The 144,179-nt window shown below is 38.1% G+C and overlaps 2 protein-coding genes across 4 annotated transcripts; one reads left to right on the top strand and one right to left on the bottom strand.

The window, feature by feature from the left end:
- The first annotated feature begins 1,036 nt into the window (after positions 1-1,036).
- XRN2 (5'-3' exoribonuclease 2) lies at positions 1,037-86,566 on the top strand. Of its 3 annotated transcripts, none has more exons than XM_007961596.3 (30): positions 1,037-1,210; positions 22,170-22,297; positions 22,381-22,492; positions 24,451-24,562; positions 26,727-26,785; positions 26,862-26,951; positions 27,868-27,940; positions 28,073-28,123; positions 28,576-28,733; positions 29,883-29,957; positions 30,042-30,175; positions 30,282-30,339; positions 30,423-30,530; positions 35,369-35,413; positions 37,040-37,171; positions 40,522-40,640; positions 42,813-42,948; positions 44,515-44,622; positions 44,712-44,801; positions 45,783-45,855; positions 50,830-50,913; positions 52,114-52,211; positions 52,802-52,881; positions 53,934-53,990; positions 61,665-61,733; positions 61,817-61,948; positions 64,562-64,689; positions 78,774-78,837; positions 83,611-83,749; positions 86,009-86,566. In XM_007961596.3, the coding sequence occupies exons 1-30, from the start codon at positions 1,136-1,138 to the stop codon at positions 86,072-86,074; spliced, it is 2,853 nt and encodes a 950-aa protein (XP_007959787.1). In that variant the 5' UTR covers positions 1,037-1,135; the 3' UTR covers positions 86,075-86,566. The 3 variants fall into 3 exon arrangements, with proteins under 3 accessions (XP_007959787.1, XP_007959796.2, XP_007959790.1); XM_007961599.3 differs by lacking the exon at positions 1,037-1,210 and adding an exon at positions 1,538-1,654; XM_007961605.3 differs by lacking the exons at positions 22,170-22,297; positions 22,381-22,492; positions 24,451-24,562 and having other exon boundaries at positions 1,124-1,210.
- A 5,077-nt stretch (positions 86,567-91,643) lies between these two features.
- Positions 91,644-94,283, bottom strand: NKX2-4 (NK2 homeobox 4). The gene is made up of 2 exons (XM_007961588.3): positions 93,710-94,283; positions 91,644-93,283 (listed from the first exon to the last, which is right to left on the bottom strand). The coding sequence occupies exons 1-2, from the start codon at positions 94,155-94,157 to the stop codon at positions 92,661-92,663; spliced, it is 1,071 nt and encodes a 356-aa protein (XP_007959779.2). The 5' UTR covers positions 94,158-94,283; the 3' UTR covers positions 91,644-92,660.
- Positions 94,284-144,179: the final 49,896 nt, after the last annotated feature.

The following is a 144,179-nucleotide window of genomic DNA, read 5'->3' on the forward strand; positions in this document are numbered from 1 at the left end:
CAGAGAAATACTTTCACAGAGGCCTCTTGAGGTGAGCATTTAGCACTGTGTGATGTGTGTCAAACCAAGAGGGGATTCAGGGAGACTTCCAGGCTTGAGCAAACGGACAAATAAACCTCCTCTTCCAGACCTCTCCTTACATATGAAAAAAATTCGTTTGAGACAGAAAACAAAGGATAAAAGTATCGTGTTAGAACAAGGACGGATTAAAAATGGCCTTTGCTTGAATTGAAACAAGCTATGTGCGTAAGTGACTTAACCCCTCTGTAACTTGGCTTTCTTATCATTTACACGAGGGTACCCTCACAAGGCTCAAGTGATGATGACACAGGGCAATTCCTTAGTCAATGTCTTGGTACACTGTAAACGCTCAGAAAATGCTGGAAAATCACATTAGCAATTAGTTTCTACCCATAATTGTAGCTAGAAGGTTGTATTGGATGCTAAATGCCGGCTAGATTCCATTCGGTAACTATTATAATTATTTATTTGCATAAATAACAAGCAAATTGTTGGTGCAAACCAGCCATTATTACTGTAAAATACTTTAAAATGCTCCTTTCGATAGTCCAGTTACGTACTGTGGCACAAAACCAGGAGAAACCAGGAAATGGAAATAACGAGTGAGTTTTGATGCTTCGATTCTATCCTAAATAGATGGGTGAGAATGGAGGCAAAAGAAGACATGTTCTTCCAAACAAGAGGTAACCAAACAGGCAAGGGAGACCTCCCCCCGGGCATGCAGAGCGCAGAGATTCTGTGCTCAGGGAGCCGGAGGGCTTGGGGCTGGGAGACCTCGGCGGAGCCGCGGCAGAGTAGTCGCCCATGAGCCCCCGCGACTCAGACGCGCTCGGCTTCGCGCTCCGTGGCTGGGACTACCGAGGGCGAGCTGCAGCCTTCGCCACCCAGTCCGCCGCCGGACCCCGCCTCCGACAAGCAGCCCGGCCAGGCCCTTTTCCGCCGCTCCGTCACCCAGCCGAGCCTCCTTCCCAGTTTCCCCGGCGGCGGCGCCGTGACGTCACTTCCGGTCTCAGGGGCGCACGTGGGAGGAAGTGCTGGTGCCCTCAGCCGCCGCTCCCGTCTCTTTGGTTACGCTCGTCAGCCGGCCAGCCGCTGCCTCCAGCCGTGTGCAGCTATGGGAGTCCCGGCGTTCTTCCGCTGGCTCAGCCGCAAGTACCCGTCCATCATAGTCAACTGCGTGGAAGAGAAGGTGAGGAGGCTCCAGGCGGCCGCCACACTCGAGCCGGGGGTCCTGGCACGTCTAGGCCGCGGCCCTCGGGCTCCGCCGCCTGCCCCCAGGGAGCCTTGCCGGAGCTCGCGCCCTGCTGCCAGCCTCGCGAGCAGTTGCAGCCCCACACGCGGTGGGATCAGGCTGTGGGATTCAGAACCCCGGGGGCTAGGATTCGGGACCCTCGGCTGGGCAAGGGCCTATCTGGTTCTGAACTCGGAGGGCCGCTCCTCCGCTACCCGCTTTTTCCCGTCACCGGAAGGCCCCGCCCACTGCTTTGTTTCCTCTCGAGACCGCGCATTTTGGGTCTGGGAAGAGGTTCAGAGGCTGTTGAGCAATGCATGCCAGGTCGGCTGAGCTAGCGGGTTACGGATGCACGGATTCGGAGGCCTGCTTTTTGACAACCTTTTAAAGGCATCCCTGGCGGTGAGCTTTTCCTTGTTTATCAGTCGTGCCTGAAAGGTTTTCTCCTAGTGTTCAGGACCATTTGTTGTTCTGGTTAGATTGGGCGCTGAAAGCAGTATGTCAGGTCCAGGACGAACGCTATAAAATTCTGAGAAGTTACCCTTCTCTGTGTGCCCCGACTACTGGACAGGGTGGGTGCTTGCTGAAAATTTCAAGATTGCTGGATATACTCGAGGAGTACAATTTTTGTTGTTAATATGTAAGTAGATTTTTGGCCATTATTGAGTTTTGTTTTTATTGTTTTCATCATTCCGTGCGAATTCGATTTCGTACACTTAATTAGAATTTCTGGATTGGAAATGTTCGGAGGCACATCATGCGTACCTCACTTCTTGGTTTTTGAAGGCAGTGCTTGCCTGTCTGTGTGAACTTATTTCTGCTTTTTTTTTTTTTTTAAACTTTCTTGGCTTCTATCCAAGGAGGAACCAAAAGCCTTGTTTTAGTGACATTCCCACTATTTCTTGTGTTTTTTTTTTTTTTTTTCAAAAAGCAACTGCTAAATTGAGTGCTTGCTTCCTTTGTAAAATTTTAATCGAACTTTATTGAACTTTTACGTGGGTTAAACAAAAAGCAACAGTTCTTGCTCTACCTCTTCTCATCCCATTTCTCCACTTTTAACTGTTTTGGTTCTGTCTCTAAGTATACTTATACTTTATCGCTTTTAGATCTTTTTTTTCCACTTTACATCTTTCTGCGCCCAAACTCTATTTTACCAGGTAGTCTATCAAGAGTCATCTTTCTTCTTGAAGAGTCCTCCTTGGGGTCGTCTTTATTTTTGTTGCTGTCACACCTGGCTATTCTGTAGGCTTGCTGGAAAGCTGCATCTGGGATTTTATTATTATTATTGCTGTCATATCTTTCTTCAGTGGGAGGTACTGTTTTCTGGGTCAGCATCTTTCTTCATTTGTTTTAGAAACGGAGTCTTCCTCTGTCTCTTAGGCTGGAGTACAGTGGCGTGATAGTGGCTCACTGCAACCTCCGGCCTCCTGGGTTCAAGCCATTCTCATGCCTCAGCCTCCGGAGCAGCTAGGACTACAGGTGTGCGCCACCACGCCCAGCTAATTTTTTTTTTTTTTTTTTTTTTTTTTAGTAGAGACAGGGTTTTGCCATGTTGGTCAGGCTGGTCTCGAACTCCTGACCTCAGGTGATCCGCCTGCCTCAGCCTCCCACATTGCTGAGATTACAGGCATGAGCCAACACACCTGGCTTTTTTTTTTTTTTTTTTTTTTTTTTTTTTTTTTTGTATTTTTAGTAGAGACGGGGTTTGCCATGTTGGCTATGCTGTTCTCTGTTGTGACGTCACATGATCCGCCTGCCTGGGCCCCCCTTGTGCTGGGATTACAGGCGTGAGCTATGGCACCTGGCCCGTCTTTCTTCCTTTAAATCTTTTCTTAGTTTTTATTCTTAATTCTTAAGAAATGCTGTGTGGGATGTGAGATTTCCGAGTCCTTGTAGGCCCCAAAATAGCTCCATTCTACCCTTATACACGTGAGTGATCATTAGCTAGGCATGGATTTCGAGGTGTTTTTGTTTTTTTTTTCTTTGAGACAGCGTCTAGCTCTGTCACCCAGGCTGGAGTGCAGTGGTGTGATCTTGGCTCACTGCAACCTCCGCCTCCCGGGTTCAAGCGGTTCTCCTGCCTCAGCCTCCCAAGTAGCTGGGACTACTGAGAATCCCTTGAACTCGGGAGGCGGAGGTTGCAGTGAGCTGAGATCGGGCCACTACACTCTAGCCTGGTGATATAGCGAAATTCTGTCTCAGAAAAATAATGATTATTATTGTTTATTATTATTACAGATGAGAAAATGGAAACACAGCAGGGTAGAGTATCATAGATACCAAGGTCCCTCAGCTGATAAGTGTCAGAGCTAGTGTGGAAACCAGAAGGACTTCATTTCTGTGCTCGTAGGCTTTCATTCTTTTGTGATCAGTTTTCCTTTCTAGATTTTAAAAAGATCTTTTTCTTGATAGTGTAAACTTTCATTATTAGGTACCTAGGTATAGATGTTATTTTAAATTCAGATTCATTTTGATCAGTACGTGGCTCACTCTTTGAGTCTGGAGTCTTATGTTCTTCAAACAGCATTTTAGGGAATGCTGTTTGATGATTTCTTGACGTTTTTCTCTTCCCTTTCCATACTCAGGATACTGGTTCTCCTAGACTCATGTATTCTTATTTTTATTTTCTCTCTCATTCTCTGGCTTTCCTTGAAACCTCCGCCAGCCTTTGGCATTTTTGCAGCTTTGTTGAGGTATACTTGACATGGAATTAACTGCAGGTAATTAAAGTGTCCAATTTTTATTTTTTTTAACTTTCTTTAAAGATGAGGTCTTGCTTTGTCACCAGGCTGGAATGTAGTGTGCAATCACGGCTCACTGCAGCCTCAAACTCCTGGGCTTAAAGTGTATAATTTAATACAGCGCATTCCTCTGTGAAACCAGCACAACCAAGACAGTGAACGTGACCTCCAAAACATTCCTTCTGCCCTTTTGTAGTTCTTTTCTACCATCCCTCCCTGCCACCTGTCTTGTCAACCACTGACTGATTTGCTTTCTGACCCTATCGATAAGTTTTCATTTTCTATAATTTTTTATAAATGAGATTATATAGTATATACTCATTTTTTGCCTCAGTTACTTTCATTCATCTTACTTATTTTGAAATTCATCCATTATTGTATGTGTAAGTAGTTTCTTTTTTTTTTTTTTTTTCCTTGTTTTTTGAGATGGAGTCTCGCTCTGTTGTCCAGGCTGGACTGCAGTGGTGCAATCTGGGCTCACTGCAACCTCCACCTTCTGGGTTCAAGCAATTCTCCTGCCTCAGCCTTCCGAGCATCTGGGATTACAGGCGCATGCCACCACACCTGGCTAATTTTTGTATTTTTAGTTGGGACGGAGTTTCACCATGTTGGCCAGGCTGGTCTTGAACTCCTAACCTCAAGTGGTTTGCCTGCCTCATCTTTTAATTTTTGGATAGTATTCTGTGTGTAGATACACCATATTTTATTTATTCAGAGATTGATGAACACTGGGATTGTTTCCAGTTTTTGGCTTTCAGAAAAAGAAACCTATGAACATCTGTGTATAAGTCTTTGTAGGGACATACACTTTCATTTATTTGGGGGAAAAAAGATTAGGAGTGAAATAGTTGGATTGTATAGTAGGTGTGTGGTTACTTAAATAGAAAAACCTGCCAGACTTTTTGTTTTTCATACTGGTTGTGCCATTTTACGTTGGCATCAGCAGCATATCAGGGTTCCAGTTGCTCAACTTCCTCACCAACACTTGATATGGTTAGCCCTTTTAGTTTTAGGTATTCCAGTGTACTGTTACCTTATTGTGGTTTTAAGTTGCATTTCCCTCAGATGCTTGTTTGCTTTCTGTATATTATCACGGGCGAGGTGAGGCATCTGTTCAGATCTTTTGCCCATTTTTACCTTCGGTTGTCTTACTTAAATGTAGAGTTTGTTACATATTCTAGATGGAAATCTTTAGTTTGATATATCTTTTGCATATGTTTTCTTTTAGTCTGTGGCTTGTCTTTTTCCTTCTTAACAATGTCTTGGGAGCAAACATTTAAAAATTATAATGAAGTCTGATTAATTTTTTCCCTTTATATTTCTGCTTTTTGTATTTAAGAAATCCTTTGTCAAAGCCAAAGTCTCTTGTGTTTTCTTAGAGAAGTTTTATAGTTTTAGTTCATTCTGTGGTTTCCATTTTTTGGTCTAATTATATGGTGAATTATCGGTCTTTAAATCCTAAAGCCACCTTGCATTCCTTGGATAAACCCCACGTGATCATGTTGTATTATTTGTATATACTGTTGAAATCAGTTTGCTAAAGTTGTCTTGAGAATTTTTATGTCTCTGTTCACAAAAGATACTTGTAGCACTCTTAATGTCTAGTTTAGATGTCAGAATAATGTTGACCTCAAATTGAGTTCCTTCAGTTTTTTGGAAGAGTTTGTATAGAGTTAGTGTTGTTTCTTCCTAAAATATTTGATAGAATTTACCAGTGAAGCCATCTGGACTTGGAGTTTTGTGGGAAGGCTTTAAGCTGCAAATTAAGTTTCTTTAGTAGATCTAGAACTATCGAGGTTACCTATTTATTTATTTTTGGATGAGCTTTTTTAGTTTGTATCTTTCACAGGTTTTGCCCATTTCATGTAAGTCAGGCTTGTCCAACCTATGGCCTGCGAGCTGCATGTGGCCCAGGATGCTTTGAATCCTGCCCAGCATAAATTCGTAAACTTTCTTAAAACATCATGAGATTTATGCACAGACCTTTTCTTTTTTTTCAGCTCATCAGCTATTGTTAGTATTAGCGGCCCAAGACAGTTCTTCTTCCAAAGTGGCCCAGGGAACCCAAAAGATTGAACACCCCTGATCTAAGTAGTTGAATTGGCTGACATAAAGTTGTTCGTAGTATTTTCTTACTATCCTTTTTTTTGTTATTAAAATGTTTTCACTCCTTCTGTTTTTACTTCTCTTTTGTTTTTTCTTCCTGACTATTAACTTATTATTATCCTTTTAATATTGTTAGAATCTGTAGTGATGTTATCTCTTTCATTCCTGATACTTGTAATTCTGCTTTCTTTGTTTTGCCCCATTATCAGTCTGGCTATACTGTTCTCAGATAACTAGCTTTTGGTTTCATTGTTTTTCTTTATCGTTTTTCTGTTTTCTATTTCTTTGATTCTGCTTTTATATTTATTTCCTTGTTATGCTTACTTTGGGTTTAACTTGTTTTTTCTCCTCCTTGTTAAAGTAGAAGCTGAGGTCATTGTTTTGAGACATTTCTTCTTTGATACAGATCTTTCTTTTTTTTTTTTTTTTTTGAAACGGAGTCTCACTCTGTCGCCCAGGCTGGAGTGCAGTGGCCTGATCTCAGCTCACTGCAAGCTCCGCCTCCCGGGTTTACACCATTCTCCTGCCTCAGCCTCCTGAGTAGCTGGGACTACAGGCGCCCGCCACCTTGCCCGGCTAGTTTTTTGTATTTTTTAGTAGAGATGGGGTTTCACCGTGTTAGCCAGGATGGTCTCGATCTGCTGACCTCGTGATCTGCCCGTCTCGGCCTCCCAAAGTGCTGGGATTACAGGCTTGAGCCACCGTGCCCGGCCTTGATACAGATCTTGAGTGCCATAAGTTGCCTTCTAGATATTGTTTAAACAGTGTGCCACAAATATTGACATGTTGTATTTTCATTTTCATCCACTTAGAAATATAGTCTAGAACTCCCTTTGGCCCATTGGTTATTTAAGAGTGTTACTTAATTTTCACACACGGGAGATTTTCCACATATTTTTTCCTGTTAGTGATTTTTAATTTAATTCACTTATCAGAGATCATACTTAATTTGAGTTCTGTTAAAGTTTATCAGACTGGTTCAGAATATGGTCTCTATGAATGTTTTATGTGCATTTGAAAAGGATACATTTTTTGCTGCTGTGAAATTTTGACTATAACCTTTGGATTTTCCTGTTTCTCCTTTCAGTTCTGTTGGTTTTTGCTCCATGTATTTTGAAGCTCTTTCATTAGGTACATAAATGCTTAACATTGTTCTAGTTTTTTGATGAATAATATGCTTATCATGAAATGACCTTCACTATTTTTGGTTAATATTTGCTCAGAAATCTATTTTATTCGTCATTGATACAGCCAGTTATTCTGATTAGTGTTAGCATGGTGTATTTTTTTCTATCCTTTTATTTTAGTCTGTTTGCATCTTTATGTTTACAGTGGACATTTTTGTAGGTAACGTAACAGTTGGGTCTGGCTTTTTAATACAGTTTGAGAATCTCTGCCCCCTCTTTTTATTGGGGTAAAACATACATAACATATAACATAAAATTACCTTTTTGACTGTTTTTAAGTGTACAATTCGATGGAACCAAGTATGTTCACGTTGTTGTGCAACTGTCACCAATGTCTATTTCCAGAACAATTTTATCATCCCAAACAGAAACTCTACCCGTTAAACAGTAACTCCTTGTCTCCCTCCCCACTTTCTGTCTTTATAAATTTGCCTATTCCAGCTACCTTATGTAAATGAAATCATAATATTTTTCCTTTTGTGTCTGGCTTATATCTCTTAGCATAGTGTTTTCAAGGTTTGTCCATGTTGTTGCATGTCTCAGAATTTTTTTCCTTTTTAAAGCTGAATGATACTCCCATTGTATGTGGGAGTATATGGGAGTATATGTCACACTCTGGACACTTTTAACTGGTTCTACCTTTAGGCTATTATGAATAACACTGCTGTGCACATTGGTGTACAAGTATCTTTTTTAGTCCCTGCTTTCAATTCTTTTGAGTGTGTACCTATGAGTGGAATCATTGGATCATGTAATTCTGTGTTTAGCATTTTGAGGAACCACCAAATTGTTTTTCTACTCTGCTTTGTAATTGGGCCATTTAGAACATTTATATTTAAAATGATTATTGATGGCCAGGCACGTTGGCTCACGCCTGCAATCCCAGCACTTTGAGAAGCTGAGGAAGATGGATCATTTGAGGCTAGGAGTTTGAGAGCAGCCTGGACAACATAGTGAAACCCTGTCTCTAAAAACGTGACAAAAAAAAAATTAGCCGAGCGTAGTGGTACGACACCTGTAAACCCAGCTACTCAGCAGGCCGAGGCACAAGAATCACTTGAACCCGGAAGACTGAGGTTGTAGTGAGCTGAGATCGTGCCACTGTACTCCAGCCTGGACGACAGAGCGAGACTCCGCCTCGTGGGTTCACGCCATTCTCCTGCCTCAGTAGCTGGGACTACAGGTACCCGCCACCACACCCAGCTAATTTTTTGTATTTTTTTTTTTTTTTTTAAAGTAGAGACGGGGTTTCACCGCGTTAGCCAGGATAGTCTCGATCTCCTGACTTACTGGGATTACAGGTGTGAGCCACCACGCCTGGCCTTAGGTTGTGTTTTTATGATTTCATTTTATTCTCTTTGCTCACTTACTAAGTACTCTTTACTGATTCAATCATCAGCTTCTTCACTTTATGTACTTTAACTGCTTGTCTCATACAGTCTTCCATTTCTCAGCTTTCTGACCATCGGAAAATGACTTAAATGCCTAAACTCTGGAGAGCTGGAGCTTCTTGTTTAAACCAAACCCCAAGATAAAATTTTTTTTTTTTTTTTGAAGATGGAGTCTTGCTCTGTCGTCCAGGCTGGAGTGCAGTGGCGTGATCTCTGCTCACTGCAACCTCCACCTCCTGGGTTCAAGCTATTCTCCTTCCTCAGCCTCCCAGGTAGCTGGGACTACCAATGTGCGCCATGACGCCCGGCTAATTTTTGTGTTTTTAGTAGAGGTTTCACCACGTTGGCTAAGCTGATCTTTAACTCCTGACCTCAGGCGGTCCGCCTGCCTCAGCCTCCCAAAGTGCTGGGATTACAGGCATGAGCCACCATGCCTGGGCCCTAGATAAATCAAATAACACAGTTTAATTGAGCAGTGAACAATTTGCCAATTGAGTGGCCCTCAGAACCAGAAGAGATTTGCAGAGCTCTCAAAAACAGAAGTGAGATATAGAAACAGTTTGATCTTTGGCTTATTTGAATATGGCCAGGTACGTTGGCAACCTGTGATTGACTGAAGCTCAACTGCTGTGATTGGCTGAGACTCTGCTTTCTGTTACAAAAGCGTGCTCCTAAGTTAGGCTTTTCCTTAATGGACTTTGTATAAGTAATATTGCAGTTCTTCAAGTGAAGAATCAGGAAGGAGCCATTCTCAGGCCAAATTTGGTGTAAGTTATCACACTACGCTACACTGCTGCTCCCTACAGTTTTCCCCTCTGGTGATCTCTGTGCAAGGGCTGAAACCAGAAGGCTGTGTGTCCTCATTTGTTATTAGCTGGGAATGTGTGTGTTGGGTGACTCAATGTTTCACTGCTCTGTGCATGTCCACAAATGACTGCGAAAGTACCATGATTATTAATTTTGGGGTTAAAAATAAATTTCAGTGAGTAGACATACTTGCAAATACAGGATTCATGAATAGTGAAAGTTGGCTATGTGTGTATCACAGAGGGTGGTTGTGTGGATTAGATGTATTAATACCAGTTATACGTTCCTAGTACAGAAGCATTTGCTAAATGGCAACTATTTGGGAAATCTGATTTCAGAATTTTATTTGGTGAATTAATTTTTAGTACTTTATGTGTCCAAGTAAAGGCAGAGATGTTTTTGAGTCTGACTCTTGGTGATACTGCGTTGTAGTGTACAGTGTGGTCTTACTGTTTTCATGTAATGAAATCCAGGTTTCCTCCACTGCCTCTTTTCTCTCTTCCATTTCATTGAGTACTACTTTTGTGATAGGCTGATATCACTCTGAGGGAAGGGAGAAAAATAATAAGGCGGACATTTATCCTTATCCTACGTTCTATTTTCTCTAATATGATTTTTTTTTGGAGCTGGTTACCACATTCTTTAAGCAGCTTTGTTGAGATATGATTTGTATACAATAAAATTCACCCATTTAAAGTATACAGCTCAATGATTTTTAGTATTTTCACAAATGTGTGCATCCATTGCCACAGTCAATTTTAGAACATTTTAATCACCTTGAAAAGAAACTTGTACTCTTTAGCTATTGTCCCTCTATCTGCTGTCGCCTCTTCTCCCAACCTTAAGCAACCACTAATCTACTTTATGTCTGTATAGATTTTTCCTAGTCTGGACTTTCACATGAGAGGAATCTATAGAATATGGTCATTTCTGGCTGGCTTCTTTCACTTAACATTACGTTTTCAAAGTTCACCCATGTTGTAGCACGTTTCAGTACTTTATTATTTGCTTATGGCCAAATACTGTGCCATTGTATGGATATACCACATTTTGTTCATCCATTTATCTGTTGATAAACATTTGAACAGTTTCTATCTTTTGGCTATTATGAATAATGCTGTTTTAAATATTCATGTTACGTTTCTATGTGGATATGTTTTCATTTTTCTTGGGTGTATACCTAGGGGTAGAGTTGCTGGATTACATGGTTTAATCATTTGAAGAACTGCCAGCCGCTTTCCCAGGTTCTCGCTCTGTTGCCCAGGCTGGAGTACAATGGCATGATCATAGCTCTCTGCAGCTTTGAACTCCTGGGTTCAAGTGATTCTCCTGCCTCAGTCTCCCAAATATCTTGGACTAGAGGCATGTGTCACTATGCTTGGCTAACTTTTTTTTTTTTTAAAGAGATGGAATTTCCCTGTGTTGACTGGTCTTGAACTCCTAGCCTCAAGTGATTGCACTATTTTATATTCCCACCAGTAATGTATGAGTGTTCCAGTTTTTCCACATTTTTGATGTGAAGCATGTTTACTGTGTGCTGCTTACCAACTTGTCTGAGTCTGATGAGATAAGGACATCCATGTGCAGTGTTACATGAAGAGGGTTTATTATTTACAAATAGACAGTAAAGGACAACAGAAGCCTAGGATTCATTCTGAATGGGTCCCCCATGGCTCAGGAAATGTGCCCAGGGCAGATAGAGTCTTGACTGCAGGGGCCACACTTGCATAGTGGCAGAGGAACCCTGAAAGGCAGCCCACTCTGGGTTATACACCTCAGGGTTCATGTGACACACTGAGCTAATGCTTTGAAAAACGTCCTGCTTCCAGGGGTGAAAGGTACAGAGCCCACTTGTCCCAGGCAGTGGTGCCATCACTCAAGATGTTACATTCCTGGGAGGGACAGGAGCAAGACTGGACATTTTCAGGCAGTTCTTCCCTATTTCAGGATATTGCATTCCCATCACATTCTACAGTCACTTTTGAGAACTATGAGCAAGAAAAGGAACTGAGTTGGTCCAAGGCCAGCCAAAGAACTATCCCACACTTGCCAACACTTGTTACCTGACTTGGCTTTAGCCGTTCTAGTGGGTGTGTGACGTGGTATCTCCTGTGGTTTTGATTTGCATTTTCCTGATGACTAGTGGTGTTGAGCATCTTTTCATGTGCTTACTGGCCATCTGTGTATCTTTTGGAGAAATGTCTATTTAGGTTCTTTGTCTCCTCTTCCCCCTTTTTCTTTGAGACAGGGTCTCACTCTTGTTACCCAGGCTGGAGGATAGTGGCACAATCTCAGCTCACTGCAACCTCCATCTCCTAGGGTCAAGTTCATCTTCCCACCTCAGCCTCCTGAGTAGCTGGGACTACAGACAGGCACTACCACACCCAACTAACTTTTTGTATTTTGGGTTGAGACAGAGTTTTGCCACGTTGCCCAGGCTGGTCTCGAACTCCTGAGCTCAGATGATCCACCTGCGTCAGCCTCCCAAAGTGTTGGGATTACAGGCGTGAGCCACCATACCCGGCCTCTTTGCCCTTTTAAAATTGGATTGGCCTGTTATTGAATTGTAAGAGTTTTAAAGAATATATTCCGAATATAAACCCCTTATGAGATAAATGATTTGCAAGTATTTTCCCACATTCTGTGGATTGTCTTTCCACTTTCTTGATGGTGTCCTTTGAAGAATAAAAGTTTAAAATTTTGTCCGGGGGTGGTGACTTAGGCTTGTAATCCCAGCACTTTGGGAGGCTGAGGTGGGCGGATCACTTGAGGACAGGAGTTTGAGACCAGCCTGGCCAACATGGTGAAACCACGTCTCTACTGAAAATACAGAAAATTAGCCGGGCATGGTGGCGGGCGCCCATAATTCCAGTTACTCGGGAGGCTGAGGCAGGAGAATGGCTTGAACCCAGGAGGCAGAGGTTGCAGTGAGCCAAGATCGCGCCATTGCACTCCAACCTGGGCGACAAGAGCACAACTCAGTCTCAAAAAACAAACAAAAAAGTTTAAAATTTTGATGATGAAGTACAGTTCATCTGCTTTTTTCTTTTTATCGTTTGTGCTTTTGGTGGCATATGTAAGAATTCCACTGCCAAATTCAAGGTCACAAAGATTTACACCTGTTTTTTTGGAAGAGTTTTATAGTTTTAGCTCTTAAATGTAGGTTCATGATCCATTTTGAGTTGTTTGAGTTGAGTTAAGGTGTGAAGTAATAGTCCAGCTTCACTTTCTTGCATTGGCTCTCCAGTTGTCCTATGCCATTTGTTGAAGACTGTTCTTTTCTCCGTTAAATGATCTTGACATCATGTAAAAATCAGCTAATAATAGCTATGTGCATTTATTTCTGGACTCAATTCCATTCCGTTGATCTAAATGTTTATCCTTGTCCCAGGACCTCACTGTCTTGATTACTGTTGCTTTGTAGTAAGCTTTGAAATCAGGAAATAGAGTATGATTCCTACTTTATTATTTTCCAGGATTATTTTGGCTATTATGGCTGCCTTGCAATTTTATATGAAATTTTATAAGCAGCTTGTCAGGTTCTACAAATAAATCAGCTGGGATTCTGGTATAGATCACACTGAATTTGTCAATCAGTTTGAGGAGTATTGTCATCTTAATGTTGAGTCTTCTGTTCCATAAATATGGGATGTTTTCTATTTATTTAGAACTATTTTGATTTCTGTCAACAATGTTTTGTCGTGTTCAAAATATAAATTTTGCATTTCTTTGTTAGATTTAGCCCTAGTTTTTTGATACTGTTGTGAGAATGTTTTAATTTTATTCTTGGAATACTCATTGCAGGTGTATAGAAATGTAATTTATTTTTATATATTGATTTTGTATCCTGTAACCTTGCTGAAGTCATATATCCTAATAATTTTCTAGTAGATTCCTTAGGATTTACTATATAGAAAATCATGTCATGTGCAAATACAGTTTAATTTCTTTTTTCTAATACCAATACGTTTTCTTTTTCCTGCCTAATTGCCCTGGCTGGAACCTCCAGAATAGAAGTGGCAAGAGTAGGCATCTTTGTCTTGTTCCTGATTTTAGAGGGAAAGCATTTAGGCTTTGACCGCCAAGTGTGATGTTAACTGTTGGATTTTTTGTTTTGTTTTGTTTTGTTTTGCAGATGCCCTTTATGTTGAGAATTTCCATTCTATTTCTAGTTGAGTATTTTTTTAATCATGAAAGTGTTAGATTTTTCTAATGCTTTTTCTGTATAAAGATGATCATGTGATTTTGCTTTGCAGTCTGTTCATATGATGTGTTTCATTGATTGGTTTTTGGATGTTCAACCAACTTTGCATTTCTAGGATAAATCGTACTTGGTCGTGGTGTATAATAGTTTAATATATTGCTGCCTTCTGTTTGCTAGTCCAGTCGTCTTGCAGTATCTGTGAGGGATTGGTTCCAGGACCTCCTGTGGATGCCAAAATCAATAGAGGCTCAAATTTCTGTTATATAATGGTTTAGTATTTGCATATAATCTATGCACATCTTCTCGTATATTCTAAATAATCCCTAGGTTACTTAAATACCTGGTATAATGTAAATGCTGTAGTTGTTACACTGTATCGTTTAGGGAATAATGACAAGAAAAGGTCTGCACATGTTTAGTACCAACACAACTGTCAATTTTTTTTCCTGAATATTTTTGATCCGTGATTGGCCTATTCCACAGAGTAGAATCAACAGATATGGAGGGCTGACTGTATTCTGTTGAGGATTTTTGCATCCATGCTCATAAGAGACACTGGTCTGCAGTTTTTTCTTTTATGTTTTTGTGTGGTCTTGGTATTGGTCATATTGGCCCAATAAAATGTGTTCAGAATTGTTGGGAAGAATTCATGAAAAATTTGTACTAATTCTTCTTTTGAATGCCTGATGTAATTCAGCCATGAAGCCATTTAGGCTTGGACTTTTCTTTGTGAATAGTTTGTGGATTACTGATTTAATCTCTTTAACTTGTTACGGGTTTATTCGGATTATCTCTTTCTTGAATCATTTTTGGTAGTTTGTGTCTTTCTAGTAATTTGTCCATTTCATCTAAGTTATCTAATTTGTTGGTGTATGACTATTTATAGTGTTTCTTTATCATCCTTTTTTTGTTTTTATAAGGTTAACTGTAATGTCCGCTCTCGTCTCTGATTCTAGTAATTTGAGTCTTCCTTCCTTTTTCCTTAATCAAACTAGCAGAAGGTTTGTCATTTTTGGTTGATCTTTTTAAAAAACTAGCTTTGTTGGTTTCGCTGATTTTTCTCTGTTTTTTAATTTTCTTTTCATTAATTTCTGCTCTAATCTTTTATTCTTTCTGCTTGCTTTAGGTTTAGTTTACTCTCTTTTGGTATCTTAGGTGGAAAGTTAGGTAACTGATTTGAGATTTTTTTTAAATTAACTTTTTCAGAGCCAAATACTTCTGAAGAGATATTTCTTAATCTAAACATTTACAACTATAAATTTCCATCTGAACACTGCTTTATATGTATTCCGTAACATTTTGTATATTGTGTCTTCATTTGTATTGATCCCAAAGTATTTTCTGATTTCCTGTTTGATTTCTTCCTAGACCCCTTGGTTATTTAGGACAGTGTTGTTTAATTTCCACATATTTGTGAATTTGCTAATTTTTTTTCTCTTAGTGATTTCTAATTTCATTGTGGTCAGAGGATATACTTTGTATTATTTCTATGCTTTTAATTTTTTCGAGAGCATATTTCATGTACACCTGAGAATGTATATTCTGTTGTTAGGTGTAATGTGCTATAAACATCTGTTAGGTCTCTGTTGATAGTGTTGTTAAAGTTATCTGTTTTTATGTTGATCTTCTGTTTTGTTCTATTATTGAAAGTGGAGTATTGAAGTCTCCAGCTATCATTGTTGAATTGCCATATGTTTTGTTTTGTATATTTTGGTGCTGTTATTAGGTGCACCTGTATTTTTAATTGTTACATCTTTTTCTTGATGGATTTACTTTTTATCATTATAAAATGACCTTCTACCTCCAGTAACATTTTTTCTATTCGTTTTAGTCTATTTTATCCGATATCAGTATAGCCACTCCAGTTTTCTTGTAGTTGCTGTCTGCATGATTATCTTTTCTCATCCATTTACTTTGACTCTTTCGGGTGTTTGAATCTCAAGTATATCTCCTGTATATAACACATAGTTGGATCATGTTTTAAAATCTGCTTTGACAAGCTACCTTTTCGTTGGATTGTTTGATCGATTCACATTTTAATGTAATTATTGATAGAGCTACATTTTACTTTTTGTTTTTTGTATGTCTCATGTCATTTTTCTCTATTTCTCCTTCGTGCTTTCTTTTGCAATGGGAGGCTATTTTCTAATACAGCATTCTAATTTTTTTCTTTTCTTATTCAGCGGCCAGTTACTAGAAGGATTCTAATTTCATTAGTAATTTTTTCCCACGATATATATATTTCAAAGTCATTGTTCTAGAGATTACCCTATGTATCTTATCAGAATCAGATTCAGATTTATACTAGCTTAATTTCAGTAATATATGCTAAAATTTATTGAACTTTACTGCTATATAGTTCAATTCCCATCCCCCCTTTGTATATTATTGTTATATATATTACATATATTGACATAACCCAACAATACTTTTTTTTAATTGTTACTTTACCATCTGCAGCCATTTCCTTAGCCCACTGCAACTTTGTTTCCATCCACCCCTTTTGTGCTATTAGGGCAAATATGTTACACGTATATTACATTCTACCATATAAGCTCAACATTATACTATATAATATTTACACATTTGCTTTTTAATTCAGTTAATAAAGGAGGGGAAAATATACTTGTGCTTATTGTTTGCATGGACTTGCATTACCATCTGGAGTCACTTGCCTTAGTAACTTTAGTAAACTTTTTGTAACTTTATAGCTGGAATAACTTGGTTTAGTAGTTTTTGAAAGTGTGGTCTGTTAGCAACAATTCAGTCAGCTTTTTATTCATCTGAGTCTTTATGTCACCCCAGTTTTGAACCATAGCTTTCCTGGACTGAGAATTCTTGGTTGACAGGGTTCTTTTGTTGTTGTTTGTTTGTTTCCACTTCACTGCTTTTTATGTTATCCCACTACCTATTGGCCTTCTTTGTTTGTTTGTTTGTTTATTTATTTATTTTGAGATGGAGTCTCACTCTGTCACCCAGACTGGAGTGCAGTGGTGCGATCTTGGCTCACTGCAACCTCCATCTCCTGGGTTCAAGTGATTCTCCTGCCTCAGCCTCCCTAGTAGCTGGGGCTACAGGCATGCACCACCACACTCGGCTAATTTTTTATATTTTTAGTAGAGATGGGGTTTCACCATGTTGGCCAGGCTGAACTCGAACTCTTAAATTGTAGATCTTTCCGGGGATTAGTTTCTGAGGTCAGTGTTTGGTATTTGTGCCAAACCCAGGAGGGCTCCTCCCAGCCATCTTAATGCCTAGTTTTCTTCTGCAAACTAGCTTGTAGTCCAGGCCTGTATCTTCATTACATCCATTAGTCTCCTCCCAATTGCTTTTCATCATAACTTGCACTGTTTTGGTTTGTTTGTTTGTATTTGAGACAGGGTCTCACTCTGTTGCCCAGCCTGGAGTGCAGTGGTGTGATCTTGGCCCACTGCATCTTCGACTTCCTGGGCTCAGGTGATTCTCCCACCTCAGCCTCCCGAGTAGCTGGGATTACAGGTGTGCCACCACACCTGGCTAATTTTTTGTAGAGATGAGGTTTCACCATATTGCCTAGGCTGGTCTCAAACTCCTGGGCTCAAGTGCTCTGTCTTGGTTTCCCGAAGTGCTCCGATTATACTTGTGAGCAACTGTGCCTGGCTTTGTGTGTGTGTGTGTGTGTGTGTGTGTGTGTGTAGGGTCTCACTTTGTCACCTAGGCTATGGTTCTGTAGTGGCACAATCAGCTCACTGTATCTGCCAACTCCTGGGCTCATGCGGCCCTCTGCCTTAATCTCCTGGGTAGCTGGGACTACAGGTACATGCCACTGCACCTGCCTGATTCTTGGTGGGGCTCTGGGACTCTCTGTGTTCCCCAGGCTGGCCTTAAACTCCTGGTTGCAAGTGATTCCCCCACTTTAGCCTCCCAAAATGCTGATGACTGACCTGAGCCACTCGGCCTCACTCTACTTTCACTGTTTTTGAGAACAGCTGTTTTTTTGGGTTTTTTTTTTCAAACTTTTCTGTGCACTTTTGCAGATGAATTTCGTTCTAAAATTTTTACAGGTTTTCTTGAGTTGCTTGCTGTTTGCCCTCAGGATCATTTCCAAAGGCTTTGAATGTTTTTGTTTTAAAAGTAATATTTACCAGTTTCACTGGGGAGCAGGTCATTGAAGCTCTTCATGCTGTCAAGTTGGAATAAAATCTTCTGATAAGACTTTATGTAGGGAATGATGATCAATGTCACACTCCTTACCTATTTTGTATCCTGTGTAGTACTTAATATAGACCTCGGCCCACATCACTTTGAATCTAGTGAAATTACAATTAATTAGTCTAACGTACTGGTTAAGGTACCATCTCTTAGTCATGGTTTTAAATCCTAGTTCCTGAACCTGGCAGTAGTGTGACTTTGGAAAAGCCACTTAACCTCTCTAAGCATTTGTGTTCTTAATTGTAAGTGGAATACTCCAGACCTCACAAGGTTGTTGTGAGTATAGAATGGAATAATCCATGAGTAAAAGCCCTTGTAACAGTGCTTATCACATGTTAAGTGCTCCATAAATGCTAGTGGTAATTATTAGTCCTCATTCACTAATATCGTATAAAAATGAAGATCTAACACACGTACAACTTGAAAAAATACTAATCACGCACAAGTGTCAAAATGTCTTATTATAGGTTGAGTTTTTAAGCCAAAATACTGTAATTTAAACTTTTCATTAGCTCTTTGGCCATTTCTCTCTAAAATATCACCTATGTTTTGAATTTCTTTTCATAGTTCAAGCTTCTTTAAGGGAAATCTAAAACTGAGTTGTATGGTTTGGCTTGTGACTTCCCTCAGTGGGATACTCCTATGGCCCTGGAATCTCAGACATGATTCGTGGTTTTTCTAATGTTGCTTTTTAAATTCTTTGTAGGTTTAAACAAAAATAATGCATCTACTGAGCTATTGGTGGTGGTTTATCTTCATAAGGTTGACTGGGACTGTAGGTTGGCATGAAATTCATTTTAGGACTTCAAAATCTGTGTAATGTATTTTATACAAACATCATTATTTGTGTATTTACTTCTTTAAATACCTTCTTTATCTTGATTTCTTGGCATTTTCATGCACAATAGAATGATATCCCAACTGCCTATTTGGAATAAATATATCCCCTGCTTTATTATCTATGAAGTCATGAAGGAGCAGGCTTCCTATTAGGCAGAGCTATCTTGACTGCCAGCCTTCTGGTATGGGTGCTCTCTGTTCCTTCCTGGGAATTGCTGCTGAGCCAGGGCACTGCACTGCCTTCCTAACCTAAGCCTTCACGTTCTCTGGGAGCTCCTTTCTCAAGTTGCCTGGCTCACATGGGACCTGGGTGGGTGAAGGGAGAGGAGAGGGCAGGAGTTGACCCACCTGGCTGTTCCTGTGACTGGCGCTGATGAATCATCCAGAAGCTGTTCCTTGAGTCTCCTCTCTGGGCCTGGAGCCCTCTTGTGTTAGCCCACCTTTGGCAGCGTATCTCTTCTCACATATTGGAGGTACTGCGCTCCATCTTCAGTTAGGGCTATTGGTTCCCCATATTTTAGGTATCCCTCATCATTTCTCAGCCACAGAAATTCTGGTTTTCTGCCGTAGTTATACAGTAGATTTGTTTGTTTGGTCTTTCATGTGTTCTCCGGGTAGAAAGGGAAGACTGCATGTGTGCTCAGTCTGTCATCTGGGGAATCCAAAAAAATAATTAAAAGTCATTACTTGAAATACATTGGTTTTAGGGTTCAGAGTGGCTCTCCTTTTAGCTGCCCTTTGATTAAGGATCTCTCTTTAACTGAACAGGAAATATGTTGGTATAGCATTGGACAAGGTTCTTGAGGAGTCAGTTCTTTGTTGAGCATCAAAGTCTTCTCTTGAAAGGAATTCTAAAGTTACATAGTAAGTGTGTTGGACATATCTACAGTACTCTTGAGGAGAAAACATATTCAGTTTTCTTATTGGGAATACCCGGAGCTCTTTTCTCAAAATTAGGACCCACCTACTGCATGCTTTATTTTTTTCCTAGGTAGTAGAAGTAGAAATTCTCATGTAGCTCCATTCCATATGAAGAGCTGTGCCTTTTCTTGTGCTAGGCACTAGGGCAGGGATTAGCCAGCTAGTGACATCCTGTTTTTGTGAGTCAGGTTTTTATGGAATACAGCCATGCCCGTTCATGTTGTGTTGTTTATGACTGCTTTCACTCTTCAAAGGCAGATATTCGTTGTTGCAGTTGAGATCGTATGGCCAGCAGGTCTGAAATATTTACCGATTGCTCTCTTGGGGGGCACAAAGAATGAGTTTTGATTTTCCTGAGTGTGGTGGGCCCCTTGGACAGGATGAAGGTAGATGTGGACTTTGCAGTATAGAGGTTAGAGAGCCTCTTGCCATCATAGTTTGTTTTAATTTTGGGGTCATCAAATTATCTTTTTCTACAGACTCCACCCCCGCCCCAAGAATTGACCTGCTTTTTTCTTTACCACTTATTCCACTCACTGTTCCTGATCAAGCCTTTTTTTCTTGATTCACAGCATGTGTGTACAGAAGATTGTCTAATGGCTTCTTCTCTGTTCTGCCTTAAATCCCTTTTGTTATTCTTTCCCTTCAGTTCTAAATGCAACTTGAAGCCCAGTTCCATTCCTGTGATTCCTTCTCAGAGATAGTCAATATCCTGAAGTTGGTGTTTATCATTCCTTTGCTTTTCACCATGCTTTTATTGCATATGTATTCGTCCCTGAGCAATATTGAATGCTGTTTTATTTATTCATAACTTTCTGTAAATGGTATACTGTATATGTTCTTTCTTTTTTTTTTTGGTCTTGGCAGTATATTTGTGACCATCTAGCTCTAGCTTTTCCAATCTCACTTGCATCTCACACGTATATGGATGTTATATGAGTGGTGTGATCATAGCTCACGGCAGCCTTGAACTCCTGGCCTCAAGCAGTCCTCCCACCTTAGCCTCCGAAGTAGCTGAGACAACAGGCACATACCACCATACCTGATTTTAAATTTGTTTCTTTTTCTAACAGCTTTATTGAAATATAATTTGTATATCAAGAAATTGACCTGCTGAAAGTATATGATTTAGTGGTTTTTAGTATATTTACAGAGCTGTGCAGTTATCACTATTATCTGATTTTAGAGGGTCTTCATTCTCAAAAGTAATTATCAGTTGCTACCCATCTCCCTCCCCTGTCTCCACCCTCACATGAAGCAACCATTAATCTACTTTTTGTATTTGCAAACATGTCTGTTTTAGACTTTTCATATAAGTGGGATTGTATAGTACTTGGTACTTTATGACTGGCTTCTTTCATTTAACATAATGTTTTTGAGCTTCATCCATGATGTAGTATGTACATGATGGGCTTTTAAATTGCTTGTAGTTTTTGCTGTTACAAGTGATGCTTTATATGTGTTTGAGGAACTGTTATTTTAAGTGACTTTTATTGTTAATAGTAAAAATGAGATCTCATAGTCTTAATCTTTCGCTGAGGCTCTGGGAGAGAAAAACAAAGGTAATAACATTTACAAAAACATAATTGAGTATCTCTGGCAGTGAGTAAGCCCTTGCCTTTTGAAGAACTCTGTAGCTGGGGTAGATTGACTAATTGTAAAACAGTGCAAGTGCCACAAGTGAATAAGCAAAATTATGAGGAAATTCAGAAGGAACAATTAATTTCTTGGGAGATACGTACAAGATGTTATAAAGTAAGTGACATTTGATTTGAGTCTAGACCCTGGAAATTAGTAATATTTCAGGAAGTGGGTGTTGGCAAGGGAGGAAGAAGGCGTTCTGAAAGAAGCATCATGTGACCACATTGAGAGATTAAAAGGCATTTTCTAGGAACTTACAAGAGAGTGAGTGGGCCTCAACAACAGTATGGCAGGATAGGAGACTAGGGAGGGTCCAGGCTCATTGGTAAATGCCTGCTGTGAGAATCATTAGAAAAACTAGGTAAGATTAAGACGTACACTTTTATGTTTTAGAAAGAGAACTCTGACAATGCAGAGAGTGAGCTGGAGACCAGAGAGTCTAGAGGTTGGGCAGACTAGATGAAGGTTGTGCTCTTTTAGGTTAGAGATGGTAACTTCTTGTTGTTCATGGTGGTGGGAATGAAAGGAGATGAAGTAGGTAAGCATTTTTTACGTTACTTTGATAGGACTTACTGATGTGAGTGGTGAGGGAAATGAATTTTAAGATGACTCCCATGATCTCTTACTTGAATAACCTAAATGATTTGGGAATTTTCTATACATCTCCTACATTGTCAAAAATAACTGTGTTAGAAGCCATCCACTTCCTACAGATAAAATACCTGCTTCAGTTTGCTTTAAGGAATAAAATAACTTCTTATAATTTAAAGGTTACTTGAGGTGTTTTATTTCCAGTTCAGAAATGAAGCACAAGTTCATACTGAGCCTAGGATCTGTCATTTTTAGACTTGAACAATCAAACTACTATTAATTATCACTTCCTCATAGCCAAAAGAATGCAATGGTGTAAAGATTCCAGTTGATGCCAGTAAACCTAATCCAAATGATGTGGAGTTTGATAATCTGTATTTGGATATGAATGGAATCATCCATCCCTGTACTCATCCTGAAGACAAGTACGTAACCTGTTTTTGTCACTGATATAGCAAATCACAGAGGAAACACTATATTATATTACATTGTTTGGTTGTCATTATAGACCAGCACCAAAAAATGAAGATGAAATGATGGTTGCAATTTTTGAGTACATTGACAGACTTTTCAGTATTGTAAGACCAAGACGACTTCTCTACATGGCAATAGATGGAGTGGTAAGTGCTAAAATAATTAACTTAGAAGCCTCCATTTTGGTTTTTGCTGTGTTACATTACCAGTCTAGAATGAAAGTCAGCTAAATAATGAAAAATGTTGACAGTGATGAACTTGAGAAAGAAAGCCTCATCCTTCAGTGATTCGTTCAGATTTTGTGTGTGTGTGTTTTGTGCTTATTTTGTGCTCAGTACTGTGAAATACTGGGGACGTTGGTGACTGCCCTTGCTTTTGAACTTTTGGCTTACCGTCAAAGGGAAGGAGGCATAGATTAATGAGTGAGCTTAGTTATTTATAGCCATTATAAGCACAATACATGCAGGGTGTTGAGGGAAGAGGAAGTCAGTGCTGCTAAGGAAGTTAGGATATAGAGAAGAGGTGACTTTTGTTCCATTTCTTTAACAATGAAGAATAATTGGGAGATTGGTGGGTAGTGGTGGGAGATGGATGGGACAGGATTTGGTGAGGGAGGACCTTCCAGATTTCTCAAATGTGGCAGGTAAACACAGTTTCCATGCCTTTGACCACACTGACATGTTTTGGCAACTACCGGTGGTTTGAATTGAGACGCGAAGTATAGCAAAAGCTTGAGAAAGCCTTACCATCTGGAGTTTGGATTGTATCCTCTAGGCAATGAGTAGTCATGAAAATGATTTGAGAGGAGTAAGTTACTGACCTATGATAATAATACCAAGTAGCTCATTTTATAAATGACCAGCAAACTGTATCGGGGTGTAAGGTAAGATATAAGTCTAAATTTATTTAGCTATGTGCAAGTAGATTCTTTCTTTTAATTTTAGTGCATCCTAGCGGCTAATGGAATGATTTTGGAAATCCAGAGAACTTTGAATCCAAGAAGATTAACTTTTCTGTGAGATTCGTCTTACTCAGTGAAAAATCTTAGCTACCTAATAACTTGCTAAGTTGCAGTTAGAATTGAGTAAAGAGCAAAAAGAAAAGGAATATGTCTTGTTTAGAGCACATTTCAGTTTATATTCAGCTAATTTTTTTGAATAAATCTTTAGCTTTACTCCAGTGTGTTCTTTCTGCTGCATCAAGTATAAAGTATGTACACGTTTGTATGCATATGTGTGTGTACATGTTTATACACACTTTTTTTGTTAATATATAAATGTAGATAAAGGACTTTGTACTTGAGAGGGCTAATTAGATGGTCTTGTTCTACAGAAAAGGAAATTGTTTAAAGGGAATATTAAATAACTTATATTTAGATGTAAACAGGATGTTTCACAGTTTCTTTCCACCCCAAAACTCAGTTCAGTAACTTCCAAAATCTTACAGTCTGGTTCACTTTATTTGGGCTTTTCCAGTGAAATTGCATTTGGTTAGAGTGATTTAAAAGTACTTTTGGTTAAAACATTATTTCTTTTCTGACTGCTATGCTGTATTAAAAAGACAGACTAATAATTATAAACCTTATTGTGGGAAATAGAAGTGCACCGAGATTCTGCAGATAAAGAAATAGTTTTCTGTTGCTTTTTTATGAGACATTGTGAATCCCATCTGGAGACCATTCTTCCTTTTAGGTGTGGACATAGAGAAGGTCCTCCTGATCTTAGTTCAGTAGTAACTACTCATCAAATGCTGGCTGGGTCTTTTGAGTAAAGTGAGCTTTCTTTCTTGGGTGCCTTGAATCAAGCACCCTAACTGAGGGGAACTGGTGTTAGACTGGGAGGACTTGCAGTATAAGTGCTAGGACTTCATAGGATGTTTGTCCATTTGACATGGCACTCATTCACCTGATTGAGCTCAGCTTTTAGGTTCTTGGTCCAAATTTAAGTTCTCAGGATCTGGTATCTGCCATGAAAGGATTATTCGACATACTACTTACCTTTCTTCCATTTTAGTATACTACTTTTAAAAGAACACCTGATTCAAAATAATGTACAGATTTATTTGTGAATATTTTGATTAGTATTATGGACTATGAAATTTTCAGGCACCACGTGCCAAAATGAACCAGCAGCGTTCAAGGAGGTTCAGAGCATCAAAAGAAGGAATGGAAGCAGCAGTCGAGAAGCAGCGAGTCAGGGAAGAAATATTGGCAAAAGGTAAAGAATATGTATCTTGAAGTTGGATTTTTTATAAGATGTATGCAGAATGAGGGGATGGTGGCAACTTTTTCTTACAAATAGGCAAGCTTTTAATTTAATAAGGATCCCAGAATATCCAGTGTTCACTGTTGAGGAAAAGTAGTTCATGAAATCCTACCAATAGGCTTAATAGGCTTGTTTATTTTCAAACTCTCCTGTAAAAGGGAGCCTTGGGAATAGGGAATTCTGGTGGAGAGTGCAGATTGTCAACCCCTCTCAGGGCCAGTGCAGCTCTTTAACAAACTTTTATGTCTCTATAAAATAGAAATACAGTAAGTACTTTTTACTACTTTTCTCTGTGGCAGCTGTCAGAAAGCTATAGTTCTGTAAACATTTTCTTCAAATCAGCTTTGGTTTGCTTGCTTTTTGAAACTCAGGTCTATCTGAGGAAGCCAGAGGTGATTTGATCCACATTTACAGGTTGTTGCCAAGTCATTTGCATACTTTCAATATAAGTTGATGGAACAGGCACAGCACTTATGGTTCCTTCAAGTTTGGAGGGGTTGGGGTGGGATGTCTTCATTTTTGCAGTTCCCCAAAGCCTTAAAATTCCTGGTGGTGGTTGGGTGCAGTGGCTCACGCCTGTAATCCCAGCACTTTGGGAGACCGAGGTGGGCGGATCACGAGGTCAGGAGATCGAGACCATCCTGGCTAACATGGTGAAACCCCTTCTCTACTAAAAAAAGCACAAAAAATTAGCCGGGCATGGTGGCACATGCCTGTAGTCCCAGCTACTTGGGAGGCTGAGGCAGAAGAATTGCTTGAACCCAGGAGGCGGAGGTTGCAGTGAGCCAAGATCGCGCCACTGCACTCCAGCCTGGGTGACAGAGTGAGACCCCATCTCAAAAAAAAAAAAAAAAAAAAAAAAAAAATTCCTGGTGGCTACATGGGTAGGAACTGACTAAGCCTCAGAGAAAAGGAGGATCAGGGAGTGTTGATGCCAATTGGGACGGTTCTCTCCTACCATACCTGTGTGTGAGGTAGGTTATGGTTGTAGCAGAGTAGTTTGTTTGGGGTTCTGCTACTTACAGGGTTATAATAGAACAGAAAAGCCACAATGTCTTGGCTCCAGATAATTGTGCTCTACAGTTGAAAAAGGATGCCATAGTATAGTCACCTCAGGCCTCTAATTACAATACATTTTATATTACTTTAATTTTGCTGGAAGTGTACAAGTATATAGTTCCTTTAGCTGCAACTTGTAATTAAGACTCTAAAACCAGTTTGTATTTATAACAGTGTTTCTGATTTTAAGAATGTCTTTTTTTTGAAGATGTGATGAAATATATTTGTTTCTTGAGAAGCAACTAATAGTGATATAGAGGAAAAAATTGGATTTTTATATTCCTCTGTCTGATAATTGTATTTCTTATCCTGTAAAGCTGTGATGAACTCGGCCTTTAAAATTTCATTTCTCTTAGGCACCTTTATTTTAGGAACTGTTAACAAAAATATGGCCCCTAACTGGTGTGTGTGTGTGTGTGTGTGTGTGTGTGTGTGTGTGTGTGTGTGTAGTCTCTTGCAGAGTGGATAACTTCATAATTTTTATGTAACAGTATAATATATTTTGTGTACCATATATTGTTTTACATTCTTGTTAAAACATAATTTAAAAGGCTGAGCATGATGGCTCACCCCTGTAATCCCGGCATTTTGGGAGGCCAAGGAGGGCGGATGACTGGAGGTCAGGAGTTCGAGACCAGCCTGGCCAACACAATGAAAGCCCGTCTCTACTAAAAATACAAAAATTAGCCAGGCGTGGTGGCAGGCGCCTGTAATCCCAGCTTCTCAGGAGGCTGAGACAGGAGAATAGCTTGAACCCTGGAAGGCGGAGGTTGCAGTGAGCCGAGATTGCACCACTGCACTCCAGCCTGGGTGACAGAACGATACTCTGTCTCAAAAAATAATAATAATAATAGTAGTAGTAATAATAATAATAATTATTATTTAAATTTGAGAGATGGAATCTTATTTTCTTCCCAGTGAGGGAACATTGTTCCTCGGATGACAAGACTTCACTTCCTTTTGTATTTGAACTTTTTGTTTTTGTTGTTCTGGCTTAATATTGAGTAATGTATCTCACTTTTTATGGGGAGAACAAAATGTTGCCTCTTTTCTCTAGGTGGCTTTCTTCCTCCAGAAGAAATAAAAGAAAGATTCGACAGCAACTGTATTACACCAGTAAGTAGTCTCATACTTTGCTAGCTATTGCAAACTCTTAAATGATAGATTAATTTGTTTCTTTCTATCGTTTTAGGGAACTGAATTTATGGACAATCTTGCTAAATGCCTTCGCTATTACATAGCTGATCGTTTAAATAATGACCCTGGGTGGAAAAATTTGACAGTAAGTTTCACATTTTGACACTTCAGAAAGATTAGGGCGATCATTCAAGGCTGTACTTTGATATGACTGACATTATTTATCCTTCTGCCCTGCCCCATAAAATGCTAGTTGACTGTCGGAGGAAAGAAAAGCTTCCAGGGTTATTGGAGATGGGGTATCCTTACATGGTTAAGCTTTAGATAGCTGAATTTTCTCTTAAAGCCAATTTTGTCGTCTTGCCATCACTATGAAGCCATAAAATGGGATTCATGATTTAAAAAATAGATATAGGAAAGTAATTTTTAAGTGGAAATTTCCATTGTTACATATCAAAATATAGCAAGATTAGTAAGTTGTGGGGCTGCCTTAAATGGCTATGTTCCCAAATATTTAAATAATATTTAAATGAACTTGTTTGTAATTTTAGGTTCATAAGCTGGCTTCCCTAATAATGAGAAATGGTAAATTATATTTAATAGATATCTGTTATTGATTATTCTTGGGGCATATATGGTCCAGTACTATATCCTTGCATGGCAGTGAAAATAGGAACTTGTGAATGATCAGTTTTTCTGATGGCTAGGTCTGACCCAGACATTTCATTCCTTTCCATTCCATGTAGTAAGTTAATCAGTGAAGTAGTTTTAGTGTCTCTCACACACACACACACCCCTACTTTACTCAGAAAATTTTCAGTGAAGTAGTTTTGGTGTTACACACACACACACACACACACACACACACACACACACACCCCTTCAGAAAATTTTCAATGAAGTAGTTTTGGTGTTTCACACACACCCCCACCCGCCCACCCACCTTATTCAGAAAATTTTCCTGTAATACTTTTCTCAATTTTTCTTGAGACATACAATTCATTTGATATTTGTGCCTATAGAAAATTGGGGATAAGCTGAAAGTGTTAATTTTTTTATAGGTTATTTTATCTGATGCTAGTGCTCCTGGTGAAGGAGAACATAAAATCATGGATTACATTAGAAGGCAAAGAGGTAAAGCTTACTTAACCAGTATTTGATTGTATGTTCTATTTTTAAAAAGCCATTGAATAGAAAATATTTGATATGAAGTGATATTCTTGTGGAATATATATTAATATAAATATTTGTTTCTCTCTTGTTTAGCCCAGCCTAACCATGACCCAAATACTCATCATTGTTTATGTGGAGCAGATGGTAGGTTTCTTCTTTGGGATTTGCTTCTCTTGGATTAAACCATAGCAAGTCTATGGGTTGGTGTGCAGTAATGGATTATTCATGGTTACCTGGAAGTTCCAAAATGCCTTGGTTATTTTATGTTCAACAAGGAACTAGTATTGAGTTGCTGTTTAATCTGTGATCAGTGATCTTTAATTTCTTTTCTTCTTTTTTACGTTTTTCAACCTTTTAATTCCCCGTACCTTTAAAATGGAAAATTTCCCAAGTGTTTAATCCTTAGTGGCAGTCTATGTTGTAGGTCCACATATCTGGAGGACTTCCTGTTAACTGGGAACTGCCAGGAGGTGTCAGGCTTTGGGGCTTTGCTGCTCTTTTGGGCTTTTGTTTGTGTTGGCATCTCATAGTAGTTTATGGTAAGAATCCTCTCAGAATACTCACTGTTCAGTGTTTTTCTCATTGTCGATTGATAGCTGATCTCATTATGCTTGGCCTTGCCACACATGAACCCAACTTTACCATTATTAGAGAAGAATTCAAACCAAACAAGCCCAAACCATGTGGTCTTTGTAATCAGTTTGGACATGAGGTCAAAGATTGTGAAGGTTTGCCAAGAGAGAAGAAGGGAAAGGTAAGAACTTTGAGATGGTAGTTGCCTCATTAAAAAAAAAAAAAATCTATTGTGGTAAAATGTACATGACATAAAATATTTCAACCATTTTAAAATATACAGTTAAATAGCATTAAATATTTGAGTTACCTTGTTTTTAAAATGAAGAGAAGATTGTGGTTGATTAGTTTTTTATGTGCTTGTTCTGTTACCCTTCACAGAGATGTATCTTTTTTCTTTTCTTTTTTTTTCCTTTTGAGACGGAGTCTCGATAGAGATGTATCTTTTAAGTACTTTAAAATAAACCTGCATTCAAAAACTTGCACACACTCATCCTTTCTACTTAGCACTTTTTCTGACATCACCTATATCTACACGAGGCTTAGTTCTCATAGATAATAATGCCCATAGCTTGTAATTTATTTGTGGAAGTTATTTGTTTGAAATACTCTTAAAAGGAACTACAACTTCTTGAGACTTTTAAGTTACTCCCACTTTTTATGTATTTTAGGTTCACTTGGTTATGTCCAGTCCCCTTTAAAGGGGCTTGTGTTTCAATAATATGGTGCCTCTTGAGTCATATACTTTATGGGGGGGGAAAAGACGATGGTGCCTCTTTCAAAGACATCGTTAAGTAAAAAAAGAGATAAATATAATATAGTGTATTATTTCAGATATATAATGCAATAAAGACAGTATACCTGTGTCTGTGTACATATTTCAGATACGTAATACAATAGACAGTATAGATGTTATCTATGCACATCTGTTCACAAGGAAGGGGTAATGGTTGGTTGGGTATAGATCATCAGTTGGCAAACTTCAGTCCTCCAGGTTTGGCCTGTGAGCTATGTTTTTTACGTTTTTAAAGTCTTGTTAAAAACAAAATAAAACACGAAAGACTATTCAACAGAGATCATATATGTCTCCCAATAGCCAAAATAATTTACTGTCTGGCCTTTTGCAAAAAATGTTTGCTGACCCCTGGTCTAGATGTGGTTGTTTTTTTGGGTAATTTTTATTTTAAAATGGATTGGTGAGCTTTTAAAAATTTAATATTTGTGATATTAAAATAGATCTTGTGTTAGAAAAAGCCTTAAAATTTGCTTGGTTGGAAAAAATTACTGGACATAGAGTAGACTTGTTTCATCTTCATTCCTGTTCTTGCAGCATGATGAACTTGCCGATAGTCTTCCTTGTGCAGAAGGAGAGTTTATCTTCCTTCGGCTTAATGTTCTTCGTGAGGTATGTAGCAATAATCGTTGAAATCAGCACTCAAAGCAGGGTGCCTTTGATAGCTGTAATGGCAGCATTCCTTTTTGGTTGCAGTATTTGGAAAGAGAACTCACCATGGCCAGCCTACCATTCACATTTGATGTTGAGAGGAGCATTGATGACTGGGTTTTCATGTGCTTCTTTGTGGGAAATGACTTCCTCCCTCATTTGCCGTCGTTAGAGATTAGGTATGTGCATTTGTGTAGCTTTTCAAACTACTGTTTTAGGCTTCTTGACTTTACTGTGCCTAAAGCATAATGGTCCTAATGTATAATGTTTGTCTCTTGCTGACAGGGAAAATGCAATTGACCGTTTGGTTAACATATACAAAAATGTGGTACACAAAACTGGGGTAAGTTCATTCTTGAATGATTTCAAAACAGAAGTATTTGCTTTTATAAGAAGATCATTTTACATATATTTTATCACTTACAGGGTTACCTTACAGAAAGTGGTTATGTCAATCTGCAAAGAGTACAGATGATCATGTTAGCAGTTGGTGAAGTTGAGGATAGCATTTTTAAAAAGAGAAAGGATGATGAGGTAAAGTGTTTCTATTGCAGTAGCTAAAATTGCTCCTGTCTCTAATAGGCTATGATGATCCTGTGATTACTTTTAATCTCTTTGAGTGTGTTTTTATATCATTATGGTGTGTCAAGACTAATGTAATCATCAGCGGTCAGTGCTTTGATTATTTTATAAAGGTTGTGCTGCTTCCTCTGTGAAACTGTGTATTGTACCCTGTTTGAGTTGCATTGTAATGTTTTTTTCTGTCTTCATAATCTGAATATAAATCCAAACACATTTCTAATCAATAGGATTTGAAATGCCGGTACTAAGGCTGGAAGACTACTGGGATCGAACTAGTGACTGTCATGTTTTGAAGGCAGGAAGACAGGTCAAGAAGAATTGATAGTGTAGGGAGTGTGGGTTGGATTATATCAGCCAGGGCAGAGGGTTGGGAGAATGTAGGATCTGTGGAGAGCTGCATCTCTTAAGTAAGAAATTGAAACACAAGAAGGAAATAAAATAACAAAGCATTTGAAAATTGATTGCTTATTATGGATGAGTGCTTACATGAAAAGTCCAGGTTCTGGCTTGGGCAGTTAGGAGTTTGCTGGTGCCATTTACTAAGACAGCAAGCACTAGGGGTGGAATGGGTTGGGGTGGGAACAAAGTAGAACTTGAGTTTCATTTTGGAGATGTTTAATGTGAGGGGCTATAGGACACCTGAGAGGAAAAAAGTCCATTAAGCAGTTGTTAAATGTGTGTAAAGCTCAGGGTAGAAGTCTTTTGAAAAGAGATTTGAGAACCATTAACTAATGGAAGGTACTTGAAACTATGAGTGCGACCCTGGGAGCTTGTGTGGAGTAAAAATACCCTTAACAGAAGTCTAGGGAACCATGGACATTTAAGGAGAAAGAGGAGCCAGTTCTAGAGAGGTAGAAGGAAATTCCTGAAGAGATAAGTCATGCTCAAGGGGTCACAGTGAGGTGGACAGGCACTTCGTCTGTGGACAGGGTTTGGGAGCCCCTGGTGAGCTGATGGGATTGGAGGGGCAGCAACCTGGAGGCAAAGTGGTTGGAGGGCGATTGCAGGGTGTAGCAAGGGAGACCAGCAGTGGTCAAAATAAGCAGATAATAGCTTCTTAGAAACAGTAAGGAAATCCTTTCAGAAACTGGTTTTATAAAAGTCACCTGGCTATTTTAAGCAGATAACAACATATATTACTGCTACATTGCTTCACGATCTCCCAACACATTAAAATGTGTCATTGAATCTTATTTTCTGTTTTCATCAACTTTGTATAGTATAGCTAGTGATCTCTTATTTTTAAACTTTGGGCATCATTTTATGTAACATAGTGAGTTGACCGTAAGCATTCTTTCCAAAAGCCTTCAGTACTTGGTAATGTTTTTATGTGATGTCAAGAGTTTTTTTGCATATAGAATTCAAATTACAGAAGTAGCTTTGTCAGGATGATCAGATGACAACTGGAACAGACATTTTTAACTACTTTTTTAACAATTACAGTGGCATCCCTTGATCTGCTGCTACATACTTTGTACCACTTGGTTTAAAAACCTCAAGTAACATTAGCCTTCTACTTTCTCGTTAGCAGACTCTGCACCGTAAGTTAGCATTAGAGGAGGAAGTATGGGATTTGGTAGATACCATAGTGTTACAGATTTAATTAATACTATTTTTCAGCTGACCTGGCAGGAGAGGGCATTTTAAAGCTTTGGATCTTTGTTGGTGTCCCTGAAGTCATGAAATGTCCTTCAGCATGATTGGACACCAGGGGAAACCCTCAAAAATGCAATAGGAAAGTTTCCGGGTGTATCTGTTTTTCCGGGAAGTGTGTCCCTGGCATTTGACAGATTTCCAAAGGAGTTCATAGCACAAAAAGGGGAGAGATCCATGAGGTCCACCCAGGTGGTCTTCTGTTTGTGTGTGACTACCACCCTTAGAGATAGGCATTTAACAGACCAGCAGAACAAATGGTAGAAAAGGAATAAATTAATAGTTCTTGGCTAAGCATGGTGGCTCATGCCTCTAATCCTAGCATTTTGGGAGGCCGAGGAGGGCAGATCACCTGGAGTTAGGTGTTTGAGACCAGCCTGGCCAACTTGGTGAAACCCCATCTCTACTAAAAATACAAAAACTTAAAATGGGTGTGGTGGTAGGCGCCTGTAATCCCAGCTGCTTGGGAGGCTGAGGCAGGAGAATTGCTTGAACCCAGGAGATGGAGGCTGCAGTGAGCCGGGATCATGCCACTGCACTCCAGCCAGGGCGACAGAGCGATACTCTTGTCTCCAGAGGAAAAAAAAATTGCTTATTAAAGTTGAGCATTTAGGCAAGAAATGTGTTGCTTTTTATTTTATGAGCTTTGATGTTTGCCTTTTATCTTGGAAATGTTACTCATTTATTAAGCAAATACTTAAGTATTTACCATGTGCCAGACAGTGTTCTGAGTGCTAGTGATACAGCAAAAAACAAAAAAGCAGACAGAAATCCCTGCCCTCATGGAGTTTACATTCTCTTGGGTGAGCTGGAAGATAAACACAGTAACTAAGTAAACCTCATTAAATGTTAGAGAATAAGTGCCACAAAGAAAACTAAAGCAGGTGAGGAAGCATCTGGGAAGGGAGAGGTTGGGCATTACAGTTCTAGAAAAGGTGACAAGAGAAGGCCTCACTGACAGCTGACTTTGATTAAAGATGTAAAGGATGTGAGGGAGCACACTGTGCAGATGTTTGCAGGAAGCACTTTACAGACAGAGGGAATCACCAGTGCCAAGGCCCTGGGGTGGGAGCATACTCAGGATTTCACAGAATACCAAGCAGCCACTGTGGAAGGAGCAGAGGAGGCAAAGGAAGAGCAGTAGGAGATGAAGTCAGAAAGGAGATGGAGGGCCCAGTCTGGTAGGACCCAACAGGTCATCATAGGACTTTTAACTTCATTTTGCATCAGTGTAAGGTTTTGAGTAGAAAAGTGACAAGATTTGACACATACTATAAAAGGATCACTCTAGCTGCCATGTTGGAAGTACTGTGTGGAGGGAAAGACCAAAGCAGTGAGCCCAGCCCAGTGAGGAGCCTTTTTTACAGTAATCTAAGGGAGCCTGGATGGTAGCAGTGGAGATGATCAGAGGCAGTTGGATTCTGAACATATTTTGAAGGTAGAACCAGTGGGATTGGCAAATGGATTCAATATAGAGTGTAAGAGAAGGAAAGGTGACAAAAGACTGAAAGATGTTTTGAGCAACCCTCATGGAAAGACTAGGAGGTGCAAAGGTGGGGTGGGGATTCTATTTCAGACATATGAAATTTGAGATAGCCAAATGGAGATGCTAAGTATGGAGAGGCCCTGGTTGGGGAGCCATCAGCATGTAGATGGTATTTAAAGCCCTGAGACCAGGTGATGACTCCCATGGGAGGAGAGAAGTGGAGAAGTCCAAGTACTTGGCCCAGGGGAGCACCAACATTAACCCATTTGTGCCCAATGTTACATTATTGGAATGATAAGCCTGTGGGAGTTATTTATATCCTACTGCTCAAGGTCATCCCCAAGGTCTGATTTTTCACACAAAAAACTTGTAGCCTCTGGCATAAATGGGTTAAGAGGCTGGGGAGTTGAGGAGGTAGGACATAGCCAGATTGAAGGAGATCAGGTGAGTGTAGCTTCCTGGAAGCCAAGTGACGACTGTGATCCAAGGAGGAAAGAATCCTGGTCAGATAAGGACTGAAGTTTGACTAATGGATTTCATAGCCTGCAGGTCATTGGTGACCTACACAAGAGAAGTTTCATTGAAGATGGGATAGAAGCTTGATTAAATAAATCAGTGGTTTCTACATCAGAGGAGGTTTTAGGGTAGTTGATCTCCTGGGCTCCACTTCAGAGCAGGAGACTTAAGTATCCAGCATTCAGCTTTTTGCCTGGCAGAAAGCACCAATTTCCAATTTCCTTAAGGCCTTATATTGCAGTTGGTAGGACTGACTTGGAAGTGTACCTACTAGGATGACCGTCGGTATAGGATCCACTGACCCCTGTTTTAGGCTACAACAGCAGCTGTGGCCACCCTAGGTGTCATTTCAGTTCCTTGATACTCAGGGAAACTTGGGCATGGGCATGGGAGACCCACGAATGACCCAGGGTTAGTAGGGAACAAGATGAACACAAAATTCTGTCCAGTTGAAACCATGGCTGCAATTTGGAAATGAGTGGGGGGAAAGAATCAACGTGGGCTGGACCCTTGCCTGTGAATTAAATTGGCCCAGAGTAGTAAACTGTGCATACATCTGAATTTCCTTCCTTTTTTTCATTGGATTGATGGAATCTGGCCGGGGTGGGGATAATGTTTGCATAGAGTCCCACTTCTCTCTTTTCTCTATTGTGCCATGCATGCTACAGAGTAAGAGCCCTTTTTGGGTAACAGAGTCTAATTAAATTGTCTTGCTGATTTTTTAAAAAATGGATAGCTTAGTTATTAATTACATTCAACTAAACCTTAAGAATTGTTGAGTTTTTGTTTTTGTTTTTGCTTTTAACTTGTGTCTTCTCCATATTGACAGCCTGTTTGCTCCAGGATAAAACCAAGGATCTTTGTAATGGCTTTGTATTTTCCTGAAATGATTCAAACGCTTTCTGAACAGAATTACTAAGAACAATTAAATTGTATCTAAATTCAGTCTTCTATTGTTAAGTTCTGATAAGCAGCGTTTTGAACATATAGTCTTGTTACCTGGTTTAATCATGTACCTAAATTTCTGGTGTCGTCCTTTAAAACTTAAGTTGTCTCCCAAATCATTCCTGGTAATGCTTAACTCTGACATTTTTGTGTAATTATTTGACAGAATATGTGGATTTTATACTTTTAGGACAGTTTTAGAAGACGACAGAAAGAAAAAAGAAAGAGAATGAAGGTGAGTTTTAATTGATTTCATGAGATTGGCGATAGCGTAATTTTACAATTTATGAGGAAGATGTTCATTACAGTAGCTTTATTCCTTGTCCAGTAGGACTTGGTCAGGGACGTAAGTGTCCACCCAATTGCCTTTTTACCTGTAGAAAGAACACTGGTGTTGATTTTAAAGAAGGTCCTCTAGGCTCTGGTGTCTGAAGGGATACACTTGGGAGGTGAAAGGTGGGTGGCACTTAGCTATTTGAATGATTTACAGCAATCAAGTATTGTTTTTTAAGTAAAAATGGTCAATCTTTTGTGTCCCCTTGAAAGTTACTATACTCTTGTTTCTACATCTTTGTCAGATTAATCTTTCTAGAACATAACACTCTAAACTTGTTTCTCTGCTCTAAACGCACCGCCGACTCCTTAATCCCCTCAGAATCCAATTCTGTCTTAGTTTGGTGTTCAGAGCACACTGTCATCTCATTGAATTCCAGCTGTCCAGCATATCCCCTGTTGTCTTCTAAATACACCATGTCCCTGCTAAGAGTGTTGTGTTCATTTGTGACATCTGAATGGATTTCTGACTTTGTAGCTCACTGACATCTTACCTTTTCTACAAGGCTTCCCTTCTTGGTTATGCTCATAGTACAGATTGAGCAATCCTTTCTTTTAACTCTGGTGCTTCCTACCTCTGATACATGTTTTCTTACCTAATTGCATAATGCTTTATAGACATTTAACTTCTTTAGTTCTTGTTTTCTTATCTTCCCTACTAGATTTTCAAGCTTGTGGAGTTTAGGGACTGACTTTTACTACGTTTTGTTAGAATTAAGCAATTTCAGGAAACAAGAAGGGAGAAAAGTAGAATTATTTATTGTTGCAGTGGGTTCAAAATCATTTAGATTGGGAGGGGCATGTTTGGTTTCTACTTATATATTATTATTTTAGTCAATATCTTTTATCAGTCAGCCAAGATTATCACCTATGTTAGCTATAATTATATCTAATTAATTGTAAATAAAGAGTTAAATTCTAGCAAGGTGAAGGGTAAATGAAAGTTGTATTTCCACAAAAATTAGCTGGGTGTGGTGATGTGCACCTGTAATCCCAGCTACTCGAGAGGCTGAGGTGAGAGGGTTGCTTGAATTTGGGAGGCAGAGGTTACAGTGAGCTGAGATCGCATCACTGCACTCCTGGCTGCGCAACAGAGTGAGACTCCGCCTCAAAAATAAATTAATTAATTTAAAAAGTTGTGTTTCCTAAGTATAACTCAAACTCAACTTTTTTTTTAACCTAAGTTATATTGTTTTTATTTGCCCGAAATTGTGTCTTGAATGTTTTCTGTAATTGTAAAAAGCAGTGGATTAGCATAATGAGACTTGAAAGATTTTCTCTACATTTCAGGACAATGTGTTATATGTACTTTAGGGCAGAGTTATTAAGTATTATACACTATTGTTTGGAAGGTATAAGTTAACATCAAATCAAAGTGTAGACGACCTTGTAATATTAACGAAGATCATTTGGTCTTTTAGTGGGTGTTGTAAAGTGCTTACAGTTTGGACTTTATTCCATTGCCTTCTTTGTGTCATCTGTGTTGTGATTTAATTTTAATTTCTACATTAATTTCCATTTATGTTAGAGAGATCAACCAGCTTTCACTCCTAGTGGAATATTAACTCCTCATGCCTTGGGTTCAAGAAATTCACCAGGTTCTCAAGTAGCCAGTAATCCGAGACAAGCAGCCTATGAAATGAGGATGCAGAATAACTCTGTAAGTGGCTTACTTTTATGTGGTATTTAAGAGTGGTGAATATCACATACCTCTTGCAGGGGGATGTGTGTGTGAAATTTATCACAGCCTGGAGTTTTGTTTTATAATTTTTCTTAATTGCTTTGCCTTGAGATATTTTTAGTTCTGTTAAATCCATCTTTATCAATATGAAAATATCCAAATCATGTGAAAGAAAAGCATGTAGGATTGTTGATAACATGCGAATATAAAGAGATAGCTAATTCCAGTTTGGGTGACAGAGTGAGACCCTGTCTCAAAAATAAGCCAGGTGGCTGCAGTGTTTTTGTAATGCAGATGAACCACACACTACTTCCCCCTTCTCCAAAGAATAGGGTGGTGAATGGTGCTAGAAGCTTGTCAAGGGACATCCATATGTCTCAAAGCTGGGGCAAGAGGAGGAGGATGGGTTTTATTCCCTTATTTCCGCTTTCCTTCAGTGGGCAGTTGTGAGCATTTTGCAAAATAGTATTCCTTAGGTGTAAACTCTGGCTCTCCAATTCAGCATGAAATAGATCTGAATAAATATCTTAAGGTAGCCCTTGCTGTTCAAACTCTGGTTGCTCCCTGTTTGTGAACTCAGCAACTGCATGCATTTATTTGCCTTGTATTCTTCCATATTTGAACTTGGTAATCCAAACTCCAGAAGCAGATCAACCTATCCTGCAAGGCTGTACTTTATCCACCGCCTTCCTATTGTAGTGGAAATAAACCATGAGCTCTCAGAATACCCAGTGGGACAGCAGCAGGGCTGAGGGAACAGACCCTGATCTAACAGTAGAGGAAGGAACATACACTTTTGCTATGATATATACAAGGAAATTGAATAAGCTTGGATATTTAATTTTTGTTATTCTGTTATCCTATTGATGCTCATATGGAACGGAAATAGCTGATGCCCATCATTCAAGATTTTAGTGACTACCATACCTGCAGAGCAGAACTGAGAGTGACTGGTGGTGTCGTATGCCCTGTTGGTGGTAGAGTACTTTTTTTTTTTTGATCTTGGGAGGCAGGCAGGTTTAAAACTTGCCAGCTGTGGTTGCTTCAAGAAGGATTCCAGTGTTATCTTCAGGCTCGGTAGGATTACGCTGCAGGACCAGACTGTAGATCGATAACATCTGCCGCAGGAGTAGTAATGGGGAGATTGGTGATGAGGTTGCTTCTTTGATTCTGTCTTAATTAACTCCCCTTGCCACAATTATTTCTATATAGAGGAGGTATGGAATTCGAATCTTTGCAGAGTGGGATTTTCACCTAGCCACAATTATTTCTATATAGAGGAGGTATAGAATTCGAATCTTCATAGAGTGAGATTTTCACCTAGAATGTTCTAAATTTAAGGAAATTTTGAAGCCAAATTACCAGTTTATTTAAAGGGAGCCATTTAAGTTACAGATTTCTGTTGTTTTATTTTTCTGAGCTGTTGGGTTGTAGTCTCTAGTACTTGTCTACTGATGATTAACATTCTTAGTGTTTTATTAAATAGCTTCCATTTGCTTGTATATGTGGTTTTATATTTAGCATTCTTCAGTGTGGTTTCATTATATCTAATTTGATTAAAAAACAGCTTAAGAAGAAATTTGAATTTATATGAATCTGGTTATGTTGAGAAAGGAATATTTTTGTTGGTAGAGGCAGAGCAGTGGAGATTTAGCATTAAATGGTGAACAGTATTTTTTTCTAGAAAGTATATTATTATTTTTGTTTTCTAAAGATAGAGTTTATATCTTGTTAGTCAACAATTAATTTTGTTAAAGTTTGCTTTTTACACAACTTCTCTGTAGATAATTAATGGGAATATCACTCTCATAATTTAATCGAAATGGATTAGTGTAGTGTTGAAAAAACAATAGTGATTACTTACTGAATGGTTAACCACCATGTACCAGGTAGGCAGCGTGCCAGTTATCTTTCACATGTATTGATACGTTTAATCCTTGCAGTAACTTGTAAGGAAATAGAACATTATCATCCCCATTTTAAGATGAGGCTCATAGAGGTTAAGTAATAAATTGTTCAAGGCCACACAGCAAGTAAAGGTTGAATTTGGTATTTCAGACTCAGATCTGTATAACTGAAATACAGTAATACCTGCCTTGTTTTCCAAGTACAACAGTGCCTTCCTGTATTTATTTTTATTGGGTTTTTTTTTTTGACAGTATTGTCTGTACCTTTTCATTAATAACATTGACATATGTTTTTAAAAGAGAAGTGCTCTAAGTTCTATGTGAAATATGATTTCATATTTTTTTAACTTTTCTTGACCCGTGGTATGAACTGTGTTTATGCTGTGGATACTGTAATTGTTATATCATTTAAATGGCCTTCTGTGCTCTCAGTTTAAAAAAAATTCAATTTACTTGAAATAGCTAATACACTGTGAGTAACAGAAGAAAAATTTGACTGTGGAAATGTTTCTGCCCCTTACGTTTTTGGTGATGTGGTCCTTTAGCCTGAGTAACTAAAGTTGCAGAAGATTTTCTTTTAATTTTTAGATTAAATATTAAAATATGTTAGGGTTATATTAAAATATGTTACTTAAAATTAAACTATTATGTTAATTGAGTTAGGTACAATGGGAAGATAATACTGAATTTAAAGTGACAGCTAAGTCTCTGAAATACCAATAAAATCTGCATTTTTCTAAGATGACTAATAGATTTTTATTTATAGATTGACTTTTAAAACAGAACATATAAAGTAATTTAAGTTTTCTAACACAGTCTCATTAAATTTGCTTTTCAGAGTGGTTGTACTAGGTTGAAGACTTAAACATTTAATTGCATTCTCACCAGCATTATTTTGTATATTATTACATCTATTATTATATATATGCTATATATGTAATACATTTTATATAAAACATAGAACTATACATATATATAAAATATATGTATGTTTTTTCCCCTCATAGCTTTGCCATTTGGTAGATGGCAAATGATTGTGAATTCCTAACAGGAATTGTTACAATTGATTGTCACAAATGAGTATGAACCACCAAGGGAAAATAAAATTCAAGTACTATAATTTTTAAAAATCTATAAAATTAAAACTTTTTTTTTTGCCTCAGAAACTTTTTTTTTTTTTGCCCTAATAGTGTTAATTCTTTTCAGTTTAAGCATGGGAAGTTTGGGTATTACATTACTTCTTTTGAGGGGAAGTGAAATGGAGCAAGATCAGTCTCTGTACCTTCTAAATATGTTTAAAATCTCTACGTAGTAGCTTTAAAAATGTTACTCGAAACACGGTAAATAGTGATGGTTGGATGTACCTCCTTATGTAAAATGAATAATGAAATCCTTCCTCTGTAATGTCATCATTATCTGCAGAGTCCTTCAATATCTCCTAATACGAGTTTCACATCTGATGGCTCCCCGTCTCCAATAGGAGGAATTAAGCGAAAAGCAGAAGACAGTGACAGTGAACCTGAGCCAGAGGATAACGTCAGGTGAAGCCATTTTTTGGTAGCACTTTGTTAGCAAATTGCTGAAATAGATGCAGTCTAATTAATGCTATTTAGCTTAGAGCAGCAGTGCCTTCAGATGCTTGCCTGTGATCTTTTTATCCATCAGTAATTAATGTGGAGGGTTAGAATAGTCAGTAAATTCCAGTGAGATGTGTAAGCTATAGCTGTTAAACCTAAGTGTCTAGATTAGTATGCATGCAGGCTTTCGTCCTCCAATCCACTGTTCCCTCTGAGACCAGGCACAAGATCGGCTAGACATGAGGTGTTTAGCTGTGACTATGTGATCTGAATGTTGCTGTTTGGAGACTGATTAAATTTTCAAGCTGCTTAACCTAGAAAGTTCAGTTATACTTAGACACTTAATATAGTTTGCCTTAATCTTCTCAATTGAAAGAGTTCTTCCTCAAAATGAAATATGCAGAAATCATTCTGTTAAGAGATCAATATGTATGTTTTTTAAAAACCACAAACTTGCATATGCACAATTATATTTCATGAGAGGAGTTTCCCTTTAACTGTATACTTCAAATTTAAAATAGGAAGCTGATTCTTTAATTCATCCTGAAGTTTGAGATCATTATATAATAAGATTAACAACCTCTCATGTAATTAAATCCAGATTTGAACCGTGGGCTCCAAGTGCAAAAGGCCAACAATCTCAATAATTGTAGCTCATTAAGAATTTAGGAAAACGATCTATTTCAAAGGTAAACAAGACAGTAGTCACCTGCAGCTCATGCTTCTTTTGCAGGACATGGAAAGTGTGTGATTTGTGTTTATGATTAGAAACTTTGCAAGGGTCATGTGTGGTTCTGCATTTTTCTAACATCCTTTGATTTCAGATCCATGTCTACTTGTGATTGAACATTTACTTACTCTGTATATCTTTAGTTTCTATCCTCTACTTTCTGTACTTTGGATTTTCCTCTTACAGCATGTCTTTGATTTTGTTTACTATGTAGCCATCATGATCAATACTAGTTTAATAGGTAACTTGATTTGTTTAGTATTTTATTGTTTAATCCTAGAGGATAATTAAGGGTGGAAATGCCTCTACCAAGAAATGCTTGGGGCTCTTAGCATTTTTTCATTAATATTTTCTGTAAAATAGTGATAATCCACCTTATGGATAGGGGATATTTCTAATTGTTATTCTATGAATCTTTTGTGTTGTGGGAGGGGTAGATTAAAACTGATATGGTATATTCTGAAACATGACTGCAATTAATATGTGAAATCTGGCACGTGGAAAAGAGGCCTAAATGGAGAATCATTTTGATGTTCTTGATCTGTTCTGATGTTTTTAAAAGTGTTCTTTGGCTTCTTCATGTTCCTTAAATGTTAAATCTTAGAGAATAAGAAATGGATTCTTAAAAAAAAATAATACATTGGGTGAAAATGTGGTTGGTCACATTGTGTTTTCAGTGATGATTGATAATTTAGTGGATTCATTGACCTGCTTCTAGATTTTACCATAACATACATGTGTGTGTGTGTGTATGTATACATAGATATATAGAGATATAGAATGTGTATGTCTCTCTATATATATCTCTATCTCCTTTCCTTAAGCCATCAACAGCTCTTAGCTGAAAGAGGGATAAGGCCCAAGCAAGGATAGAGAGAGTAGGTATACACATAATTTCTGCCTAATGTCTAGATTATTCTTTTATAAATTTATTTTTTACATTTAAAAAAGTTACCTGTGTGAGTCTTAAGTAATTTAGTTGACTTTCTTTGTATGGTTTAAATATATTTTAACAAACTAAGGAACTTGAACTATATAAAATATCTTCAATATTTAAAGCTTAAAATGTAGCTGTAGAATTGTACAAAGAAACATGTAAAGTAGTAGTAAAATTTGAGCAAACATGTGTTGTATATCTTTTTCAATAACATTTTTAAAATGTAGTTTTATAATGGTCTTACCAGAATCAGTGACTGGGGTGTGTTTAACTGTCTTTAAGTTGATAATAAATCCTATGAAATTAGACTTTTTAGAAATAATTAAATGAATCTGTGTTAGCATGACTGTTTAACTCTTTCACATTTCCCCCGGATATTAAATATAAATTGATTTGGGGTATAAATTGGTAGACAGCTTGTTACTGAAGGTGTGTTAATTCAGCATACATGAGCTGTGCCTGGTTTTAGGTTATGGGAAGCTGGCTGGAAGCAGAGGTACTACAAGAACAAATTTGATGTGGATGCAGCTGATGAGAAGTTCCGTCGGAAAGTTGTGCAGTCGTACGTTGAAGGACTTTGCTGGGTTCTTAGATATTATTACCAGGTACAAAAAGAATATTTTCCTCTGACTTTGTAGTCAATCATTTAAGAAAAATAGTAATTTCTTTTTTTTTTTTTTTTTTGAGATGGAGTCTTGCTCTGTCGTCCAGGCTGGAGTGCAATGGCATGATCTCGACTCATTGCAACCTCCGCCTCCTGGGTTCAAGCAATTCTCCTGCCTCAGCCTCATGAGTAGCTGGGATTACAGAGTGCACCACCACGCCCAGCTACTTTTTGTATATTTAGTAGAGACGGGGTTTCACTATGTTGGTCAGGCTGGTCTCAAACTCCTGACCTCGTGATCCGCCTGCCTCCGCCTTCTAAAGTACTGGGGTTACAGGCATGAGCCACTGCGCCCAGCCAGGTAATTTCTGTACTAATAGTATTATTGAACTGGATCCTGAAAACAAACCCAGGCTCATTTTTTAAAGCTCCCTATTCAGAAGTCCATAATTGTAAATATTTATTTGTGAAGACTTAGAAGCTTCTTAGGTATTAATATAGAACCAAAGCTAATTTTTGTTAAAAGTATTTTCAACATCAAGAATGTGGTTGACTGCACTTTGTCTTTAAGATGATGAAAGGTTAGTGCTTTTTAAATTGGAGTACAAAAATAACTGAGTAATGAATTGACAGTCACTAAATGACTGAACAGAGGACAAAGCCTGGAAAATACCAGTAAGAATTCTAAAGGAATTGAATGCTATCCTTTTCATAATATAGTGATGATACATGAAGCACTTTCTAATTGGAATAACCTGTATCCTACCTTTTGATAATTGGTGAGAGATTAGGTAGACATATTGAGGATTGTAACACTGATAGTTAATATCTGGTTTCGTGCTTAGAGAGCAAACCAAGTTAAATTTGGTGTGACCTGGGAATAGATGAAGTTTGTTGACAAGTAGACAGTAACACAATGCACTGAGTATTGACTATTAAGTACTCTGTTTGCATGTTTTACTCCTGCTGTCAAGATTTAAATTCACTAGACACTGTCAAAACACATGTTAGATATCTTTCCTATGAGTATAACTTGCTTTTGTTTTCTTGTTGGTGTGTTTACTCACGTGTTTTTATAGTCAAAAGAAACTTGTCAGGTGGAAATGGTGAATTTTAAAATGAAACTCATGGCTGTTTTACTCTAAACCGCTGTTCCAATAATGTCTCCTACCACCTTACATGCTCAGTAAATGTCAGCTGTGATTGCTTTTGGTTTTACTTGATGATGACAGCTCTAGAGATGGAAAGAAATGTCACCAAATGTATTTTAAGGATAGAAATTTTCACCAAATTGTGTTTGTGAATATGAAGTTTGGCAGGAACTACTGATTTTTCAAAGATGGTTTGTAATATTTTTAAAGTCCAAGAGCCATTGATATGAATTAGAAACTTCAAACTTAAACAATTTTTAGGAGTCATGGAAAAGATCGGTATTTGGAATATATACCAAAAGTCATGTGTTTTATGAATAGAGTATTATAGGTTAACAGTCTAATTTTTGTTTTTTAAATTGTGTTCATCATTAACATAGGTTTTTGATTTTGTTGTTACTTTTTAATGATTCTAGGGCTGTGCTTCCTGGAAGTGGTATTATCCATTTCATTATGCACCATTTGCTTCAGACTTTGAAGGCATTGCAGACATGCCATCTGATTTTGAGAAGGGTACAAAACCGGTAAGCTTAATTACTTAAAGTCATAAAATTTATAGAATTTTGGATTAGGTAATAATCTTGGATCTTTTAACTTTTTTTTTTGTTTGCAGTTTAAACCACTGGAACAACTTATGGGAGTTTTTCCAGCTGCAAGTGGTAATTTTCTACCTCCATCATGGCGGAAGCTCATGAGTGATCCTGTGAGTCTCAGTGTTTTGAATGTGTGGGTGACAGGATTTTTGTCATACATTTTATTACTATTAGTTACAATTGCTTTTGCAGCTGATAGTTAAAACAGTGAAGTACAGAAAGAAAGTATGTTTTTTACTCCAAACACACATATATTTCCTGCTTGCTTTGGCCCTACACAGTAGATCGGTTTGTTTTGGGGAGAAATTTTTTGTTTGTTTGTTTGTTTTGTTTTGTTTTGTTTTTCCAGATGGAGTCTCGCTCTGTCACCAAGGCTGGAGTGCAGTGGCACTATCTTGGTTCACTGCAAGCTCCGCCTCCCGGATTCACACCATTTTCCTGCCTCAGCCTCCTGAGTAGTTGGGACTACAGGCGCCTGCCACCACGCCTCACTAATTTTTTGTATTTTTAGTAGAGATGGGGTTTCACTGTGTTAGCCAGGATGGTCTCGATCTCCTGACTTCTTGATCTGCCCACCTCGGTCTCCCAAAGTCCTGGAATTACAGGCGTGAGCCACTGCGCCTGGCTGGGGAGAAATTTTTATAAGTCATTTTGTTCTCTAGATACCTTTAAGTCTTTAATTTTATTTGTTCTAGCCATATATGGTAGCCACCAGAGATGAGGAGACTGCCTTACCCAAAATCACCTGTGCACTTTTTTTGTATGCTAGCTGGAAAGAGTGAGACCCAGCCAGAAAGTAGGAAGTGTTAGAGTACGTAAACCCTTTACTTTCTGCCTGCCTGAGGCCCATAGTTGTCAATTCTAAAATTCTTCTACAATAATGCTTTTTCTTTTCATCTTTTAAAATAACATTGTTCATTTTGTTTTACTATACTTGGGATTAATGACCTAATATCTCTTAACATTTTTTTAAAAGGAATGTACTTTATTTTCTCATCAGACCTTATAACGTGAATGAAAGTCATATCAAATTCTTTATAACAGAGATGTGTGACTTCTGTTTTGATTCTTTACTTTTCTCCCTGATACAGGATTCTAGTATAATTGACTTCTATCCTGAAGATTTTGCTATTGATTTGAATGGGAAGAAATATGCATGGCAAGGTAAAATTTAGATGTTCTTTTCTGGTAAAACTATGAGCAAACATAATTTTTGAATTGAAAGAATTCTGTAAAAGATAAATATTTTAGCCTGGGCAACGTGGTGAAATCTCATCTCTACAAAAAATACAAAAATTAGCCTGGCGTGGTGGCTTGCACCTGTAGTCCCATCTACTTGGGAGGCTGAGGTGGGAGGATTGCTTGAGTCTGGGAGGTCTGGGTTACAGGGAGCCATGATTGCACCACCGCATTCCAGCCTGGGGGACAGAGTGAGGCCCTGTCTCATAAATAAATAAATAAATACTTTAAAAGGTAACTATTTTCAGAATTATATGTGAAATGTTGATATTTCTCCATCCAACTTCGGATTAGCAATGATTAATAGTAAATTTAATTATAACATTCTTAGAAGCAGTAAATTGGGTTGAAATAGGTTGATAATTACATCTTTTGTTTCCTTTGTGATTAATTAATGGGGCTTGTTACATTCAGTGGTCAGTAGCTCATTAACACCTTTTGAGGTTGCTGAGAAATACAGAAACACAGGAGTGTCCATGTGGAGATTTATGTATACTCCATGGAAACTTTTGAAAAATATGCCAGAAACTTTTATTTAGTTTAAATACTTGATGTTGATCATTACTTTTCCTGCTACTTTTTCATTCCATTAACAGATTTTGTAGGAATGGCTATATAAAATTAATACTAACTTTAAGGTGCTGTTTACCACTCAACCAATATATGATGGTGATTGAATGTAAAATACAATAAAGAAATATCTCTTACACTGTAAACCAGCTGTTGTTTCACACTAAAGCCATCCTGCAGCAAATTATTTAATCCTTTCTTCCACCAAACATTTTCCTAGGGTAATAAACACATTTGGTAAAATCATGTTTTTGTTTTTTTCTTATTGTTCCCTGTGGTTGGAATGGCCAATAAAATGGCTTACAGGGAGTCTTGAAACAAAGGGGAGTAAATAATATAATTTACAAATTGAAAATTGAGGCTTTGGAGTTGGCTTGATTTATGTAGTAGCGGAAGTATCATATCACTTCAGTGGAATGATCATGGAAATGCACCCATTGGGGTTATATAAGTGTTGTGTGCTTCATGATCATGTATTATTCCATGTTAAATGGATTGGAGATTCGGGTTTTTCAAGATGCTTTGTGGAGGATGTCTTGATTAAAGTAGAGAGAGAAGATGCATAGGACAGTGAGAGATGTAATTAAGAAGCAAATATATGTTTGTGTTTGTTAAATAAGTAAATTATTAAATCATTGGGTTTATTAAGTAGATAATTAAGTATATAAACATACAGGTGACTTGTCAGCTCTGTCATTGTGGTATATATTATTTCTTTCACTGACGGGATATTTTCAGTGTAACTTAACTCTAGGGGAAAAGTGAGATAATGTATAAGAGTTTAGATTTCTTCACATCCTCTCCAACATTTGTTATTTTGTTTTCATTAGTAATAACCATGCTAATGGGTGTGAATGGTATTTCACTGTGGTGGCGATATGCATTCCCTAATGATGAGTGATACTGAACATCATTTTGTTTGCTTTTTGGCCATTTCTAAATCTTTGGAGAAATGTCTTTTCAGGTCCTTTGCCCAATTTTGAATTGGGATTGATTTTGTTTTTTGCATTATAGAAGTTTTTTTATATATTCTAGACATTAATCTTTTATTGAATATATGATTTGCATAAATTTTCTCTCATTCTGTGGATTATCTTTTCACCGTGTGATGATGTCCTCTGATGCACACAAGTTTTAAATTTTGATGAAATCAAATTTATCTTTTTTGTTGCTTCTTGTGCTTTTGGTGTCATATCCAAGAAATCTTTACCAAATCCGACATCATGAATCTTTCTTCTTATGTTTACTTCTAAAAGTTATACAGTTTTAGCTCTTACATTTAAGTCTGTGCTCCATTTTGAGTTAATTTTTGTATATGGTGTAAGGTAACGGTCCAGCTTCATTCTTTTGTGTGGGCATATCCAGTTTTCCTGGCACCACTTGTTGAAAAGACCATTCTTTCCCCCATTGAATAAGTTGGCACTCTTGTTGAAAATCAATTGACCATATATGTAAAGGTTTGCTTCTGGGCTTTCTATTCTAGTCCATTGAGCTATGTGTTCTTATGCCAATGCTATACTGTTATAATTACTGTAGCTTCGTAGTGAGTTTTGAAGTCAGAAATTGTGTTTTCCAACTTTATTCTTATTCAAGGTCCCTTGAGATTTCACATGAATTTTAGGATGGGTTTAAATTTTGACCTCAGATATTTTTGTATTTTATACAATGTTTTATATAAATATTTTTACTTAGCTCAGTAGCGAGAACACACTTTTCTTGAGGTAAAATTTAGTACTGTTGGGAAATACAGTTTCTTCCTCATACATGTTTTTAAAACTTACTTAGTGAAAGTAATGATAATACTTAAACTCTTACCTGGATGAGTACATCTTAATAGAAGATAAAATATATCTGGATACTTCAACATTTTTAAACTTGTGCTTATCAACATTATATGTAATTTTTTCTTTTTAAAGACAGAGTCTCACTCTGTCGCCCATACTGGAGTGCAGTGATGTGATCTTGGCTCACTGTAACTTCTGTCTCGCAGGTCCAAGCAATTCTCCTGCCTCAGCCTTCTGAGTAGCTGGGATTACAGGTGTGTGCCATCACACCCGGCTAATTTTTTTGTATTTTTTGTAGAGGTGGGGTTTTGCCATGCTGACCAGGCTGATCCTGAACTCCTGACCTCAGGTGATCCACCCGCCCCGGCCTCCCAAAGTATTGGGCTTACAGGTGTGAGCCACTGCACTGGGCCCAACATATGTTATTTAAAGGCAATATCGTTTTGGTCCATTTGCCTAGTACTATATAGATACATAGCATAGTAGTTTTGATTGCTGTATATTTTATATATGAATAGAAAATTTAAATAATTCCATCAAGTCACACAGTGGCAGAGTTAAGACCTGAACTCAGAAAGTCTGATACTGAGCTCATGTTCGAAGTGACTGTGTAATACCTAAGTTATTACCACTACTTGGGCTCCCTCTGGGTATTGAAAGAATTCAGTGAGATAATGCATATAACATAAGAAGTGTTCAGAAAACAGTAGCTGCTATTCTCATGCTTACTATCAGCTCACTTTAGCTTTGTCGTATCTGGATGTAAGGCATTCCTTTCTATGCTGGCCAGTAGGGCTAATTTATTGCTTAGTAACTTTCTTGCTGTTGAGTAACACTTGACATGGTTAACTGATTGGATTTAGCTTCTGGAATTGATACTGTAGAAAAGTCTTATTATATATATATTATATATATATATATAAATATGTAGCATGGTTATATATATATTATATATATATAAATATGTAGCATGGTTATATATATATATAAAAGTACTGGGTAGGACATATATATATATATATGTATCTTAAATGTAGTGGGTAGAAAACAAACTACATGATGCTGTAGTTTCCCCTTGATATATTTCTCTTAAGTGTATGACTAAATAATATTTTAGCAATTTCCTAGGTTTTCTTCGTGTGTTTACCAGTAATTGAAATAACCTGACTCACATGTTAGATATTAAGATCCTTGAAATCACTCTTTTAGGCCATTCGAAGTTCATACTAGAACTTAGTTTCTTTTTAACTTAAAAAAAAAAAAAAAATCAGGTGCAGTGGCTCATGCCTGTAATCTCAGGACTTTGGGAGGCCAAGTTGGAAGGATTGCTTGAAACGAGGAATTTGAGACCAGCCTGGGTAACACAAGGAGACCTCATCTCTAAAAAAATTTTAAAAATTAGCTGGGTGTGGTGGTGGCATGTGCCTGTAGTCCCAGCTACTCAGGAGGCTGAAGTGGGAGGATTGCTTGAGGTTGCGAGTCTGAGACTGAGGCTGCGAGTTTGAGACTGCAATGAGAAATGATCATGCCACTGCACTCCAGCCTGGGTGACCTTATCTTAAAAATTAAAGAAATATATCTTACTAGGTAGTAAAATTGAACATGTTTCCTAACTTTGAAAATGCAGTAGCTAAATAATTAAGATTTGGAAACCTTTTCATATCTCATAATTTTAAAGGGAATAGTCACAAATAACAGTGGTTTTGAGTAGCAGTAGTTTCAGAATTATTTAACACTATTTAGCATTTGTCTTTGCTATGTATCTTAAAATTTTTATTTAGCCAAAATAGTACCTATACTGTGTATAGCAGAAAATATATATGCTTCCATAACTTTGTATATTTTTCTTATAGCATCGTATTAGTGATGTGCTTGTTCAAAAATTATGCATCTGGGTCCAAATAAGTGCCCTTAATTTCAGCATACTCCAGAGGATCATTTTAAGCCCCAAATGAATTGCCTCTGTTCTATCCCCTGCCCCCAAGTTATTTAAGCAAGTCTTTAAAAATTTTTTGTATATAATTAGTAGGCTTTAAAATGTAAAAAGAATACTATGGAATTTTAGAGCAGGAGGAGATCCTTGAATTCTGGTTGAACAGAATTGAGTATTTTGGTTGAAATGCTCTGATTTTACAAAAGATGAAACCAAGTACTAGAAAGATGAAAGGACATGCTTAAGCCCTAGGGAGAGTAACTGACTTGCTTGGGGGCATCTTAGTAACTAAAGTGAGAACATATACTGGTATCCAGGTAGCCATTTGTTCATTTATTTAAAATACTTATCACCATGGAGTTAAGATTCAGAAAACATGATTTTCCATATAAGCCATTAAAGAATAGAAAATATGTAGAATTTTTTCTTCTGCCACTACATGGAAAATATTAGCATCTGAGTTTTGGCTTAATGAGACAATAAGAGTTCAGTTCCAAAATGTTTTTGTATCAGCAAGGAAACTCTACTAGAAAGGTTGATTTTGACCAATGATAAATTGGAATTTGGGTGATCCTGGTAGCAGGGGTGGTTCATTTGCACTTGTTTTCCCAGGTGTTGCTCTCTTGCCATTCGTGGATGAGCGAAGGCTACGAGCTGCCCTAGAAGAGGTATACCCAGACCTCACTCCAGAAGAGAGTAAGAGTTATACTTCTTAGTTAACATTGATCTGTGTAATATACACTTTATATTTCTGTATAAAATTAGACCTTCCTTCCTCCGTTTGTCAAATTTCCCATAAAGGGGGGCATAAATCATTGATTCTATTTTCTTATTACAGATGTTGACTTTGCTTCTTAATTCATTATCTGTAAGTTGAGTAGTAGTTAAATAAAATGTTTTAACTTACAAGTATTTGTTAAATTTTTAAAAAAGCAATACTTCAACAATATCCTTTGACATTTTGATTCTTATATGATATGCACACACGAAAGTATCTTTTGCCTGTTGGGAAGATATTATTCATTTTCTCCATCTGCCTTCTCCCCTACTCCTCCTTCCCCCCCAATAATAACTACTTTGTTTAAAAGGTTAGGGTGAAACAAAAGCATATGCTCTAGAGTGCTAACTTGGAATATGACATAAAAGGAGGTATTTTGTAATTAATACTGATGATAAAAAGTATTCATATTCAGAAATTGCAAAGCTGGGCTCTATTGAAAAATTTAATACCATTATAATAAGCCTCTAGAAACAATTTCTATATCAAAAAGATTGTCTTTTAGAACAATCTTTTCATCAGATGACACTGTCTGTGTTTCTCCAGGGAATGATTATGTATTATACTAAGAAACTGAGTTTATTATAAATAAGAAAACATTGTCCTTTATCTTGCAGTATGTTTATATATATATTTCAGTGGGTTTTTTTAATGATAATTATTGATCTTTTTGAAACTTTTTTGTTAAAATATTTTTTTTCCCATAGAGGCACATCACACATTTAGATTATCACTATAATTAAAAATTTTGTTTTTAATTGATACGTTTAATAGTTACATATTTTTGGGGTCCATGTGGTATTTTGATACCTATATACAATATGTGCTGATCAAAATAGGGTAATTGGGATATCCATAACCTCACATTTATCTTTTCTTTGTGTTGGGAACATTATAGTTTTTTCCTTCTATTTTGAAATATGTAATAAATTACTAACTTCCTCACAGTACTATCAAATACTAGAACTTACTCTTGTCTAACTTACCACTTTAAAATTACTTTTCATAAATTTTATAATTAAATTCTTAACATTTAGGTGCTTTCCCTTGTTTTATGCTCATAAAAATTGGTCTTGCAGTTTTTTATGTGTAGGTCTTATTATTTTCTTTCCCCCTAGCCAGAAGAAACAGCCTTGGAGGTGATGTCTTATTTGTGGGGAAACATCACCCACTCCATGACTTCATTTTAGAGCTGTACCAGACAGGTTCCACAGAGGTATGTTATGCAATTTGGTTAATTAGAAATGCACTTTTTAAAATTGTGGTAAAATATGCATAACATAAAATTTACTATTGTAACCATTTTTAAGTAGTTATAATTCTGTGGCGTTAAGTATATTTACAGTGTTGTATAACCATCAACACTTTTTCAGAACTTTTTCATCTTCCCGAATATAATTTCTGTACCTTTTAAATAATATTAAATAATATCTTCTCATTCTGCCCTTCTCATTCTCTAGTAACTTCTTTCTACCTCTATGAATTTGATACCTGTGTTCTTGATACTTCATATAAGTGAAATGATACAGTATTTTGTATTGGCTTTGTGTCTGGCTTATTTCAGTTAGCATAATGTTTTCAAGGTTCATTGATATTGTAGCATGTATCAGAATTTCATACCTTTTTATGGCTGAATAATACTCTATTTGTATGTGTACTGTTTAATCCACTTATCTATTGGTAAATATTGGGTTTGTTTCTGCCTTTTGGCTCTTATGAATGATGCTGCTATGAACACTCAAGAATCTGCTTGAGTCCCAGTTTTCCATTCTTTGCATATGAGATCAGGAATGCATTTTTCCACAGCCAGTGGATGTACCCCCTGAACTATGTCATGGGATTCAAGGAAAGTTTTCTTTGGATGAAGAAGCCATTCTTCCAGATCAGTAAGTTTCATTTTGTATATAATTGAGGTGACTGGAAGGAAGTTTAGTTAGGATTTTTTTCATTGTTGTCTAAAATAAACATTTAGACAATTGTGTTTAAAATAAGACAAAACCTTGCTGACTGAAAAAGGCTTGGGTCCAAAGCCCAGCTCTTTATAGTAGCTGTGTCACCCTGTGCAGGGAGATCTGGGAGTCCCTTGCAGGATATCCCGAAGGTCAAAGCTCTTTTCATAATGATACTAAGATGTTATGGTGTTACTTGCTTTTCTTATACTTTCTCTCTTGAGTGCACGGTGGAGTTTTTCAGAGGCCTCTCAAGAGATAGAAGCAGAGGAAAGTAGCTATTAAACAAATACTAACCAGATATTAATAAGATTTTTGAAAGTGTACAACGACATTGTTTTGCTTTGTAAAAAATAGCTTTTCATAAGAATGTTATTTATGTTAACATGTAGGGTTATCTTTAATTATTTTAAAATTTCTTAGTCATAATTTTTAATGGGTAAATGTTCATAAATATAACCACTATAAACAAAAGCCCTTTGAGATTTAAGAATGTAAAAGGGTTCTGAGACCAGAGTTTGTGAACCACGTCTCAAGGGTACATTTCCAGGAATGGAACTGCTGGCCATAGAGTATGTGTATCTTCATTTTTTTTCTAGATAATATTTCTAGATGGTTTTTCAAAGTGGTTACACTGTGTTGTAATCCCAGTGGCGGTTTGTGAGAGATCTTGTTTCTCTACATTTTGGCAAACCCTTGTCACAACTTTAATTTCTGTCAGTCTAGTGGATGCTTATTGACATCTTGTGGTTTATAGTTGCAGTTCTCTGAGTGTTAATGAGATTGAATGCCTTATGGTTAATAGTTAGCCATTTCATTTATGTGGTACTTACTGTTTTTTTAAAGATATAAATGGTTTTATTGTTTGTGTTAGTGCATTCTAGTGATTTATCTTTTCTGAAGACTAACAAACGTAGCAACATCTTATTTCCACTTACCTAAAAGGTTACAGTTTACAGATAGATGTTTCTTCTCTTGTTTCCTTCTAGAATAGTATGTTCTCCTGTTCCTATGTTAAGGGATCTGACACAGAACACTGTAGTCAGGTAAGTTTTCCAAAATTCATGGCATTCACTGAGAACACAGCTCTGAACTTGCAAATCCATTTTAAAAGACCTCTGATTCACAAGGAAATGGCAGCTGTTAATCCACCAGTGCTTTGAGATTGGAGAGTCCCTGTGTTGCAGACCTTAGAGCAGAGCCTCTTGACTCTAAATTATGTATATTGTTAAGGTTACTGATTTAACATGCTTGCTTATCTGTTTTCTGGTTTCCCATGACAACCTGTAATTCTTCCTGGATTAGGCAAGTGGGAGGTAAAGAGTAGGAGTATCTAGCAGTTTGTTATATAGGAACAAACAGAACTCTACACCCCAGAGGTTCACACAGCTTCCCTGCATTACAACAGACTATTTTACTTATGTTTATAATCATGGCCCTGCAGAGTTTGAAAACAGAAATATTCTATAGTATATTTTAGTTAAGATGACATAGAACAGAATATATTTGTGAAAATTTTTATTAGCAATTATAAACTTAAAGGGCTAATTTCTTCTCTCTGGAAAACTAATTTATATCTCAGTTCTTTGGTGCTGACAGCATATTCTATTGAGTAAAAATAATATAAAATGTAATATGACCGTTTGGACTAAAATCCAACAGATTGACTACTCTTTTGTATTATATAATGACAAATTTTGATGGCAGAATTTAGTTGTCATTTTCACCAATCTTTAGGTAAGACTAAAGCAAACACATCTCAGGTATTCAAGAATTTGTTAAAAGCCTACTAATCCTGAATCCTCCTTTTCCATCCATTTTTGTTTCTCTCTCCCTCAGGAAATATTTTAGATTTTTTTCTAGATTTGCCTTTGTGAAGTATAAACATGTTTATTTCCTATCTTTAATGGATTCAGGTAGTAAATGATTTCTATTCTGGAAAGGCTTTTATTTAAAGAAAACTATTGTGAATTCGGAAAATCTTTCTGGATGAGTTGCTTACGTTGATCTTTACGTATAAGTTTTTGTTTATCTTTATACCTAATTTGTCCTGGCTCTTTGTCTTTGTGCTCTTTTGTTAAGGGTGGGGTACAGAATTGAAAGCCACGCTCCTAAACCCATCACAAACAATCTGGCTCTGACAAATTCATTGTGAACACTGTATTAACCCTTGGGGTCTCTGGCTTGCATTAAAGCATTGGCGCTTCAGGCCAATTAATTCCACCGTTCTCTCTTTGGATTGTCCCATGTGTGCTTGTGCTTCTCAATTTTTCTGCATATATTCAGGGGCCTTCCTGCCTAACCCTCTAGAAATAGTTAATTCTACTTAACTTTCTAATTAGGATAGAGAGGCTTGCCTAGAGGAGAGTTACAGAATTAATGGACACATTTTGGAATTTTTGTTTGGATGATGATGATGATGTTGGTTGGTTGTTTCTGAGCCTAAAGGGGCCTTTGGTATTTAGTATACACTGTGTTCACAATATTATTAAATTTATAAAACAGGCCAGGCACGGTGGCTCACGCCTGTAATCCCAGCACTTTGGGAGGCCAGAATGGGTGGATTATCTGAGATCAGACTAGCCTGGCCAACATGGTGAAACCCTATCTCTACTAAAACTACAAAAAATTAGCCGGGCATGATGGTGGTACACACCTGTAGTCCCAGCTACTCGGGAGGCTGAGGTGAGAGAATTGCTTGAACCTGGGAGGCCAAGGCCTCAGTGAGCCAAGATCACGCCACTTGGGGAACAGAGCAAGACTCCATCTCAAAAAAAAAAAAAAAATGTATAAAACAAATCCCAGATCTAAATGCATATTCAGGTGTATGTTGAAAATAACTTTATAATAAAATCAATTAAATTAGGTTAATTTGCTGAAGATTTGTGGGAGACTGAAGTTAACTTCCCTTAAGTAAAAGTAATTTTCAGTGCTTTCTTTGAAGGGTGGCAACATTAGGCTGAGATCCAGTTTTTACAGCAGATTTTTGCGTGTTTGTTTTAGGTCTTATTGTAGATTCCAGTGTTAAATTTGCCTTATAACTTTAACTTATAATTTTCAGACTAAAAAAATCTCAAAATATACTCACCAGTCATTTGCCAGTTATTTCTTTTTTGACTCCTGGCATTTTTTCCTCTTGCTTATTTAAATACATCTAGTATCCCATTTGATATTTGAGAAATCGTTTCCTCAAGTTGAGTTTAGGTAAGCTCTTCCCATTGTATTCATTCTTATCTGTAGTGCTCATAAAGTATGTTATACAGGCTGTTGAAGTCCCTTAAATTCGTAGATAGACCCTTAGAGAATATGGTCAACTCTAACCTAGGAGATCATATTTTTTTTCCCATTTCTAATTCCATAAATTACTCAACATATTAGCTTCTGCATGTGACTTTAAAATCATAGAAGAGTTTTCCTCCCAATCTGAAGGGTAAGTGCATATGTGTGCTTTTACTTTTTCAAGGCCTGACGTAGCTTGGCAGGGCCCTGGCTCTGTGCCTGAACCCCCAGGTCCTCAGGATGCTTCCTTCCTGCCCAGGCTGATCCCTTCAGTACCCTTTGACCTCTGCTCCTCTCTCCTGTTGTTTGAAGTGCTCTTCCTTTCTTTTCTCCACCTGCCCCATAGCCTGCCGTTTATTGCTTTTCTTTTCTTCTAAAGCGTAATTTATACAGTTTTTATGTATGTTGTTTCCAGCAGTAGTGTTGTTAGGTTTTTTCCCTCATAGCACCCAGCAGCATAGTTCTAAACCCATATTTAAAAAGCTCAGTTGTTCATAAAAAAGCTCAGTTGTTCATAATGTTGCAACCAGTGTTTTCCAAAGTCTTTGAAGAGCCTAAACTTTTTTCTTCAGAGGAGTGTTTCTCAGACTTTTTGTATTCATTTTTGGATGAATCAGACAAGGTATAGAATGTTTTATCTCTTCAAGGAGATTTTTTGTTTTAATGTGGATGTGTATGAAGATGGATTTTTTAAGTAACTATTTCTGCAGCTTTTGCAAGGCTTGTGCTTGGCAAGCAGATAACTCGAAATCCAAAGCCTGAAGGAAGTGGAATACATGTAGTCAGCAGTGGATTTGATGGTGGAAAACAGTTGGGAAAGTTTCACTTTCACTGCCTGCAGTACTTTATAGGACGCTGAATTGGTTAACCTCTTCTGATAGAATGTCACAATTCTATAAACTCTTTAAGTGTTTTAAAATGTCAAGTATATGAATCATGAAATTTCCCTGCAAGAACAGTTTGCCTTTGTATGCCAATTTAGCATTAATTATGGAATATATCAGGGAAAGGTTGTGTAAAAATGAAACTTGATATTTGGAGTTTTCTGCTTTCTTTGTGAAGTGTACTAACACTCTAACAGTAATACTTAAAATAGCATTTCTAAGGATAATTCTTAAAGCGAATCAGAAAAAGGCGTTCTATATTCCATTCCTTTTCTGCTGAGACTTTGCTACAATATTTTCTTAACAGCAGTGCTGAAAGTGCTACTTGTGATATAAACAGAAGCACTGTTCAGTTTTCTTATTTTCAACCATGCTTAGGTTTTAAATTTTTATTTACTTTTTCCTTGGTGTGTTTATGAAGACAATCAAGCGACTAAAATAGGTTACCTGTCAAGGAAAGGATCTGTTATGCTCCTTGGGGGAAAGCTGGTCTGGTACATAAAAGCTTGATGCGTCAACAGTGTTTCACCTGCATTTGGAAAAAGTGGATAAAAATACTATTGTTTAAAAATACTTCAGTTTACAGAATTAGATGAAGTAGTACAAATCTAAACACAAGTCTCTTACCTCAGCTGGGCAGACTATTGAGTCTATAGGCTGTGTTAACTCGTTCCCTTCCTCTGCTTTTCAGAGATTGTGTGAGGGTGCTTCTTGCTTTACCTCAGTGTTACTTACTACTTCCCTAGATAAGCTCTCCACAAGTAAACCCTTTTGCGTCTGATGATGGAATTTAAATGACATAGACATGAAAAAAATAAAAGACCTTCAAAAGTTTGGATCCATATAAAAAATTACCTTTTGAGTCTTTGCCTAATGGGTTCCTGCTTAGTCTGTGTGTGTTTGACTTTTAGGAAGTTTGTTTGAGTCTGAGTCATGGCTGTTATCATATTGGAAAAATACATTTCTAAAAACACAATAGATCTTAGCATACATTTTTGGGAACAAATTAAAATAGTAAAACTTGTTCAACCCTTGGAAGCTTTATCCATTTTAGGAGAGAGAGTGTCTTCAAATTGTTCTCAGAGATCCAAGGAAAAATGGTATTAATACTTTGTTGTCATTAGTGTCCTTGTCTTTGAATGGAAACTTCCAAACTTATTTTTAGATACTCCTTTTCTATCTCCTAATGGTTTGTATTGTATTAAGTGTGTAGATCTTTTTGTTGAGTGTGGTTCTGAGGGGAAGTAGGGATGATCTTGGAGACTGTCCTAGTGACTTGGAAAGTTTTTCCCTTTCAGAGCAGGAGCATGAATAATGGAATTTTAAAAACAATTTTGTTAAGGAACAATTGGGAAATAGATGAATTTGTTTTCTCAAACTTTAGTTTTAGCTATCTTATTAAATCTCTTGTTATAACCATTCTCCTGCAGAAGTGATTATCTCTGTGACCCTGGGATTTTCCCTTCTCCCTGGGAGCTTACTACCTTGGCTATTTCCTTCATTTTCTTAGTTTCAGGTCTTTCTGTGCATGACTTGGAGATCTTCATCTGAGCTCCATCTCCATTCTAGTTCCAGCCTTACCATTTTATTTACTTTCCCAACATTCCCATCCCAGATGTGTGTCAAAGACTGTTGCATAGACTCTGTTGGTGACCTCTTTGTGGGTGTCCCTCTGCTCTCGCACACTGCTGCTGGGTTGTTCTTTCTGAAATGATCTTTCATGACTTTTATGTCCTTATTGACTACTTGCAAAGGCATCACATTATACTCATACAAACCCTCCATAACCATAACCTGCTTCAGTTACCTTTCTTCTTGCCCCACTTCTGCCCAAATGCATTTTTACTCTAATCTAGCCCTCTCAACTGGAGTTCCATGGGAGAATTCTGCCTTGAGATCTTAAAGCATCTGTTGTACGTATCAGATTGTAGGTAGCAGTTTGTGTCCTGTATCTCTAGAATGATACTAGCTATGTTTTTTCCTTGGGAGAATTGAGAATATACTCACTCATCATTTTTTGTAGGGCTTAATTCCCTCCCACGTCCCCATTGAGAAGGGCTGCTCCAGTAAAACTGTACTGTTCCTTGGTCCTGGGACCCCTTTCCATATCTTTGTTCCATTTGTTTCCCTTGCCACCCTGTAACCAATCCTGTCTTATCTTAAACCGCAGCCTCTTGGATGATGTTTTCCTTGGTCCTCGGGTGAAATAATTCCCATCCTCCCCCTCCCCTGCCCCCCGTACACACATACCTTTAGCCTTCACTGACAAAGATGTTTATATGGAAAGTGTACAGACACACATGCTTTGACTCAGCATCTTTTCTGTGCCTGTTGTTGTATTTTTCTACTTTCTTCCTTATTTCTCTTACTAGAAGGGGAGGCAGGCCTGATGCCTGGCGGTGTGCATAACCCCCCTCCCACCATGAACCATGCATGCAATAGATATTCTAACAGTTTGGCAAACTGCTAAAAAAAGCCCTGCTGAAACACAGATACCTGCTTCAAAACACTATTTGCAAGTCTTGCTTTGTTACTTGACTTTTTATCTGCAAAGCCCTAACGAGCCCAAATACTTAAGTACCATTTTCTGTTATCCTCTTAATTTATCGGTCTGTCCTACCTTGCCCTGCCCCATGCCATCTTGCCAGTAGGAAAAAATCTGAGCTAAAGACAGTTGCCAGTGAAGAGTGAGTTGTAAGAAGAACCAGTTGAGTAATAAGTATTGTTCAGCTGTTTTTGAGCTCATGGTACATTTATTGTAAGTGAATCCATTTTTGTGTACTTAAATTTAAAACAAAAATTTCTGTAAAGCGGGTGGACTCTAGTTAAAGCAGCAGTATTCAAAAAGAAAATAGCTAACTAAAAATGTCAACCAGGTTAATAAAACTTTTTTTAAAAACCTTTTTAACTGACTGTAAGTGTAATCATTGGAGGAATTTTGAAAAATAAAAAAAGGAAACAAGTTACTAACTTAAAGAGAAAAATCACTGATAATCGATTGATGAATATGTCTAGTCTGTTGTATATATGTTTCCCATGTCATTAAGGTCATTAAGTATTCTGTTACTAAATTTTTGGGTTTTTTTTGTTTTTGTTTTTGAGAGGGAGTCTCCCTCTGTCGCCCAGGCTGGAGTGCAGTGGCACGGTCTTGCCTCACGGCAGCCTCCACCTCCCGGGTTCACGCCATTCACCTGCCTCAGCCTCCCGAGTAGCTGGGACTACAGGTGCCCGCCACCACACCTGGCCAACTTTTTTTATTTTTAGTAGACACGGGGTTTCACCGTGTTAGCCAGAATAGTCTCGATCTCCTGACCTTGTGAGCCACCGCGCCCGGCCTTCTGTTACTAAATTTTTAAAAATATTATTTGAGTTCTTCCTAAAAAGGAAGAACTCCAGTGTTTTAACCAGTCCACTATTATTCATACACTTGGGTTTTACAGTCTTTGAAACATTGTGAATAATAGTGTTATAAGCATCCTTAAGTATAAATCTGGTGTATAACCAGAGTCCTGGAAGAAGCATTGCTGTGTCAGAAGACAGACTTAGGTACTTAACAACCTTTGGGATAGGTACACACACACACACACACCGCTACCACCGCCATCACCACCAGAAAAGAAGTTCAGCCCAGCTTATACTCAAAGCCTGAGTGTATATCTTTTAAAAATTGGCATATTGGCCGGGCACGGTGGCTCATGTCTGTAATCCCATTGCTTTGGGAAGCTCAGGTGGGTGGGTCTTATGAGTCCAGGAGTTCAAGACCAGCCTGGGCAATGTGGGGAAACCCTGTCTCTACAAAAATTTTAAAAATTAGCCGGGCGTGGTGTTGCATACTTATAGTCTCACCAGTGACGGAGACTGAGGTGAGAGGATCTTTGAGCCTGGGAGGTTGAGACTGCAGTGAGCTGTGAGTTGCCACTGCACTCCAGCCTAGGCAACAGAGTGAGACCTGTCTCAAAAACAAAAAAAGCATATTTGTGTAGTTGTCAAATGGTGAAAATTATTAAAATCACACATTAGGAGACAAGGATACAAGGGTCCAACTGTGAAGTTCAATTTTTTTTTTTTGTAATTCCCCCCCCCACCCCATAGATTTCTTAGCAATTTGTGTGCATTTTTTGATTTTGCAAATATTTCTATTGGTATATCAATTATTAAAATAGGGGCTAATCTGCCTCAAGATGCTTAGGGGTTTTTGTCATGGACTGAACAAAATTAAAGGTTATTTTATTTTTATTTTTTGTTGTTATAAACCTCTTTGACCTGTCTACAATATCATATTGAAATTTGAGTTGGGGCAATCTCTGTTATTTCTCTGTCATCACCAATAGTTGCTAGAGCATGACTTTTCCCACAGAGAGAAAGTTACATGAAGGTTATATGTACCAGGAATTAGAGACAGTTTGGTGAGGAAGGTATTTAGCCATTTGGTAAACCCATTTATTAACTAAAATAATTTTTGGAGCGGACTTAAACATGAAAAATACCTCAGTCTACATGATAATTAAGACAGGCTAATATAATCAGATCATTGAATTGTTTCTTGTTCTTTTCCAGTATTAATTTTAAAGACCCACAGTTTGCTGAAGATTACATTTTTAAAGCTGTAATGCTTCCAGGAGCAAGGTAACAACAGTAAATTACCTAGGTTTATTTTGTACAAATGGTTTTCATCCCTATTACTAAGGGTTGTCTTTTTAAATGGTCAGAAAACCAGCAGCAGTACTGAAACCTAGTGACTGGGAAAAATCCAGCAATGGACGGCAGTGGAAGCCTCAGCTTGGCTTTAACCGTGACCGGAGACCTGTGCACCTGGATCAGGCAGCCTTCAGGACTTTGGGGTGAGTTGTCAGTTTCTAGCCCTTGTATATTTTGCTTTTTCTGAATCATCTCTCAAGACAAGTCAGTATTTATGCCATAATTTTTTTTTTTTTAACTTTATGAAAATACGGGGTTTGGGCCGGGTGCGGTGGCTCACTCCTGTAATCCCAGCACTTTGGGGGGCCGAGGCAGGCAGATCATGAGGTCAGGAGATCGAGACCATCCTGGCTAATATGGTGAAACCCCATCTCTACTAAACAAAATACAAAAAATTAGCCGGGCGTGGTGGCGGGCACCAGTAGTCCCAGCTACTCGGGAGGCTGAGGCAAGGGAATGACGTGAACCCAGGAGGTGGAGCCTGCAGTGAGCCGAGATCATGCCACTGCACTCCAGCCTGGGCAACAGAGCGAGACTCCGTCTCAACAAAAAAAGAAAAAAAAGAAATACTCAGTTTGTTTCACACTTACATTTTTGTCTCACCACCATGGCTGACCACCACTACTACTGCGTCCTCTCATAACATTGCTTACATACTTAAAACCAAGCAAAGAGTGGAGCTCCATCTTTAAAACCTAAACAGGCATTTTGGACAACACATTATTGTACGCCACAAATATCTAACAGACCATAAAATACAACTGTTTTGTAGATATTTTAATAACTTTGATACTGCTGTGCTTTTCTTCATTTTTAAAAATTCACTTCTCCATTTGTGTATTGCTATATGTGTTGCATGAGAATTCTGTTGCTTTCTCTAAGATGTTTTACTATTTTTCTGACTGTTACTTCAAGGGAATAAAACCTCCTCTTTACCCGCGAGAAAGTTTTAGCTGAATTAATTAATGTATGATGGAGACTCTTTTTCAAGTATTGACCAATACATTGGTATGGAAGCCTCCGGTCTCTTAAATTTTTGTTTGCCCAGTGCTTGGACCAGTGGTATCTCATAGTTGCTTGAATTGGCATTTCCCTGCATACTGAAATTATCTTTTAATATGTTTATTAGTCATTTGTATTTCCTCTTCTATGAATTTCTGATTTTTATCCTTTGCCCTTATTAGTTACTGAATTGTCTTTTTCCTAGCTGTAGAGATACTATAGAGAGAGGGGACTTGTAAACAATAGCAGGTAAAGCTGGTATAGAAAGAGCAACAGGCTTGCCATAATATTAATGAGTTAGGATTCATGCGCTACTAATGATAACTTATAAATAGATATTTCCAATTAGTGGGGAAACCTTAAGATTCAAAAAATTACTTAGGCAGAAGGTCACCATCAGCATGTAATTTATACAACAAATATTAAGAGGGATAGTGTGGCAGAGTGATTAAGAGCATGGGCTTTAGATCTTAAATGTCTGGATTCAGATACCTTTTTTTTTTTTTTTTTAAACCACTTAATATATTTGTGAACTTTACTGAACTACTCTATGCCTCCATTTCTTTATGCCTGAAGTGGAGACAGTAATTATACCTACATATTCTTAAAATTATGAAGTTGTAAGAATTAAGTGAGCCCAATGTCTGTCACCCGCTTAGGGTAGTTCCTAAACACTATGTAAATGTTAGCTGTTATTGTCATTGTTTTAGAAAGTCGCTTAGTAGCAGTAAAAGAAATGCAGATTTGAAATAGTCCTAAGATAACTTTTTGCATTGTATCAGCTATTTTGGAAGGCAACATAGTATTTCCTCTAAATAGAGCGGTGAGTTCAGAAGATACTCTTAACCTTTGGTCCAAATTCCTGCCTCTTGGATTTGTAAGGAGGAAGTAATTTTAGATGAGCATAATTATATGCCCAAATATTTCTATTGTATTGTAATCTATACTACTAGTACAAAATGAGAGAAATGGTTTAGTAAAGTGTAAGACATCAACATAGTAAAGTATTCTATAGGTTTATGTGTTAGAATTACAAAGATGGGCCGGGCGCGGTGGCTCATGCCTATAATCCCAGCACTTTGGGAGGCCAAGGCGGGCGGATCACAAGGTCAGGAGATCGAGACCATCCTGGCAAACACGGTGAAACCCCATCTCTACTAAAAAATACCAAAAAAAAAATTAGCCGGGCATGGTGGCAGGCGCCTATAGTCCCAGCTTCTCAGGAGGCTGAGGCAGGAGAATGGCATGAACCCGGGAGGCAGCGGAGCTTGCAGTGAGCGGAGATCGTGCCACTGTACTCCAGCCTGGGCGACAGAGCGAGACTCCATCTCAAAAAAAAAAAAAGAATTACAAAGATGAAGAAAAGATATAGGCAAATATTTGATATAGTAAATTAAAAATAGCAAGATGTAGAGTAGTCGTGTATACAGTGAAAGCAGGAACATGGATCCTTAAGGACGAAACTGAAACATAATGCAAAAAAAGAAAAACATTCAAATTACTTTTTGTATGATGTAAGTTGTAAATATTTAAGTGGTTATCAATTAAGAGTCTTGGTGTGGCAGATGAACATTTGCTCTATTACCATTATGTAGTTTTGAGCTTTAATTATAAACCACCTTTTTGTTTGTATTATCTTGATCAGATCTGTTAGTGAAGACATGGCCGTGAGCATTTGTTTTATTTGTGTCAGCTGTGTTATGATGGGTATATCACTATATAATTTTTTTTTCTTGTGTTGGGTCCTTTTATAGCCATGTTATGCCAAGAGGCTCAGGAACTGGCATTTACAGCAATGCTGCACCACCACCTGCGACTTACCAGGGAAACTTATACAGGCCGCTTTTGAGAGGACAAGCCCAGATTCCAAAACTTATGTCAAGTAAGCTTTTACAAATCGGTTATTTTACATTATAAATTAAATATCACAGCAAAGGTTGGTTTCTAATCTTTGTTGCTGAAAAAGATTTGTTGTATCAGTGCAGACAGTGAACTTTAAAAACATGTTAGAAGAGTTGTAAGAGAATACCTTATGCAAAATCTTTCATATGTTTTTTATCTTTATTTTTGTGGGTACATTGTAGCTGTATATATTTATAGGATATATGAGATATTTTGACACAGGCATACAATGAGTAATAATCACGTCAGGGTAGATGGGGTGTCCATCACCTCTAGCATTTATCCTTTGTGTTAGAAACAGTCCAATTATACTCTTAGTTATTTTGAAATGTACAATTATTGACTATAGTCATCCTGCTATGCTATCAAATACTAGATCTTATTCATTATTTCTAACTATTTTTTGATAGCCATTAACCATCCTCCGCTCCCTAACCCTTCCCCTACCGCCCTTCCCAGCCTCTGGTAACCATCCTTCTACTCTCTGTCTCTGTGAGTTCAATTGTTTTAATTTGTAGCTCCCACAAATAGTGGGAACATGCAAAGTTTGTCTTTCTGTGCCTGACTTGTTTCACTTAACATAACGACCTCCATTTCCATCCACGTTGTTACAGGTGACAGGATCTCATTCTTTTTTGTGGCTGAATGGTACTCCATTGTGTATATGTGCCACATTTTCTTTATCCAGTCATCTGTTGATGCACACTTAGATTGCTTCCAAATCTTGGCTACTGTGAATAGTGCTGCAGTAAATGTGGGAGTACAGATGTCTCCTTGATGTACTGATTTCCCTTTTTTTGGGGTGTATACCTAGCATTAGGGATTGCTGGATCATATGGTAGCTCTATAATAATTTACATTCCCACCAGTGGTCTACGAGGGTTCCCTTTTCTCCACATCCTTACTGGCATTTGTTACTGCCTGTCTTTTGGATAAAAGCCATTTTAACTGGGGCAAGATGATACCTCATTGTAGTTTTGATTTTCATTTCTCTGGTGATCAATGATGTTGAGCAACTTTTTATGTACCTGTTTGCCATTTGTATGTCTTCTTTTGTGAAGTGTCTGTTCAGATCTTTTGCCCACTTTAAAATTAGGTTACGTTTTTTCCTATAGAGTTGTTTGAACTCCTTACATATTCTGGTTATTAAACTCTTGTCAAATGGATAGTTTGCAGATATTTTCTCCCATTCCATGGGTTGTCTCTTCACTTTGCTGATTGTTTCCTTTGCTGTGCAGAAGCTTTTTAACTTGATGTGATCACATGGGTTCATTTTTGCTTTGGTTGCCTGTGCTTGTGGGGTATTGCTCAAGAAATGTTTGCCCAAACCAATATCCTAGAGATTTCCCCCAAAGTTTCGTTGTAGTAGTTTCATAGATTTAAGTCTTTAAACTATTTTTATTTGATTTTTGTGTATGATGAGAGATAAAGTTATAGATTTTTCTTCTTCTGCATATGGATATCCAGTTTCCCCAGCACCATTTATTGAAGAGACTGTCATTTCCTCAGTGTATGTGCTTGGTTCCTTTGTCGAAAATGAGTTCACTGTAGATGTATGGATTTATTTCTGGGTTCTCTATTGTGTTCCATTGGTGTGGGTTATCTGTTTTTATGCCAGTACCATACTGTCGTGGTTACTATTGCTCTATAGTATAATTTGAAGTCAGGTAATGTGATTATTCCAGCTTTTTTCTTTTTGCTCATGATAACTGATTATTCTTGGTCTGTTTTTCATCTTGACTATATATAGTTAAATGAATCAGATAATTTGGATTTCTTCCTTAATCTTCACTTACAAATCTGTTTCTCAGTTAATAGGCAAAAAAAGTATGTGGAAATGATTGCAATTTATTTCATTAATACAAGTATAATTAAATCAGATGTGATAGATATGGATTGTCATCACTTAGTTGCCTGAAAGACAAAGGTGTCCCTTTCTTGATTCAAACTGTATCTCAGTATTACCTACAGTATAGCCAGGCACTGCTTTAGGTGGACTATACCTTTAACCCTATAGTTCTGGAAGACCTTAGTCTTTCCTTAACCCCTCATAATCTGTTCTGTGGACAGGTCAGAAATGTTGACCACAAAAATAATTAACATGGCATTTGGATTGCAGTGGGAAAGGGAAAAGATAGTTGAATGTTAGACTTCGTAGATTTTACATTAATTTTAAATTGTATCCCCATTTAATGTTATTTTTGAGCTCCATTGTCATGCCCATTTATCAAAGAAGTATAAGTCATGTGCCAGTGTCTCAAAACAAATGTCTTCATGAAGGCTTTGTTTCTCCATTCCTGGTTGTCTGGTTGCTACAAGGGCAGCATAGGGGAGAAGAAACAGTGTGGCAGGATGCTCAAGTTTGTTAAATCTGAGTGTCATATCATTAAAACATTTTTTTCTGATTGTTTGAAATATTTCATAAAAATTTAATTTCCAAAACACAGAGTGATACTCTGTTATAGACACCCCTCAGAGCTGTTTTTAAACCGAAGCTGTACTTATTAAAGAATGTGCCAGGTTAAAAATGGATAATTGATGGGAAATATTTGTACTGTGCACCTAGCACTGTTGTAATGCCAGTTAATTTACACACCAGAAGTCCAGATTTTCTGGATGTAGTACCCAAGAAGAAATTGGTTCTATAGGTCTTACTCTTTCAGGGCCTTCTGTTTTTAGTGTATTCACTCTCTATCTCTGTCCCTCTCTCTGGCGGTATAGCTTTGCTATATGGCTTAATGACATTGAGTGGAGCTTTGTGAGACTCTATCATGAAAACTATGGACTTCTATTCAGTGAAGCACAGAAGGGGTACAGAGGTACAGAGTCAGTGGTCCTGTGGGAATCTGCTTGGTGCAGTGGTTAACAGCTGCTTCCCATAAGATTTAGCAAATAACATTTCTAGGTATTTCCATATATTCAGTATCAAGTCATACCATGTATAACAGGAGAGTCTAATCATTTTGAATGAACTATCTTTGCTGTAAGATTTTACCAATAAGGTGAAAGCATATCCAACATATTTTTTAAGCCAGCTGTTATTGACACATTCCTATCCGTTTCTTTTTTCTTGTTACTCTTTACCATTTACATGGATACCATGGCATTCTGCTTCTAGCAGAAGGATCCTGTTCCAATAATAGGGAAAGAAAGAAGCCAGGTTCTTTTATTTATTAGCTTTACACCAAAGGAGAGAATTTCATGCCCTTAGGGGCCTACAGTTCTATAGTTCTTGGTCTGCCTTCTTTGGAAACAGACAACTCTTGTTTGCATCTGTGCATTTTATTTCAAATAGTGGAGTCCCCTCTCTACTTTTATTAATATTACTTTGGTTAAGTAACTCCTTATTTGCCATTGTTGTGGCTGTTATTAGATTTAATGTGTACTTACAAAGTACAAAATACTTACAGACTTTAATTAGAATCTATTCCAGTTAGAATATCTTTATTTCAGTTATGTCATGAAAAAATTGGGAGATATGTTTTGTAAAGTAGGGATTGATTTAGAGCAAGAAACAAGTACCCTCTGCCTGGTGACTTGTAAACATTGACTCAACTGAGGATTAGTGCTGGGACTCTAATGACATTTAACATCTTTTCAAAGGGCGTAGGAATGGGAGGAGTGAAAAAGTTTATGAACAAAAAATTGGCAATCATGTGGTATTTAAATTGAGCCCAAAAGTGGGAAATTTGGGCTACTCTAGGCTGAGAGAAAACAGTGAGCTTTGAAGTACATGGCAAGTAGTTGGGTGGTATTAAGCATAGCATAACTGATACAAAATTAGACTGGGAGCATACTTGGAACAGATTACGAGGGGAAGAAAACTAATTTAAAAAACTTTTAAAATGCATTTTTAACTACAGTACATGTTAATTGAATAAAATGTGGCATGTAGCAATAAAACATAGAAAACACCAATAATTCCATAGTCCTGAAATAAGCAGTGTTTCTTTTTATTATTTCATGTGTCCAAGTTTTGAAAATTAGATTATTGTATATGTATTTTTACATATACTTTTTTATTGAAGTGTAACATATATAAAGTGCCAAATTGAACTGTACAGTTTAGTTTTTATGAAATGGATATATTCATGTATCCACCATTCAGATTCAGTAGAAACGCATCAGTCCTCAGAAGCCCCCCATTGTGTCCTTTCCTGGCACTACCCCCATTAAAGGGAACCGCTATCCTGACTGCAGTATCATAGTATTATACATTACCTTTTTGTTTTTTTAACTTTACCTAATAGTTTAAAAAGCTACTACATGACTACCCGTTTAAAAGCTTGCCTTTTTTTCAATCTTTGTCTCTGAGATTTATATTGCTTGTAGCAGTAGTTCATCCATTTTCTTTTTCTTTTTTCTTTTTTTTTTTTTGTCTCCCTGAGATGGAGTCTTGCTCTGTCGCCCAGGCTGGAGTGCAGTGGCGCGATCTTGGCTCACTACAGCCTCCACCTTCTAGGTTCAAGCAATTCTGCCTCAGCCTCCCGAGTAACTGGGATTACAGGCTTATGCCACCACACCCGGCTAAGTTTTGTATTTTTAGTAGAGATGGGGTTTCATCGCGTTGGCCAAGCTGGTCTCCAACTCCTGACCTCGTGATCCGCACGCCTTGTCCTCACAAAGTGTTGAGATTATAGGCATGAGCCACCGTGCCCAGCAGTTCATCCATTTTCGTTGCTTATAGTGTTGAATCATAGGACTATATCACCATATATTTACCTATCCAGTAGGAATAACGTTTGGGTTGGTTTCTGGTTTAAGGTTGCTGGATTGGACTGCTGTGAAACCTGTGCGTCCTTCGATGCACACATGTAAACACTCATGATAGGTAATGTACTCCATAGGAGTGGAATTGCAAGATTGTAGGATTGTGTGTATGTTCAGCTTTAGTGAATGAAAGTGTCAGGCACATTTCCCAAATGACATTCAGTTTGTATGAATTTACACTCCTTCAGCAGTGGAGGAGAGTTCTGGTTGCTTCATATTGTTACCAACCCTTGATGTTATCAGTCTTTGCACTTTTAGCCATTTGACTAAGCAGGGAGTGGGTATCTCACCGAACTTTTAGTTAGCATCTTCCTGGTGACTAATTAGAGCAGTTTAAAAAATGTTTATTAACCATTTGGATATTTTTGTTTGTGTGATGTAGTGTTCAAGATTTGTGTGGTTTACATTGGGTTGTCTATCTTTTTGTTTTGTAGATGTTCTTATATTCTGGTTATGAGAGTAGTTTTATATTGGAAATATCTTTTTCCACTTGACAATTTGCCTTTTCGCTTTTTTATTGGTGTCATATGATGAATAGAGGTTTATGCCAGCATTTAGGGAATGTGGGTGAAGGGGATGTGGGAATTCTTTATACTCATCTTGTAACTTTTAAGTCTGAAATCATCACAGTAAAAAATTCAGGACAAAAAGAATCAATACTATATAATTGATGTGTTTTGATGTTTTAAGTAACAGTATCTTAAATATCATTTTGTAATTGCTTGTTTGTATATAGAGATAAAGTTGATTTTTTCAACTTCGTTGAAAATTTGTTTTCAATATTTGTTTCTGACATCTTTACTAGATTCATTTCTTCTAATAGTTTGTAGGTTCTTTTGAATTTTTTTGTGTACACAATTACGTCATCTCCAAGTAGTGACCATTTTATTTATTTATTTTCTAATCTTAATGCCTTTTTTGTTTGTTTTGTTTTGCTTTATTGCACAAGCTAGGACCTCTCATAATTAATAGAAGTGATGATGGTATACTTATTTCATTCCCAATCAGTTTTAAGGGGGAAACTTTTACTATTTCATCATTAAATATGATGTTTGCTGCAGTTTTTTTCTTTGTAGATAACCTTTATCAGATTGAGGAAGTTCTTCTTTATTTCTAGTGGGTATTGAATTTTATCAGATGCTTTTTTTTTTTCTCTAAAACCTGGGGTTTTGTTTGTTGTTGTTTCCTTGTTGTGTTAATATGGTAAATTACACTGATTTTCAAATGGTAAACCAACATGGCATTTCTGGAGTAAACCTAATTTCTGGAATATATCATCATTTTTTATATGTCACTACATTCTGTATGTCACTGTATGGTGGGATTTTTAAAATCTATGTATTATGAGAGAGATTAGTTTTATTACTTTCCCTTTTTTGGATGTTCTGGGGTAGAGTTTTTTTGGCATTATAAAACAAGTTAGAAAATATTTTCTACATTTTTGTTCTCTGGGTTATCGTAAGAATGTTGTCATTTTTTAATTTTTAGAAGAATTCAGTGGTCAAGCCAGTTGGGCTTAGAGATTCCTTTATGAAAAAGTTTTCAATTATAGATTTTTTAGTACTGGCTTTTCAGATTTTTCAGTAATTCTTATGTTGGTTTTGGTAAGTTCTTTTTTGTTGTTGTTGGGAGTGTGCCCATTCTAAAATTTCAAATTTATTGCCAGAAATTGTTCGTAAGATTTTGAAATATATTTTTATAGCAGCATGATTTATAATCCTTTGGGTATATACCCAGTAATGGGATGGCTGGGTCAAATGGTGTTTCTAGTTCTAGATCCTTGAGGAATCGCCGCACTGTTTTCCACAATGGTTGAACCAGTTTACAGTCCCACCAACAGTGTAAAAGTGTTCCTATTTCTCCACATCCTCTCCAGCACCTGTTGTTTCCTGATTTTTTAATGATTGCCATTCTAACTGGTATGAGATGGTATCTCATTGTGGTTTTGATTTGCATTTCTCTAATGGCGAGCATTTTTTCATGTGTCTGTTGGCTATATGAATGTCTTCTTTTGAGAAGTGTCTGTTCATATCCTTTGCCCACTTTTTGATGGGGTTGTTTGTTTTTTTCTTGTAAATTTGTTTGAATTCTTTGTAGATTCTGGATATTAGCCCTTTGTTAGATGAGTAGATTGCAAAAATTTTCTCCCATTCTGTAGGTTGCCTGTTCACTGATGGTAGTTTCTTTTGCTATGCAGAAGCTCTTTGGTTTAATTAGATCCCATTTGTTAGTTTTGGCTTTTTGTTGCCGTTGCTTTTGGTGTGTTTATTGCAGCACTATTTGCAATAACAAAGACTTGGAATCAACCCAGATGTCCATCAGTGACAGACGGGATTAAGAAAATGTGGCACATATACATCATGGAATATTATGCAGCCATAAAAAAGGATGAGTTCGTGTCCTTTGTAGGGACATAGATGCAGCTGGAAACCATCATTCTCAGCCAACTATTGCAAGACCAGAAAACCAAACACCGCATGTTCTCACTCATAGGTGGGAATTGAACAATGAGATCACTTGGACACAGGAAGGGGAACATCACACACCGGGGCCTATTGTGGGGAGGGGGGAAAGGGGAGGGATAGCATTAGGAGATATACCTAATGTAAACGACGAGTTAATGGGTGCAACAAACCAACATGGCACATGTATACATATGTAACAAACCTGCACGTTGTGCACATGTACCCTAGAACTTAAAGTATAATAAAAAATAAAATAAAGTATATATTTAATGACTGTAAGACTCCAAAATTAAGTGCTGATACTGATAATATACAGTCACTCTTCATGATTAGCGTTGCTAGAAACTTTTTTTTTTTTTTTTGAGAACCTATTTAATTTTATTGTTTTTTTTTTCCCCCATTGAACTAACCTTTGGCTTTCTTTATATATATATATATATATTTTTTTTTTCCTTTTGCCTCCTCCATGTGCATTTGTTTTCTATTGATTTTACTTTTGTCTTCATTATTCTCTTCTACTTTTGGGGGGGATTAAATTGGTATTCTTTTCCAAGTTTTTGAGATGGAGAATTAGGTAATTTGTTTTTGGTCTTTTCCAATATATGTACTTCAGTGTTACAGATTTCTCTCTAATCACTTTAGACTTATCCCACAAAGTTTTGTCTCACATATTTATTATCATTTAGTTCATGGTATTTTCCAATTTTTATTTTTCATTATGTACCCATGGATTATTTAGAAGTATATTGCTTAATTTTTTTTAATATCTAGGGCTTTTCTAATAATCTTTTAAAAATATATTTATTTCTTAACTGCAGGCTAAATTTCTAGAAATGGTATTGCCGGGTCAGAAGGTATGGTGAATTTCTAGACTTTTGGTCAATATCACCACATTAACCTCTAAATGAGGGCATACCAATTTATACTTCCTGCAATAGCATATGAGAATGTCTAATATCCCACTCCCACCAATACCAGGTGTTATTTTTTAAAAGTTCTTGGGTGGGTGCAGTGGCTCACACCTGTAATCCAAGCACAAATTTAACCAGACGTGGTGGTATGTGCCTCTAGTCTCAGCTACTCAGGAGGCTGTGGTGGGAGGATTGGTTGAGTTGGGGAGTTTGAGGGTGCAGTGAGCTATGATAGCGCCAGCCTAACAGCAAGACCCTGTCTCTTTAACATAAAATAAAGTTCTTGCTAATTTGATAAGAAATAATGTGTCTTTGTTTTAAGATAAGATTTTTCAATTGCTACTTCGGTCATATTTTTACTGACCAGTTTTTCTTTCGTAAGTTGGCTGTTCTTGTCCCTTGCTGATTTAATTTGGGCACTAGTCTGTTTGTTTATAAGGTTTTAAAAACTTTAGCAGAAGAATGAACCAGATAACATTTCCATTCTAGAACCACAACTCTGTGGGTTAAGGAGAGATGATGAGGGTCTGAACTACACTGTGGCAGAGTGGATCCAAAGTCCGGAAGGTGGGAGGAAGGGAAGGCTGAAAGTCTGGATAATTGAATATGAAGAGTGAGGAGGAGCGGGAGAAGGGAATGAAGAGTCCTATGTGTCCACTGTGGATGCCTGGGTGCTTCCTGAGGCCTTTCACAGACTTTGGAAACCCAAGATGGTGAAGGAATATGAAAGAATGTGATGAGTGATTTGTGAGGGTTGGCGTGCCTGAAAGACATTAGAGGCATCTGTGCTAGGTGGTCATAGGAGTCAGGTTCTTGCTCAAGAGAGAGAGGTCGTAGTTGGAGAGAAATTTGGGGATTGTCTGCATATAAACTAGAAATGTAAAAGCTCAACAAAGATTTGAATAGATTAATAGATTTTGATTGCTCTTAGTTATAAGAAAACCTTGGAAAGCTTGGGTTAAGAGTTTGGACTTCCTAGAAGGCAACCATGTCATTTCACAAATCATTCCCTGATACTTTTGTAAGGAATGTATTGGATAAATAATTCGCTTGATCTAGAATGGTCATTAAAGTATGATAAGCTCAGGCAAATGCTGCAGACAATGAAAAAAGGAAATCTGATGTTTTCCTAATATTCTTTACACATAGTCCAACATATGATTTGTTGGTTTTTTTTTTTTTTAGTCAGAGTCTTGCTCTGCCACCCAGGCTGGAGTGCAGTGGCACAATCTCAGCTCGCTGCACCTTTGCCTTCCAGGTTCAAGCAATTCTCCTGCCTTAGCCTCCCAAGTAGCTGGGATTACAAGTATGCACCACCATGCCCAGCTAATTTTTGTATTTTTAGTAGAGTCAGCGTTTTGCCATGTTGTGCAGGCTGGTCTCAAACTCCTGGCCTCAAGTGATCCACCCGCCTCAGCCTCCCAAAATGTTGGGATTACAGGCGTGAGCCACCACGTCTGGCCTGTGGTTTTTATTTTCTTTTAGTTTACTGTCATTAAGACTTCTGACATACTTGTTTTGTGATCTCGTTACTTCTAGATTCAATATTTATATAGAACCAGTCCTCACCTGTGTATCAGTCTTTCATCCATTCTTCCATATCTAGCTATAAGAGGAAGAAAAACACAAAAGGGAGGAGATAGAGGGCAAGGAAAAGCATCTTTAAGATGATTCAGACTTGGATGGACAGGATTGTAAAGTGAATCTAAGCGTCACATCTCTCCATTGCTTCCTCTGGCTATGAGGGCAGAGAGGTACCTTTTTGTCCCTAGGGAGGTAGGCTTGACCAGGAAGGGGACCTGGTTCATTTCGCCCAGGCTCTCACAGCTTCAAGAGCGCCTCTCCGCTCTTTCCGTCCCTCGACAGACCAGCTGAGCTCTTTGGAGTGATGTTGGGTTTTGGTTTGCGCTTCAGGAACCTCTGATACTGATTTTTACCTGATCCCTTCTCTTTATATTTTGAGTGCCAGATTTTGAGGGGCAGTATTATCCTTTTAAAAAGAGTAGAGATTCCAGTGTTTTAGCCAAGATGTTTTCTTATTTTCTCCCTATAAATCCTGTATTTGCCTAAATGTTTACAACTAAAATGTGTGTTATTTTTCTTTCCTATCCTAATTGGCTATGAGTAGTAATGTCAGTTGTAAACCTTTAAGATGTTGAGAGTAGTTGTTAAACCCCCCATCCAACCTTGTTGAAACCCTAAGTTTCTGAGCCTCCTGATTAAGCAGCACAAAATCATGGGTGATTCTCCTCTGCTTCTTCTGAAATAAATTAATATGAAGTGCCATCTCAACCGACAGCATAAATGCATGTGAAACTTTGAGATTGCACAGTGTAGTAGAGAGTGGTTACGAAAACATAGCCCCTGGCCTCACTCTGACCCTTAATAGTTGTGTGACCTCTGACAGGTTTGGTCATTGCCCCAGTTTCCTCATTTCAAAACTAGTACAGAGGATAAGAATATTTATCTGACAAAATAACCAGACTAAATGAATTTAAGAAGCTAAGCACCTAAAATAGTACCTTGTATATAGTAAGTATTGTGAAAGTGTTAAGTGATAAAAGATCATCTTTTATAGAATTTTGAACTTTAAAATTTAGTCAAATAGCTTGTTTTAGTAAGATTGAGTTCTAAGGCATTTATTCAGTCTAAAGTATTTTTAGTATAATCATTTTCGTGTAGTATGAAATTGCACTCAAGAAGGGCCATTTGGTCAAACTGACAACTCTCTGACAAACGTCTGCTGTAGGTGTTTCTTATTGTTGGTGTTTGATTTGTCTTTGATGTGTCAGTTTTGACTGATGAGTAATTGTCAGAGTACTGATAACTTGTTGGAGTGGAGTGTAGCCCTGAGTACTCAGTCTGAATAAAGCATTTGGTTTTTGTAGCCCAGAGAACCTTAAATGTGACTTCTCTTCATTTTAGTCTGTAAACTTGTCAATTAGCCACATTGAAAAGTGATTTTTGCCTAGTGCAATCAGTAAACGTGGAATCTTTTCTGTGATTGCCACGCTGATTAGGTAAATTGTCACTTGAGAAGCTATTGGCGAAGCTTGGTTTACATGGCCTTAGAGCTCTAGAAAAGGGATAAGTTTTTAAAGACCAAAGGAAAAAATTAACTGTCATTTTTCTACTCTCGCCTGTACCTTCTGAAGTGCAATTCACTATCTCAGAATTTTTTTTCTTCCTCTCAAATGGATCTTCTGTTAGAGCCATACAAATGAATGATAATAAGTTTGTTTTACCATCTACTTCATTACAGATCAGCCAGGAAATATTTCTACTTTATGAATACTTCCAGGTTATATATGTTACTAAGAGCCATATAAAGAAATTTGGTTAAAAAAACCTTGAAATATATCTTTGAGCCTTTTTATTTTTCTTTTTGGATTGAAAACAAGGAGTGTTTTAATAATTGCATCAGAGTTTATTGAAAGTTTTGGAAAATTTGCTTAGGTTTTAACAAAAAACTGTTAATATTCATATGTGCTGAATTTATATGGAAAAAAATATTGTCCTGGCGGTGAGAGATAGAAAATGGAAAATAGAGAGGCAACTGGCACACTAGAAGTGATATATTAGGAACATTTGCTGTTTTTTAAGACATTTCTAGGTGTATAGGTTAGACAATTATTTCCTCCTCCAAAAAAAGCATTTATACTTAGTAAACTTTACATTCCAGTTCTACTTAGAAATACTGCTGTGCTTAATCTAAGAATAGCATGTTTGAGTCTAATGAATATATATTACGGGTGTTGATGGCTTCATCTGCATTAGCACAGTTTCTAGGAGAAAATATACAAGTTTTTTTCCCGTCTTTATTTTTCTTAAAACATTAGATTGTTTCTGAAGATTTCTCTTAATGTAGCTGTATCTTTGTATTGTCTTCATTCGATTTTAATGTTATTAGGGAGCCACCGTGGAAGCTTTCGTAAGTACCATGGAGAATGTGTATCCTGCGATTATACCATATGTAAAGAGACACCAGGCAACCACAATATGGAATTAAGTCCTAATGGTAAAAAAGGGTGTGTTTCCAGGGTAACCACAGTGATTCCAGGGGATGTGAAGTACAGAGGTAGACAGGGGTCCGGATGAATATTTGCTGTACTGCTTTTGACTTGTGTTTTTTACATTTGTAAATTTTGTATATATAAGGGCACTAAAATGAAATTCTTCTGGGAACATTTTAACTGATTCTCACTAAACTAATTTTGTACATGAGCTGAAAAAGTGGCTCAAACATTGATTTTACTCTCAGTAGATTACTTTCTCACAAATGGTAACTCATTGAAAGTCATATGTAAATGTATCTTAAGTTTTTGCATAGAAATAAACCATACAAATGATTGCCATTATTGTAAGAATTTTTTACTTTTACCTCTTCAGAAAATTGATTTTTTGATAGTGTATAGTCTGTAGTAATGACTCAGAACTTACTCTGGGCCTAGGGTGGGGAACTGTCTTCCTCTGTTTTCTGTGGAGTGTGTGGTAATCAGCATCCTCCACATTGTTACTCAGTTTGACTGCTAGTAGTTTGGTTTTTAAGAGATGAAAAAGGAACTTAATTCCAATTGACTAAAGATACTACCTTTTAATTCACAATGGGAATCTGCCTGGAAGTGACAGCTTGTGAAGGGCTTCCTGCACCTTTCTGAGAGGTATGTTTGGCACCCGTGGGTATGGCTGCAGAAACTTTTTGAGCTGGCCATGGACTGAGGTGAGAGTGGCTGTGGCAGCTGCAGATTGCCCACCTTCAGGTAGTTTGTCCACATAAAGAAAACTTTCTTCAGTCTGGCCTTCTCAGCATGTCAAGATGGGAAGGAAGCCCAGGGCTGAGGCCGCCAGTTGTGAGCTAGAATCATTGTGAGCAGTTAGATATTTTATTGATTCCATGTTCTTTGGTATGGGGCTTTTAAAGCGTGATTCTACTTTTTTCTTTCTCTCTCTCTCTCTCTTAAGTAAAAAACCATATATATTTTTGGTTTCTAACCAGAGGTAAGCTGTCAACTCTTCTATTCTTTAAGCAAGTAATTTTGAAAAGCATTTTTTAGTTTGTGTTTCTGTTAAAATGTGAGCCTGAATACATTATGGTAAGCCTTGTTGTCCTTGGTCTCGGGAGTCTAGAGGAGGTTACTGTCCTCGCACGGTGATCTCATTAGACAACTTCTGGAACCAGCAGTTTTAATTAGGTCACAGCAGACCCCGCTGAAGGTGAAGTGACTGCAAGCTGTGGTTCGTTGATATAGACAGGCCCAGATGTTTCTTTCATCCCATATCCGTCAGTTTACGTAGAAGAGCAGGAGCCATTTAATTGTTTCTTCTAGTTAGATGATGTTGCTAGTTCAGCTTTGTGTTACAAGAAAACTATCAGAAAAGATGGAGAAATGGGTGGTCCCTTCCTTAACCTGTTTTCTTGGTTTGTGTTGGAGAGATTGTGTGTGCTTTGTTTAATGTTAATGATAGCAATTTATGCCTTCAGAAGGAAAATTTCAGGATTTCTGTTGTAGATACTATTCATTCAGTTTGTATTAATTCTATTTATGGAAAAGAACTAAACCTTTCCTTTTGCACAGCATTTAAAATATAAATGTAAAAACTGTGTAAAAAATATATATCTTTACTTACACACACACACACACACACACACACACACACACACACGATTATGTGAGTTTAGTGGCCAGGGATTACTAAACCTATTTTGTTATCAAAGGAAAAATAATAAAACAAAAAATTTGCTGACCCTGTTAGTTACCTATCTTTATACGTTTGTGGCGTGTGTTATTATGATACTGGTTTATTTAGTTTACAGTCTTTCTCAGATTCTTTTCAAGAACTTTTAATTATAAAATATTGGGTAGTTGAATATTAGTTACTTTAAAAAATCTTCTTAATCCTTTCTGTTTCTTTTTCAGATATGAGGCCCCAGGATTCCTGGCGAGGTCCTCCTCCCCTTTTCCAGCAGCAAAGGTTTGACAGGTAATATTAAAGTAGACATGACTTTTAAATACTTTCTGACACCAACATTTGGGGCTTACGGGTTTTATGGAAGCTAAAACCTCCGTGGTTTGAAATGTACTTTTTCCCACCAAAAACAGTTTCCCTTGTGCCTATCCTTTAAAAGGAAAGTATATAGCTAATACTTTGAATTAAAAGACTCATGTTTAATATACTTTCTTACTTTTCTTGGTTCTTTGCCTTTATTTTATTGATGCTTTTGAGATGCCCTGAAAAATGCAACACAGCTTAAAATGGTATTAGGTTTTGGTCAGGCTAAACAAATTTCTTTTTAGAAGGGTTGTGCAGCTTAATGAGGCATAACTAATGGTGTTCCACTTTTATCATTTCTGTGCGGGCAATGCAGCGTTAGTACAGACCAACCATTGATTCTTGCTGCAAACCTCTTGAAGTCCTAATCAGCTTCTTTGGTACAACTTTTTCAGGGCTGACAAGCCTATTGTAGGGCAGTGTCACTGTAGGTCAGTAGTTATTAGTTGCCACTGAAAACAGTTTCTTTAACTACTTAAGACTGAACTGAATTAAACGCAGAAGGGACTCAGAAGAGGATTATGGGATCTGCAGTCTAATAAGTACCATGGACTAGGAAGAATGTGACATGGTTTAATAACAAGGGATGTTTAACATGTATTCCTTCATTGATAAGTTGTATGCTCCTAAGTCAGATGGACTCTGTACGACAAGACAACTAGGCACGTTATGAATAATTAACTTCTGTAGAATAATTTTTAAAGGCCAGCTTTAAAATGCATCATTTCACGGTGGTTTTGCCAACATCAGTAAATGCAAAAATAAATTCAGCCACATCATAATAAGGCTTTCTCTTTTGCCTTCCCAGTTTTAATCTGTTCTATTATCTTCTCCTCTGCCATGTTAACAATCTCTAATCTGTTCACATCTGAAATGAATAAAGTGTTTTTATAAATAGGGTTCTAAATGCAGCTCCCCTTTTAAGAAAACTTTATAACTCTTTAGAGACTCCAAAACTTCATTTCACTGTTATCTTCAAGAGGATAAAAGGAATCATGTTATTCGATGTTTACTGATAGTATCAACTTAGTGCAAGTCTCATTAAATGTAGTACGACTAGCAATGTGTGTATTAATGTTTTGATTTTAGTATATTTTATGAAAGCACACAGTATGTGCTGTTTCATTTTCCTCGGTACCACCAATTTTAAGCAGAAATTAAATGAGTAAGGGGTAAATTTTTCCTAAATTATATACTTGGTTTCCCTATCTTATTGCTCACTTTCCATACTGATAATAATGGCAAATGTTTGTCTGCTTACGAAATGTTAACACTGTTAACATCCTTTAGTAAGAATGATTTCATTTATTCCTCCCAGCAATGCATTGAAATAGATGCTATTATTTTTACATTTTTGCAAATGAAGAAAGTGAGGCACAGAGAAGTTCAGCAGCTTACCTAAGGTCACTCTTTTGTGCCATTCTTTACCAAGAAACTTTTCACTGGAACAAAACTTACCAGAATATTTACTCTGAGCATAATATAAAGACGTAGGGACTTCAAAGGAAGTAAAGGATCTGTTTCCACTTCTAAGGCCCCAACAGCTTTCCTCCCCTCTGTTCACATTAAAAGTTTTCCTAAGATCGTCATCATTGTCCCTTCCCTTGCCCTGCTGTCCATCAGATTTTTTTCTTATTCTACCCTAGCCAAGTACTAGTATTATTCTGACTTTGTGAACCCAGCAGGTTAGTGACAAGTTTTGTGGGGATGTTTTTTGGTTTAGTTTTAGTCAAATACTTAAAATTATACCTGAAAGCAAAAGGTAAATGTGAGCATAATAGAGTTCTATCATAAAAGTCCTACAGACATTTAAGAAATACACCATTTTGTCCAGAACCAGGTTTTTACCAGTTCTTAGTTCAGTATGTTTCCATGGCACTATTCTGAGTGTTCGTTGAGAATCCTATTAAGAGACTTTTGAGTGTCTTTTTTTTTAAATTACATTGCATTTCTTGAATATTTTCTACTTCAAGATGGTATGTATAATCCATATATCCAGTAGATTTAAAAATACAACAGGAACATCCTCCCAACACAGACACAGCCTAGAGTTAATAGATACCCAGCGTTATCTTTGTCACTTGAGTTCTGCCACATTGTTTGGATTCTTCTTGTCGATGGAGGCCTCTTTTTCAGTCATTTGCAAGGCAGCCATTTAATTTTTTTCCTATGGGTGTTAAGCTCAATCATGAAATATCTTTTAAAACTCCGGTTTTACCATATGTATACATTTAAAATATCCAAATTCATAGTAGTTCACATTGCCAGTAACTTTCCAAAACAATCTGGAAACTTAAGAATATTGTCATCTACGATGCCAAATGGCTCAAATAAGTTGCCTTATTTATTAACTTTATTTATTTATTTACTGAGACAAGGTCTCACTTCATCACCTAGGCTAGAGTGTAATGTCATGATCTTGGCTCACTGCAGCTTCTGCCATCCAGGTTCAAGTGATTCTTATGCCTCAGCCTCCCAAGTAGCTGGGAGTACAGGCCCCTACACTACCATGCCTGGCTGATTTTTGTATTTTTATTAGAAACGGGGTTTCGCCATGTTGCCCAGGCTGGTCTCAAACTCCTGCTGAAGTGATCTGCCTGCCTCGGCCTCCTGGAGTGCTGGATGACAGGCTGAGCTACTGTGCCTGGCCTCATTGCTAATTTTTAGAAGTTAGGATATGTCAGTCTCTGTGCTTCCATCCCAGATTTTAAAACATAATTTCCTAGGCAAATTTTTAGTTTTGTAAGTATTTGCAAATTATGTAATTAGTGTAGACATATAGATAAACTTGTTGAAAATAAAGGCCTTTCTGTCATAAAAGTCAGAAGAGGGTAGTACATGACATCCTTACTTTTTTCTTCTGTTTAATTTTAATTATTGATGATTTTTTCCTTTGTCAAAAAACATAAGTAATCAAACGAAAAGAACTTGCATTTTTAAACTGTGGCTTTGTTCTTAATCTGTTTTTGGAACATAAAATAGTTTTGAATTGCATTTATAATGTATATTATTTATGCCAGCAGATCTTCCTAAAACTCAGTTGAATTTTATTATTGTAAGACTCAAAAGAAAAACTGATCATAGTTAAGATATGAATTGTATTTTTACCCTATGGGTTTTGCATTAATTGGCCCAGTTTTGAGGAGACTTTGGTTACAGCACAAACCTTAGTTTAGCTCTTCACTCCTGCAGAGACTGGAAGAGACCATTCCTATCTCTGCACATGGAGCTGTTTTTGCTAAAATAAATGGAGGCATTCTTGCTAAAATATATTTGTGCTAGTAATTATCCTGAAAAATAATTAAAAGCCCTAGCCATATGCATTTTCTTTCTGAGATAAAAACTTATTTTTAATTGTATTCTGAATTACTTATAACATATTATTATTAGAGCTCTGGTTTCAGCTACCAACTGTAAAGAAAAGCTTTAGTCTTTCTAGAGTTCTTTAGAGAGCAGTTCATCTCTTCGAGCCATCACACAAAAATAATTATCTCTGGTGTTGTTTTAATAAAAAGAAGGCAAGCTCCAAGTGAAGGGAGGAGAGTGGGGGTAGAGAGGATGGATTCAGGCTTGAATAGATGTGAGAAGAATGCTTTACCCAGTGAGCCCAGCACCGGGCTTTTTTCCCCTAAGACCTCGGAATTGAAATTCTTATGCTGCTATGGTTATAACTGATTACCAGCTAGTCAGCACTTCAGTGAATTTAAAGTTTTATTGAATTCCTCCTAACATGGTCAGTGGCCCCAAAGCTATTAATGTTCAAATATACTGGCGCATTTGCCTCTGTTTATTCTTTATAGTGCCTTCCATAAAATGGAAGTTATGGAAAGTGCCTTAAGGGGAAAGTCTTAAATGGTGATTGCCTTTAGAAGGTATATATCCTTGCTACATTGTTTATGTGACAGTTTTTAATTAAGTTATGATTTAGTACATTATACCTTTTGCTTTGCATCTGCAAAGTTAAAATAGGCACTTGAAGACAATTAAAACATTTCTTTCGACTAGTAATCTGGGACAGCAAACTGGGTTATAATAGCTGTTGAATCTGTGTTCCCATGTAAACTGTACACCAAATGCCAGTCAGCCCATGCCAATTAGTGCTCATGTTGCTAGGTCACCGTGGTCAATTGAAAGCTGCATCAATAGAACTTGAAAAGGTTTCCTCCCAATCAGACCTTCTGACATATTGAACAGAATAATGGATGGGAAAAAACAGCCAAGTCTCCTACCCTGGATTCAAAATACTCAGCAGTAAGAATTCATTTGCAACCTGCAATTAAGTAGAAAGAATGGATCCAAGAACGAGTCTGGACATTTTTGAAAATAAAGCCTCATTCTCCTGTCGTGTACATGTTTACTGTTTGGATAGCATCTTAAATGTAGCCAACTTGGTGATCTTGGGTCTACATCTTTAAGTGACTAAAAAGGAAATTTCCCAATTGAAAATGAACAAAATAATTTTTAAAAGTCAGAACTTCTCAATTGAGTTTAAACATCCATTGTAATAAATGCTCATGCTTCATGAAACATGTTAGATTATACTGGATATAAGGGACACAAAGGCCATTCTGATACTCTGTATCCCATATGATAAATCCGGGTAAATTGGATTGTACTAAAATTTGGAAATGATACCTGCCAATTTTAGGCTTTGTGCTGTATAGTAGGCGTGGCTTCTGATGTAAACCTGGTACTTTTCTACAGAGGCGTTGGGGCTGAACCTCTGCTCCCATGGAACCGGATGCTGCAAACCCAGAATGCAGCCTTCCAGCCAAACCAGTACCAGATGCTAGCTGGGCCTGGTGGGTATCCACCCAGACGAGATGATCGTGGAGGGAGACAGGTAAATGGGTTGTGGGATGAAAAGCATACTGCTCACTTTATATTTCAACAAGCCTCACAGGACTCCATATTTTCTTACCAACATTTCTGGAGAAGACACTGATACAGTATCTTGGCTGAACTTTGGTCTGTCATTAAAAATGTATATGGGTTGAGTACCTGCCTCACTAAATAGGTTATATACCTTGAAGATGCCAAAGAATTTCTAACCCAAAAGCCCTTTAAATCATAGCAGTTAGTGATAATTAGTCCAAATATAGTCAGTCACCAAAACATTGTTTTTTCTTTAAGGATATTGTTCTTTAGTAGAACCTAGATCCCTCATAATGGGTGATTTTCTGGAAGCTGGAAAGTAAGTCTACTTTTTCAGCTGTTGTCTTTTAGAAGTCATTTTAAAATGTCATTTTAGAAGTCTCCTGTCTTGATTCATCTGATATCCCTCCTCATAAAAGAAATCTCTGCTTGATAATCTTCCACATATTTTTCTTCTCAATGTAAGCAGCTGTATCACTGAATGTCATAATTCCTAGACAAATTTAGTATATGTAAGCTTCATTTCTTTCTCTTTACAGCATCCAGTTTTAGCAGCATTTAAGACTGAGGTCTATGACATAATTTCCTCCAGCAATTTGACACCCTGGCCAGTATTTACATGCTCTTAATGGAATCCTTACTAGAGAACAAGATTGGAATGCTATGATTTAGAGTGTAATGTTTATGGAGTTTGGCACCTGCAGTGATGTGAAGTGGTTTTTAAATTGCTTACCTGGTGTTGCCTCCAGGCCTTCTGCAGTGCTTCACATATTAATTAATTAGTAAGACCTCTCTTCTCACAGCTAAGGAACATATTTTGTATACTTTTTTGATGTATTCTTACAAGTATCTCCACCTTACAAGAAGATAATCACCTTAACTGCAAATAGTTAATGTCTTCTGAGAGGATTTTTTTACAGTTTATTTAAATCAGTTTATAGAATTTTGCTTTGAATTATTTCAAAGCAGGACCCCTCAAAATCACATCAGTGAACTAAGGCTCTTTATGTTACTGTGGTTAGATGGCACTAGGCAGTTTCAGTGATGAGCATTTTTGAAGTGAGGACATATTTGTAACTGAAAGAAACTTGGAGAATGTATAGTCTAGTCACCTCATTTTCCAAGTCAGGAACTGAAACCCTAAAAAACCCACACAGTTGGGCGGGAGAGCTGGGGGCTGGCTGCCTAGACTGCTGACCCCAGTTCATCCATTTTCCTCCCTCCTTTGGAGATCTTCCTTTTAAAGGAACTCTCTGCTGTTATAGGAGGTAAAATTCTTATTTACTTAAAACATATAAACTAATTGGTAAATTTATTATTCTTTTAGGACTTTTTGAAAATAACATTTCTTTCTCAGTCTCTTTTCCACGGAGATACTTTTTATTAAACCACAATGTTTGAAGCACTATTAAATTGCAGAAGTCTGTTGTTAAAAACATAAAATCATTAGTTCATTGTATGTGTAGTAAAGTTTTATATGATCAAACAAGGCCTTAGCCTACATTCTGGCCTTGAGTCTGCACATGTTCATATTTAAAGTACTGAAGTGCTCTCTGGGTGGCAAAATGAGGTGGGAGGGGGTTCCATTTCAAAACCCTAGAGGCCTAGAAAAGGACTTACAATGAAGAGGTGTCAGGTTTATCTTTTGTTATACAGAAATGTTATTTGCAAGCATTCTAGGATATGTTTGTTATAAAGGTCATTGCTAATGGATTGTGTAATAACCTTAATATATCATTTAATGTCCTACTTTTTGTTGCTAAATAAAAAAATCCCTAAAATCAATTTGGCCTTAACTGACTTAGCAAGCTCTTGCCTTGGTTAAAGCAAAGTTACTTTCCTTGTGTAATAAGTCTAAATTGATGTGGGTATCTTACAACAAAGTGACTTGAATTACTACTGCTAGGACGGTGGGAAAATTGAGAACCACTGTCTGTACATGTTGTTTACACAAAACAATTAACTCTAGTGTATTTGTGTGCATTTGTGATTGTTCAGGTTTTTTTTTTATTTTTCAGTAATAGCATTTGTGCTAGCCTCCAACTTTGCAACAAGTTTGTGTTAAAGCTCTGGATCAAAGCACCTGTTTATGGGACCTTTCCATGTGCTGTACCTTTAACACATACTCAGTTTCTTTATGATGTATTTTTCCATAGAAGTGTAAAATTAACTGACTTGCAGGAGTATCAGTCCAGAAAATAAACTCTTTTCTTTTGTTTATTTTCAGGGATATCCCAGAGAAGGAAGGAAATACCCTTTGCCACCACCCTCAGGAAGATACAATTGGAATTAAGCTTTTGTAAAGCTTTCCCAAATCCTTTCATCATTCTACAGTTTTATGCTATTTGTGGAAAGATTTCTTTCTCAAGTAGTAGTTTTTAATAAAACTACAGTACTTTGTGTATTTCTTTTAACTGTGTATATTTCTACTGATCTGATCTCACTGTTTATGTTGCTTTCCAAAGATGTATGTTGCATAATACAGTGGATCTGAATTTATTATTGCTTATAAAACACAATTTGATGGAATAGGAGTACTGGTTTTTCATTATGGTTAAAAATGAAACCAGCTGTGGATTTCAAAACACAGTGTATTCTAGATCATCTAAGATCCATGCTGATTTTTATTGCACAAGAATTAGGTTTGAACTCTTGAGCTGGAACCCTCAGCAAACTAGAGTATATATTGTTCAGTATTTCTTTGGAAACATTTCATTAATGTACTTGTCTTACAGAAATTTCTGGACTTTAGTAAAAAAAAAATAAAGTTAAACTTTTGAAACTCTGTTTTGTGTTCTTGTTATTTTGCAGTATTTCTACTTTGAAAATCTTGACCAAGCATGGTTTTTTAAAACTAACTTTTGCAGAAAACTATTTCTATAATCAGATGTCAAACCAAAGGACAAAGAAGTCAATTTGAAGAAGTAGATTTTAAAAGATAGGGTCAGCAAGACATAACAAAAGCTTTAACTTTATTGTATTAGTATGTCAGTGACTGATCTGGCTAACTCAAAAATCTTTGTGAGATAAATAACATTTTTACAAATTTAATGTAGACTTGTGCTCCAGTTTTAAGGACTTGTTTTAAATCTTCAAGTTGACAATTAATGGCCAAATAGTCTATGCTCCTTAGCATATTTTTTGTATTTCATTAGATTGCAATTTGTACTCATATTTTTCCTTGCTACTAAGCACACTATAAATTGCTTAAATGTGTGTTTGGAGTTCACATACAGCACTTACGTATGCATTTTCATTTGATTACCAAAACATATTTAGACATACATACAAAGACTTGCTTTGTTTCAGTTTTTCCCTCCTAGCCCAAGATTGTGAGGTAAAGTTTCTCTTTGACCTCCTGACTTAGGGCATTTTTGCTTTAATATTCAACTGAAGCGTACTTGCTAAACTTAGTCCGGTGGGGGAAAAAGAATCTCACCTCAACCTTGAATAGGAAGGTATTTTGTAGCTATTGAGTTCATTGCTAATGATGGGTGACCAGAGCAGGATCCTTTATTGTTGAGACAAAGAGTCTCTCCATCAGGAATTACCAATCCAACCCTTACATAATTGCCTTCGCTCAACATTCAACTGATAATGTCTTCTATTAAATTTCTCTGTAAGTTTATCTCCCAAATATTAAAAATATAGATAGCCATCTCAGTAAAGCATTGCATTTTCCAAAGGAGTAAATGTTTTACTGTTCATAGTTCACAGTCAAAACCCACAATTCCACTCTATATTCTCAGACCTTTAGTTTTAACTTAGTTTTATTTTAAGCTGTCTTGAGAATTCAGTTTTTGACTGAATGTTTAAAGCACTGTTTGGAAGACATCTGAGCAAAAGGCCTGATGGACAAACTGATGACAGCAGATTTCCTCTGCAGAACTGGCAGGTGTTCCCTCGCTGAGCCAGCTTCAGGCCCTGCTCCTGACCTCACCCCTGCTGCTGCCTCTCCATCCTTAGTCTTCATCTCTTTCCAACTTGTCTCCGCGTTTGAATCTTCCAGGAAAATGCCCTGCCCATCTCAATAAGCAAAATGCTTTTTAGAGCTTTAATGTTTAAAGCTGTAAATATCTCCTCCAAATTCTGATGTAAAATTCGTTGGGCCAATTTTAAGTAGTTATTTGTACGCAATTATATTCTCTTTAAACGGCACATTTTTTCAGGGTCTTCTATTAAAGTTAAAAAAAAAATTTTAGAACCTGGAAACAGCTTGACTACTCTGGGGCTAAGGGCCGGTAATGAGCAGTTGTCTTCCCTTTAAAGATCAAATGGGGTAATGTATGTTAATGTACAAAGCCGTCTACAAACTGGTATTAGATTGCCGTTTAGCGTTACAAAGGCAAATTGGGTGTAATGAGCGATAGGTTAATTTTCGTACGATGACGTGGGATGCCAGGAACAGGCCGGGTGAGGCCGGGGTCCCAGCACTTCCTTGCTGGGCGCGCCTGGACCGAAATGAAGGGCCCGGGCGCGGCGACCTCGCAGCCGGGGGCGGGATGGTGGCGGCTCCCGGGACCCGCGGGCTACTCAGGGCTTAGGTCCTAGGTGCTTGGCTCAACTTTCTCCCAGCGGGGTTAGGAAGTGCGGGCCCTCGATGCACGTGGGGCACGCGCCCGGCGCCTGGGTCTCCCCAGCGGCTCATTAGCCGTCCGGCCCAGCCCGCAGACGCCGCGACTGGCCCTCCCAGGAGCCCCACGAGCCGGCCGCACGCACAGGATGGGCGCGGAAAGCTCCTTCCTCCACCCTCCTTCCTCGTCCGCGTCCCCTCACGCGGCGCCACAGCTTCTCAACCTGCCGCTGCATCTCAACTCCCTGTACAGATGCAAGCAGCAGAGCTGTAGAATACCAGAAATGGTCTTCCTTCCGAGGCTGCTGTTTTAAGTTCCAAGTGTGAAAGTAACCGAATTTAGCTATGCTTTGAAATCTAAAATCCAGACATTCCCTGAAGAGTCAAGTTAGAGCTCCCAATTCCTCGATCTGGCTCCGTCCCACTGACTGACGCCTCCTGCCCACCCCGAAAGGGTCCTGGAGCTGCGATCTCGCCAGACTCTATTCCTGGTGATCCACTGCTCTGCTATTTCCCATCAGGAATGAACGAATGAACTAGCAAACGGCCCATTCTCGATGGATTTCTCCTCCACCCAGTAAAGCAGAATCCTCCTGTGGCTTGTTTCTCCATGCCTTATTTATGGAATGAGGGCCAAAAGAGAACAGGCTTTAATTGATGTGTATGAAATAGGAATACAGCTGTTCACTACTGCAAAATAGTTTGCACAACTTAAATTTAGGCAATGTTCCTAGTGAAACTTTTTTTTTAGAAGTCACCTAAACAATTACTGAAGGTTACATGGAATTTCAAAAAACGAAAGGCATTTCATTCAATTGCAGGTAAACATTCTAAAGCAAAATCAAAACCAAACCCACCTCTCCCAGAAACTTCCATTACCTCTAAAATTAAAAATAATAAAAACAAAAGTGATATTGAAATCACAAAGTTATCTCAATACTTACTGGAGAGCGCAAATTCCTGATGGGATGCGAATGCAGTTCCCCAGTTTAGGCATCTTCTTTGAAACTTCCCCAGATGTTCACCAAATCTCACAGTAGTGAAAGGGTATTTATATGTTTAAAAAAGTATCATTTTTCTCTCACTGGGTTGCAGGATAACAAGTAATAGTGTTTCAAAAAACTGTACTCAAATAATTAACATACAGGATTTCATCCACACATTAGGATTATGGTAAGCAGTGAGGGAGTATTATCCATGCTTTGAACTCTGTCTGAAATTTGTGTGGCCACCACATAATGCATTATGTTCACTTCGGCACAAATTCACATCTAAAAATCCAATTGATAGGTCTTTATATAATTATGGCTCACAAATTTATTCTAAAAAGTCTTTTAAAATAATCAGTATTCAATGCAGTTAACAAAGCAAGTCTATGGAAGATGCTTGCATTTAGTGAACAGGATTGAGTCTCTGATTTGCTTTAAATTGAAAGTAAACAGTCGCTAGCCAAATGGAGTTTGAACACAACATCTGTGTTGATAGAAAGTCTGACTGACTACTTGTTCTGACCATTAAGTTTTAGCTCTAGGCAAAGACTTAAATAGAAGACAACTGGGTTACACCCCCATCCTTCCATATACAAAACACCCTTCTTGTGTCCTTCTAAACTGCACACACTCTCACACACACAGCACTTCAATATACATCCCAACACATATTACAGAAAAGTACCTGCAATCCCTATGTTCGTCTCTGCAACTTTGATTCTGGCTTTTGGTTTCCGTGCCTCAACTGGAAAAGGTAAGTCAGATTGTTGTAAAACCCAAAAACATTTAGGAAAAGGTCACATCTGCTGAGTAAGCATTTTTGAAACAGGTTTGCTGTGGCCTCTGCCAAACTTTGAGGAGCCTTTGTTTCACTCAGACCCTGCGCCAGTCCTCCCTCTTAGTTGTGGAGACACTTATCCTCCTCTTCAGTTAATGAGTTTCACCTAGTCCCGCCGTTTGTATTTTTATAAAAGATCTGCAAAGCACTAATTGCAGAAAGAAGAAAACAGCTCTTGTTTTGCATTAATCAGAAGGTGGGATTCTATGGTAAAAACATTTCTATTTTAAGCTGCAAGAATCAAACCTTTCCCTAATTTCAGGATATGCACACATACACTCAGTAAGTCTCTGGGTATAGAATGTTAAGCCCTTCGCAGCAATTATTTCTGGCTTGGGGTTTTTTACTGCTTAAAGAAATGCTGAAAGGAAAAAGATATGCCCACACAAAATACACTTTCAGAAAATACTGTATATAAAAGTTGTTTCTTCTTAATGTGACATATTTTTAAAAGAAAGTGCATGCCTTCAGTCTAAAGGATTTTTTTGTTCCAGAAATAAACTGTCCATAAAGACTTATTTTCTTTAAATATGTTACCCGGAGCCCTTGGACTATAAGCTATTACTGTTTTTGTAGGCATTGGACTGTAACAAAAAACACTGCCAACCATGTGGACTTTTAGAACGTTTTCTACAAGTAAAATTTCAGAATTATGGTACTATTGTGAGGAAATCAAACTAATATAAACAAACATTCTGAATTTGGCACATCAATAATAGTCTTGCTAGCTTAGTTAACATTTCTAAAGTCATTTCCATTAATATGCCAAAAAACCCCTAAGTTGAGAGAATTTTCTGTGGGTGTACTGTAACATTTTCATACAAATCTGTCTGCTCAAATTATTTGTTCTTACATAAAATGTCTCAAAAATTAGATCTCATTTTCTAAAAATTCTTTTACAACCCCTTGATAAAGGGTGATTTCCTTGCTTCTTTAGTGGTTTCCTCCCTCTGTGAAAGAAACTAGAGTTTTTAAAAATTACTATACAAAAGAGTCCAGAAAAAGTGCAAGTTTAACTTCTAAAACACCTTCTTATGAATTCATGTTGCACATTCAGAAAAACGTTCTAACAATGAAGTGAAACACAATGTTTCAGCCCCAAGCTGTAATTCTAAAATCTCAAATGTAGAAGAGGTTTGGGGTCTCCGGTAACTATTTGTTTTGATCATTTGCGAATCATGCTTTATCCACGTTATTTCTTTAATTTTCATTAATTTTATAAACACATTCTTCAGTTTTTAGTATTTTTACTCCAATACCAGTCATTTATGAGTTAACTGAGCTGTGTTGTCACATCATGACAACTAGTATTTTAAAAACGCATCAAGTCCTGTATAAACTTAATGAAAAAGAAATGACCACTTGACTTTTAGAAAAAAGAACTTAAGTTTCTTTTAAGTTATATTTAAATATCCATTTGAAACATAGGAAATATATATCGGCATATTAAAGAGTAAATACATTATTTGTACAATAAAACACCAACAAAACCAGTGCAACTCCTAAGTTCTAAATATGGTGGGAAAATTATAAATATTTTAGTTACTCATTCCTTATATCTTGATTACAATTCAATACATCACCTTTCTTCTTCTTGTCATGCTTTGAATATAGATTAATTGATGTAAATTCTAGAAATTTTAATTGTTTGTTCTAGTACTTTATCAAGGTATTCAAATTCAGACAAGAAAATACCTCAAAAAGAGTAAATACCATGTTTACAGAAGGATAGGGTTATTTATTTTCTCAGTTGATTTTGGGAGACCAGATTGCATATACAAATAGTATACAACCTTTCTTTCTTATGGTGAGCTGCATCTTAGGGGGGAAAATCCTCTTTTAGGGTAACATACAAACACTCATTTGCCAAATAACCATCAAAACATTTTGAAATCAGCATTAAATTTAAAAAGCTCCATCAATCCATATAATCAGTATTCTATTTTGATTCCATTGCTCTATTACCTAAATGTCAATAATTCCTCTGCAATAATGTTGCTATGTGTATGATCCACCTTGAGCTACAATTCAATTTACTTTCAATCAAACATTAATGAAATTGCACTTAGGGGCCCTTCGAAAATTAATCTCCCAAGATAAATTCCACTTCAGAAAGGACTCATTGTTAAAGCTGGGTTGATTTTTAGAGTTATAAACGCCAACAAAGTTTCCAACTTTGAGAGCTGTGGTTAAGAACGCCGTGTGAACTTCTCCATCTTCCCGCGTCATTTAAGAACTTCTAGGGCGAGAAAATCATCTCAAAGCCTCGTGCCATAATGTTACACTACTCGGTTTCCGGGCTGTCGCTGTCCCCCGCCCCCAGCAAAGAGGTTCACAGCCTGCCCTCTCTGAGATCGGTTCGTTTTGAATCGCCGTTTACACGCGCGAGTCAGTTTTCGCATGCCTCCCCCATCCGTTCTAGCAGTTTCTTGCAGACCCTTCGGCTGCACCAGGTCCTAGCCCCGGGGCGCCCTCGCTGTCACCACGTCCTGCCATAGAGCAGGTTGGCGCCCAGGACACCACCGCCGTACTCCCCGGCGGCCGGGTCCAGGGCCGCCAGGCCGCCCCCCGGGCCGTGCAGCGCGGGTGGGCTGGGCGACAGCTCCTCCAGCTCAGGCGCGGGCGTCGGGGCCGGCGGCTGCGGACCGGCCTGGCCAGGGGTGGGCGTGCTGGCACCGTTCTGGCACGGCTTGCCGTCCTTGACCAGCACAGGCACAGCCACGCGGCGCGGGGACGGCGGCGGAGGCGGCGGCGGGCCCAGGCCACCCTCCTGCTGCAGCTGCTGCGCCGCCTTGTCCTTGGCCTGCCGTTTCATTTTGTAGCGGTGGTTCTGGAACCAGATCTTGACCTGCGTGGGCGTCAGGTGGATCATGCTGGCCAGATGCTCGCGCTCGGGCGCCGACAGGTACTTCTGCTGCTTGAAGCGCCGCTCCAGCTCGTAGACCTGCGCCTGCGAGAAGAGCACGCGGCGCTTCCTTCGCGGAGCGGCCGCCGCCGCCGCCGCGTGCAGCGGTGCCAGCGACTTGGCGGCGTCCGCGATGCCCGTCAGCGACCCCATGCCGGCTACATTCACGCCCGCCGACGGCCCCATGAACCTGGAGACTGGGGAAGAGGCCCAAGGGGGAAGGCGGGTGAGCTCCTGGCCCGCCGGGAGCCGCTCCAGCCGCCGCTCTCTTCACGCCGCGGCAGCCGCGACGCTGCCGGGCCCTAGCTGAATCCCAGGACCCCCTGAGCGCCGCAGCCCCGGGCCCCAGCACGCCCCGCGCTCCCTCGGCCGGTCCCAAGGCACCGCGCGCCTCAACGGGTCCCAGGACCCCGCGCGCGTTCCCAGTCGGGTCCCAGGACCCCCCGCGCGCCCAGAGTCCGCGAAAATTCCCCGCGTCCCGGGCCGCGTCCCAGAACGCCCAGCGCGCCCGCTCGGTCCCAGGACAGCCTAAGCCGCGCACCCTGTCCCGCGCCCCCGCGCCCCTCGGCTGTGGCGGGAAACGCCTGAGCCACCCGCAGTCCCGCGCTCCTGGCCCCTCTCACTTGACGAGTAGCGTGGGTCCGGGTTGGCGCCGTACCAGCCGGTGGCCGCGCCGCCCCTCATGCCGTCCGTGTAGGCGGGCAGCTCGCCCATGTTGCCCAGGCCGCCGTTGCAGTAGCCGCCCATGGCGCCGTGCGGGAACTGCGAGACGCCAGGCGGCATGTGGTAGGTGGCGGCCGCCGCCGCCGCCGCGGCCGCCGCGGCCGCCGCGGCCGCCGCGTTGTGACCCGCCATGGCGTGAGGGGGCTGCATGCCTGCCACGGTTGCCGCCTGCGATGAGGGCCCGGGTGGCGGCGCGCGGTAGGCGGCGGCGGCCGCGGCCCCCAGGGGCGCCCCCAGGCCGGGAGGCGCGCCGTCCATGGCGCCGCCGAACTTCTTGTAGGTCTCCTCGATGGGGCTCAGGATGTCGGACACGGAGAAGGGCGTCGTGTGCTTTGGGCTCAACGACATGGCTCGGCGGGCGACCAGGTAGGGGGCCCGGGGCGCGCGCCGGCAGGACGCGGCGGCCGCTCGTCGCCGCCACCTCGGCTGCGGCAGCTGAGCCTGTGACGAGGAGTCGGCGGCTCGGCGAGCCCCCCGGGCTGCGGGATCTGGGGTTTATTTTAGTCCGGCGCCAGGTTTACGACAGACTCGGGGGGCGGAGCAACATCCCAAACGAGCAAACAATGGTCATTGACATCTTTTTCTCTCGCTCCCCCCAGCCCCCGCCCCATAATGGAGGCAAAGAAGGTAAAAGCGGCAGTTGGGTGTTTCTTGGAAAGATCATCCCCCGTTGCTTTTCCCATCCTTCGCCTCTCCATCTGCGGCCGTTACCCCAGCCCTCGAGCTCCAGAAATAGAAACTCGGAGGTTGGCGTCGAGGCTAGACAGGAAGGACTCCTCGCCTGGTCCCGTCCAGACCCCAGTTTTCTAAAGCGACTTCGACGCAAAGTCTGGTATAATTGCGGAGTGGGGAACATGCTGCTAAGTTTGGGGGGAGGGTGTTGCGGGAGCTCGCTTCGTCCTCTCCAGTTACCAGTCCCTCATTCGCTCCATCACCTAAAGTGTTAAAAAAAAAAAAAAAAAAAAAAAAAGACTCTTGGGTCCCACCGTAAGAGCGCATAAAGAGAGGAGGTACAATGACCGTCCGTTGCCATTGTAGAGCTCCCTAATTTATGCGTCTTTAGACCCTTAAGCATCATTTTGTGGGCAACCAAACGGGCACTTCCAAATTAGCTCAAAGTATCCAAGCCCAAAGAAGAGAGAAAACACACATACACTGATAAATACGCAGATACTAACTTGTAAGTATTCTGTTTTTCCTCTGTGGGGATGGAGATTGAACAAGGGAAAGAGGGGGAACATTTTTTATTTCCTAAAATATTTCATACTGAGTTTACACTTGAAAAGTTGTTTTTACTGCTTTCTTTCCCTTTGTGTATGTTCTTTCTCTCTTTCTCTCAATAAATATCTCTGACTTAAGTTTATTCTCCCATCACTATCATGATCAAAAAGAAAAGACAAAACATCAAAACTTCCAAATATTTCTAGTTGTTCGCAATGGGCCTTTTTGTTGTTGTTGGAAAAATATAACCTGTTCAAGCGGTATGAAAATGGATGCAGAAATCAGGTGAAAATTGTAGTTTCTTTGGAAAAATACAAAACCATAGATAAACAGATTTTTAAAACTTTGTCATCCTTTGACTTGCAGTTTTATCTGAATACTTAGACATTACGGACTCTCTACTAAATACTGAACAAGACAAAGCGTAAGACAAAAGAAGTGCAAAGCATATTGATTAAATTTTGAAAACAATCTTGCAGCAATAATAATGATAACGGGGAAATGAAGATAAAATTTGTAAGTTTTCCTGGAAACTGGAGCAAGAGAAAGAAAAACACGGAGAGTGCTTTCTTAAGCAATATTTTACGCGGTTTTTTTTTTTTTTTCCAGAAAAGGGTGTGTGGAAACGATTTAAGTTTAACCTGACAGTACATGTTTTGAAGGCAAGAACGGTATTACATATTCCTTTTTCTGTTTGGTTTTAGCCCTTTGGTGGCAATGTGTTCCATGGTTTTGTTCTTATGATTTAAATTATTGTTTTGTTAATCTCAGTATAGTTTTGCAAAGAATCTGCCCTTTCTAGGGGGGAAAAAGTCATAGGTCACCTATGGGAACGAAGTGACAGACGAATGTTAAGAGTAATGTTTTAATATACTGTAAAAATAAAATGCAAGGTTACAAGAATTGTTTACAGACATCGGTATTGACTTAGCAAGATTCATATTTCTACAGTTTTAACATGATGCTACTTTTACAGGCCTTTTATGAACTTGAAACACTTGGGCTAGGTCTTCATCCTCACCTGCACTGGAATTACCTACTTAAAAAAACAAACAAACTAATGATACGCAAAGAAGCATTTATGTATGTATGTAAACACTTGCTGGGATCCTTCTGAAAACTACAGTTTGGATTTTACGTTTCCAGTTTAGTTTAAATTGTATTGTTTACTGGTATGTATTAGCTTAAATAAAATAGAAAGTCATTTCAAATGTTTCTCAGAGACAACAGGGTAAGTAAAAAATAATTGTGTTATGACATCTGTGAATATAAAAGTTATTTGTGGACCATTATATTTTATTTTTCAAATTCAAATGTATTTCAAAAATAAAATCCATTATCATAATCTCCATATTGATTAGTTGTCCAAATTGAAAGGTGTTTACAATTCTAATTTTTTCCAGATGATTGTTAGTTACTCTATTTTCAGGCTATACATTTCATCTCATGTAATTTTCTTTGTAGAACTTTGACATCACAGTTAACATTAAGTGGTTGTATTACAATTTTTGCTTACTTTGTTTTTCAACTGCATTGGGTCCTGTTATGAGTGCATATACATCTGGAGTGCTTCCATCTTTAAATTAAAAGCAGTTTATCACATCTGAAGGTTCTCTGCAGTAAGTCACTTTCTGACTGCTTAGGAATTTGATAAGCCAAATAGTATTCCATCACTATAGGTAAACAGTTCTGGGGAAGAAAAATCTACAATTTTTGACATTTCTCCCTGTCAATTGTTTGTATCTCATTCTAGAAATTACGTATCTTCATGCCGGAAACACTATTTGGATGTGTGTGGATGATTCTGAAAATTGATATAGTCTGAAGGATGTGTATGTACATTTATATATAGATACAGTATAACCCAATTGATATTCCATTGAAGCTTTGTATTCATTTCATCAGATTATTGTGTACCTAAATTACGTGTGGAAATTTATACTTAGTAGATTCTCAAATATTATTGACTAAACTGCATTTCACAGGAAATGTATTTCTCAGGAGTGTTTTCTCATTGTTTTCCTTAAAAAGCAATGCTGGCACCCAGCAAAATAATACAATTAAAAAATAAAATAAAATGCAAATACTACCTAAGGGAATACAGTGAAAAGAAATGGTTCTCACTCTCCTATCCTTCAAGCCTCCCAATTCTTCCCCTCAGAGTATTTGGTGTTACCTGTTTCTTTTGGAATAGCCTATCCATCTAGAAGCATACTACCATTTTACACACAAAGGATAGCATGCTGTATATGATTTGGTACCTGCCTTTTTCATAGATTAGGTTTTCATAGTTTCACACATTACAACATTGAAAGCAGACTAAGATAGGCTGTGGCAGATACAGAAATTTTTTCTAGACAAAAAGACAAGATTTTTCTAGATAAAACACTCTCCTGGCTTTCTAGCAAAAATGTGGAATTTATTGAAAATCTCTGATGTGTTGGATAGCCTTAGTGCCAAAAATATTTAGCAAAAAAATTCTGAAGAAAGAGTCTTCTGCGGTTTGGATTTGCTGTTGGCAGACAGAAGCTCAGCAAAAGGGACTTGGGAGGAGTTGAGAAACTTCTGACATACCCACTTTGAAGTGGGGGTCCAGCCAGTACTTAGAGGGAAATACTGTTTTTCTAGGTGGTGAATAGGTTTCCAGTGGGTCTTATATTTCCTCATCAAGACTAACTGAAAATATAACTTTCTGCTTGATACCCAAAAACCTAAGTGCCTTTTAGAACTGAGACACTTGCTACATTTGCAGTTAAACTAGTTGTGAAATAATTTGATTAATAAAAGTTTTATGTTGTAGAAGTAGCCTTAAAATACTGTCTTTGCAGTTGGGAAGGTAATAAAGAAACATCTTAAGGAAACTAGTATTTTGCAGCAAAATTTGAGGTTATAAAGAGGAAAATAAAACTACCGTAGAGATGAAACACAAAGTTTATTTGAATTATTTTACTTTTTTTTTTTTTGCTAAATTCATCAGTTCCTGAGATCTGGTTCTCATTTCTTTTTAGTCCCCTATAAGCCTTTTTCTAATAGTGTTCATTTCAATTATTTTAAATGTCTTATGGTAATTTTACACTTGTGTTTATAAAGCTTTGTTATTTCTATGTAACACAGTAATCCTTTCATATTTTCTTCACAAGATAGAAACTCCTGGAAGTTTACTCAAAAAAATCTTGTGATCCTTTTCCTGAGATTCAGATATTTTAGACTGAAAATTGTTTTCTGACCAATGATAATTGGTACCAATGAACACATTTTAAGCTAATACAATTATTAGTACAGTGTGAGAATGAATAGTAGGTGATGAAGACATTTTGTTGTCAAAATTATTGTAATATGGTCCAATGAAATGATTCCTCCTCCCATCCCCCTAACGAAAAAAACAAAACAAAACAAGAAACCTCCCCTTCTAGGGTCAAGCTGTAACACCAGTTTTTACGGTCAGAGTAGAGAATAACATTGGGCTATAACAGGGGAGTAAAAATAGGGAAATTATCCAGTATGTCCCAATTATCTCACTCTAGACTTAGGAGCTTCAGCCACAAATTCAAATTTTTCTATGTTAAAAATTATTTTTTAGAGTAATAATACATGTATGGGAAAAACAATGGCAATATTGAGATACAATTTTTTGTTTCTGAATTACAAGTTTATTGTGTATTTTGTGCATATAGAAAGTTTAAAATATTTTAGAACATAGTGGTATTTCCATTGAACAACATTTTTTAGATGTTTTGGAATGTCATTAAATGACTCTTTTATAGGAAAAAAAGAGTCCTTTGAATTTTAAGCAAAATTATATTTCTGTTGGTTATTTCGTGTGAGGGGTTAGTTTTTCTAAGTGTTCTACCATGTTTCCAACACAACCTAATTACAGTAAATACACAAAGCTTTTAAAAATACTTTATTTTATAACTTCTCACTTACTGTCACATTTTTCAAATCTGAGATTTAGTGACTAATGTAAACTCTTTTTCTCCTACAAGTCTCATTAAAGGTGTGTCATCTTACATTTACAAATTACTTTGTAATTATCAAGGAAGGTGTCAGTTTTTAACATCTGGGCTAAGTAATTGGGTTATTTGTTGCCCCCATCAGTTTCTTGAAGGAGAACTCCAATATTTGATGTTTTGGTAAATTGATTGTTGGATTTGTTAATAAAAAGTTTTCCTGTGTACATTTTAGAAGGAACGGCTATGACAATATAGTAATTAGAGAAGAATTTTGCCCAATTTTGTCCCCTTTTGTTCTTCTGTGTACTATTAATGTTGAGGGAATAGTTGACAGATACTTGTATTCATATGTATCTGTCTGAATTGTAGGTTGAGAATTGTTCTTAAAAGGAAGCAATAGGCAAATGTTTACCTCATAAATCAATGCAAATTTTGGTAGATTTTAAGCAATTTAATTATTGCTTAATAATTTGCATTAAAAAGCTTAATGTGAAACAATTCATTAAGTTACTTTATTCAGACAGTGAGTGCCACAAGGAAAACCTGACTTTTAATAAAGTTGCCTTATAAGATTTTCTCAAGAAAACCAAAACCCAAAAAAATCTAATAAAATGAGAGTCTTAAACCACAAGAGATGTGTCAGATGGACTTGAAAATTACTGATTATTGCCCCAGAATATCCAGTTTGTGAAATAAATTGTGGGATCTGACTCTAGTAAATCTAGGGTTTATTATAAAGTTTTTAAAAGTGAAGTACTAAATGTAAAAGGCAATTTGATCTTGTCACTGTATAGGGAATTATGTAGGGGTAATACTGAAAAGGTGATTCAAAATGGTGTTTTTACTTTTAGAAATCATGGAAATTACACAAAAATGTCACAAACCACAGTCATTGGAATTTGGCCCAAAATACCAAGCTAGAGGAATAAGAATTGCTTGAGAAAATTGGAACCAGCTTAAATGAAACCAGCTTATCATTGGCATGTAGTATGTCTTTAAAAATGTATAATTATCTAACAGAAGGAAAATAGAACATTTGGAGTAGGTTACCTCTTCAAAAACAAAAAGCATATGCTATGTATCCAATATAAATTTTTTAAAAAACTAACTCAACCATAAAAAATGGCAAACTTCAATGAGTGAAAGTTTTTTTAATAACATTCAAAAAATTTTAAATTTATATATTTTAAAGTTCACTTTTTAATGAAGAACTAAATCTTGAACTGTAAAGGGTATATTAAGGTTAAATGTTTTGCATAAGTTATTGTTCTAGGATTTGGATAATAGAATAATTTACAAGGCCATTGTTTCAATACATTCTTTATATGTTTACCATTACAAACATATAAACAAAATACTCTGAAAGATCTGAATGGAAAGTTATATGAAATTTTATTTTTCTATAAATATTGAGGTATATATAGTTAGTTTTTATTTTTATTTCTTAGCTACACCTGCTGGAATGAGATGTATGATGATTTAGAGTTGGTTCTCTTAAGTGCAGTATTTCTTTAGGATAATCAGTGATAGTGCATATATGATTGAGCTACCGTTGTGAAATAATTGATGGCAGAATGCCTTGATGCAGCTCTTATCAACAATTTATGGAGATTAAAAGGGTGGTAGAACTGGTGGGTTAGAAATTGCTTTCTAAAGAACTGGAGGATCGAAGAGAAACCTGGGGTTTCCAGTGCCCTCTGAAATAATCTTTACATAAAACCCAGGTTTAGTAGGTACAATTATTGTTTAAGTGCTCTGCTCATGAAAAAAAATTTATGTGGCAGAAAGAGATTATTTGGTCATGGATATTGTATGAACAAATCAGGGCTTCTGTACCAATGTTAAAGGAAAACTGGAGGATGTTCTGTATATTTAATATGCACATGTGACTGTATTTAACTTTATAGGTAATAAATGATATAGGTAAACACACTTATGAAGATCAAACATGTTTCATGCCCAAGAAAGTCTAATCACGAATTGTCCTTATCTTCCTGTATATGGATTGTCCCATTTCCACATGTTCAAGCAAGATGTATCTCTCTCACATAGATATTTTGACTTAGAGACTCAAGAGGATATATGTAAGGCAAAAAAAAGAAAAACGTAAACATTTATTCTTCCTCTGCTTTGATTCATAAAAAATCTGAGGCAGTTTATAAATAAATATATTTGTGTGCTTTAAACATTTAGTAAGACTCAAGACCTCATAAATAAGGATCTTATAAAAGAGTAAGAAGTTAAGATATAAGTTGAAAAAACATCAACTAAATGGGCTATAAAGCCTACTGAATTCGTACAGTTGAGCCTCACATTTGGCTGTAAGCTTCCTCGTGGTCAGTTGAAAAAGTTAGTTATATTTTCCTTGCATTTAGGAAGAACACCCTCCCAATACACACACACATACACTCAGCATTTCTCAAGGAAAGAGGCATTTCCTAACACTCAGCTCTAAAAAAAAAAATTGTCATGGGGGCTTCATGGAGGGAGCACTGAATATAAACATCTTAATAGTTCTATAGCAGATGGAATTATTTTTAAATATTGACTTGTTGTAGTGGCCATTCCTAAAAAGTCTGAGACTTCAACATCAAATCATCTCAACTAAGGGCTCTAAGGTTTAGGAACAAAATAAGGTTCAGGTTTGTAGCCTTCTGATTCAGGAATGCTTCATACTTTTAAAAAATGACTTCATAGAAATGATAACATCATTTGATACCCTAGTTATTAGAAAGTTCTGATACTGAGGCTAAATATGTACCATAATTTGCAGGTAACAGTCCTAGATCAGTTCTTTGATGCCAAACTATAACTCTAGTTCCTTTCCACAAAGCGCTCTAAATATAAGAGAATATTATATTATTCTACCTATGTGTTCTCCTTTTCATACTAAAAAAATCCTCCAGAGCAAAAAGATCTAGAATGAACACATACAATTATATTAACTAAGAATTTAGTGATTACTATATGCTTAAGATTGTCTTAGTGCTTTAGAAAATTGGGGAAGTAGCCCCTCTGATATTAGAGAGAATAAACTTATTCCTGGCATTCATATCCTGACGTTGAGCAGTATTTTAAAATTATATATTGATGTAGTTTGGATGCTTGACCCCTCCAAATTTCATGTAGAAATTTGATCCCAGTGTTGGAGGTGGGGCCTGGTGGAAGATATTTGGATCATGGGGAGGCATCGTTCGTGAAGGGTGTGGTGCCCTCCTGGTAGGGCTTCCTTTAGTTCTTGCAAGATCTGATTGTTTAAAAGAATCTGGCACCACCCTCTTCTCTCTCTTGCTTCCTCTTGCTGTGAGATGCCTGCCCTCCTTCCCCTTCTATCGTAAATTGAAGCACTCTGAAGCCCTCACCAGAAGCAGATGCTTCTTGTACAGTCTATGGAACTGTGAGCTAAATAAACCTCTTTTCTTTGTAAATTGCCCAGCCTCAGTTATTCCTTTATAGCAACAGACTAAGGCATTCCTATGTAGCAAATGGACTAAGACGTGTATACATAATATGTATTACTTTATGTACTTTTATGTACTATTTGAAATTATATGTTTATATCCATGTGAATATATATATATCTCAAAGAAAATGCATTTCAAATTCTAAACAGTTGACTTACTAATGAACTTTTCAGAACACATCCCATTTGTAAGGTGGAGGTAAGTCAAAAATTGTAAACATTACTAATATTTATTAATCTTTTACTAACATACTAGTTACTTTCATGAGCTTTATGTGTTTGTCTCATTGAATAGGTACAATAGAAGAGAACTTAAGTGTCATCAACATTGACAGTTCAAATGTAAAAATCTTCTAAATAGGGTTGAAGAAGAAATCTTAAAGTTATTTATGGCTGCTTTCCTGCATCTCTGTAAGGTTAATAGATGATGATTTATGCTATTTTTGTTTTTTAGATGGAGTCTCGCTGTGTTGTCCAGACTGGAGTGCAGTGGTGTGATCTTGGCTCACTTGCAACCCCCATCTCCTGGGTTCAAGCAATTCTCTGCCTCAGCCTCCCAGGTAGCTGGCATTACAGGCACCACCATGTCCTGCTAACTTTTTTATGTTTAATAGAGATGGGGTTTCACCATGTTGGCCAGGCCAGTCTAAACTCCTGACCTGAAGTGATCCACCCACCTCAGCCTCCCAGAGTGCTGGGATTACAGGCATAAGCCACAGTGCCTGGCCTGATTTGTGGTATTTTTGAGTCGCTGTTGTTAATGAGACTATTCTTACATTGCCAGATGATTTTGATAACTACTTTAATTGGGTATTTGTTTTGTATACATTATAAGGGCAGCTGAAGGTTTGGATGTTTCAAGTAGTTAGAGTTAATGGAGCAGTAATAGAAGATGTTTCTTTCCTCTAGGTACTACAGGAATGAAGTAATTTTCATTTTTGCTTTTTTCTTTTCTTTGAGACAGGGTCTCGCTGTGTCGTCCAGGCTGGAATACAGCGGCATGATCATGGCTTACTGAACCTGTGCCTCCCAGGCTCAAGCAGTCTTCCCACCTCAGCCTTTGAGTAGCTGGAACTACTGGCAGGCACCACCATGCCCTGCTGATTTTTGTATATTTTGTAGAGACAGGGTTTTGCCATGTTGCCCAGGCTGGTCATACTCCTGAGCTCAAGCAATTCATCACCTTGGCCTCCCAAAGTGTTGGGATTATAGGCATAAGCCACCATGCCTGGCTTGAAATAATTTTCTTAGAAAATTGAATAATATAGTTTCTCGGGTATAGTGACAAATATTTGTAGAACACTGGCATTGATTATTATTAACTCAATATTATTAAAATTATTGAGGTGATAAATAAAAGCTTGTTGTAAAACAAATCAGATAATGTGGAAATATGTACAGCAATGCTATCCAGTAGAAATACAATGTGAGCCACAAATATAGTTTAAAATTTTCTAGTAGCTATGTTAAACATAATAAAAAGAAATAGGTGGTATTAAATAGAAATATGTTTAGGCTGGGCACAGTGGCTCATGCCTGTAAGCCCAGCTCTTTGGGAGGCTGATATGGGAGGATTGTTTGAGGCTAGCAGTTTAAGAACAGCCTGGTCAACATAGTGAGACCCCCCATCTCTACTTTAAAAATAAAAATAAAAATTTTATTTAAGCCAGTATTTCCAAAATATTATTTTCACATACTATATACTCAACATAAAATCATTAAGGAAGTTTTTTTTTTTGTACTAAGCCTTTGTGATTTTACACTTACTGCACATCTCAATTTGAACTAGTCACAATTCAAGTGCTCAGTAGTGGTGTGCTGCTCATGGCTTCTGTATTGAGCAGCATTGTTCTAGAGTAGGGATCAGGAAACTGTGATCTGTAGGCCAAATCTGGCCCAGCACCTGTTTTTGTATGGCCCAGGAGTTAAGAGTGGTCTTTACATTTTTTAATGGTTGAAAAAAATTAGATGACTAATAATACTTCATGATGTGTGAAAATCCTATGAAATTCAAATATCAGTGTTCATAAAGTTTTATTGAACACACTTGCACTCCTTTGTCTATGACTGCTTTCTGGCTACACAGGAGCATAGTTGAGTAATTGCAAGAGACTGTATAGCCCACAAGCCTAAAATATTTAATTACTGGCCCTTTACAGAAAATGTGCGTCAACCTCTGCAAGAGTAAAAGAGAAAGTTACTTAGGTGTATACCCAGTCCCACACCTGTTTCTAGAAGCAGTCACTATTAGGGTATGTTTTTGTTTTTCTAGATCTTTCTTTCTATATATGTCCGTGTATCTGTTTGTATACACATCCACATATATCCTATGGCTAGTTTTATTTATGTATCCATAACATATTTACCCTTTTTAATATAATGTTATATGTATATTCTGTGATTTCCTTTCTTTAACTGTATTTTGTTTCAGTTTCCACATCAGTACCTATACATATATTTGTCAGTACCAATACATGTTTTCACAGCAGTGCACATATTCACAGTTTTTGTTTTTTTGTGAGATAGTGTCTCTTGTTCTGTTGCCCAGGTCTACTCACTCTTGAGTGCATTAGTGTGATCTCAACTCACTGCAGCCTCAACCTCCTGGGTTCAAGTGATCCTCCCACCTTAGCTTCCCAAGTAGCTGGGACTAGAGGTGTGCACCATCATACCTGGCTAATACAGAAATTTTTTTTTGTTGTAGAGACAGTGTCTCCCTATGTTGCCCAGGCTAGTCTCGAACTCCTAGACTCAAGTGATCCTCCCACCTTAGCCTCCCAAAGTGCTGGGATTACAAGTGTAAGCAACTGTGCCCAGCTGATCTTCATCATTCTTTCTAATGATTATTTATATTCCATAATACGGTTTAACGGTAAATTATTTAACCAGTTCCCCATTAAGGAGTTGAGGTTTGTTCTTTCTTTGTCTCTCTTCATTCTTTTGTTCTTTAGTTCTTTTCTTCCTTTCTATTATAAGCAGTGTTGCAGTGAACATACAGATCTTTGTGTACTGATACAGAAATGTCTGCAGGATAGATTTCTAGAACTAAAATTGGATCAGAAGATAAGTTTTTAGTTTGTTTAGAGACAGGATCTTGTTCCGTTGCCCAGGCTGGAGGGCAGTGGCTCAATCATAGCTCACTGTAACCTTGAACCCTTGGGATACAGGAATCTTCTCACTTAGCCTCCAGAGTAGCCAATACTGGAGGTGCATGCCACCATGCTCTGCTAATATTTTTAGTTTTTGTAGAGATGGGGATCTTGCTGTGTTGACCAGGCTGGTCTTGAGCTCCTGATCTCAAGCCGTCCTTCCACCTCAGCTTCCCAAAGTGCTGGGATTACAGGTGTGAGCCACTTGGTTCAGCCAGTCAGAGGATAAATTTATTACACAGTAGAGGTTGCCAAAGTGCCCTCCAAAAAGACTATTAGTTTACACATTAGTTTACAAGTTAGCAGTGTTATGATTTTTCTCCCTACATCTTTTAATAATTTAAAAGTTTTTACCAGTCTAAATTCAGTTTTACTAAGTACTTTAATATTTCTTTAATACTCTTCTACTTAAAAAATACTATTGCTCATTTAAACAACCAAAAAGAAAACTAACCAAGAAATATATAAACTGTAAGGGGAAAGTCCCCTGAAAATAACACCCAGAAATACCACTATTATAGAAGTATTCAAGCTGAAAATTTTAGCCTACACTGTAACATATTTCTATTTTCAACCTTGTTACTTTTCCTTGACAGGATCATGGTTTAGTAAAAAGCAATTATGCTTTAGAATTAGATATGCTTCAGGCTGGGCGTGGTGGCTTATGCTTTTGATCCCAGCACTTGGGCAGGCTGAGGTGGGCAGATCACATAAGGTCAGGAGTTCGAGACCAGCCTGGCCAACATGGTGAAACCCCATCTCCACTAAAAATACAAAAATTAGCGAGGGTGTGATGGCACTTGCCTGTAGTCCCAGCTACTTGGGAGGCTGAGGCAGGAGAATTGGTTGAATCTGGGAGATGGAGGTTGCACTCCAGCCTGGGTGACAGAGTGAGATTCTATCTCAAAAAAAAAAGAAAAAAAAAAAAGAAGTAGATGAACTTCAGTTGAATCACATTCTACCAAACTGTAAAATTTGGTGGCAGATTTTAACCCTTCTGAATCTAAGTTTTCTCATCTGTAAAAATGTGAGGTTAGATTAAATAGGTTTAAGTAATAGATAAAATCACCTATCATAGCAATTTTAGAAAATATTTGCTTTATTATTTCTTTTATTTATTTCTCCTTTTTTCTATGTCCCAAAAGTATATATTTTTTTCTTTTTCTTTTTAGGTAACACCTCATAATTGGACCTGTTTATGAGATAAAGTGATATTTCAATACATGTGCAATGATCAAATACAATGTACAATGACCAAATCAGGATAATTAACATATTTATCACTTCAAACATTATCATTTCTTTGTGTTGAGAACATTCAAAATCTTCTAGCTTTTTGAAAATATACTATAAATTATTGTTGATCGTATTCATCCTACATTGCTGCAGAGCACTAGGACTTATTCCTCCTATCTAGCTGTAATTTTGTATCTGTTAACCATTATCTTCCTACTCCTTCCTTTCTCAGTCTCTAATAACAACAATTCTCTCTACTTCTATGAGCAGAACTTTTTAGCTCCTATATGAGTGAGGACATATGGTATTTACCTTTCTGTTTTTCCAACTTTTTATTTGGATTATTAGGTTTTTTGCTATTGAGTTCCTTATATATTCTGGATATTAGTCCTGTTTCATATGTATAGTTTGCAAATGTTTTCTCCCATTCTACAGATTGTCTCTTCACTTTGTTGTTTCTTTTGCTGTGCAGAAGCTTTTTAGTTTGAGGTGGTACCATTTGCCTATTTCTGTTTTTTGTTGCCTGTGCTTCCCCATAACAGCCTTACCCATAAAATCTTTGCCTAGACCAGTATCCTGAGGATTTTCCCTGTGTTTTCTTCTAGTAGTTTTATACTTTTGGGTCTTACATTTAAGTTTTTAATTCATTTTGGGTTGATTTTTGTATATGGTAAGAGATGAAAGTCCAGTTTTATTCCTCTGCATATGGATATCCAGTTTTCCCAGCACCATTTAGTGAAGAGAGTGTCCTTTCCTCAATTTATATTCTTGATGCCTTTGTTGAAAATCAGTTGGCTGTAAATATGTTTATTTATTTCTGGTTTCTCTTTTATGTCCCATTGGTCTATATGTCTGTTTTTATACCAATACCATGCTGTTTTGGTTACTACAGCTTTGTAGTATATTTTAAAGTTAGGTAGTGTAATGCCTCTAGCTTTGTACTTTTTGCTCAGAAGTGATTTGGCTACTTGTCTTTTGTGGTTTCACACATATTTTAGGATTAAAAAATTTATGTGAAGAATGTCATTGATATTTTGATAGAGATTGCATTGAATCTGTAGATTGCTTGGGATAGTATGATCATTTTAACAATATTATTTTTTCCAGTCTGTGGGCATGGGAGGTCTTTCCATGTTTTGTGTCCTCTTTAAATTCTTTCATTAGTATTTTGTAGTTTTCATTGTGGAGATCTTTCACCTCCTTGATTAAATTTCTTCCCAAGTATTTTTTGGTAGCAATTTTTTTTTTTTTTTTTTCTTTTTGAGACGGAGTCTCGCTCTGTCACCCAGGCTGGAGTGCAGTGGCCAGATCTCAGCTCACTGCAAGCTCTGCCTCCCGGGTTTATGCCATTCTCCTGCCTCAGCCTCCTGAGTAGCTGGGACTACAGGCACCTGCCACCTCGTCCGGCTAGTTTTTTGTATTTTTTAGTAGAGACGGTGTTTCACCATGTTAGCCAGGATGGTCTCAATCTCCTGACCTCATGATCCGCCTGTCTTGGCCTCCCAAAGTGCTGGGATTACAGGCTTGAGCCACCGCGCCTGGCCTTTTGGTAGCAATTGTAAATGGGATTGCTTTCTTGATTTTTTTTTCCAGATAATTCATTATTGGTGTGTAGAAACTCTACTGATTTTTATATGTTGATTTTGTATCTTGCAATTTTACTGAATTCATTTACTAGTTCTGAGAGTTTTTTGGTGGAGTCTTTAGGTTTTTCTATCTGTAAGGTCATATTCTCTGCAAAGGGCCAATTTGACTTCCTCTTTTCCAATTTGGATGCCGTTTATATCTTTCTCTTGCCTAATTGCTTTGTCTAGGACGTTCAGTACTGTGTTGAATAAGAGCGATGAAAGTGGGCATCTTTGTCTTGTTCCAGTTCTTACAGGAAGAGTTTTCAACTTTTCCATGTTCAGTCTGATGTTAGCTGTGGGTTTGTCATATATGATTTTTATTGTGTAGGTATGTTCCTTCTATATATAATTTGTTGAGAGTTTTGTTTTATCATGAAAGAATGTTAAAATTTATCAAATATTTTTTGTGCATCTATTGATCATAAGGTTTTGTCCTCCACTCTATTGGTGACAGGTATCACATTTATTGATTTGCATATATTGAGCCATCCTTGCATCCCTGAGATAAATCCTACTTGACTGTAGTGTATTATCTTTTTGATGTGCTTTTGGATTTGGTTTGCTAGTATTTTGTTGAGGACTTTTACATCTATGTTCATTAGGGATATTGGCCTGTAGTTTTCTTTTTTGGTTGTACCCTTGTCTCACTTTAGTATCAGGGTAATGCTGGCATTATAGAAGGAATTAGGAAGAATTCCCTGCTCTTCGTTTTTTGGAATAGTTTCAGAAGAATTGGTTTTAGTTGTTCTTTGCACATTTGGTAGAATTCAACAGTAAAGCCATCTGGCAGTGGGTTTGTCTTTGTTGGTCTGTTTAGGCTTTCTATTTCTTCTTGGTAGGTTATATGTATACATGAATTTATCTGTTTCCTCTAGGTTTTACAGTTTTTGGAGTATAGTTGCTTATTAGTAGTCTTTATTGATCTTTCTATTTCTGTGGTATCAGTTGTAATATATCTTTTTTTGTTTCTGATTATTTGGGTTGTGTCTCTTTTTTTCATAGTCTAGCTAATGGTTTATAGATTTTGTTTATCTTTTTGTTTCATTGATCTTTTTTGTCCTCCCTCCTTTGTTTTAGACAGGGTCTTGTTCTGTCACCTGGGCTGCAGTGCAGAGGCACAATCATGACTCATTGTAGACTTGACCTCCTAGATTCAAGTGATCCTCCCACCTTAGCCTCCTGAGTAGCTTGGGATCATGGGACCACAGATATATACCACTATGCCTGGTTAATTTATTTTTATTTTGATATTTTGTAGAGATGAATTCTCACTATGTTGCCCAGGCTGCTGCTTGATCTTTATTATGTTTTTATTTTTATTAATTTTGGCTTTGGTTTTCCCTTGCTTTTCTACTTTCTTTTTTATTTTTATTTTATTTTATATATGTTTTTTGAGACGGAGTCTCACTCTGTTGCCCAGGCTGAAGTGCAATGGTGTGATCTCTGCTCACTGCAAGCTCTGCCTCCTGGGTTCACACCATTCTCCTGCTTCAGCCTCCGGAGTAGCTGGGACTACAGGCGCCTGCCACAATGCCTGGCTAATTTTTTGTACTTTTGGTAGAGACGGAGTTTCACCATGTTAGCCAGGATGGTCTCGATCTCCTGACCTCGTGATCCGCCCACCTTGGCCTCCCAAAGTGCTGGGATTACAGGCATGAGCCACTCCACCTGGCCTGCTTTTCTGCTTTCTTAAGGTACATCATTAGGTTGTTTATTTGAAATATTTCTAATTTTTGGATGTAGATGTTTATTGCTATAAACTTTTTTCTTAGCACTGCTTTTGCTAAGGTTTTTCCATAGGTTTTGGTATGTTGTGTTTCTATTTTCATTTGTTTCAAGAAATTTTTTGATTTCCTTCTTAGTTTCTTCACAGACTCATTGGTCATTCAAGAACATATTAATTTCTATGTAGTTGTAAAGTTTCTAAAGTTCTCCTTGCTGTTGATTTCTTGTTTTATTCCATTGTGATCTGAGAAGATATTCGATATGATTTCAGTTTTAGAAAATTTGTTGAGACTTGTTTTTTTGTGGCCTAATGTGTGGTCTATCCTGGCGAACGTTCCCTGTGCTGATAAGAAGAACGTGTATTCTGCAGCTGGCAAGATGGCCAAATAGGAAAAGCTTCAGTCTGCAGCCCCAGCAAGACCAATGCAGAAGGCAGGTGATTTCTGCATTTCCAATGGAGGTACCCGCTCATCTCATTGGGACTGGTTAAGACAGCCCCAGAGGGTGAGCAGAAGCAGGGTAGGGTGTCACCTCACCTAGGAAGCACAAGGGGTCGGGGAACTCCCTCCCCTAGCCAAGGGAAGCCATGAGGGACTGTGCTGTGAGGGGCGGTGCTATCCAGCCCAGATACTACACTTTTTCCCAGTGTCTTCACAACCCGCAGACCAGGAGATTCCCTCAGGTTCCTACGCCACCAGGGCCCTGGGTTTCAAGCACAAAACTGGGCACCATTTGGGCAGACACCAAGCTAGCTACAGGAGTTTTTTTTTTTTTTTTTTTTTTTTTCTCATATCACAGTGGCACCTGGAATGCCAGTGAGACAGAACCGTTTACTCCCCTGGAAAAGGGGGCTGAAGCCAGGGAGCCAAGTGGTCTTGCTTAGCGGATCCCACCCACATGGAGCCCAGCAAGCTACGATCCACTGGCTTGAAATTCTCGTTGCCAGCACAGCAGTCTGAAGTTGACCTGGGACACTCCAGCTTGTTGCGGGGAAGGGTGTCTGCCACTACGGAGGCTTCAGTAGGTGGTTTTTCCCTCACAGTGTAAACAAAGCCACCAGGAAGTTTGAACTGGGTGGAACCCACCACAGCCCAGCAAAGCCACTGTAGCCAGACTGCCTCTCTAGATTCCTCCTCTCTGGGCAGGGCGTCTCTGAAAGAAAGGCAGCAACCCCAGTCAGGGGCTTATAGATAAAAACCCCCATCTCCCTGGGACAGAGCACCTGCGGGAAGGGGTGGCTATGGGTGCAGCTTCAGCAGACTTAAACATCCCACCTGCCGGCTCTGAAGAGAGCAGCAGATCTCCCAGGACAGCACTCAAACTCTGCTAAGGGACAGACTGCCTCCTTAAGTGGGTCCCTGACCCCCATGCCTCCTGACTAGGAGACACTGCCCAGCAGGGGTTGACAGACACCTTATACAAGAGAGCTTTGACTGGCATCTGGTGGGTACCCTTCTGGGGTGAAGCTTCCAGAGGAAGGAGCTGGCAGCAATCTTTGCTGTTCTGCAGACTTTGCTGGTGATACCCAGGCAAACAGGGTCTGGAGTGGAACTCCAGCAAACTCCAGCAGACCTGCAGAAGAGGGGCCTGTTAGAAGGAAAACTAACGAACAGCTTGTGCATACTTCACGAAGTTCTCGTGCTGTTTTTTTCAGCTCCATCAGGTCATTTATGTTCTTCTCTAAACTGGCTATTATACTTAGCAGTTCCTGTAACCTTTTATCAAGGTTGTTAGCTTCCTTGCATTGGGTTAGAACATGTTCAGAGGAGTTTATTACCCATCTTCTGACACCTACTTCCGTCAATTTGTCAAACTTACTCTCTGTCCAGTTTTGTTCCCTTACTGGCAAGGAGTTGTGAACCTTTGGAGGAGAAGAGGCATTCTGGTTTTTGGAATTTTCAGCATTTTTGCACTGATTTTTCCTCATCTTCATGGATTTATCTACCTTTGATCTTTGACGTTGGTGACCTTCAGATGGGATTTTTTTCATAGGCATCCTTTTTGTTGTTGTTGATGTTACTGCTTTCTGTTTGTTAGTTTTCCTTCTAACAGTGGGAGACTTTACACCCAACTGTCAATATTAGATCAATGAGACAGAAAATTAACAAGAATATCCAGGACTCAAACTCAGCTCTGAACCAAGTGGACCTAATCAACATCTACAGAACTGTTCCCTCCGAATCAACGGAATATACATTCTTCTCAGCACCACACAGCACTTATTCTGAAATTGAAGTAAAAACACTCCTCAGCATATGCAAAAGAACAGAAATCATAACAGTCTCTCAGACCACACTGCGATCAAATTAGAACTCAGGATTAAGAAACTCACTCAATATCACACAGCTACATGGAAACTGAACAACCTGCTCCTGAGTAACTACTGGGTAAATGACAAAACTAAGGGAGAAATAAATAAGTTATTTGAAACCAATGAGAACAAATACACAATGTACCAGAGTCTTTGGGACACAGCCAAAGGAGTGTTTAGGGGGAAATTTATAGCACTAAATGCCCACAGGAGAAAGTGGGAAAGATCTAAAATTGACACCCTAACATCACAATTAAAAGAACTAGAGAAGCAAGAGCAAACAAATTAAAAAGCTAGCAGAAGACAAGAAATAACTAAGATCAGAACAGAACTGAAGGAGATAAAGACACAAAAAACCCTTTAAAAAATCAATCTAGGAGCTGTTTTTTTGAAAAGATCCACAAAATAGACTGCTAGCCAGACTAATAAAGAAGAAAAACAGAAGAATCAAATAGATACAATAAAAAATGATAAAGAGATATCACCACTGATCCCACAGAAATACAAGCTACCATCAGAGAATACTATAAGCATCTCTACACAAATAAATTAGAAAATCTAGAAGAAATAAGTTTCTGGATATATACACCCTCCCAAGACTAAACCAGGAAAAAGTCAAATCCCTGAATAGACTAATAACAAGTTCTGAAATTGAGGCAGTAATTAATAGCCTACCAACCAAAAAAAGCCCAGGACCAGACAGATTCACAGCCGAATTCTACCAGAGGTACAAGAAGAAGCTGGTACCATTCCTTCTGAAACTATTCCAAACAATAGGAAAAAAAGGACTCCTCTCTAACTCATTTTATGAGGCCAGCATTATCCTGATACCAAAACCTGGCAAAGACACAACAATAAAAGAAAATTTCAGGCCAATATCTTCCTGCTGAACATTGATGCAAAAATCCTCAATAAAATACTGGCAAACCAAATCCAGCATCACATCGAAAAGCTTATCCACTGTGATCAAGTCAGCTTCATCCCTGGGATGCAAGGCTGGTTCAACATATGCAAATCAATAAACAATCCATCCCATAAACAGAACCAATGACAAAAATCACATGATGATCTCAATAGATGCAGAAAATCCCTTTGATAAAATTCAACACCGCTTCATGCTAAAAATAATAAAGTAGATATTGATGGCGTATCTCGAAATAATAAGAACTATTTATGACAAACCCACAGCCAATATTGTACTGAATGGGAAAAAACTGGATACATTCCCTTTGAAAACCCACATAAGACAAGGATGCCCTTTCTCACCACTCCTATTCAACATAGTATTGGAAGTTCTGGCCAAGGCAGTCAGGCAAGAGAAAGAAATAAAGGGTATTCAGATAGGAAAAGAGGAAGTCAAATTGTCTCTGTTTGCAGATGATATGATTGTATATTTAGAAAAACCACATCATCTCAGCCCCAAAACTCCTTAAGCTGATAAGCAACTTCAGCAAAGTCTCAGGATACAAAATCAATGTGCAAAAATCACAAGCATTCTTATACACCAGTAATAGAGAGCCAAATCATGAGTGAACTCCCATTCACAGTTGCTACAAAGAATAAAATACCTAGGAATGCAACTTACAAGGGATGTGAAGGACCTCTTCAAGGAGAACTTCAAACCACTGCTCAAGGAAATAAGAGAGGACACAAACAAATGGAAAAACATTCCATGGTCATGGATAGGAAGAATCTGTGTTGTGAAAATAACCATACTACCCAAAGTAATTTTTAGATTTAATGCTATTCCCATCAAGCTACAATTGGCTTTCTTCACAGAATTAGAAAAAACTACTTTAAATTTCATATGGAACCAAAAAAGAATCCATATAGCCAAGACAATTCTAAGCAAAAAACAAAGCCGGAGGCATCATGCTACCTGACTTCAAACTCTACTACAAGGATACAGTAATGAAAATAGCATAGTTCTGGTACCAAAACAGATATATAGACCAATGGAACAGAACAGAGGCTTTAGAAATAACACCAGACATCTATAACCATCTGATCTTTGACAAAACTGACAAAAACTAGCAATGGGGAAAGGATTCCCTATTTAGTAAATGGTGATGTGAAAACTGGCTAGCCATATGCAGAAAACTGAAACTGGCCCCCTTCCTTACACCTTATACAAAAATTAACTCAAGATGGAATAAAGACTTAAGACCTAAATCCATAAAAACCCTATTAAAAAAACCTAGGCAATACCATTCAGGACATAGGCATGGACAAAGACTTCATGACTAAAACACCAAAGCAATGGCAACAAAAGCCAAAATTGACAAATGGGATCTAATTAAAGAGCTTCTGCACAGCAAAAGAGACTATCATCAGTGAACAGTCAACCTACAGAATGGAAGAAAGTTTTTTCAATCTCTCCATCTGATAAAGGGCTAATATCCAGAATCTACAAAGAACTTAAACAAATTTACAAGAAAAAAACAATCCCATCAAAAAGTGGGCGAAGGATATGAACAGACACTTCTCAAAAGAAGACATTTATGCAGCCAACAAACATGAAAAATAGCTCATCATCACAGATCATTAGAGAAATGCAAATCAAAACCACAATGAGGTACCATCTCATGCTAGTTAAAATGGCGATCATTAGAAAGTCAGGAAACAACAGATACTGGAGAGGATGTGGAAAAATAGGAATGCTTTTACACTGTTGGTGGGAGTGTAAATTAGTTCAATCATTGTGGAAGATAGTGTGGCCATTCCTCAAGGACCTAGAACCAGAAATACCATTTTATCCAGCAATACCATTACAGGGTATATACCCAAAGGATTAGAAATCATTCTACTATAAAGACACATACACATGTATGTTTATTGCAGCACTATTCATAATAGCAAAGACTTTGAACCAACCCAAATGCTCATCAGTGATAGACTGGATAAAGAAAATGTGGAACACCCAGCAATCACATTGCTGAGTATACACCCAAAGGATTATAAATCATGCTACTGTAAAGACACATACACATGTATGTTTATTGCGGCAGTATTCATAATAGCAAAGACTTGGAACCAACCCAAAAGTCCATCAATGATAGACTGGATTAAGAAAATGTGGCACATATACACCATGGAATACTATGCAGCTATAAAAAAGGATGAGTTCATGTCCTTTGTAGGTACATGGATGAAGCTGGAAACCATCATTCTGAGCAAACTATCACAAGGACAGAAAACAAAATACTGCATGTTCTCACTCATAGGTGGGAATTGAACAGTGAGAACACTTTGACACAGGAAGGGGAACATCACACACTGCGGCCTGTCATGGGGTTGGGGGGTGGAGGAGGGATAGCATTAGGAGAAATACCTAATGTAAATGACGAGTTAATGGGTGCAGCAAACCAACATGGCACATGTATACATATGTAACAAACCTGCATATTGTGCACATGTACCCTAGAACTTAAAGTATAATAATAAAAAATGAAATAAAATAAAATAAAAAGATGAAAAAGTTCTGGAGATGGATGGTAGTGATGTTTACACAGCAATGTGAATGCAGTTAATGCCACAGAACTGTATACTTAAAATGATTGTCAATTTTATGTTATGTATATTTTACCACAATAAAAAAAATTGGATGGGAAAAAGAAAAGAAAATGTGGCACATATACACCATGGAATACTATGCAACCATAAAAAAGGATGAGTTTATGTCCTTTGCAGGGACATGAATGAAGCTGGAAACCATCATTCTCAGCAAACTAACACAGGAACAGAAAACAAAACGCCAGATATTCTCATTCATAAGTGGGAGTTGAACAATGAGAACACATGGACACAGGGAGGGGAACATCACACACTGGGGCCTGTTGGGGAGTGGGGGTAAGAGAAGGGATATCATTAGGAGAAATACCTAATGTAGATGACAGGTTGATGGGTGCAGAAAATCACCATGGCACATGTATACCTATGTAACCTGCATGTTCTGCACATGTATCCCAGAACTTAAAGTATAATAAAAAAATTTAAAAAAAATAATGTGTATTCTGCAGCTACTAGATGAAATTTTTGGTAAATGCCTGTTAGGTCCATTGAGTCCATAGGGTAATTTAAGTCTAGTGTTTCTTTGTTGATTTTCTGTCTAGATTATTTGTCCAGTGCTTAAAGTGGGGTGCTGAAGTCCCCTAACTTCATTGTTTTTGGGCCTCTCTCTCACTTTAACTCAATAGTTTTGCTTTATATATCTGGGTGCTCTGGTATTGGGTGCATACATATTAAAATTGTTATATCCTCTTGCTGAATTGATCTCTTTATCACTATATAATTATCTTGTCTCTTTTTACGTTTGACTTAGAATCTATTTTGTCTTATATAAATAAAGCTATCCCTGCATGCTTTTGGTTTCTATTTGCATGGAATATCTTTTTCATTTCTTTCACTTTGTCTTTTTGTGATTTTACAGGTGAAGCGAGTTACTTGTAGGCAGCATATAGTTGGGTCTTATTTTTTATTCTTTCAGTGAGTCTATATCTTTTAATTGAGGGATTTAAATGGTTGTTATTAATAAATGAGGACTTTTTCTTGTCATTTTGAATATCCTTTTTTCCTTTCTTCTTCTCTGATTACTGTTTATTATTATTACTGTTTTGGAGATAGGGCCTTGCTCTATTGCCCAGGCTGGAGTGCAGTGACACAGTCATGGCTCATTGCAGCCTCAACCTCCTGGGCTCAAGCAATCCTCCCACCACAGCCTTCTGAGTAGCTAGGACCATAGACATATACTACCACACCCCTAGTGCGTGTGTGTGTGTGTGTGTGTGTATGTGTGGAAATGACGTTTCATTATGTTACCCAGGCTCATCTCCAACTCCTGGACTCAAGTGATTCTCCTGCATTGGCCTCCCAAAGTGCTAGGTTTATAGGCATGAGCCATCTTATTGTTTATCTTTGCAGTTTATCTTTGCAGTTTGGTGGCTTTCTGTAGTGATAACATTTGATTCCTTTCTCTTTCTCATTTGTGTATCTGTACTACCAGCGACTGTTATACTTTTGTGTGTTTTCATGATGGTAGATATCTTCCTTTCACTTCTAGATGTAGGAACCCCTTAATTATTTCTTGTAGGGCCAGTATAGTGATGATGAATTCCCTCAGTTTTTGCTTGTCTGGAAAATACTTTATTTTCCTTCATTTATGAATGATATCTTTGCTGGGTGTAATATTCTTGACTAGCAGGTTTTTTTCTTTCAGCACGTTGAATAGCTTATCTCATTCTCTCCTGGCCTGTGAGGTTTCTGCTGAGAAATCTGCTCTTGGTCTGATGGAGATTCCCTTATATGTGACTTGGTGCTTTTCTCTTACTGTTTTTAGAATTTTCTTTCTTTGTCTTGACTTTTATTTTTTAGTTTTTATGGACAGGTCTGTCTCACAGACTGGAGTGCATGGCATAATCATAGCTCACTGCAGCTTTGAACTCCGGGGCTCAAGGGACCTTCCCACCTCAGCCTCTTGAGTAGTGAGGACTATAGGCACATGCCACCACACCCTGGTTAATTTCCTTCCCTCCCTCCCTCCCTCCCTCCCTTCCCTCCTTCCTTTCCTTCCTTCCTTAACAAAGTCTCTCACTCTGTTGCTCAGACTGGAGTGCACTGGCATGATGTCAGTGCACTGCAACCTCTGCCTTCTGGGTTCAAGCAATTCTTGTTCCTCAACCTCCCAAGTAGCTGGGATTACAGGCATCACCACCACTCCCAGCTACTTTTTTGTATTTTTTTTAGTAGAGACAGGGTTTCACTATGTTCGGCAGGCTGGTTTCAAACCTGGCCTCAAGTAATCTGCCTGCCTTGGCCTCCCCAAGTGCTGGGATTATAGGCGTGAGCCACCACACCTAGCCTAATTTTTACTTTTATTTTTTTGTAGAGACAGGATGTCACTATGTTGTCTAGGCTATCCTTGTACTCCTGGCCTCAAGTGATCCTCCTGCCTCAGTCTCCAAAAGCACTGGGATCACAGATATGAGTCACTACACCTGTACCCCAACTTAGACTTTTGACAGTTTTAATTATAATGTGCTTCAAAGAGGATTTTTGGAGGCTGACTCTTATTTGGAGATATTTTAGTTTTTTGTATCTGGATGTCTATATCACTTCTAAGATTTGGGAAGTTTTTAGGTATTATTTTATTAAATAGGTTTTCTTTACTCTTTCCTTTTCTTTCCTCCCTCTCCCCTTCCCCATTCCTTTCCCCTTCCCCCTCCCCCTCTCTTCCCTCTCCATCCCTCCCCTCCCCTGCCCTTCCCATCCCTCCCCTTCCCCTCTCCTCCCCTTACCTTCCTCTTTCTTTCCCTTCTGTCCCCTTCCTTCCCTTCTCCTCCTCTCCCTTTCCTTTCTTTTCCATTCCCTTTCTCTTTTCTTCTCTCTCTCACTCTCTGTTGCTGAAGTACAGTGTGTGTTTACAACTCTAAAGCCTTGAACTCCCAGGCTCAAATGATCCTCCTGCTTCAGCCTCCTGAGTAGCTGGGACTACAGATGTATGTCACCATGCCTGGCTAATTTTTAAAATATTTTTAATGGAGTAGGGGTGTATTAGTCCGTTCTCACACTGGTATAAAAATATACCTGAGACTGGATAATTTATGAAGAAAAGAGGTTTAATTGACTCAGAGTTCCACAGGTTGTACAGATGGCATGGTTGAGGAGGCCTCAGGAAACTTACAATCGTGGCAGAAGGTGAAGGGGAGGCAGGCACAATCTTTACATGGTGGAGCAGGAGAGAGAGAGAGAGTGAAGGGGGAAGTGCTACACACTTTTAAATAAACCACATATGTGAGAACTCACTATTGTGAGAACAGCAAGGGGGAAATTCATCCCCATGATCCAGTCACCTCCCACCAGGCCCCACCTCCAATGCTTGACCCCACTTCCAAAGCAATTCAACATGATATTTGGGTGGGGACACAGAGCCAAACCCTATCATTCTGTCCCTGGCCTCTCCCAAACCTTGCATTTCCTCCTGGCTCCTCCCAAACCTCAAATGTCCTTCTGACATTTCAAAACACAATTGTGCCTTTCCAACAGTCCCCCAAAGTCTCAGCTCATTCCAGCATTAACTCAAAAGTCCAAGTCCAAAGTCTTACCTAAGACAAAGCAAGTCCCGTCTGCCTATGAGCCTATAAAATAGAAAACAAATTAGTTACTTCCAAGATACAGTGGGGGTACAGGTGTTGGGTAAATTCTTCCATTCCAAAAGGGAGAAATTGGCCAAAACAAAAGGGTTACAGGCACCATCCAAGTCTGAAACCCAGCAGAGTAGTCATTAAATCCAGAAGCTCCAAAATAATCTCCTTTGACTCCATGTCTCACATCTAGAGCACACTGATGCAAGGGGTAGGATCCCAAGACCTCAGGCAGCTCTCCCTATTGCTTTGCAGGGTACAGCCCCCACGGCTGCTTTCACAGGCTGGGGCTGAGTGTGTGTGGCTTCTCCATGCACATGGTGCAAGCTGTCAGTGGATCTGCCATTCTGGGCTTTGGAAGACGGTGAACCTCTTTTCACAGCTCCACTAGGGAGTGTCCCAGTGGGGACTGTGTGTGGAGGCTCCAACCCCACATTTCCCCTCTGCATTGCTCTAATAGAGGTTCTCCCCTCTGCATTGCTTTAATAGAGGTCTGCAGCTGACTTCTGCCTGGATATCCAGGCATTTCCATACATCCTCTGAAATCTGGTCAGAGTCTCCCAAACCTCAACTCTTGTTTTCTGCCCAGCTGTAGGCCCAACACCACGTGGAAGCCACCAACTCTTGGGGCGTGCACCTTCTGAAGGCATGGCCTGAGCTGTACGGTGGCCCCTTTTAGCCATGACTGGAGCTAGAGTGGCTGGGACACAGGGTGCCATGTCTCAAGGCTGTACAGAGCAGCAGGGCCCTGGGCATGGCCCACAAAACTGTTTTTCCCTTCTAGACCTCTAGGCCTGTGATGGGAAGGGCTGCTGTGAAGGTCTTTGAAATGCCCTGGAGGCATTTTCCCCATTGCCTTGGCTCCTCTTTATTTAGGCAAATTTCTGCAGCCTTGAATTCCTCCCCAGAAAATGGTTTTTTCTTTTCTACTGCATGGTCAGATTGCAAATTTTTCAAACTTTTTTCTGTGCTTCCCTTTTAAATATAAGTTCTAGTTTCAGGTTATTTCTTTGTTTATGCAAGTGAGTGCAGGCTTTTAAAAGCAACCAGGCCACATCTTGAATGCTTTGTTGCTTAGAAATTTCTTCTGCCAGATACCCTAAATAATCTCTCTGAAGTTCAAAGTTCCCCAGATCTCTAGAGCAGGGGCACAATGCCACCAGTCTGTTTGCCAAAGCATAGCAAGAGTGACCTTTACTCCACTTCCCAATAAATTCCTCATCTCCATCTGAGACCATCTCAGCCTGGACTTCACTGTCCATATCACTATCAGCATATTGGTCACAGCCATTTGACAAGTCTCTAGGAAGTTCCAGACCTTCCCCCATCTTCCTGTCTTCTTCTGATCCCTCCAAACTATTCCAATCTCTGCTCATAATCCAGTTCCAAAGTCGCTTCCACATTTTCAAGTATCTTTATAGCAATGCCCCACTTCTCTGGTACCAATTTTCTGTATTAATTCATTCTCACATTGCTATAAAGACATACCTGAAGCTGGGTAATTTATGGAGAAAAGAGGTTTAATTAACTCACAGTTCCACAGGCTGTAGAGGAGACATGGCTGGGCAGGCCTCAGGAAACTTACAATCATGTTGGAAGGTGAAGTGGAAGCAGGCATAACCTTCACATGGTGGAGCAGAAGAGAGAGAGAGTGAAGGTGGAAGTGCTACACACTTTTAAGCAACCAGATCTTTTGAGACCTCACTATCATAAGAACAGAAAGGGGGAATCCGTCCCCCGTGATCCAATCACATCCCACCAGACACCATCTCCAGCACTTGGGATCACAATTCAACATGAGATTTGGGTGGGGACACAGAGCCAAACCATATCATGGGGTCTCCCAATGTTGCTCAGGCTTGTCTTGAACTCCTGGGCTCATGCGATCCTCCTGCCTCAGCCTCCCAAATTGCTGAGATTACAGGTGTGAGCCACTGCACCTGGCCTCTTTCATTAAATAGGTTTTCTATGCCCTTTCCTATATATTCTCTTTCTGGATTATTTGTTCACTTAATGGTGTCCCATGTGTTACATAGGCTTTCTTCATCCTTGAGAGCTTGTTTGGAGGTTCTAGTAGGGGAGTACAACTGCTTTTATACCCTTGGCTAAAGAATGGTCCTCCTCTATTGGGGAAGTTCATCCTCTTCAACTAAGCATGAAGGGAGGGACACACATGGAGTCTTGAGGGAGGAAGAGGACACCTGCTTAGCCAGACAGATTAGCCAAATCAGCCCTGGTGATTAGTGGGGTGACAGATGTCACTGCCAGATCACCCTCACGTCCTCCTCATTCTTTTCTGTTTTGTTTTTTGTTGTTTTTCTTTCTTCTATTTGATCTAGTCTGTTGTTGAAGCTCTCAACTGTATTTTTATTTCATTCATTGAATTTTTCAGTTCTAAGATTTCTGTTTTTTTGTTTAATGATTTCTATCTCTGTCGAATTTCTCACTTAGATCATGAACCATCTTCCTGCTTTCCTTGTATTCTCTGTGTTCTCTTCTATCTTCCTGAGTTTCCTTAAGATTATTACTTTGAACTTTTTTTTTTGAGATAGAGTCTTACTCTATTGCCCAAGCTGGAGTGTAGTGGCATGATCTTGGCTCACTGTAACCTCTGCTGGCTGGGTTCAAGTGATTCTCCTGCCTCAGCCTCCCAAGCTGGGATTACAGGAGCCTGCCACTACACCCAGCTAATTTTTGCATTTTTAGTACAGGCAGGGTTTCCCCATCTTGGCCAGGCATTATTTTGAATTTTTAAAAGTTATTTCATATATTTCCTTTTCTTTGGGGTCTATTTTGGAAAAGTATTGTGTTCCTTTGGTGATATCATGTTTTCTTGCTTTATCATGTCTTTTGTCCCTATATTGATGTATGTGCAGTCACTTCTTCCAGTTTTATGGAGTAGCTTTCATAGGGAAAGACCTTTTTCTGTCGATGTATCTATAGTGTTGGTTGGGTATGATACTCTGGCTTTGTTTCTGGTTGAGTGCAGTAGTGTAGTCTCCATATAATTTCTTCAGCTGTAATCAATGTCAGCAATATCCACAAGTTTCTCAGTGGCTTAGGCTGTGATTGTTTGTGGAAGCTGTGATTGTTTGTTTGCTGAGGACGAGGACATTGAATAGGCTGGGCTTTGGGCTCCTGAGGGGCACATGTGGGTGGTCAGCATCCCCTCTGCTAGAGGGGGCAGATTTGTTGATGTGGAGTCAGTGGGTCCCAGGTAGGCTGGTCCCAGGTGGCAGGCCCGAGGTGGGCCAGTTCTTGGGCCCCTGTGGATTGCACACAGGCATGAGGCAGCATCACTGCCAGGATGGGTTGGGTCACCAGTGCTGGTAGCAGTGGGCTCCAGGGTTGGCTACCAATATGTCAAAGGAGATAGCTGAGAAGTAACATTAGTATATCAGTGGATCTGGACCTGTAGAAAGATTTATTCCTTTGAGGATCATCTTTGCTTTCTGGAAAACTTCCTTAGCATCTGGGCCTCCTTCATGCTCATTCTATGATTCCTATGATTGACTCCGCTTCCTATTTTTGCCCCTTATAATGACTGATTTCAAAACTGAGCCCTTCATATCCTGATCAGCAATAGATCTCAAGCTTTTGATTGGTAAATTTCAGACTGGTTGCTACTACTATCCTTCCCTCTCTCTACTTTTTCTGAATAGCCAGCAGGGAGAGGATGGGTGCGGTTGGCTTTGCCACTTCTCTTCAGCATCCTAGAGACTTTACCATCGTAGCTGTCTCATGAGTTAAGGGAAGTGAATAGCCAATATTTTACAGAGGGATTTCATTCCCCTGCTTTATATGCAGAAAATTCAGTGTTCTTATGGTTCCAGTAATCTCTCTCTGTGGATGCCTATTTCCTAGTCATCCTACTTCCAGGTTACATCTTGTGATCTAGTCAGGCTGTTCTACTTTTTACCCCATAGATATGCCAAGCACACTCTACCTCTCTGTGTTTTTCATGTCCTCTTCCCAACAATCCACACACTATCCATATATCAAGGTTCAGTTTAAATTTTTCTCTCTTCCATAAAGACTCTCCCAGTTAGGCCAGCCCTTCTGCTCTCCCTCTCCACGTCTGACTCCAACTTAAGAGTTCCTATTAAATGATTTCATTTATTTTTGTTGTTGTTGTTTTATCATTGTTGGAAGACATTATGTGGAAAGACCTGGATCCTGACGCCAGCTCTAGTACTAGTTTGGAATATATAATTGGGCATGAGACTTGACAGTTTCCACACATGTAGAATGAAGGGTATGGGCTTGTTACTGGAAAACATTACAGATTTGATTTTATAGAAATTCAAAATTTCTGTGAAGTCAAATATGTCGTAAGCAAGATTAAAAGATATATGGGAAAATGTGTACAACATATATACGAAGGATTAATATTTCTACTATAAAGGTGACTTCAAAAACTGGATGTAATGGCACATGCCTGTAGTCCCAGCTAGTCGGGAGGCTGAAGTGAGGGGATTGCTTTAGCCACGGGGTTCAAGACCAGCCTAGGCAACATAGTGAGACCTCCATCTCTTAACATTTAAAAAAAAGAGTCTTCAAACAAGCCAATAGAGAATGGACAATTTACAAAAAATAATAATAACACAAATGGCTAATAACCACCTGAAAAGATGCTTGTTCCCCAGTGGAATTAGGTACTGGCACATAAAATAGCCATGAAGATGTACATTATATTCAGAGTTGGAGAATATAGGATCACAAGGTCACAGGTTGATAAGAGCCTAAAGTGATATGGTTTTTTGGTCTGAAAATATTAAATATACTTCCCTTTGATCTATCAAATCCATTTCTAGGAAAGTATCCTGAAAAAATACCTGGACAAAGATATACATAAAAACTATCCAACTAGTAGTTAATTTGTAGTAGTAGGTAATTTGTAGTATTATCAATAATCTAAATTTTCATCAATAGGAAAAAGTTATATAGTCACTGAAAACAGTGAGGGCAGGCTGGATTCAGCTGCATTCACAGCCATGAAAATATCTCTGATATTTTGTTGAGAAGAAAAGGTAAGTTGTAAAATTATGCAATGTGATCCCATTTTGGAGGAAGAGGAGGGAAGAAACCATTGTATATCTTAAATATATACTTATAGTTTTATCATCTTAGAAAAATATTTGTAAGGAATTACACCAAACAGTTACAAGGAGATACCCTTAGGGAATAGGAATAGATGGGATTAAAGGGAGGCATTTTCACTTTTTAAATGTGGCAGTGATTGTTAAGATTATCTATTTTTTACATGTTAACCTCCTTTTCCCAGTTATTTAACTCTTTGGCTATAGAAAATGTCATCTCTTACTCATAGCACTTACCACAATGTTGATCATTTAACTATTTGACTCTAATCTCTTCTTGTTTTCATGGTTTCTGATAAACAGTTCACTATAATTTTTGTACTTGTTCCTCTATAGTGAGGTGTCTCCCCTCGCCACTGTTTCTTTTAAGATTTTCTCTGTCTTTGGTTTTCCGCAGTTTGAATATGATATGCCTAGGTGTCATTTTTAAACATTTATCCTGCTGGTGTTCTCTGAGCTTAGTGGGTCTTTAGTTTGGTGTCTATCATTAATTAATTTTTTTTTTTTTTTGAGACAGAGTCTCATTCTGTTGCCTAGGCTGGAGTGTAGTGGCATGATCTCAGTTCACTGCAACCTCTGCCTCCTGGGTTAAAGTGATTCTTCTGCCTCAGCCTCCTGAGTAGCTGGTATTACAGGTGCCTGCCACCATGCCCGGCTAATTTTTGTATTTTTACTAGAGACAGGGTTTCACCATGTTGTCCAGGCTGGTCTCGAACTCCTGACCTCAGGTGATCTGCCTGCTTCAGCCTCCCATAGTGCTGGGATTACAGGCGTGAGCCACCGCGACTGGCCTTTCATTAATTTTGAAATGGCCATTATTACCTTCTGCTTTGTTCTGTCCCTGTAATGTTCCCTTTGTGTATATTATGCCTTTTGAATTTGTCCCACAGTTCTTGGATGCTCTGTGTTTTTTTTGTTGTTGTTTGTTTGTTTGTTTTTTCATTATTTTTTCTCCTTGTATTTCAGTTTGGGAAGTTTCTATTAATATCTCTTCAAACCCACTGAGTGGTTTTGATTTATAGCATTTTCTTTTGATTCTTTCTTAGTTTCCATCTTTCTGCTTTCATTACCTGTGTGTTTTGCATGTTGTCTGTTGTTTCCCATTAAAGCCCTTAATGTAATCATAATTATTTAAAATTCCTTATCTGATAATCCCCATATCTGTGCCATATCTAAGTCTTGTTCTTATATTTGCTTTGCCTCTTCAGACTGGACTTTTTCTTGCCTTTTTTCTTCTTTTTTTTCTTTTTTTGAGATGGAGTTTCACTCTTGTTGCCCAGGCTAGAGTGCAATGGCACAATTTTGGCTCACTGCAACCTCCACCTCCCGGGTTCAAGCAATTCTCCTGCCTCAGTCTCCTGAGTCGCTGGGATTACAGACACCCACCACCATGCCCGGCTAATTTTTTTTATTTTTTAGTAGAGACGGGGTTTCACCATATTGGCCAGGCTGGTCTCGAACTCCTGACCTTAGGTGATCCACCCGCCTTGGCCTCCCAAAGTGCTGAGATTATAAGTGTGAGCCACCACGCCTAGCCTTTTCTTGTCTTTAACATGCTTTGTAATTTTCTTGTTGAAAGACAAATATATATCAAGTAATAGGAACTGAGGTAAATAGGCCTTAAAGGGAGGTTTTTATGTTAATCTAGCTAGGAGTTGGGCTGTGTTTCATGTCTATAGCTGTAGGTGCCAGAGGTTTCAGATTTCTGTAGTGTGCTTGCCTGTTGTTTTGGGGCTTCTTTCTTAAACGAGATCTGAATCTTACAGCTCTTTCAGTTAAAATCCACTGCCGTCATACTGGTGCCCTGTTGGTCTAGTGTTAACATGTGGGGGAGTTCTATAATCTTATGACAATATAGAAATCTTAAATTTATGGTTAAGATTAAAAGTTCTCTAATTTTGTGATTTTATGATTATAGAATTAAATGATCTTGCTTATAAGTCATGTTTATGAATATGGAACTCTCATTCTATTGATGAAATCTCAGTCTTTTCATGGATCTGTGTTCCTGGCTGTGATCTTCACAAGTGTTTCTTGCCTCCTGCACCTTTTGGCGAGTCGGGAAGTCTAGCTAGGGTTGGTGTTGGAGAATTGTTCTTCCCCCCAGATGGGGCAAGTCTCTGGTAAGGTGCTTCTCCCTTGAGAGTGGGTATTTTAGGGGAATGCTCTGGGTGTATTTCACAGTGGTCACTTTTCCATTCCCCTGACAGAGCCTTAGAGGGACTCTTTCCTGACTTTTTACTGCAAGAACCTGGTGGGGTTCCTGGAGGTAAAACCCATGAAAGTATGTCACCCCCGTGCCACACTCCCTCGGAAAGGCTGCATTCTCCAAGAGTTTCTCACTGTCACACTAGTACACCCTTAACCTCCAGCAATTCATCACTCACCAATTAAGTGTTCCTTTCAGATTAAGACTCTAGCACTTCTGTTCCACATCAGCAGTTAATGGTTGTAACTCTCTGGATTCACCTGTCTCTCCAGATTGCAAGGTGTCTTTTAAATTTCCCAAAGGAGAAAAAGGCTACTTCTCAACCAAATTTTGGTCTAAATAGAGTTTAAATCCACTTACCCATTTATAATGGTGATGGCCTTTGAGGAAGCTGATGTGATGTCCTGAGCTGCATTTCAGGTTTGCAGGTGAGGTTGGGCTTAGAGCTTCACAGCAGATTATACACATGCGACCAGCCCAGCCCGTAGCTATGCTCCCAACAAGACCTCAGAGACCTCAGCCACCAAGCATGCATTTCTGCGTAGCAGGACTAGAGGGACATTGCTCACAGGTGTGCCTATCAGGCAAGGAGAAAGAATATGCCTGTACACAGCCTCCCAATAATCCAACTTTCTCCTTCAGGAGCTTTCATTCAGGGAAGAGATAGGCCTAAGGTGTCCTGGAATTTATCTGCATTGCTGGGAAACTGCTGTGTGTAGGCTAGCTTTTTGAAAATACAGAGCTTGGGCATGTATGGCAACTTTGTATTGTTTTTTGTGCTAGAAGCTTTATTGTTAATGATGAAAGAGGGAAAAGCCTTGATTGGTTGTTTTACATCTTACTGTTTTATTTTGAAGAAATATTTATGTTCCCAAAGGTTAAAAAAAAAAAGACCACCAACTCTTTTTTTTTTTTTGAGATGGAGTCTTGCTCTTATTGGCCAGGCTGGAGTGCAGTGGCACGATCTCGTCTCACTGCCACCTCCGCCTCCTGGGTTCAAGCGATTCTCCTGCCTCAGCCTCCTGAGTAGCTGGGATTACAGGTGCCTGTCACCACACTGGCTAATTTTTGTATTTTTAGTAGAGACGGGTTTCACCATGTTGGCCAGGCTGGTCTTGAACTCCTGACCTCAAGTGAGCCGCCCGCCTCAGCCTCCCAAAGTGCTGGGATTACAGGCGTGAACCACTGCACCTGGCCACCGACTCTTTTAAAAATTGTTTTCAAGGGCTAAGAAATAGCATTTTGAGGTAATAATATTTCTGAATTTTATGTAATTCATATTTTCTAAATTATATATAATTCAGTGTTTTCCTTATTCTAATCAATCCAAGATATATTTGTGAATATATTTCTATGTTCCAGATGCTACTTATATTGACTTCAGTATACTAATTAAAGAACTGAGCCCCGAAACTTAAGTTTTGCCCAGGTCACATTTGATGGCTAGTGGCAGAGTTGATTGGCTTTATTTAAATTGATCCCCTGTTTTTTAACAGTTACAATTTTGAAATATTTTATTTTATTTTATTTTATTTATTTTTGAGATGGAGTCTCACTGTGTTGCCTAGGCTGTAGTGCAGTGGCATGATCTCGGCTTGCTGCAACTTCTGCCTCCTAGGTTTAAGCAAATCTCCTGCCTCCCGAGTAGCTGGGATTACAGGCATGTGCCACCACACCCATCTAATTTTTGTATTTTTAGTAGAGATGGAGTTTCACCATGTTGGCCGGGCTGGTCTCGAGCTCCTAACGTTAAGTGATCCACCCACCTTGGCCTCCCAAAGTGTTGGGATTACAGGCATGAGCCACTGTGCCTGGCCATTGAAAAATTTTAAATTAATGCATAATTTATATATATTAAAATTCACCTTTTAAAAATATTCAGTTCAATAAATTTTGAACTGCGTAGGGTCATGTACCGACCACCATAGTCAAAATAAAGAGTATTTTCATTAACCCCTCAAATTCACTCTTTTTCTAGATGTCTTAAAGTTTTAGATTTTATTCTTAGGTCTGTGACCCATTTTGAGCCAATTTTTGTGTAAAGTGTGAGGAAGTGTTGACCTAGTTTCTTTTCTTTCTCTCCTTCCTTCGTTTGCAAATGAACATCCAACTATTTGGGCACCATTTGTTGAACTGCCTTTTTGTCTTTGCTGAAAATCAATTGACTACATATGTGTACACCAAAAATTTCTGAGCTCTCTGTTTTATTTCATTGATGGGTATATCTATAAACCTCACAAGTTTTAAATTGATTAGTGTGGTTAAGACCTAACACTTACGGTCATCACTATTTCACTACTTACCAGAGCTGTGACATGCCAAAAAAGTACAAAGCAAAGCTATTTCTCTCTATATTTTTGACTTTTTAAAATGCCTCAAACAACTGTACTTCATTGACATTTATATCTCAGAGCTAAAATACAGAGATTACATTTGGATCAACACCTTCAGTACTTATATCCTGAAACTAATTATGTTGCCAGTGTAATGAAATGAAAATGTTAACATGTTTAAACCTGTCATGTGAAAATATTTCAGATGTCACAATGAAACCATTTATGCCATCCTTGTCACGAATTGTCTCTGGTCCCATAATTACTTTCTGGCTTCCAGAAAATCCATTTGAATATTTAAAATATTCAAGAATAAAACATTACTGAGAAAGTAGAGATAGTTCTTTCTCTGACCTCCTAGTAAAAGTGTCTTTGTTTTTGTCTAACTTCATCTTGCCTGCCCTGAGTTTGAATTGTGCATCAAGATTGGGGGTACCCTGACTTTTTCCTTGCCTACATCCAAAGCAAGACTTCCTTGGTTCCTTTGACAAGAGCTGTAGTCCACCAGATAATTTATTTCTAAGATACTCTTTCTCTCCAAGCCTATACTTAGTTGTAGGTAGATTTTGTCTCTATTGGCAGTGGTGGTGTCAGGAGTAGAGATAGAGCACCGAACACTAAAAACTGTGCTCCTCCCTTTACCTCCAGGATCTGGAATTCTGAATTAGTCACTCATGGGCATAGCCATGGCTGTTGGGGGAAAGGAATGAGAGGGGAAGTTTTTCACCTTGATCCATCCTGGGAACCCTGATCTCATCTGTTCTATTCACCAGTGGCTCTTATTCTCAAAGTACCATTCGGCAACTTTCTTTGGCTTTGGAAACTTTCATCTCTGCCCTGGCACTCTTCACAGACTGAAGCTCCCTCCCACTCTGTACCATGCACATGGCTCAGCACCAGATTCCAAAAAGTTGGAGCTGGGCTTACAGATAGGAACATTCCTGCAACTGCTGAGGGTGGCACCAGGTTGCCTTCACTACATTGTGGTGTTTCCTGTTTGCTAAAGCCCTGGGCCTGTCTTCCAATTGACTGCTTGTGGAGTGTGACCCTGAAGGTACTCTGTCTCAGCACTCTTGTATGACTCACAAAAGGCAAGTTATTGCTCTTTTCTTGATATCATTTACCTCTCTCCCTGATAAAGCGAGTAGTCCTCCTTATCACCTCTTTGCCAATGTCAGAGCACATTATGCCAGGCTTGGGGGTTTACAGAGTTCCTCAGCACTTTACAACACTCCCTCCTCCCCACTCTACCCCAGTGTTACAACAGACCCTCTTATCTCCCTTTTCTTGGGGGCATTACAGCCAGGAATAACTAGCTGAGTGGTGCTAAGTGAATGTATTCTAAGCCTCCCACTAAGCCACCGACTCTCATTGTGCTTATGGTACCTTATTTATAGGGACTCCTGTAATTGGAGAACATCTCCCCCCTTAGTTCTCTTTCTTTCCCTTCAAACAGAAGCCAGCTGGGGTCAGAAGAGAGGCTGCTTTCACCTGCAGTCTCCATCACTCTGTGTGGCTTTCCAGATCTCAGTCTTATAGGGGGACACCTGTGCAAATGATTCCAGGGCATTTAGTCGTGCCTGCCCTTACCCTCTTTCCCAAGACACAACTGCCGGAAGCAGCCATTTAAAAATGTGGTATGTAGTCTTCTAGACTCCTTTATACATTTCCTTTTTTTACATAGATGGGGTGATACTACGTACTGTAGGCTTCTCTTCATGTACTCCTATATTGATGGCATTTTTCATGTTCTCAGCTGCATGAAATTCCATTGTATAATTCTAGCATGGTTTACTTCACCAGGTCCTTATTGACTGTTGTTCTTGTTGCTACAATTTTCAGATGTTGTGAACAACGGTCCCATGGACGTCAGTGTATATACAGGTTTGTACACCTGAACAGTGATTTTCTTAGAAGTGGAACTGATGGAACTTTCGTTTTGATACACACTACCCTTTAGAAAAGTAGCACCATTTGGCCAGGCGCGGTGGCTCACGCCTGTAATGCCAGCACTTTAGGAGACCGAGGCTGGCGGACCATGAGGTCAAGAGATCAAGACCATCCTGGCTAACAGGGCGAAACCCCGTCTCTATTAAAAATACAAAAAAAAAAAAAAAAATTAGCCAGGCGTGGTGGCTGGCGCCTGTAGTACCAGCTACTCGGGAGGCTGAGGCAGGAGAATGGCGTCAACCCGGGACACGGAGCTTGCAGTGAGCCAAGATTGCGCCACTGCACTCCAGCCTGGGCGACAGAGCGAGACTTGTCTCAAAAGAAAAGTAGCACCATTTATGCTCTCACCAGCTGTATATAAGGGTCACCTTTTCCCCCACACACTTGCTAGCAATGAACTTTAGCTTTCTTTTTCATCTAAGACCATACCCATACCAATGGAAAGCTGGTATTTTATTGTTTCAGTTTGCATTTCTGTACTGAGCATCATTTAATATACTTACTAGTCATTTGGATTTTTTCTGTGAATTGTCTGTTCATATCTTTTTTCTACGGTGGTGTTCATCTTTTCTGTGTTGCTTTGTAAGAGTTCTTTATATGGTAAAGATATTAACTCTTTGTTTTGTGTGTACATTACAGATATTTCCCTCAGTTTGGTGTTTGTTTTTTTAATTTTGATTCTAATGTCTTTTACTAAATGGACTTTAAAATTTTTATGCAACTAAATCTGTTGTAGTTTCCTTTGTGGCTTTTGGTTTTTCATTCTTTTCCTGATCAAATATTATAAAAATATTTAAATGTCTTTATTGCTCCAGTGATTTTTAAAAATCTTTTATGCATGGAGGATCTGTCTTGTTATGAGGATGATTATGGTAGAATGACTTCCCATGTGAATGGTAGAAGGGTAGTCTGAAGTCACCTTTTGGCAGGTCTGGAATCTTATGAACATTGCAGGAACTAAGTAGAACCTAGAGCCCAGTTTGATGACATTGGTATGTCTACACAGAGGTTTACACAATTTCCTCAAGTGTTTCATTAGTAAATGAGAGATAGAACCTATGATTCTCTTGTTATTGTTATTAAGTTGAACAAAACTTTTTTTCCAGCCTTAGTCAAATCTATACCAGTTTTATAATCTGTAAGCCACTAACAAGTCGGGCTAGATTTTTCTGTATAAAGGGAAAGAAGCCTGGCTAAGCAATATGTTAATTACTCTTGTAGCCACTCTGAAAAACAGAATGGACACCCTCTCAAAATTTGTTTCAGATGTTGAGACTGATGATGACACACACACACACACACACACACACACAGAGCAAGAGAGTGTGAAATGGTTAATTATATACATAATTGTGGTCTCTGGAGAGAGCAGAGCAGGCATCCCAAGTGAGTCTCAAATGGCTTGAGAGGGCAGGAGCCTGGCTTGAGAGGAGGAGCCTGGCTAGGGATTTTATTGGGGTTGTGGCTGGGGCTGGAGAGAGGGTTCCTGTATGCAGGCAATGGTTTGCATGGTTGGAATCTTCCCCCAGTGCCAAAGGAGGGAGCCCCCAGACTTTCTTATCAGCTTACCCAGTTATGGGGCAGAGTGGCAGAAGGAGGGTGAGGCTCAAAAGCAGATAGCAGTCAGATGTCAAAAACCAGAGTTAGACCCCTTATAATCGCCAGTCACTGAACAGTTACATTGACATATCCTTAGACTCCTTCAAGTGCTGAAGGGTGGGAGCACTGGTATATTGGAGAGTTTGCTCCCCCAGAGTGCTAGTTTACACCCATGTTTATGTAGTTGCTAATGGTGAGAGACAACCAACCAACCATTTTAAGAAATAAAAACATTTGTGTCAGAAGCTTCAAATGATCATGATGTGGGTGTTGACCACATCTACCCTGAGGCAGCTGGATGGCCCCGACTTTTATGTTGAGACAGATTTTAAATGACTCAACCACGTGGACATACAACCACCTTATACTCCTCTAAAAATAATGCCTGTCCTCTGAGTTTTTTCATTACTTGGTGATTTAGTTACTAATGTCCTATGAATCAGATGTCAGCAATGCATTTATTTCTAGCATACTGAGTATCAAAACTCAGGTACACTGTGGCTATTTTCCTTTGTGAAAATTCCATTTGTTGATATGTGATTTTCTCATTTCCTCCTGAAACCATTCCATCATCGTCAGTAATCTTACTCTCTCTTTAGGCAACAGCTACTGCTCTTGACTGCTTGCGTTTCAGATTTTCTGTCTTTCTTGGTAACCACTTTGATCAGTACAAACTGACGTAGTAGAGAATTTATTTCTTGGATATGCCTGCTTTTGTTGAGAGTGTAAATGGCCATTTGAGTTCAGTGGGTTCTTTGACTTAGATTAACTACATATATCTTTGTGACCATTTTTAGTTTGAGATAAATTGGACTCCATGTTCAATACTAATTTTCAAAGCCTGAATGATTGGGTTGGCAAAACTGAAGAATCAAATATTACTCATCTTTCACCACTTAATGCTATGCTATGTGATTAATTTTTGCATTCTGTAAAGCTTGTCATATACCAGGCTCTTATGTCATAAATTCCATTTGTAGTTATTTGTTTTTAAAAGATTAGTATTCTGTTCTTTTGTTTCTATACTACTATGCCTTTTAAAATCCTTTGATACATGTTTCTTACATAGGTTTTTGTTATATGTTAGTTTGCTTTTGTTTTCAAGGCATTATTCAAGTGTCTTTCACTACAGAAATCCTTTTAATTCTATTTCTCTGCTTGTCAGAATTCCAAACCAGAAATTTCTGAGACAGCAACAGGAATTTCACACTTAGATCAAGTTCATGCGGTTGAGAGATTTCTTTGCTAGACATATTTGGCAGAAATAAAAATTGTTAGTATAGAAACCTCTCAAAAATTGAAAATGGGAAAGTAATAGTCTTTGATCCAGCTTTTCTGGAAAATGTTGTAAAATTTTTTACTTAAAATAGGGGCAATAATTTTCAAGTCATGAGTGATATTAGCTTCTTGTACTTAAACTATAAACTCAGTAGTAAAATGTAAATAAATCATAATGTCAGCATTAACATGGATTAGATTTGCTAATTAAGTCAAATGGAATTAAATCAGTAAGCTCTAAACTCAGAAAAATTTCAGTGCTGACAGAACCTATAGTATAACATGACCAATGTAATCATTATAATTGGTCAAAATTACATTCAGTGTACCTACACGTTGATTATTGAAAGAGAACTATATCTTGTTCCTTATGAAAATAAACATGATACTAATATGATGATGAAATAATGCTATAAAAGTATAATCATGATGTTCAGACATAATTTCCCCAAAACAGGTATCTAAAATGTTAAACTTTAATCATCCTGTTGGCATAGTTGGCAGCATGTCAGTCTCATAAAATGTTAAACTTTAATACAATCTGATGATCCTCCAACATTACTAATGTTCTAGTTTATGCTTATGTTCATAAGAAAATATGGCAATGTCAAATATTGTTCTCATTTACCATTAGAATGTTTCTGTTATCCTTCAAGAGGTCTGAATAAATCATGGAACCATGTTCAGGGCTGCTGTATTAGTAAATAGTTACATATTTCTCTTGGTCAGTGAGTCAGATTTTAGCATGGGATTCCATGACATCTTAAAGCATTTGGAAAGGCTGGATTAGGAGTGGCATGATGTTTTCATGTTTCTAATATATAGAATCTGTACTAAAGATTCTAAAACTTTATAATAGCTAATTTTATGTATCAACTTGACCAAGCCATGGTGCCCAGTTGTTTGGTCTAATCCCAGTCTAGGTGTTGATGTGAAGGTATTGTTTAGACTGATTAACACTTAAATCAGTAGACTTTGAGCTAAGCATATTACTCTCCATAATGTAAGTGGGCCTCGTCCAATCAGTTAAAGACATTATGAGAAAACAGCGAGGTCCCCAGAGGAAGGAGTTCTGTCTCCAACCTGGTCTGCAGATTTCAGACTTTCCAGCTCCCACAATCACATGAGTCAATTCATATATATATATGTCTCCTTTGTCTCCTTTGGTTCTGTTTCTCTGGAGAACCCTGACTAACTGGTAATTAAAAAATGAATACAAATGCTCCTTGACTTATGATGGGGTTATCTCATGATAAACTCACCATAGTTGAAAACATCATAAATGTAAAATGCATTTAATACCCTGATAAACCCATCAGAAAGGTTTTGAAAATGTAAGTTGGCTGGGTGAGGTGGCTCACACCTGTAATCCCAGCACTTTGGGTGACTGAGGCAGGTGGATCACCTAGTCAGGAGTTCCAAACTTGTCTGGACAACATGGCGAAACCCTGTCTCTACTAAAAATACAAAATACAAAATGTTGAAAGATGGCTTTTGTGTGTAGTGATAAACCACAGAGAGAAGAATTATGGTATTAATTTCCTGCCTGAAAAGATAGAGATGGCTCCATTGTGGGACTTCCCCATGCATTCAAACAGCCTGTTTCACATGTCTCTAGACAAGTTATAAAATGAATGTTCCTGTTGTGCTAGGGCTGAGATGCAGAGAAAATTATATTCCTTATGCCCTCTTTTCTCACTTACAAGGTAAAATCAGGTTGATCTAGAAGGGGGAAGTAGTCACAGAACATTTATGTGGTCTGACGTTTGTGTGTGGAAGTGAGAAGAGTCAGTTGTATTCTCTCTGATGGTAGCAGTGGCAGTAGTGTTACAGGTCAAATAGATTCAGAGAGCACCAACCGATGCAGTATCCTCCTGCTGTCATTTCCATTGATCACTGCCTAGTTGCCAATTAGTGGAACAGCATAGGACCCCTAACACATGCAGCTTCACATGATCTCCTTAGTGCTTTGGCCATTTGCTATCAACAATTTTTTTTTTTTTTTGAGACAGAGTCTCACTCTGTTGCCCAGGCTGGAATGCAGTGGTGCCATCTCGGCTCACTGCAACATCCACCTCCTGGGTTCAAGCAATTCTCATGCTTCAGCCTCCCAAGTAGCGGGATTACAGGTGCCTGCCACCACAGCCAGCTAATTTTTGTATTTTTAGTGGAGATGGGGTTTTGCCATGTTGGCCAGGCTGGTCTCAAACTCCTGACCTCAGTTGATCCACCCGCCTTGGTCTCCCAAAGTGCTGGGATTACAGACGTGAGCTGCCGTGCCTGGCTGGCTATCAACACTTATTAAGCACTTGGTATATGCCAGAGCTTGTGTCAGCAGTTAGTGTTATGCAATATGAATAAAATCCAGTTTCATTCCCTAAATAGATTGGTCCAGTTTATACACAACATGACAAATACTAGAAAACAAATTTGTAAAAATTAACCATGGAAATACCATTTTTTCTTTGTCTTGCCTACTTTGTCACAAATCAAATGTCTGTATAGGCTTGGGTCTCTTTCTGAATTCTATTCTATTCCATTAACCTGTTTGTCTTTCCGTGAACCAGTACCACACTGTCTTATTTACTGTAACTTTACAATAAGTTTGGATACCTGGTTAAGTCCTCCTACTTTGTTCTTCTTCAAGATTATCTTGGCAATTCTTGGTTCTATATATTTCCATGTAAATTTTGGAATCACTTTGTTAGTTCCTTAAAAAAAGTTTCTGAAATTTTATTTGGGACTGAATTGATTCTGTAGATCAATTTGGAATAATCATCTTATTTATGATGTTGAGTTTTCAAATCCATAAATATGGTGTGTTTCTTCCTTTGTTTAGTCTCTCAATGTTTTATAGTTTACCTTGTAAGGCTCTTCTTGTAAATCTTTTGTTTGATTTATTTCTAGGATTATAATTTTTTAAAGTTATTGTATAAGGTATATTTTTAAATTTTCATTTTCTAATGGCCACTATTATATTAAATATAGTTGTATATAAATACTTCAAATCCAGCAAATTTGCCAAATTCACTAACTTATTTGTAGATTGGTTTGAACTTTCCATACATACAATCATATTGTCTGTGAATAAGGAAAATTTTAATTCTTCCTTTTCAGTCCTTATAACACATCATAACAAAACTATGAATATGAACAAGGCTAGTTCAATATTCAAAAATTGATCAATATAATTAACTTACCTTGTCAGCAAACGAAAGAGGAAAAAGTATATGATCATCCCAATAGATGCAAAAAGAGAATGAGACAAAATTTGACTACCATTCATGATAAAAACTCTCAGAAAACTAGGACTAGAAGGGAACTTCCTCAACCTGACAAAGTATCTCTACAAAAAACCTGTCAGTAACATCATATTTGATCGTAAAAGATAAAAAGAGTGTTTTCTTGGCCAGGCACAATGGCTCACACCTGTAATCCCAGGACTTTGGGAGATTGAGGTGGGTGGATCATGAGGTCAGGAATTCGAGACCCACCTGACCAACACGGTGGAACCCCGTCTCTACTAAAAATACAAAAAAGTTAGCTGGGTGTGGTCGTGCATGCCTGTAATCCCAGCTACTCGGGGGGGCTGAGGCAGAACTGCTTGAACCCAGAAGGTGGAGGTTGCAGTGAGCCAAGATCGCGCCGCTAAACTCTAGCCTGGGCCGACAGAGCGAGACTCCATCTCAAAAAAAAAAAAAAAAAAAAGTGCTGTTCCCCTAATGTTGGGAACATGGCAAGGAAGTCCACTCACCACTCATATTTAACATACTGGACATCTTGGCTGATGCAAAAAGGCAAGAACAAGAAATGAAAAACTTATGGCTTAGGAAGGAAGAAACTGTGTTTATTTGCAGATGACATAATTGACTATGTAGAAAATCTCAAGGAATCTTCAGAAAAACTACTAGAACTAATAAGTGAGTTTAGGAAGGTAATAGGATATAAGGTCAACATGCAAATATAATTATATTTCTGTAACTAGGAATGAATAATTAGAAATTGAAATCAAAATAGCACCAAAAATGAAATAGCACAAAAAATGAAATTTTCAAATATAAATCTAACAAACTATGTGTAGGATCTGTATGCTTACAACTGCGAAACTCTAATGAAAGAAATAAAAAATGGGCTGGGCGTGGTGGCTCATGCCTGTAATCCTAGCACTTTGGGAGGCCGAGGCAGGAGGATCACGAGGTCAGGAGTTCGAGACCAGCCTGACCAACAAGGTGAAATCCCATCTACAAAAAATACAAAAATTAGCTGGGCATGGTGGTGTGCGCCTGTTGTCCCAGCTACTCAGGAGGCTGAGGCAGGAGAATCGCTTGAACCTGGGAGGCAGAGTTTGCAGTAAGCCGAGATGGCATCCCTGCACTCTAGCCTGGGCAACAGAGCAAGACTCCTTCTCTCAAAATAAATAAATAAATAAATAAATAAATAAATAAATAAAGGAAAGAAAAAGAGAACACAAAATAGATTGTAGAGCTAAATAGATATAAAACCTGAAACTATAAAGCTCTTCAGAGAAAACAGAAGAAAATTGTTGTGATCTTTGGTTAGGCAAAGACTTTTTAGATATGACAATCCATAAAAGAAAAAGCTATTAAATTGTCAAAACTAGAAACAATTGAAATATTCTTCAATTGGGTAATGTATAAACAAATTTTGGTACATCTATATGGTGGAATACATACAACCACGTGGATGGATTTCAAATGTAGTATACTAAGTGAAAGAAGCTAGCCTCAAAAGGCTACATATTATATGATTCTATTGTATGACATTCTGGAAAAGGTGACAGTCTAGTGACAGAGAATAGATCAGTGGTAAGACTGAGGGAAAGGTTTGACTAGAAAGCAGTAAAATGAAGGAATTTGGAAGGAAGGATAATCAACTGTTCTGTACTGTGGTGGTTACATGAGTGTACATTTGTCAAAACTAGTACCCTAAAAAGGGCAGATTTCACTACTATATGTAAATTATACTTCAATTTTAAAAATGCTGCTACAAAAGGATAAATTAAAGTAGAATTGCTGAGTAAAATGGTATGCATGTTTTTATTCAAATGTCAAACTGCTTTCCAGGAAGATGGTCCAATTTAGATCCTCTTTCCCTATCCTTGCAGGAGATGGACTGGGCAGCAATGGGGTTTTCAATCATTTTAACTTTTGCCAAACTGATAAGTGAAAAATGTATTTTGATATTGTTTTATTTTCATTTAAAAATTTTTAAGTGAAGCCAAACATATTTCACATATTAAGTAGTCATGAGTAGTCTTTATTTTTCTGAATTGTCTGGTAATGCTTTTTGTTTCTATTAAGGTGTTTATTCATTTCCTGTTTAATTTATAAACACCTTTTGTTTGTTAGGAATAGTAACTTCATTTCTATTTGTCATTTTGACTCTAGCTTTATTATTTTGGACTCTACTTTGAATTTTTTACTGATTAGTTATTCTCTTATAACTTTTATGATTATTACTTCCACTACAACATTGTAGAGACTATGTTTTTAAGGTACTTAACTATTTTCTATAATCTAAATACTTGATCAAATTTTATAAATGTTTTCAGATGCTGGATAAGAAGGTAAGTTCTGTTTTTAAAGTAAAAAGCTTGATGCTTATCATTTAAACCAACCTTTATGTTATTCAGATAGATTTCAATGCTTCTGACTTGGATTGGAAAAAGCATATCTGAAAAATCAGAAATTTATGCTCAGTTCACATCTCTTCCATATGTTTTATTCTGATCCAATGGGCCTCATTTATTCTGGCTCCTGCTTCTCTTGTTGAGAACAATACTATTATAGTCCTGGTTACTCAGCTCAGAGGTGAATCTCTCCCCAGGAATTGTCATCAGAAGTGTTAAGCCTTGTCGCTGGGGGCAGTCTACATCCAATGACTGGTTGATAGATACAGGAATACAAAGGTCTGCCCTCCTTGCCTCAATGGGAACATTTGTTTGTTTATTTATACTTTTCTTATGGCATTTTTTTGGGGAAAGTCCTGCAGTATGGCTAAGTTTTATAAATTGGGCAATGAGGTACTCTTAAAACAGAGACACTCTTGGTTTCCTACTTCTTATTACAGATGATTTAACCTCTTTTACACCATGGAATACTATGCAGTCATAAAAAAAGATGAGTTCATGTCCTTTGCAGGGACATGGATGATGCTGGAAACCATCATTCTGAGCAAACTATCACAAGAACAGAAAACCAAACACCACACGTTCTCCCTCATAAGTGGGAGTTGAACAATGAGAACACATGGACACAGGGAAGGGAACATCACACACTGGGGCCTGTCGGGGGGTGGGGGACTAGGGGAGGGATAGCATTAGGAGAAATACCTAATGTAGGTGACGGGTTGATGGTGCAGCAAACCACCATGGCACGTATATACCTATGTAACAAACCTGCACGTTCTGCACATGTATCCCAGAACTTAAAGTATATTAAAAAAAAAAGTTAAGCAAAAAATAAAAATAAAGACATAACAATGGACTTAAAAAAAAAAACCTGAGCTGGGCACGGTAGCTCCTGCCTGTAATTCCAACACTTTGGGAGGCTGAGGTGGGCAGATCACAAAGTCAGGAGTTCGAGACCAGATTGACCAGCATGGTGAAACCCTGTCTTTACCAAAAATACAAAAATTAGCCAGGCGTAGTGGCATGTGCCTGTAATCGCAGCTACTCGGGAGGCTGAGGCAGGAGAATCACTTGAACCCAGGAGGCGGAGGTTGCAGTGAGCCGAGATTGCACCACTGCACTCCAGCCTGGGTGATAGAGTGACACTCTGTCTCAAAAAAATTTTTAAAAAAATGGGGGACTTTTTTTGAAGCACCACATTGGCTCCAGAGCTCCCTGCAGGATCTGCTGAGGCCTTTGTTGAAGTTCCTCTTGTGCCAATCCTATTTCCACCATTCCATTACAGGTATTATTCCTCAGAGTACTCTTGAATGCAACACAACCTCGGTCTCAGAGTCTGTTTCTGGAGAACCTGACCTATGATAGTTACTTTTTGTTTATTTGATCTATCAGACATAGAGAGAGAATCGGAAAAGATTCTTTCCTTGCTTCTATTCTACCTCCTGCTGCCCTGCTTATATGAAAACTGGTAAATTTATTATTGCAAGTGCAAGATACAAATACATAACTCTTATATGTTTTGATGCAATTCTATTTAGAAATTACAAGTTCATGAAGCTAATTAATTTTGAATTGTATTCTTTTTTTTTACTCTGATATTCTTTGCCCATTTAATATTTTGCCCTAAATTCTAATCTGTTTGATATTAGTATTGTACTCCTGCATTTTTATTCTTTGAATCTGTCTGATAGACACTGGCCTGACCTTTAGCATTTGTGATATCACATTGTTGTTACTGAATCAAAGAATTTGTCTTTTAATTTATTTGAATTATTACTATAATTGATAATAATTATTATAACTGGTATGTCTTATCTTGCTTCTGTCATTTTGTTTTGTGTTTCCTGGTTTTTATCTTTTTTCTTTTGCCTTTTGTAGATAGTTCTCTGTGTGTGTACTATGTGTTTTTCATTCATCTTCAGTGATCTAAAAGGGATATATCCTGTTTTAAATTCTGCTAATAATTACCTTTAAGTTTCCACAAATAGTATTTAACCCTTATTTCTATACTCTTCGAGACAGAAGAAAATACAAAGTCAAAGTCTCTTTTATTAAGCAAGAGATTTGGCATAATTTCATTCCTCTCCTCATTTCTATTTTTATGTTACTGAGTTTTAGATCCAAATAATTGGTAAATTTTTACATTATATTTTATTGTAATTTTTGTGAAGGGTAGTTGTATAATTTTATTTGCATTATAGATTTTTACATTTTTAAGTAAATTTAAAAGATTAACTTTTTTTCTCTTTTTATTGTGGTAATATATACAACATACTTTTTTTACATTTAATTTTGGTTTTATAACCAAACTTTTTTTTTCCTTTCTCAGACAGGCCTCGCTGTTGTGCAGGCTGGAGTGCAGTGGTGTGATCTTGACTCATTGCAACCTCCGCCTCCTGGGTTCAAGCGATTCTTGTGTCTCAGCCACCAGAGTAGCTGGGATTACAGGTGGGCACCACCATGCCTGGCTAATTTTTTGGTATTTTTATTAGAGATGAGGTTTCACCATGCGGGCCAGGCTGGTCTCGAACTTCTGACCTCAAGTGATCCACCCGCCTCGGCCTCCCAAAGTGCTGAATATAACCAACATTTTGAATTCCATTTCAGTTTATTACAATAGGAACTACCAATCCGTATACCATCACCTTTTTCTCTCTCTTCCTCCTCTTAATCAAAGGTGAATTTACTTGTGTGTCTGACAAAGGAAAGCAACATCTTTTAGGTTTGAGCTCAAGTTCTCTCAGCAAAAATTTGAAGAGTTAAATATATGATGAAAAAAAGTATTTCAAATAATGTAATATTCCAGTTGAGTGTCTGGTTGGCAGATTACAAATATTATACAACCTTCTTTGAGAGTGATCAGTCTTGTTTCACATCATTGATCCTGGGAAAGTGGCTTCAAGCAGGTCTAGAATGGATTGTGTAAAATTCCAAGGGGCCTAGAGTCATTCAGTAGACATGCTGAATTTCAACAAAACAGACCACAGAAATTTTGATTTAATTATGTTGCACCTATAGATCAATTTACAGAGAACTATCCTTCTGACAATATTGAGTTTTGCAATTCATGAACATTATTTAGGTCTTCTTTAATTTTTACCAGTAATGTTTTACTAGTGTATGTGTATTCCATATATTTAAATTTATCTCTAAATACATTATAGTTTTGTTGCTATTGTAAATGATGTCTTTTAAATTTAATTTTTGGATTGTTTGTTGTTAGTATATAAAAATACAATTGACTTGTGCATGTTTACCTTGTGTCCTGTGACCTTGTTAAGTTCATTTACTAGTTCTAGTGTTTTTTGGTAGATTCCTGTAGTAATTTTTACATATATGATCTTATTTATGAATATAGTGTTACTTCTTCCTTTTCAATCTCTTGCTTTTATTTCATTTTCTTGACTTACGGCAAAGATAATTTCAATATTGAATAGAAATTATGAAAGAAAACAACTTTGCTTTATTTCCAAGCTTAGGGGTAAGGCATTCAGTCATTCACTAGTAAGTATTATGCTAGCTATACTTTTTTTTTTTTTCCTTGTGCCCTTTAACAGTTTGAGAAAGTTTTCTTCTAATTCTAGGTTGCTGTGAGTTTTTATCTTCAATAAATGTTGAATTTTGTCAAATGCTTTTTAGATGTATGGTTTTCTCCTTTTTTTTTTTTTTTTTTTTTTTTTTTGAGATAGGGTCTCTTTCACCCAGGCTGGAGTGCAGTGGTTCAGTCTCGGCTCACTGCAACCTTCGCTGCATGAGTTCAAGCTCTGGATTCTTCTGATTTAGCCTCTGGAGTAGGTGGGACCACAGGCACGCAGCACCATGCCCGGATAATTTTTTTTGTAGAGACAGGGTTTTGCCATGTTGCCCAGGCTGGTCTCGAACTCCTGAGCTCAAGTTATCCACAGTGCCTGGCCTGGTTTTTTCCTTTATTCTATCAGTGTGGTGAATTATGTTGATTTTTAAAGAATATCAAACCAATTTTGCCTTATTGGGATAAATCTTACTTCGTTACGATGCATTATCCTTTTTATAAAATAATGGATTTCATAAATTTTAAAAAGACTTTTGCATCTCTGTTCTACTTCTCTACTTTTTGAGCTCTGCTTTTCCCCCCTAATCTCTTGTTCGATGGAATATATCTTCTAATGCTTTTTTTTAAGGTGTATTGTTTATGAAAAAGCCTATAGTACTATTTATTATCAGATATAAAAGTAAGTATAATTCCATGATATAAAATATCCAGTCATTGTTCATATGTGACTATATATGTGTATCTATCTATCAATCCATCCATATATCCTCTTTATATAAGTGGGAGTATCCTATACACACTTATTTTTACTTTGTTGTTGTTGTTTTTTAAATCTAACAGTATATCCTAGAAATCACTCTACAGAGATATAAATATATTTCCCATATTCTCTCTC

Source organism: Chlorocebus sabaeus, chromosome 2 (assembly GCF_047675955.1).
Source record: "Chlorocebus sabaeus isolate Y175 chromosome 2, mChlSab1.0.hap1, whole genome shotgun sequence".
NCBI lineage: Eukaryota > Metazoa > Chordata > Mammalia > Primates > Cercopithecidae > Chlorocebus > Chlorocebus sabaeus.

What these genes read in the sequence shown, in the direction of transcription:
- XRN2 (XM_007961596.3), top strand. Translation starts at nt 1,136, where the DNA reads ATGGGAGTCCCGGCGTTCTTCCGCTGGCTCAGCCGCAAGTACCCGTCC. An exon ending in AAAAAAGAAAGAGAATGAAG is followed by an intron (nt 35,414 to 37,039) that starts GTGAGTTTTAAT and finishes CATTTATGTTAG; the next exon opens with AGAGATCAACCAGCTTTCAC. An exon ending in GATTCCAAAACTTATGTCAA is followed by an intron (nt 64,690 to 78,773) that starts GTAAGCTTTTAC and finishes TTTCTTTTTCAG; the next exon opens with ATATGAGGCCCCAGGATTCC.
- NKX2-4 (XM_007961588.3), bottom strand. Translation starts at nt 94,157, where the DNA reads ATGTCGTTGAGCCCAAAGCACACGACGCCCTTCTCCGTGTCCGACATC. An exon ending in GGACCCACGCTACTCGTCAA is followed by an intron (nt 93,284 to 93,709) that starts GTGAGAGGGGCC and finishes CCTCTTCCCCAG; the next exon opens with TCTCCAGGTTCATGGGGCCG.